The sequence below is a fragment of the Oncorhynchus masou genome, chromosome 8 (genome assembly GCF_036934945.1).
Source record: "Oncorhynchus masou masou isolate Uvic2021 chromosome 8, UVic_Omas_1.1, whole genome shotgun sequence".
NCBI classification, from domain to species: Eukaryota; Metazoa; Chordata; class Actinopteri; order Salmoniformes; family Salmonidae; genus Oncorhynchus; species Oncorhynchus masou.
The window spans coordinates 35,907,224-36,036,241 of record NC_088219.1 but is presented as its reverse complement, the minus strand read 5'-3'; the positions used below and the strand labels follow the sequence as shown (position 1 = coordinate 36,036,241).

General features: G+C 45.9%; 6 protein-coding genes and 1 pseudogene across 8 annotated transcripts in view; 5 read left to right on the top strand and 2 right to left on the bottom strand.

The window, feature by feature from the left end:
- LOC135544584 (seizure 6-like protein) overlaps nucleotides 1–12,612 on the top strand; it is a 57,637-nt gene extending 45,025 nt beyond the window's left edge. Inside the window, exons 10-17 of the mRNA XM_064972313.1 lie at nucleotides 5,109–5,305; nucleotides 6,803–6,997; nucleotides 7,170–7,361; nucleotides 8,998–9,192; nucleotides 9,534–9,569; nucleotides 11,070–11,184; nucleotides 11,618–11,723; nucleotides 11,838–12,612. Coding sequence (XP_064828385.1) covers nucleotides 5,109–5,305; nucleotides 6,803–6,997; nucleotides 7,170–7,361; nucleotides 8,998–9,192; nucleotides 9,534–9,569; nucleotides 11,070–11,184; nucleotides 11,618–11,723; nucleotides 11,838–11,867 — 1,066 coding nt within the window. The 3' untranslated portion in view covers nucleotides 11,868–12,612. The remainder of the gene's footprint in view (nucleotides 1–5,108; nucleotides 5,306–6,802; nucleotides 6,998–7,169; nucleotides 7,362–8,997; nucleotides 9,193–9,533; nucleotides 9,570–11,069; nucleotides 11,185–11,617; nucleotides 11,724–11,837) is intronic.
- Nucleotides 12,613–16,914: 4,302 nt separating this feature from the next.
- Nucleotides 16,915–18,961, top strand: LOC135544583 (polyubiquitin-B). Its single transcript, XM_064972312.1, has 2 exons — nucleotides 16,915–17,009; nucleotides 17,870–18,961. Exon 2 carries the CDS (start codon nucleotides 17,877–17,879, stop codon nucleotides 18,792–18,794), a length of 918 nt encoding a protein of 305 aa, XP_064828384.1. The 5' UTR covers nucleotides 16,915–17,009; nucleotides 17,870–17,876; the 3' UTR covers nucleotides 18,795–18,961.
- A 100-nt stretch (nucleotides 18,962–19,061) lies between these two features.
- Nucleotides 19,062–26,952, top strand: LOC135544582 (tubulin alpha chain, testis-specific). 2 transcript variants are annotated; one of them, XM_064972311.1, is made up of 6 exons: nucleotides 19,062–21,158; nucleotides 23,977–24,199; nucleotides 24,296–24,444; nucleotides 25,637–25,789; nucleotides 25,957–26,484; nucleotides 26,592–26,952. In XM_064972311.1, exons 2-6 carry the CDS (start codon nucleotides 24,079–24,081, stop codon nucleotides 26,886–26,888), a joined length of 1,248 nt encoding a protein of 415 aa, XP_064828383.1. In that variant the 5' UTR covers nucleotides 19,062–21,158; nucleotides 23,977–24,078; the 3' UTR covers nucleotides 26,889–26,952. The 2 variants fall into 2 exon arrangements, with proteins under 2 accessions (XP_064828383.1, XP_064828382.1); XM_064972310.1 differs by lacking the exon at nucleotides 19,062–21,158 and having other exon boundaries at nucleotides 23,605–24,199.
- A 13,980-nt stretch (nucleotides 26,953–40,932) lies between these two features.
- LOC135544580 (tubulin alpha chain, testis-specific-like) lies at nucleotides 40,933–44,138 on the top strand. The gene is made up of 6 exons (XM_064972308.1): nucleotides 40,933–41,043; nucleotides 41,190–41,412; nucleotides 41,529–41,677; nucleotides 42,831–42,983; nucleotides 43,147–43,674; nucleotides 43,782–44,138. The coding sequence occupies exons 1-6, from the start codon at nucleotides 41,041–41,043 to the stop codon at nucleotides 44,076–44,078; spliced, it is 1,353 nt and encodes a 450-aa protein (XP_064828380.1). The 5' UTR covers nucleotides 40,933–41,040; the 3' UTR covers nucleotides 44,079–44,138.
- Nucleotides 44,139–44,220: 82 nt separating this feature from the next.
- On the bottom strand, nucleotides 44,221–59,506 carry LOC135544581 (vacuolar protein sorting-associated protein 37B-like; annotated as a pseudogene).
- Nucleotides 59,507–59,725: 219 nt separating this feature from the next.
- LOC135544578 (electrogenic sodium bicarbonate cotransporter 4-like) lies at nucleotides 59,726–98,673 on the bottom strand. Of its 2 annotated transcripts, XM_064972306.1 has the most exons (25): nucleotides 98,012–98,673; nucleotides 95,966–96,095; nucleotides 95,461–95,621; nucleotides 95,064–95,219; nucleotides 94,680–94,805; nucleotides 93,172–93,227; nucleotides 85,120–85,277; nucleotides 84,938–85,025; nucleotides 84,511–84,665; nucleotides 84,187–84,318; nucleotides 83,812–83,986; nucleotides 83,594–83,727; nucleotides 83,283–83,463; nucleotides 83,114–83,204; nucleotides 82,329–82,387; nucleotides 81,764–81,955; nucleotides 81,439–81,552; nucleotides 80,390–80,551; nucleotides 79,209–79,387; nucleotides 79,008–79,080; nucleotides 78,850–78,918; nucleotides 78,444–78,617; nucleotides 63,655–63,825; nucleotides 63,057–63,163; nucleotides 59,726–62,734 (listed from the first exon to the last, which is right to left on the bottom strand). In XM_064972306.1, the coding sequence occupies exons 1-24, from the start codon at nucleotides 98,079–98,081 to the stop codon at nucleotides 63,059–63,061; spliced, it is 3,111 nt and encodes a 1,036-aa protein (XP_064828378.1). In that variant the 5' UTR covers nucleotides 98,082–98,673; the 3' UTR covers nucleotides 59,726–62,734; nucleotides 63,057–63,058. The 2 variants fall into 2 exon arrangements, with proteins under 2 accessions (XP_064828378.1, XP_064828379.1); XM_064972307.1 differs by lacking the exon at nucleotides 94,680–94,805.
- A 17,760-nt stretch (nucleotides 98,674–116,433) lies between these two features.
- The window catches only part of LOC135543938 (substance-P receptor-like), a 24,262-nt gene continuing 11,677 nt past the window's right edge, over nucleotides 116,434–129,018 (top strand). The window contains exons 1-2 of the mRNA XM_064971260.1: nucleotides 116,434–116,679; nucleotides 116,888–117,063. Coding sequence (XP_064827332.1) covers nucleotides 116,434–116,679; nucleotides 116,888–117,063 — 422 coding nt within the window. The remainder of the gene's footprint in view (nucleotides 116,680–116,887; nucleotides 117,064–129,018) is intronic.

Sequence of the window (129,018 nt, the reverse complement as noted above, 5' to 3'; positions counted from 1 at the left end):
TTCAGTAAATTCATCATGTTGGTTCTCGTATCATTAGCACTTCGCTCGAAGTATGAGCAACGTGGTTCGTTTCTGCGTTGTGTACCTTTAATAATTTTTACATAACTAATTTTTGCTATTGTTCTTTTTTTACATCCATTATTAGACAGTGGCAGCGATGATGATTATGAACATGGTCTTTTGCCTGCAATGCAGTGAAGAAAACGATATGACAACAATAACGTCTAATGTAACTGGTCCCTCTAACAGTACAACTGGCCCCAGCTTGGCCCCCCAGTTGAAATGGTCTAGAACCGCCACTGTTACAGACCCAACAACATTATATAGTATCCCCTCCTTTTGGAGAAAAGCACATGAGCTCTTTATAATACGCAAAGTAAACAAAACAACTAAATACATCATTCTAACATTGCCTAAAAGTATTAATAAGATACTAATGAGAGATACCTATATACTGTAAGCAATATAACAATTGAGATGTACAAACTATGGCATAAGGGAGAGATGAGTGGATAAGAGGCAAGCCGCAATTTCGTCATGAGCGGGCTAAGATGGACGGAGCCTATATCCCTATTCGTTTAGCCACCCAATTTCATGCAAGTGCTATAATTCGGGCGAGCACCTATTCTCTTCCGTTTGTCGGTTGTGAAGGTCATGGCTGTCCTATATGCTTTGTCTGGCTGAGTCACAACGTTTGATTTCCCCAGTACTCTACGTTTAACAGCGTCGGTCTACATGTGATGCACAATTCTCGTGTTTTGAGACCCTTTCAGGCGTATGTTTTAAATCCGCGGTCAGATGACCCGGTGACCTCATGGATGGACCGTTGTGAATGCATCTTGTATTGTATTGATGTTTAGTACCAGTCAAAGGTTTGGACACACCTACTCATTCCAGGGATGTTCTTTCTTTCCCTACAGTGTAGAATAATAGTGAAGACATCAGAACTATGAAATAACACATATGGAATCATGTAGTAACCAAAAAAGTGTTAAACAAATCAAAGTATATTTTATATGAGATTCTTCAAAGTAGCCACCCTTTGCCTTAATGACAGCTTTGCACCGGTACTAACTGGTACTGTATATAAACTCAACATCTTTTTTAAAGCCCATAACCATTTGTGTGAGGTGTATACTTTTGTTTCAAAGTAGATTTGTTTAAGACTACCAAGAAACACTGTATGACCCTGATTTGGTGCACTGCAGTAAAAAGTTAAACCCAGACGTGGACCACACACCCACTCCACCGAATAGCAGGCAGGGGAAGAAAAATAGTGATTGCCTTGTGTAACGGATGTGAAACGGCTAGCTGAGTTAGCGGTGCACGCTAAATAGCGTTTCAATCGGTGACGTCACTTGCTCTGAGACCTTGAAGTAGTGGTCCGTGGCTTGTGAGTTTTGTGGAGCGATGGGTAACGATGCTTCGTGGGTGACTGTTGTTGATGTGTGCAGAGGGTCCCTGGTTCGCGCCCGGGTATGGGCGAGGGGACGGTCTAAAGTTAGCCACTGTTTCATTCCAAACCACTCATTGTGTCACACCCCGATCTCTTTCACCTGTCTTTGTGATTGTCTCCACCCTCCTCCAGGTGTCGCCAATCTTCCCCTTTATCCCCAGTGTATTTATACCTGTGTTTTCTGTCTGTCTGTTGACAGTTTGTCTTGTTTGTTCAAGCCAACCAGCGTTTTGTGTCTCAGCGCCTGCTTTTTCCAGTTTCTCCTTTCTCGCCCTCCTGGTTTTGACCCTTGCATGTCCTGACTCCGAGCCCACCTGCCTGACCACTCTGCCTGACCCTGAGCCTGCCTGTCGACCTGTACCTTTGCCCCACCTCTGGTTTACTGACCCCTGCCTGCCTTGACCTGTCTATCGCCTGCCCCTGTTGGAACATTAAACTATTGTTTACTCGACGTGGTCTGCATCTGGGTCTTACCTTCATACCTGATACATTGTTGAATTTATGATTTCCGACTTGATTTGTATTAAATGCTTTTGTCCAACGGCCAATGAGCCACATTACATTTACATTACATTTAAGTCATTTAGCAGACGCTCTTATCCAGAGCGACTTACAAATTGGTGAATTCACCTTCTGACATCCAGTGGAACAGCCACTTTACAATAGTGCATCTAAGTCATTAAGGGGGGGGGGGTGAGAAGGATTACTTATCCTATCCTAGGTATTCCTTGAAGAGGTGGGGTTTCAGGTGTCTCCGGAAGGTGGTGATTGACTCCGCTGTCCTGGCGTCGTGAGGGAGTTTGTTCCACCATTGGGGGGCCAGAGCAGCGAACAGTTTTGACTGGGCTGAGCGGGAACTGTACTTCCTCAATGGTAGGGAGGCGAGCAGGCCAGAGGTGGATGAACGCAGTGCCCTTGCTTGGGTGTAGGGCCTGATCAGAGCCTGGAGGTACTGCGGTGCCGTTCCCCTCACAGCTCCGTAGGCAAGCACCATGGTCTTGTAAGCCACCTTCATATGACAAGGCCTGAAAAGCATTGCCAGTAGATTGTCGATGTGATTCATGATGACTGCTTATCTTGCAAGCCAGCCAAGATTTTGAAAGCATGATGTCCAATCAAAGCTACGAGAGAGAAACTCTGCAAAAAAAAAGAAACGTCCCTTGTTCAGGACTCTGTCATTCAAAGATAATTCGTACAAATCGAAATGACTTCACAGATCTTCGTTGTAAAGGGTTTAAACACTGTTTCCTATGCTTGTTCAATGAACCATAAACAATTCATGAACATGCACCTGTGGAACGGTCGTTAAGACACTAACAGCTTACAGATTTTAGGGAATTAAGGTCACAGTCATGAAAACTTAGGACACTAAAGAGACCTTTCTACTGACTCTGACAACACCAAAAGAACAATGCTCAGGAGGCATGAGGACTGCAGATGTGGCCAGGGCAATAAATTGCAATGTCCGTACTGTGAGACACCTGAGACAGCACTAAAGGGAGACAGGACAGACAGCTGATCGTCCTCGCTGCGGCAGACCACGTGTAACAACACCTGCACAGGATCGGTACATCCGAACATCACACCTGCGGGACAGGTACAGGATGGCAACAACAACTGCCCGAGTTACACCAGGAATGCACAATCCCTCCATCAGTGCTCAGACTGTCCGCAATAGGCTGAGAGAGGCTGGACTGAGCTTGTAGGCCTTGTAAGGCAGGTCCTCACCAGTCATCACTGGCAACAACGTCAACCATGGGCACAAATCCACCGTCGCTGGACCAGACAGGACTGGAAAAAAGTGCTCTTCACTGACAAGTCGCGGTTTTGTCTCACCAGGGGTGATGGTCGGATTCGTGTTTATCGGCGAAGGAATGAGCCTTACACCGAGGCCTGTACTCTGGAGCGGGATCGATTTGGAGGTGGAGGGGCCGTCATGGTCTGGGGCAGTGTGTCACAGCATCATCAGACTGAGCTTGTTGTCATTGCAGGCAATCTCAACGCTGTGCATTACAGGGAAGACATCCTCCTCCCTCATGTGTTGCCCTTCCTGCAGGCTCATCCTGACATGACCCTCCAGCATGACAATGCCACCAGCCATACTGCTCGTTCTGTGCGTGATTTCCTGCAAGACAGGAATGTCAGTGTTCTGCCATGGCCAGCGAATAGCCCGGATCTCAATCCCATTGAGCATGTCTGGGACTTGTTGGATCGAAGGGTGAGGACTTGGGTCAATCCCCCCAGAAATGTCCCCAGAAACTTGCAGGTGCCTTGGTGGAAGAGTGGGGTAACATCTCACAGCAAGAACTGGCAAATCTGGTGCATTTGACGTCATTTTTGTCTGTGGCCAATGACCTTGAGCCTTCTTGGACAAGCACTTGTACTGTAAATCTATGGTAGGGCTGCAGGGGGGCTTGATCGTCCTAGCTCTCCCGCAGATTCTGCGGTGATGTGGTGTCCCTGTGAGTGACAGAACTGATGGGGTCATGATAGGGGCTGCACCAAATGTTTGATGTATTATAATAATTGATTATAATAGGTTGTATTAATAGAAGGGGAAGGACTGTGGGACCCCTCCTCCTCTACATTTATAGGGTCCTAGACTACAGATTAACAATATACGGGTATATATTCATTGCGAGGTTTTAGAATTGTTCCACAGTCTCTGCCTCTTATAAAGAAATGGGGGTCTGTGAGAAAGCATTTCAAAGATAAACAAAGAGCCCTGCAGGGGAGTAGAAGAGATAAGAGGATAGTCAGACATACCTCTATAAATCTACTTGGGGGAGTGGACATTTCCTGCCGAGGCATTAGAAAACATTGGAACTATTGTATCTCTTGCAAGTTGGTATAGCTGTGTATGCATGGGCTTGGTCTGAGGAGTAGTAGGTAATGACGTATGCAGTGACATCACAGGGGGTTGACTACGAGCAGCATAAAAGCAACGTGGACTTTTCCTACGCGGTGGAACTGTGATGTTTGATCTTCTGTCTACGGCTGTGTTTTGATGTAAATGGTTGTGGTTTATAAGGGCACCTTTTGAGTGTTCCTTATTTGTTAAGTTAAAAAAAACCGTAACCAACAGAACCCTGAGCCAATCACGGCTCAACTAGAGGTAGACAATGCCTCAGCTCTGTGATCTCGCTGCCCCTCCACTACAGACGGCACTGAGCTAGGCTGAAACTGCTGCATCTTGGCGCTGCCTTACTCAAAGAAAGAGGCCAAGTTTGTATGCTGCTTTTGATTAACTCAAGGTTGTTGTTTTTTACGTTGTTTGCTGAAATGACATGTGACACGAATGAATGCCAGAATGACATGCAAAACAGGGCAACTCTTTTGTTGTTGTTTAAACAGGTGGGATTAAAAACAGGAATGACGGGTCGCCATTGCACAGAGTTTGCCATATGGTGCTGATACCATATACACTCATATCATGTGATTTGGGACGTGTTAGATGAGTCCAATTTAAATTCACCATGTTTATGGGCATGACAAAAGTAGGCTACTTATTGCCAAAGCAACGGGCAATTCCACAGGGCAAAATTACCATTAGAAAAATGTGTGATTCAACAACTAGAGATTGAATCAACTATGCACTCTCTCCCTTTCTCTCTCTCTCTCTCTCTCTCTCTCTCTCTCCCCCCCACTTCAGTCTGAACCTGAGTGACAGTGACATGTTGACCATCCTGGACGGTGATGAAGTCACCACCCATATCCTGGGCCAGTACGTGGGCGGAGCCGGGCCCTTCAAGATACAGTCCACGACCCCTGACCTCACCGTGACCTTCCACTCCGACCCCGCCGGCCTCGTCTTCGGCAAGGGAGAGGGCTTCATCATCAACTACATGGGTAAGAGGAGGGGGGGGGAGAGAAGCAGAGAGGGAGGGAAGGAGAAGTAACAAAATGAATTGATAAGAGACAGTAGCCAATATTGGAGGAATAGACGACTCGGCAGCCGAGTTGAAACGGAGAGTCAGTGAAAGAGAGACAGAGCTAGAGACAGAGATAAAGAGGAGGCTGAGGAAATGAGAGAGACAGAGCTCGAGAGATAAAGAGGAGGCTGAGGAAATGAGAGAGACAGAGCTAGAGAGATAAAGAGGAGGCTGAGGAAATGAGAGAGACAGAGCTCGAGAGATAAAGAGGAGGCTGAGGAAATGAGAGAGACAGAGCTAGAGAGATAGAGGAGGCTGAGGAAATGAGAGAGACAGAGCTAGAGAGATAAAGAGGAGGCTGAGGAAATGAGAGAGGCAGAGCTCGAGAGATAAAGAGGAGGCTGAGGAAATGAGAGAGACAGAGCTCGAGAGATAAAGAGGAGGCTGAGGAAATGAGAGAGACAGAGCTAGAGACAGAGATAAAGAGGAGGCTGAGGAAATGAGAGAGACAGAGCTAGAGAGATAAAGAGGAGGCTGAGGAAATGAGAGAGACAGAGCTAGAGACAGAGATAAAGAGGAGGCTGAGGAAATGAGAGAGACAGAGCTAGAGACAGAGATAAAGAGGAGGCTGAGGAAATGAGAGAGACAGAGCTAGAGAGATAAAGAGGAGGCTGAGGAAATGAGAGAGACAGAGCTAGAGAGATAAAGAGGAGGCTGAGGAAATGAGAGAGACAGAGCTCGAGAGATAAAGAGGAGGCTGAGGAAATGAGAGAGACAGAGCTAGAGAGATAAAGAGGAGGCTGAGGAAATGAGAGAGACAGAGCTAGAGAGATAAAGAGGAGGCTGAGGAAATGAGAGAGACAGAGCTCGAGAGATAAAGAGGAGGCTGAGGAAATGAGAGACAGAGCTAGAGAGATCAAGAGGAGGCTGAGGAAATGAGAGAGACAGAGCTAGAGAGATAAAGAGGAGGCTGAGGAAATGAGAGAGACAGAGCTAGAGAGATAAAGAGGAGGCTGAGGAAATGAGAGAGACAGTGTAATGTCCCAGACTCCGTCTCTCTGTCTCCTCTCCCTTTTCTCTTCCTCCGCTTTACCCTCCTCTCTCTCTCTTTCGCTCTCTCTCTCTCTCTCTGCCCTTATTCAATCACATCCTATTTGTCTCACCGTCCCACTTGGCCTGTGTGCGTGTGGATAAACACACACATACACAAACACTCACACGCAATTATTTGGAGTGCTCTCCACGTTCACATGAGGAAACACAAACATGGAATCGTATTAGAATATGCACACTCGATCATTCTCTATGTACACTGTACACACCTGCACTTGTATACACTTCTTCCACCAGAAATGTAGAACGACATGCCTGCAGAAATGCATCTGCAACCCTTCTCCTTTGTTATTTTGTGTGAGAATTCATTAATGTAAATCACAATAAGCATCTCTAAATGTTTGTTTGTGTGTCTCCACAGAGGTCTCCCGTAACGACTCGTGTCCGGACCTGCCGGAGATCCAGAATGGCTGGAAGACCACGTCCCATACTGCCCTGGTGCGGGGCGCGCGCATTACCTACCAGTGTGACCCAGGCTACGACCTGGTTGGACGAGAGACTCTGACCTGTCAGCTAGACCTCACCTGGAGCACACAGCCCCCCTTCTGCGAGAAGAGTGAGTTAGCTAGGGTGGTTGGGGGAGGGTGTGTGCGTGTGTGTGTGTGTGTGTGTGTGTGTGTGTGTGTGTGTGTGTGTGTGTGATTGAGAGTTCTTGCCTAGTGCAAACCCCTCTGATACCCATTCTCTTCTCTCTCTCTCTCTCTCCCTCCCCCCTCCCCTCTCTTCAGTAATGTATTGTTCAGATCCGGGTCACGTGGAACACTCGACCAGGTCACTGTCCGACCCGAAACTCCTGGTGGGGACCACCATCCAGTACAGCTGCTACCCCGGCTTCATCCTGCAGGGCGGTGCCACACTCACCTGCTACGGACGAGAGCCTGGCACCCCTGTCTGGACGTCCAAACTACCCCACTGTGTCTGTGAGTAGCTGTGCGTAAGGGAATGGATGAGTTTGTGCTACAGTTGGAGTGGGGTAAGTTGAGCCACCTTAGATTCTAGGAAACCCCACACAAAATGTATCATTTGACCAAAGGAAGTGAAGGAAGGACCCACATGGACAAAGTGGAAAGTAAGTTTGGTCCAAAAAAGGATTTATTGTGTAAGAGGTTTAATGATGGTTGTATCGAAACCAAAGTAGATCATTGTAAGATTGTTTTATACATCAGTTGGGGTCTCTGTAAGCTTCAAGATGAAGTCCTAAACCTAGCGTGAAAGTGCATCCTTGTAGCAGTGTAGGCTAATATAGTTGAAATGTTTGCCTCGGGCAAAGTTGAGCCAACGACCATGAGGTAAGTTGAGCCAACGGCAAGTTGAGTAAGGCATTATCGCAAGGCATTATCGCTGGGATATGAGGTAACAACAGGGCCTGGCTTATGTTAAGTGTGTTAAAAGATGATTAAAATACAAAAAAGCGATTGCTATTGTGCTCAATCCCCTTTTTGAGAAACAAGGATCGAGGTAGTATTTCATTCAGTACAGAAACTTCTGGGTGGCTCAACTTACCCCATACCCAGGGTAGGTTGTGCCAAGAGACCACTTTATTTCTGGACAAGCTATGTCTTCAAAACTGTCATGTTTATATGAATTCCAGGGATATACAACATCCTGAAATATAAGTAGATATCTTTGTTAGACAGAATACTATATTCCCCTTGACGGAGTGATGCTGAATGTTTAAAAAGGGGGGGCTCTGCTTACCCCACTCTCCCCTAGTGTGTTTTTCCGGGACGTGAGGCTGCATGTCGACCGTCAGTCACTGTCTATTAAACCTGAACAGTGCAGTTCTCTCTCTCTCTCTCTCTCTCCTCTCTCTCTCTCTCCTCTCTCTCCTCTCTCTTCTCTCTCTCTCTCTCTTCTCTGTCTCTCTCTGTCTCTCTCTCTCTGTCTCTCTCTCTCTCTCTCTCTCTCTCTCTCTCTCTCTCGGTAGACCAGAGGCTTATTTTAATAGCGTTTGATGTTGCAGAGGTAATCTGGGATGAACACTTGATCTCTGGCGGAGACGACTCGACGGGGCTGTCTCCCTCTTTGTCCTGCTGACACCGCTCCCAGCGTGTATGTTCATGGTTATTAAAGTGTGTATGAGTGTGTGTGTGTGCATGACAACTTCCTCCTCCTCTCTGCGTTCTCATGGTTGTTAATGTGTGTCTATGTGAATGTGCGTGGGGGTGCGCAGCTGCACGCGTGCGTGTGTGTGAGCCGTTTAATATGCTAATGCGGTATGCAGATCAGGCCCTTGCCACCTGGAAGAGGGGCGGAGGTTACCCATTAGTCATAGCAGCTCGGCTTGAGGCTGTCAGACCAGGAGGAGAAGCTGTCAATCAAACACCCTACCCTCCTTATCTGTCGGACTGTGTGACTCACACCTCCTTAGAACCAGTTCTCCAGCCCTCTACCTCCAGTACCCCATGCTGTTCCACGTAATTGAGCTATTTCACTTCTAGCATTGATTCAACTGGTCAAGGGCTCGATAAATGTTGAGCAGGTTATTGTCGACCCCTTTCTCTCTCGCGCGCGCACGTGCACACTTTCTATCTCTTTCTCCGTCCCTCGCTCCAGCGGAGGAATCTGTTTCCTGTGAGAACCCTGGTCTCCCTGACAACGGATACCAGATCCTGTCCAAGCGCCTCTACCTGCCCAGCGAGTCGCTCACCTTCATCTGTTACCAAGGCTTCGAGCTCATCGGCGAGGTCGCCATTAAGTGTATCCTGGGGAACCCGTCGTTTTGGAGCGGACCACTGCCACTATGCAGGGGTGAGGTCCAGCCGCCAAGCACCCACACGCCACCCCCGCAGACCTGCATGGAATGGAACATTCCTCACCATGACTTTCCACATAGACATGCTACATGTGAATGGTGCTTGTTTAAGTAACGATAATGTCCCTGTGTATGATACAGCTCTCGGCAGCCATATTTGTAGTTCCTAAACTCTCTGTAGTTGTTTAAGACTGCTAGGATGTGGTCAGAAGTAGTGCAACTATAAAAAAAAAAAATGTAAGGTCTCTAGACAGCCCTAGAAATACTGTACCTGCCACCAGTATGATATACTTTATCTACCCTGTCAATGTCTGAGAGAATGTCTGATGTCTTGCAGCCAACCATGACTGCTTTGGCAACCATGCTTTGGAAGGTGAGTCTGTCTGTCTCTGTTTTTGTCTGTCTCTCTCTCTCTGTCTGTGAGCCTGCCTGTCTGTCTCTGTTCTTGTCTGTCTCTCTCTCTCTCTGTCTGTGAGCCTGCCTGTCTGTCTCTGTTTTTGTCAGTCTCTCTCTCTCTGTCCGTGAGCCTGCCTGTCTGTCTCTGTTCTTGTCTGTCTCTCTCTCTCTCTCTCTCTGTCTGTGAGCCTGCCTGTCTGTCTCTGTTTTTGTCAGTCTCTCTCTCTGTCCGTGAGCCTGCCTGTCTGTCTCTATTCTTGTCTGTTTCTCTCTCTCTCTCTGTCTGTGAGCCTGCCTGTCTGTCTCTGTTTTTGTCTCTCTCTCTCTCTCTGTCCGTGAGCCTGCCTGTCTGTCTCTGTTTTTGTCTGTCTCTCTGTCCGTGAGCCTGCCTGTCTGTCTCTTTTCATCTGTCTCTCTCTCTCTCTGTCCGTGAGCCTACCTGTCTGTCTCTGTTTTTGTCTGTCTCTCTGTCCGTGAGCCTGCCTGTCTGTCTCTTTTCATCTGTCTCTCTCTCTCTCTGTCCGTGAGCCTGCCTGTCTGTCTCTGTTTTTGTCTGTCTCTCTCTCTCTCTCTGTCCGTGAGCCTGTCTGTCTGTCTCTGTTTTTGTCTGTCTCTCTCTCTCTCTGTCTGTGAGCCTGCCTGTTTGTCTCTTTTTGTCTGTCTCTCTCTCTGTCCGTGAGCCTGCCTGTCTGTCTCTGTTTTTGTCTGTCTCTCTGTCCGTGAGCCTGCCTGTCTGTCTCTGTTTTTGTCTGTCTCTCTCTCTCTCTGTGTCTGTGAGCCTGCCTGTCTGTCTCTCTCTCTCTCTGTGTCTGTGAGCCTGCCTGTCTGTCTCTGTTTTTGTCTGTCTCTCTCTCTCTCTGTCCGTGTTCTTGTCTGCATGTCTCACACTGGTTGAATCAACGTTGTTTCCACGTCATTTCAATGAAATTATGTTGAACCGACGTGGAACAGACGTTGAATATTACATCTGTGCCCAGTGGGCTGTCAATCAAATGTTTTTTAGCAGATCTTTGTATGTCTCTTAATTATCTGGGATACAGAAAAATATATATTTAAAGAACCAACACTTGCACTCGACCCCCCCCCCCTTTTTTTCTAGTTCTGACTTCGCCGATAACTATTTTATTGAGGAAAAGTGTACTTACCATGCCTGTGATATGTGGTTGTCCCACCGAGCTACAGTATCGTAAGATGAATGCACGAACTGTAAGTCGCTGTAGATGAGAGCATCTGCTAAATGACTCAGATGTCAACGATGGCGATCCACTCTTTTCCCTAACTACCTGTATGCTGTATTAATGGCCAATGCGTGTTGGACTCGCTTTCATATTTCTTTCCTTTTGTGATGCTGATCTGTTGTTTTGACCTTTTCATTGAAGACACCATGTCTATTTCTCATTTATTTGAGTATTTTTATCCCCCCCCTGCTCTCCTCTTCCCTCCCCTCTCCTTTCCTCTATCCGTCCATCTCCTCCAGTTGTTGAGGCAGCAGCCGGGTCAGGTCTGGACGGTGGCAACATGGCATTGGCCATCTTCATCCTTGTACTTCTGCTCTCCGTGCTGCTGGGAGGAGCCTACGTCTACATCACACGGTTAGACCACACTCACCTCAACATTGTACATTTGAATATAGCTGAATATTCTGTATTCAACTCGGTTTAAAAGCTATATTGTCCACGGTCATATGGAAACTCTATGACGATTGAATAAACACAAACTGCCCTGGCTACCTTCCTATTAGACATGGTTGAATAACAGGAGGCTGCAACGTTACAGAACATTCAGATAGGAATGTATTGTGTAGAACAGATATTATTCTCTGTCATATGATAGTATCATGTCAGCTGCTCTACATGCCACAATTCTATCTGCCACGTGCTGAACGTTTCACCTCAATGTATAGACTCAAATGAATGAGATGTGATGTCATACTCTCTCTCTGCTCATGGAAACAGTGGTGGTGTCCTGAAGGTTCTGGGTGTTTTTAGATTCCTGACACCATGATGTTCCTCTCTTGGCCACCAGGTGTCGCTACCACTCCAACCTGCGGCTGCCGCTCATCTACCCACACCCTTACAGTCAGATCACCGTGGAGAGCGAGTTTGACAACCCACTCTACGAGACAGGAGGGGTGAGGAAGAACACGCACAAACACACACACCTGCTGGAAACACACACACAAACATAGTCATTGTATGAGACAGGAGGGTCCTTACTACTGGTCTTTAACATTTCTCTCTCTCAGGACAACCGTGAATATGAGGTATCAATATGAGGACCATCTCCACTGTTGGAATCCCAAAATGAAGCATCCACCCCACCAACCCATCCCCCTACCCTTCCTCCTCTTCCTTAGACCGGCCCAGGTGGAAGTTATGTAAATACAGACTGACTACAGTCTTCCCCCATGATCCCATGACCCCCGTGACCCTGTCCTCCAATCACAGAGAGAGGAATGAGAGAGAGGGAAGATGAGTCGGAGAGGCAATGGGGGAGAATAGAAAGGGGAGGACAGGAGATACTGTGAAAGGGGGCTGCAGGATTTTGGGGGGATTAAGAGACTGAAGCACTTGTGACAAGTTGTCCATTTACTCATGTGTCTACCATTAGAGAACAAATACAGAGACAGGGAGGGAATATGTGAAGGAGAGAGAGGGGGAGAGAAGGGGAGTGAGAAAGAGAAGTGAAAGATAGAAGGAAGTGACCTCACAGGATGTGAGGTCATTATCTCTTCCTGGTTGTGCCCCATCTTCCTGCCTGCAGTCATTTCTAAGGACTGGTTTTACCGTAGTAACTGACCTGTACAATCTCAACCAACCCATAACAACACCAGAAGAGGCCACCATAAGATGTATTTATTTTGATGTATATGTGACGTTTTATGCGGATTAATGAATGTACATTTTCATTTTGAGAATACAAAAAGAAAAGACGTACCATGCTACTGACTTCCCTAAATAAATGGTCCAAAAAAAATGTATGAAAGAATCTTTCTATCAAAATAAAACACACGCACTTGTCTTTGTTGTCAGTTATTTGAGTGTCCCTCCCTTTGTCACAGGGCAGAACAGGGAATATGAAGAAGTTAACATTCTCTCCTCTGACACTATGCAGTGTTGCCCTGCTAATGTCACAGTATATCCACGCACGCACACACAGGCTGTGTCTCAATACTCCTTCACAGCTCCTAGTCTCCTTTCCTTCAAGGACACAGTCTGGTAGGTAAAAGAAATGGATCCATTCCACACTCTGTGTGTTTCCAGTCACAGGAAGGAGACTAGGAGCTGTGTTATGTCACGTTCTTGTGTGGAGATCCTATACCACAATCTCTCACACACCAGAGGTGACAGCTGTTGAAACTGGTTTACTTTCATTCTGACCCATCAACTTTGCTCCCCCTCAGTACACAACAGCCTCAAGAACAAAGTTGCTTTCTGTTTCAATTAATATTGCTGTTATTCACTAATGAAAAGTTACTTTTGCGAAAGCAGGTACTAAACACTTAACAGTTGTGAAAACTGTGTGTGTTTGTGTGTATTTGTCTGTCTGTGAGGGCATATGTGTAATTACCCAACAAAACAGCTGAATAGAGAGGGTGTCAGAGACATACAAAGCCCTCGGGATGTAAAGTCAGGCTTGACTGAGTCGTGCAACAAAGTCGACAAGATGGTCGAGCGTCAACAACAAAAAACATGCCCTCAGCCTCAGAACAGTGGAGCAAGTATATGAGATGCTGTATGTGCTTTTAATGTTTAAGATTTTCTTTCAAATACATTTAAATCAATATGGAAGTTGCCACAGTGACTTCTGTCCTATAGTGTACATATAAAACAGGATAAGGCCAAGTGGGTCAGAGATCAGTCCTGAAAAAGGCTTCAACCGCTCCTCTCTTCTCTAACCACTCTTCATTCTTACTGTCCTTTAAGTCTCTCTGTTCTGCGCCAGTCTTCACCGTCAAAGTAGTTCAAACACAGCTCAACTTCCTCTTGCGTCCGTTAAGGCGGGGCAAACATGTCTCTCATGTCAATGTTTTATAGCATGTTGTCGACTTTCTTTTCCTCCATTACCTTTTTCTTGCTCGTTGGTATCACTCAGTTGGTTTGTCGAGCTGCATATCTGTTCTGATTCTGACCTTGATCACTGGAGTAACAGCGAAGGTTCTAGAATGCCTGATAAGACCGTGTGAAGTTTGCGTTTCATAGGCACTGACTTGATGAATAATAATAATAATATAGGATCAACTCTAATGCAACAGAGTCAGGACGAGAGGCTTGTTTGAATTTGCTGCATTACCATTGTCTTTTATATTTGTAACGATCTTCGTCTTCATTGGATGAGAAGTAGGAAGGATCGGACCAAAACGCAGCGTGGTAAGTGTCCATGATTATTCATTATCACAGAACATGAACACACAAAATAACAACGTGACTGTAAGAAATTAAAATCGAAACAGTCCTGAAAGTTGAAAACAGGAAACAACTACCCACAAACACCAGGTGGGAAAAGGCTACCTAAGTATGGTTCTCAATCAGAGACAACGATAGACAGCTGCCTCTGATTGGGAACCATACCAGTCCAAACGCATACAAAAGAAAACATAGAAAAACAACATAGAATGCCCACCCCAACCAAACCAAAATAGAGACATAAAAAAGGAACTAAGTTCAGGACGTGACAATATTTGCAGACATTTAAACAAAACTTTTCCATCTATGCCATGAAAAGATTCTCCCCTCTGCAGGAATAGGTCTAGGTGTGTTGTGACATTTATGTTGTGAAACAAAAAAAACATTTCCAGGCTTTTTTTTTTTTTGCGGAGCTATGAGGAGAGGGAAGTGGACACTCGGAGGGACCTGCCATAATAGTTTCATCGCAGATAAACACTCGTGTTCTGCAGTGTTGACAGAAGAGAGACAGTTTGTTTCTGTATGAATATGAGACGTAAAATCTCCCTCGGTCTTGTTTCCCTCCCTCTATTCCAGAAAGTACCTCTCTCTGTACACTTCACCAAGGTTAGTCTCACTGAAACTAAAACATCTCTTTTACAAGAAAGACCTTGTTTTAAAAAAAGCAGCGCACACACAGGCGGCCTACTACTTGTGACCAAGAGACCATGACCAAGCACCACCATCTCCATCGGTGATGCGTGTGTCAGCACGGATGGGATTAACAGGGGTCCTGATCTTGGGTGGACTCTATACCCTGACCCAGTTCCGGCGTTTTCTGTCTGCCCTGCCGGCGGCCATTCCAGGGTGGTGGTAGACCTGTGACCGTGACGGTCCAGGGCAGGTGGAGGGTCAGTGCTGATGCTCTTCTGGTGTTTGTGGGAGGGGTGCCTCACACCAGGAAGCCACCGTGATGAGGTACATCAAGAGAGAGGAGGGGGAGAGTATTTATTTACTTGTACTTACCCACGTACTTGTATTATTATAACCCCCTATATATTTATTTACCTCTGTACCCTGTCATTTTGATCTATGTCTTATTTCCCGTGTGTAGAGCCGTGCTGGGTGCCCACCCTGCTGTGTGGTGTGGAGAGGAGACAAGGGTAGTGGCCAGACTGCTGGGTCTGAGGTTGGGCTAATGAGGAGGAGGGGGACAGCACCAAGGTCCTGGACCGAGTGGTCACTGCCTTCCTTCTTGATATCATAGTTTGACACAGGGGGCCAGCTCCTGTACTCTGCAATAAAGACCCTTTCACTCTGAAGAACGCTCAGTATCTCGCTTAGCTCTTCCCCAAGTAGGCCTGATGTACTTTGCTACACAGATACACATACCTCCGTCCAGAAGACACATATATACGCTGACCTTACTGAACCAAAAAGCCTCTGTCACTACAAACACTGCTTGCTATCACAAGGATAGTAGAACAAGGAAAATTCTCCAAAGGCTATTTTAAGCTGAGGGGTTAGGTTTAGGGTTACAATTAGGGTTAGGGTTAGTATGCATGTAAACTGCATGTGTGTGTGTGTGTGTGTGTGTGTGTGTGTGTGTGTGTGTGTGTGTGTGTGTGTGTGTGTGTGTGTGTGTGTGTGTGTGTGTGTGTGTGTGTGTGTGTGTGTGTGTCAGCACGGAGTGGTCCACAGACCAGGTGATGAGGCCAGTGAACGTGAAGGCTATGACTCAGTGGGCAGGTCACATCCCCCCAGACTTAGTGGCAGACATGGATGCCATTGACACAAGGCTGCCACCCTAGAGCCATTGACACAAGGCTGCCACCCCAGAGCGAAGCCACCTAGCTATGGACACACAGACCCACAGGTCCTCAACAACACACAGAGGGTAAGGTCACACACACAGACATGGTTTTTCTGATGTAAATCTCATGTCCTCTCTCTGATGAGTTTCGATCAAGGGGGAGACTTTAAGACTCCTGTAACAGGCCTACATATGAAAGGATGGCCCTGGTTAGTCTAGCAGAAGAGCCACCAATCCTCAATGTCTTGATTACTGTTGATTGACTGTTTCTACTACAGAACGAATCAACGTTGGTTCTGTCCACTTCCTTGTTTAGACGTCCATGAATAGAAAGACAGATAGAAAGTGTCAGCGCCTGGAACAATGGTCAGTATGACCTCTCTCAGGAAAGACAACAACATCAACCAAAAGTCTGCTGACTCAGCACAGTCAGGCTGAAGTCAAAAGGGAGGCCCGTGTTTGTTCTCTAGACCTCATAGATCTGAATAAGTGCCAGATCTGCTGGTAGAGCTTAGGAAGGAGTCTGGCTTGGAGGGAAAAGGCCTTTCATGTTTGTGTAGAATGAAAATGTTGATCCATGCTGTTAATGCAATTTCTATAAAATCACTTTGATGCCCTGAAATAAACAGTCCACATCTGTGTTGCATGAAATTGAGCAATACAGTATTCTATGCACCAAAAAACTGTTCTCTGGGAGAGCTCCTAATATGTTGATGCTTGTAAATGTATCAAAACTATGCTTACTCAAAATTGTAAAGTTTGAGACTTTACTGACATAGCCAACGCATATACCGATTTGACTAGTTAGCTGGCAAGGTTGATACTGTCGGATGCCGACTAGTTTCGTGTTGACTGAGCAGCTTGTTGCTAGAGAACGACGAATCACTATTTTTGCTAATTTCTATCTCCGCCAACGATCGACTTCTTTTATCCGACCGTCCATTCTTACACAGATACTTCGGGTTAAAAAAAATAACTTTGATATAAAACGTGTTTACTGTGGTATGTCGTAGATTTTGTCCCTTCATCCAAAAGAATCCATATGATAACGGATATTTATCGAATCCGCAGTTTATAGTTCGATATGGGTGTAACGGCGGAAGGATACGTGACTGTACGGTATAAATACCACAGCCCTTTGTTTGCGAGAACAGAGTCGTTTCCTGGAGACAGAGAGAGGAACTAGAATATTCAAGAACACCGGTAGCTCATTTTTCCTGTAAGTAGGGTATTATCTCAAATAAGCACGAATGACTAAACATTTCTCAGACATTTAATTCAGCTTGATGTATATTTCGAACTTAGTGCTTTTCCATTCGTATTGGGTTTGTACAAGCATACGTCGACGTTAGCCAGTCAGACCAGCTAATTTTCTAGTTTACGTTAGCTACTGCAACTAGCTTGTTTAAGTAGAAATATAGCTGACTGTATGGTGTTAACTTGATTAGCTAAAAAAGGTATGTAACAGTATGATTATTTACTATTGATAGCCTTCACCTTTATTCGACATAGCTAACTTTTATTTGAGCCGCATTCAAATAGTGACTAATTTAATGTGAAATACTGCTCGTGAACTAAACCCAACTTGCTAAGATCTCTTATTTGGCTGAACGGGCATTAAATGATTAACTTAATTTCAGTTAGGCTTAATGTTAGGATTATGAGAACTTAATTTGTTATTAACAGGAGAACGTAAAATACTTGTCGACGAAAAAATGCAATGGCTGCTCCATATAATTTCCAAATGTTCAACCAGGTTGTCCGTACTTGAGGACTATCAGATTATAAAATACATTTTAGAAATAGGCGGGGTTTAAGGCTATGTGGCGTGTTAACAAGTGACGACCCAAGATGGTTCTAAAATGGTGGCACCTGGAGCCTGCTGATGTAAACGTCAGCCGAGTACTGCCCCCAATGGGAGGCTCTGCGCTGCCCTATTTAGAAGTTCGCCCACGAAATTGATATGAACACTAGATTGACACCTACAGTTTGAATCATGTATAACCAGTTTAATTTTAATCAGAAATTGCTTTTAGTGTTAGGCGTTTATTCTAAAATATTTATTTTTATCTTCCTTAGTGTCAAGATGCAGATCTTCGTGAAGACACTTACCGGCAAGACCATCACCCTAGAGGTCGAGCCCAGTGACACCATCGAGAACGTCAAGGCCAAGATCCAGGACAAGGAGGGCATCCCCCCAGACCAGCAGCGCTTGATCTTCGCCGGCAAGCAGCTGGAAGATGGTCGCACTCTCTCCGACTACAACATCCAGAAGGAGTCCACCCTCCATCTTGTGCTCCGTCTGAGGGGAGGTATGCAGATCTTTGTGAAGACCCTTACCGGCAAGACCATCACCCTGGAGGTTGAGCCCAGTGACACCATCGAGAACGTCAAGGCCAAGATCCAGGACAAGGAGGGTATCCCCCCAGACCAGCAGCGCTTGATCTTCGCCGGCAAGCAGCTGGAAGATGGTCGCACTCTCTCCGACTACAACATCCAGAAGGAGTCCACCCTCCATCTTGTGCTCCGTCTGAGGGGAGGTATGCAGATCTTTGTGAAGACCCTTACCGGCAAGACCATCACCCTGGAGGTTGAGCCCAGTGACACCATCGAGAACGTCAAGGCCAAGATCCAGGACAAGGAGGGCATCCCCCCAGACCAGCAGCGCTTGATCTTCGCCGGCAAGCAGCTGGAAGATGGTCGCACTCTCTCTGACTACAACATCCAGAAGGAGTCCACCCTCCATCTTGTGCTCCGTCTGAGGGGAGGTATGCAGATCTTTGTGAAGACCCTTACCGGCAAGACCATCACCCTGGAGGTTGAGCCCAGTGACACCATCGAGAACGTCAAGGCCAAGATCCAGGACAAGGAGGGCATCCCCCCAGACCAGCAGCGCTTGATCTTCGCTGGTAAGCAGCTGGAAGATGGTCGCACTCTCTCTGACTACAACATCCAGAAGGAGTCCACTCTTCACCTGGTCCTGCGTCTCCGTGGTGGCAACTAAGCAGCTTCTCCTCTGCTCTTAACGATGTCTCATCTTACTCTCCAATCGCACCCATTGACCACTTCTTCCCTCTAACCCCACCCTCTTGACTTACTTTCCCCTCTCCCCTAACCTCTCATCCCAGCTCTTCATTCCTTTAAATTTCAATAAAGTTCAAGCATTCCTGATATCATTGTCTTTGAAGTTCTATTTTGGGGAATGTTTCAATGTTAAACCTAAAGTGCCCTGTGCTTTTAGAGGTGAGTTCAGTACTATATTCAATAACTCATTTCAACTTCTGAAGTTGTGGCAAAGTTGGAGGTAGTTCTTCATTGTAAATATATGGGCTGGTCACAGTGTAATGGATGTACATAAGACGATGCAGTCAAGGGATACCCATGGAGGTAATTGACACCTTAGAACTACCACTTGTTCAGTCTTTCAAAAATTAAAGATGAGTTTACATTAAACCTGGAAAGATGTTTTCACAGTACTATAATAGCGATTCAGTGCCTACAGTAATTGCATTCATACTACAAGATGCCCCTGTAGACCAAGCTGAAACTCACTGCAGATTGCATCTGCCATTAAGGTAATTTGTCAATAGATTAAAAGTATTATTCTTAATGCTTATATGCAGCTATAGGAAAATTAACAGACCACTGCTAAATTTTCTGGTTTAACAGAACAATTTTGTTTAAACTACTGACAATCAGTGAAATTGTGGAGGATCGGTGATTGGTCTGGGAGTGCTTCAGCCAAGCTGGAATCGGGATTTGGTTTTTGTGAAGGACGTATGAATCAAGCCAGGTACGCCGTTATCCTGGAACTTGCTTCCTTCTGCTCTGACAATGTTCCCCCAACAAACACGGGCTGCTTGCATTTTTGCACCCGGGAGTTACCTAGTCACCCAACATTGTTAGACTGAACATGCCAAGACACATGAAGCTGTGATTGAAAATCAGGGTTACACCACCAAATCTTGATTTCTGAACTCTTCCTAAATTAAACCATTTTTAAATATGAGCTTATTTTAAATATTCATTAAGGTCTGACAACATCTTTGACCACTTGTCATTTTCTGCAAATGCTCAATCACATTTTTATTTGGGAGAAATGTCAGAACAAAACATTTTACCCAAACACCTATAAATAAAATCAGAGAAACTGATCATTTTGAGGTGGGCTCTTAATTTTTTTCCAGAGCTGTAGATGCTCATTAAGTCCAGTAGACATGAGTGCTTTAACCCCAGAAATGCTCACCTCAGAAAGCCCCTTGCATTAGGAAGAGCAGGATGCCACTGGACTGAGGGGAGATGCATGTAGACCATGTCACCTTCCTCCAGCCATAGAGACAATGCATTAGTTATATATCACTTTCACTACCATTGTTTTGTTCCCTGTTCCACGTAAAATGGTCGTTGTGGTATATTTAAACACCCATCCATTATGGAGATCTGTGAACCTGAAGTAGTAGACTCTTACACGTGTTGTGAAGATGCCTGCATCTAAAGAGAAGCAAGGAGAAGTGAGCACAGTCCATCTCATAGACACTGACTAATGTTAACTGTAGCTAGATTCAGTGTGTAGATTAATTTGGTCACTGGTCAGCTTATTCATTACCTGTGTTTGGTATGTAGGCCGTGCAAATGTTGGTGGTGACTTTTGTTGTAGACCAGGGAGGTTTTGGTATTGAGGGGTCCTACGACTCCATCAGTCAAAACAGCGGAGAAGGACGCATTTGGTCTGTTAGTGAATTCAAAGATTCACTAACAGCACACCACTACCTTCACCACGCTATATTTTGAAGCCCAACCAAAGGAAAGTCCATATCTTGACAGACCTCGTGCCAGATTATGCCATACTACAAATGTTGAAACATGGAGTGTTTCTGTGAATTTGAAGGTCATATCTAAGGTATTTTAACTGCATTCTCTCTCTTCAGCTCCTTCACCTTCCTGTCACTGGCACTCAGTCTGTCCTCAAAGGCTGTTTCCAGAAAATGGTCAATTAGGGTATCAATGTCCTTTTAGACAACACGTGTTCCCACTGTCAATGTCTGTCATTGGCCTTCAGGGTTAAATTGAACAGAAAGGAAATGAGTCTTTGAATAGGCTAAGTGGCCACTGAATCGATAAGTAACACTTTTATAACAAGCTTTAATCTTCTATCTTGATCAAGTTACAAATGTGAAGTATTCCATTCCTAAATACAGTTACTTGCATTCTCTTTCTCCAGCTAGTCTACCTTTTTCTTCTGGGGCTGCAATTGTCTTAGTGGCGCTCAGTACCTCTCCGAGAGCCGTCACCTCCTTTTTCTGCTCCTCCACCTCCCTCACTGGCTGTCATTCTGGCACCCATGGCAGTCATTACATAAGAGAGGAACGTGAGTTAATTTGTCTCATCAACTTCATTTAACTCAAATATATATTTGCTCTTATCATTATCTGCATTCTCTGTGTCCAGCTTGCCAACTTAGTTTTTTAGGAACTGCACTTCATTCTTGGTGATTCCCAGATCTGTTGTTAGTACCATCGCCATGTCTGTCTGCTCTTCCACCTCCCCCTCACTGTCCCCCAGTCAGGTCTCACATGTTCCTCAACTCCACTCTCTGCACCACCAACATGTCTCTCAGCTCTCTCAGCTCAGCCCAAATGTCAGGTGGTGGTGGTGGTTTGGCTGTTCGTTTGTTTCCGGGACATCTCTGCAGCTTCAGTCTTTCGGCTATCAAGTCCTCTCGTTCTGCTCTCTCCCTCAGTCTTGTCAGTCTCTCTGACCCCTCCACTCTCTCCCTGAGCCCATGTCCCTGAGCCCATGTCCCAGCCAGGCAAAACAGCAGCAGAAATGACACTATAAGGAAATGTACACAGCGTGATAGAAAATGTGAAACAGTGTCAAGGACTCTGATAAAGAAACACTGGGTGAGCTGACCTCATAGCAAGTCATTAAACTAAAGGCTGTGGGAGAAGGTCTCTTCGACACCATAAAGTTAGTAGATCAAGTGCTAAGAGCAGTTAATTATTCATTTATAATGATTCATCAATATGGCCAATATGAGTTTTGATTTAGTACATTAGTTTACAGTGGACGGGAAAAGTACACAATTGTCATACTTGAGTAAAAGTAAAGATACATTAATAAAAAATGACTCAAGTAAAAGTCACCCAGTGAAATACTACTTGAGTAAAAGACTAAATGTATTTGGGTTTTAATTAAATGTACTTAAGTATCACTAAGTAAATGTAATTGCTAAAATATACCTAAGTATAGTATCAAAATGCAAGGTATAAATCATTTAAAATTCCTTATATGAAGCAAACCAGACTGCACGATACATTTTTTGTAATTGTTTTATGGATAGCCAGGGGCACACATTATTTACAAATGAAGCATGTGTGTTTAGTCCTCCAGATCAGAGGCAGTAGTGATTACTGGGTGAATTGCACAATTTCCCCGTCCTGCTAAGCATTCAAAATGTAACGAGTACTTTTGGGTGTCAAGGAAAATGTATGGAGTAAAAAGTACATTATTTTCTTTCGGAATGTAGTTAAGTAAAGTAAATATAAATAGTAAAGTACAGATACCCAAAAAAACAACTGACGTAATACTTTAAGTATGTTTACTTAATTATTTTGCTAGTTTATGGCTTTAATGATGTCCCATGTTTGACTGCTTTTAGTGTCTTAAAACTATTTAATTTGAGTGGTCTACAATGTAATTTTTTGAAAAGACAACATATTTTCCAGTATCATTTGAAAGCAGAGGAGGGCGAGACAGGAGGAGAGAAGGGGAGAAGTGTGAGGGGAGGAGAGAACATAGCTCAAATGTGTTGGGGATTACCATTCAATAGGGTTCAATCTGGGTTGTAGAACAGGTATTCTATTAAAAAACATTTGAAAAGAGTTAGATAAACAAAGTTTCACTCCACAAATGATACAATAGTTGACAATATAAAATATATTGCCATAAACTAGCAAAATAATTAAGTAAAAATACTTAAAGTATTACGTCAGTTATATTGTCAACTATTGTATCATTTGTGGAGTGAAACATCGTTTATCTAACTCTTTTCAAATGTTTTTTAATAGAATACCTGTTCTACAACCCAGATTGAACCCTATTGAATGGTAATCCCCAACACATTTGAGCTATGTTCTCTCCTCCTGTCTCGCCCTCCACTGCTTTCAAATGATGCTGGAAAATATGTTGTCTTTTCATTTTTATACAGATGAGTAGAAGAACAAGGACAAGAACAACACACACATCAGAAAGATTATTTCATTTGAGCACTTTGTCCAGCATCATTATTGGTAACCCTGGACAAGTGCTATAGAGCAGTTTACTTTGGGCTAGAAGATAAAGCATGCTGCAGGACTAAAATAAGAGCTAGCCTTGACCTAGTAGGCTACTGCTGTTTCCAGTTCTTGGCCAGTTACAAGTTTACCTGTACGTTTTTGTCATAAATAAGAGTGTGCGTTTTTTCTTTGAGCTGAATCAAAAATAATCATCAATTCCAATATTGCCAGCTACACAAGTAGTGAATAGCAGAAGGAAGCATTGAATTCACCTCACTGACTTGGGTAAAATTGCATTTTTTGCTTTTGACCTAAAAAGCCCGCGCTGTCGTTTGAAAATGCAGGATTGGTCCAACCAAACACCCAAACTAGCCAATATATCAGCCGTAAATCAAGTTGATTTTTGAAACTTAATATAATGGTCCAATTGCAAAAGAGAAAAGATTGATTGACACATCATCTGTTTGAAATACACCCAATTGGGTTTAAAGGAAGGCGGGCTCATTCAGGGGCCTATATTATCGTGAATTAGCGATGTTTTTCAATTTTTTTGTCAGTTAACCGTTAGAAGTTGTAGAGCAAAGGTAGCCTAGCTAGCCAACTGTCAGAACGCATTTTTGTTAAACATTAATTAGCTACAGGTCTTACTTATAATCAACATGGTAAGTTTTCTGTCAGGAAGATGAGTGACAAACAAAACAATTTTGATCAAATGATCTAATGGTAGCTAACTTAGCTAACATTGGCTATTTTTTTTTTACATTGGCTACCTAGCTCGCTAACTTAATATTAGCTACCTCGTAACTAGCAATTCAACAATGATGTAATAGCTAGCTTAAGTAACAAATGCCAGCTTTTACACATTTGTCTGAAGAGCTAGCAAATGTGTCAAATGTTATTTCTCCACAGCGTGAGTGCATCTCTATCCACGTTGGTCAGGCCGGTGTGCAGATCGGGAATGCCTGCTGGGAACTGTACTGCTTGGAACATGGGATCCAGCCCGATGGGCAGATGCCCAGTGACAAAACCATTGGCGGAGGGGATGACTCCTTCAACACTTTCTTCAGCGAGACCGGAGCGGGAAAACATGTCCCCCGTGCTGTGTTTGTGGACCTCGAACCAACTGTTGTTGGTAATGATCACCATTTGCTAAAATATTGACATGACTAAGATTTTTTACGTTTATTTTTCAAAATCCCCACTGAACTGAGTTCTGATTTTTTCATAGATGAGGTTCGCACCGGGACATACCGTCAGTTGTTCCACCCGGAGCAGCTCATCACTGGTAAAGAGGATGCCGCCAACAACTATGCTCGAGGCCACTACACCATTGGCAAGGAGATCGTCGACCTGGTGCTGGACCGAGTTCGCAAGCTGGTTAGTAACAGCTTGCGAACTCATAGCGATGTTTTTCCAACTGCTTAGCTATGTAACTTTACTTGCAAGCTACTTGAACAGGGTTGTACACCAGTGAGGCCAGTCAGTCCCTAATCTAGTGTCTTGCACAGGTCAGTTTTTTGGGATCTGCACCCCCTGCAACGGTCACATCAATGCCAAGCCTAAACTGATATTCAACATCAGAGACTGTAATTGTTGGACTTAAAAAGACTGTTAAAACACCACCAAATCATCTTCAAGTTACAAAACAATTGGTATAATAGAAAGATATGTGATTGTAAGCAAGGTTTGACATGAGTATGTCTTAGCCAAATATCTGTTTGGGCTTGCAGTCTACAAATTGTTTGCAATTACGTTCTGGCCCGCTGACCATCAGATCAAGAAAAAAAATGGCCTCTGGTGGAATCTAGTTGATGATCATTGGGTTAAAGGGTGCAAAAGGTGCCTATATTTATTTAGTAGGCTATTAGCTGTTAGCATTAGCATTTACCAGCCGCATTGTTTTAAGATTTTATATGGCCTGTGTGTAGTGTAAATGAACAAAAGCCGGAATTAATGTAATAATTAACAGATATTTAACTAGATAGTTGTAAACAAATACCTGCTTGCATTTTTGCAGGCTGTGTATCCATCTCCCGGGTTGTTGTCCTCAATGCCTCCCAAAATCCTTCCAAACTGTGGAATTTCACTATCATAACCTTTCTTTTTATTTCTCCTGTTACATTTGCCAATTTTGCATGATCTAGAATTCAGGGAAAATAAACTTAGCAATGTATTGTCGAGTGGCGGAAGGGAACATATGCTTGGACAAATTAGGAATGTTTCAGCACTACACAAATAGGCCTACGAATGGACAGTTCCCTGCTCCACTCTCACTGCGTGGCTTGTATTCTAGGCCTGGCTATGTCAGCCTCACTGCTCAAGTAGCCTAATGGAATTTGCACCACAATTTAAACTTAAGCTCCTGTGGTTGTTTAAAAAAAAAAATAAAAAAAGGTATTATCTTGACTTAAAAAGTTTCTGGTCTGCAATATAATTGTTCTGAACCATGGGCTGAAAGAACGTTTTGTTTCCCACCAGCTGATTGTTTTTGCGGGTCAACCGCAGCGAACCATAAGTATTCAACACGATGCAGGGCTCTACCCTTACCCCTTGTAATCTCCCCCTCCAGTCGGACCAGTGCACTGGGCTTCAGGGCTTCCTGATCTTCCACAGCTTTGGTGGTGGAACCGGTTCAGGTTTTGCCTCTCTGCTCATGGAGAGACTGTCTGTGGACTATGGCAAGAAGTCCAAACTGGAGTTTGCCATATACCCCGCCCCTCAGGTATTTCTAAGGTTTAGTTGCTCACACTAATATTTGGAAGATTTCCACGTCAGCAAAACTGGTACTGTACTTTGTCTTTGTACTCAATACTTGTGTTTGTTTAATATGTACATTTTCATTATGTGTAACCTAAAGATGACTGTTCTACCTCTTGTGTATGTGTTCAGGTGTCCACAGCAGTGGTGGAGCCCTACAACTCTATCCTGACCACCCACACCACCCTGGAACACTCAGACTGTGCCTTCATGGTCGACAACGAGGCCATCTACGACATCTGCCGTCGTAACCTGGACATCGAGCGCCCCACTTATACTAACCTCAACAGGCTCATTGGCCAGATCGTCTCCTCCATCACAGCTTCTCTGCGTTTCGATGGAGCCCTCAACGTGGACCTGACTGAGTTCCAGACCAACCTGGTGCCATACCCCCGTATCCACTTCCCCCTGGTCACCTACGCACCTGTCATCTCTGCTGAGAAGGCCTACCACGAGATGCTTTCTGTGGCAGAGATCACCAACGCTTGCTTCGAGCCAGCCAACCAGATGGTGAAGTGTGACCCTCGCCATGGCAAGTACATGGCCTGCTGCATGCTGTATCGTGGGGATGTGGTGCCCAAGGATGTCAATGCTGCCATCGCCACCATCAAGACCAAACGCACTATCCAGTTTGTTGACTGGTGCCCCACCGGCTTCAAGGTAAACAAGCAATGGGTTTATTCATTCAGTGATCTATGTTCCTAAACCTTTTCAAGTACACTTGGTTAGTCAGATTATTCTACTTTTTTTGTTCTTGTGCCCTGTAGGTAGGCATCAACTACCAGCCACCCACGGTGGTGCCAGGTGGAGATCTTGCCAAGGTCCAGAGAGCTGTTTGCATGTTGAGCAACACCACAGCCATCGCTGAGGCCTGGGCTCGGCTCGACCACAAGTTTGATCTGATGTACGCCAAGCGTGCCTTTGTGCACTGGTATGTGGGAGAGGGTATGGAGGAGGGGGAGTTCTCTGAGGCCAGAGAAGATCTGGCTGCCCTGGAGAAGGACTACGAGGAAGTGGGAGTGGATTCGGTGGAGGGAGAGGCTGAGGAAGGAGAGGAGTACTGAATCCTGACCTGATTGAAAAATGTTTTACTGTTGTTTGGTAATTTTAATAAAAGTTCTGTTTTCAGTCCATTCTCCTGTGGATTTTTCCCTACATGATTTGCGTGTAAGCAGGAAAATATACCTTATTTTTTCACAAAGTTAATCAATTAACAATTTCTGCACAGAATATATAACTCACTATGTCCAATTGATAGAACAAATGGAGCTTACTGGGACATTAGGCAGAGCACACATAAGTATCAGTTAAAAATATATATTGATTAAAAGGAAAATGGGTAAATCAACCAGTCTGCTCGTCTTGTTTCAAGATCATTGTAAATTCCTATGGAGTATAAAACAGGTGTACAGTACCAGAGGGGGCTTTTGAAAAGGTCTTGTTTGAAGATTTGTAGATCATGTTTAATATGAATAACCAAATTCTAAGATTAACAGGCTTAGGATATCTTGTGTTTTGTTCAATGAGATAATAGCAGTCATTGAACATTACCTTTATGAGTTATGAAGCCTTTAGGTACTTTTTTGTTATAACAAATTCTTCAACATTCACACAAAGTGACATTAGTTGATGCAGATTATCTCAGGGGGAAAAAATGAGATATTCTAAGTCTAACAAAGACCTTAATTTCGGTATTTATCTAAAAACGCCATTTGTTTTCTTAAAAGGCTTTGTCCAACATACCATGGTGGAGTTGGTGCCTACAAAAATACACCATTACTATTTCTCACGATTGCTAGTATTTATTTTTTACCTTTATTTAACTAGGCAAGTCAGTTAAGAACAAATTCTTATTTTCAATGACGGCCTAGGAGCAGTGTGTTAACTGCCTGTTCAGGGGCAGAACAACAGACTCGGGAGTTTTGAACTTGCAACCTTCCGCTTGCTAGTCCAACACTAACCACTAGGCTACCCTGCCGCCCCGATGTACCCATAGGAGCAAAGCAGTAAGTGTTCCATCAGTCTGCTGTGATTTGTTGAACCAATGCAACTAGCATTACAAATACATTCCATTGCATGAGCCACATAAATTGTCATAATTTAAAGGGAATGGAAACACTATGATTTAGAACATCAGCTAACTAAATCGTCATATTGGCATTGTTGCATCACTGGCAGGAGAGAACATTTTGGAACTCCCCAAAAATTGTTGAATTTCCCAAATAGCTCCGAGTCTGAGAATTAGTTTATTACAGAGAATTAAATAATATTAGGGAGCTAATAAACCTACTGAAACCGTTCATGTTTGAGCCGCTCGTTGCCCCTGATCAAAGAGTTTGTTCTCGTAGCAGTAACAAACACAGATATGCCGCTTGAAACACCTCAGCTCGGAGGTCGGCATAGGCAAACAAACTGGTGTGAGGGGAAGCTGCCAGATAATGGCTAGGGTATGAGTGTGTTTCTTAACTTTTATTTATTTCACCTTTATTTAACCAGGCAGGCCAGTCGAGAACAAGTCCTCATTTACAACTGCAACCTGGCTAAGATAAAGCAAAGCAAAGCAGTGCAACAAAAACATCAACACAGTTACACATACAAACGTACAGTCAATAACACAATAGAAAAATCTATGTACAGTGTGTGCAAATGTAGAAGATTAGGGAGGTAAGGCAATAAATAGGCGATAGAGACGAAAATAATTACAATTTAGCATTAACACTGGAGTGATAGATGTGCAGATGATGATGTGCAAGTAGAGATACTGGGGTGCAAAAGAACAAAAAGATACATAAAAATATGGGGATGAGGTAGTTGGGTGTGCTGTTTACAGATTGGCTGTATAAAGGTACAGTGATCGGTAAACTGCTCTGATAGCTGATGCTCAAAGTTAAAGGAGATATAAGTCTCCAGCTTTAGTGGTTGTTGCAATTCGTTTCAGTCATTGGCGGCAGAGAACTGTAAGGATTGGCGGCCAAAGGAGGTGTTGACTTAGGGGATGACCAGTGAAATATACCTGCTGGAGCGCTTGCTATGGGTGGGTGTTGCTAAAGTGACCAGTGAGCTGAGATTAGGCAGGGCTTTACCGAGCAAAGACTTATCGATGACCTGGAGCCAGTGGGTTTGGCAACGAATATGTAGCGAGGGCCAGCCAACCAGAGCAAACAGGTCGCAGTATATGGGGCTTTGGTGACAAAACGGATAGCACTGTGATAGACGACAGAGTATGAGTGTGTGTGTTGTAGAGAGATGGCAGCGATACAGCAGAAAATCCCAGCGGATGGTGGCTGTATTACATCCAGTCAGAGGTTCAAATCAAATTTTATTGGTCACATACACATGGTTAGCAGATGTTAATGCGAGTGTTGCGACACGCTTGTGCTTCTGCTTCTAGTTCCGACAGTGCAGTAATATCTAACAATTTAGCTAACAAATTCACAACGACTACCTTATACACACAAATGTAAAGGGATGAATAAGAATATATACATATAAATATATGGATGAGCGATTGCCATGCGGCATAGGCAAGATGCAGTAGATGGTATAGAATACTGTATATACATATGAGATGATAATGTAGGATATGTAGACATGATTAAAGTGGTGTTATTTTAAAGTGACTGGTGATACCTTTATTAAATCTATTATTAAATGTATTATAGTAGCAAGAGATTTGAGTCTGTATGTTAGCAGCAGCCACTCTATGTTAGTGATGGCTGTTTAACAGTCTGATGGCCTTGAGATAGAAGCTGTTTTTCAGTCTCTCGGTCCCAGCTTTGATGCACCTGTACTGACCTCGCCTACTGGATGATAGTGGGGTGAACGGGCAGTGGCTCGGGTGGTTGTTGTCCTTGATTATATTTTTGTCCTTCCTGTGACATTGGGTGCTGTAGGTGTCCTGGAGGCCAGGTAGTGTGCCCTCGATGATGCGTTGTGCAGACCACACTACCCTCTGGAGAGCCTTGTGGTTGTGGGCGGAGTAGTTGCCGTACCAGGCAGTGATACAGCCTGACAGGATGCTCTCGATTGTGCATCTGTAAAAGTTTGTGAGGGTTTTAGGTGACAAGCCAAATTTCTTCAGCTTCCTGAGGTTGAAGAGGCGCTGTTGCGGCTTCTTCACCACACTGTCTGTGTGGGTGGACCATTTCAGTTTGTCCGTGATGTGTATGCCGAGGAACTTAAAACTTTCCACCTTCTCCACAACTGTCCCGTCGATGTGGATAGGGAGGCGCTCCCTCTGCTGTTTCCTGCAGTCCACAATCATCTCCTTTGTTTTGTTGATGTTGAGTGAAAGGTTATTTTCCTGATACCACACTCTCGTCGTCGTTGTTGGTAATCAAGCCTACCACTGTAGTGTCGTCTGCAATCTTGATGATTGAGTTGGAGGCATGTATGGCCACGCAGTCATGGGTGAACAGGGAGTACAGGAGAGGGCTGAGAACGCACCCTTGTGGGGCCCCGAGCTTAATGACAGTTTGGAGCATACTGTGATGTTAAATGCTGAGCTGTAGTCAATGAACAGCCTTCTTACATAGGTATTCCTCTTGTCCAGAGGGGATAGGCTCCTGTCAGTCTGTCTGGATGGCAATGTATTTATTGGACTTACCACTAATTCTTATGAAGGACTTCCTTGCAGAAGATGTATTTTTTATATGTAAAAAAATGAAATAATTGTGAGTGCACAACATTTAAAAAATATATATTTTATTTCATTTATTTATTATGAACACAACAAATACAAAATAATATGTTACTCGACCAGTCAGCAGCCGAGATACCAGTTAAATAATTTGTCAAATTTAGCTTGATTATAAATTGTTTAAGGTTTAATATCAGTAGTGGGTAGGTGTTTATCATCAGCGCTGTTTGGCGCGTTAGTAACACATTTAACGTTTGATTAAACGACCGGAGTCCGAATCGCAGACAGTATCATTATTCATGAAATCTCATTCTAACCAATAATGGGGCGTGTTCATTATAAATACATTGTGATTTAGTTTCGGATTCAGGCGAACTTTTCTCATGCTTTTGGTTGCAGAGCGTACATGCTGGCAGTTTATCGCCAGTTCACCCTATGGGTACAAGAGAGAATTGGACGAGGTGTACGGTATCTCATCCCTGCGTGTGTCGTTTCTTCCATAAAACGCGCATAGCCAGAAGCAAAGCCATTGAATAAACGTTTGAATAAAACTAGTTCATTTAGTAAATCTAGCCTAAAGACATAGGCCTAATGCCTGCACCTTATGTAAAAATAGTATTTGTTAGCTTATCCACTATAACAGGTTCAAGCCGAACCAGATAAACTTGCTTTGAAGATAAAAAACTACTTTCAGTGCGCACTAATCCCGTGTTCCTGATGCTAGAATAGCGACTTGAACTAGATTTGTCTGCCATCTATTTGGAAAGGAATGGTAACGACACTGGGCAGCTCGTTGGCTGAGTCAAAGTAGACTTTAATAATATATGCCATTTAGCAGACGCCTTTATCCAAAGCGAACTGCGTGGATGGTAGTGGAAACAGATCATAGAAACAGGATTACAATTTTGATATCATGGTTGGTCAGTCCTTGCATCTATAGCTCAGTCTATGCATTTGACAGAGCTTACATTTCTCCAGCCCCATCCCTCAGCTTTTTACCGAAAGAGGAGCAGGGAGACACTTGTTATTGTTTCAACTGCGGATTATCCCTTTATGAAGTTAATATGCAGATTAAAAATAAATTATAGATACTATTAAAATGTACCAGCACTCAGACAGTTAGTGAATACACAGCATCAAGCACAGCAGACAATCAATCAAATGTTTTATTTTATTTTATTTTTTACAAAAGTGGCGTATAGGGGTTGTATACTGATGGTTGTGAGCGTAATCTATCTGGGCCCCGAGCTCTTTAGTGATGGTCCCTGTGGACCACTTCTCCACCCGCAGCACAGGAACACTCAGGCACCCACGTGTCAGTTTGGCATGCTGTACTAACTGTTCTTTCCTGTTAGTAGAAAACAATTGAGACATCTATTAGGCTATAGTAATATTCAAGAATCACTGCAGATACTTGAAATAAACAATAGCCTTGGAAATAACATGGATTTGCATGTACCTCCTCTGCCTCCTGCACAGTCTCCTCCAGGATGAAAACCGTTTCAGGGATGAAGATGGCATCCTGAAAACAAACACACGTTTTGTTAAGACAACTGAGCCCAAATATATCAGTTGGCATTAACAAGCTACCTGTCTTGTATGCTTTGTCAACACACACACACACACACACACACACACACACACACACACACACACACACCTTCCTATAATTGTGAAGACCTTGACACAGGACCTTCAGATGAGGACCCTAATTTTTGATAAAATTGGGAACAAACAGACACCTCATTCCAGCCCAAAGTGGTCCCATAAACCCAGGTATCAATTCAAAACCTGAAAAACTGGTTAAAGAGGTTAAAGTGGAGCTTCTATCCCAGTTCTATCTGCCTGTTAAATCATTGAACTTTAAAAAAAACGTTATAATCTTTCCACTGCATTTTTTTATTGACGTTCTTATGATATATTTGACTGTTTATGTGTATGTACCACAGGAGGTTGGTGGGACCTTAATTGAGGAGGACAGGCTGGAGTGAAATGAATGGGACGGTATCAAATACCTCAAACACATGGTTTCCATATGTTTGATGCCATTTCATTCTCTCCGTTCCAGGCATTATTATGAGCTGTCCTCCCTTCAGCAGCCTCCACTGGTATGCACTTTCCTATAATTGAGAGAGCTTCTACAAGGAATTCCAATGCATGTATTACTTTTAATACCTGCAAATGGAAAATAAACTACTTCAACTCCTTATGAGTGTCTGCAGCCGACTAGGCTGTTGCCATCTGACAAAAGGTGAAAGCATCACAGGAATATTCTGCAAATGTTGATGAAGACGTAACTCAGTACATCTGAAACATGCAGTCTTCCCAAAAGACTCCCATGAAGTTATAGTGTGACGTTAAAGTAACATACTCAGAATCTACTGCACTTTGCTGTACTGTTTTTGATGTTTCCTCTATTTAAACATTTCAACTCTTACAATAACACTGTTGAAATAATAGTGATTTTTTTTATGTCTTTTAGGGTGAAAAACTAATTGTACATGAATATATTGTAGTTTTCATAATAAAACATACTTTAAACAAGAAAAAGCATGTTAATTGTCATAAACATTTACGGAAAATCATTTTGTTTTATGGTCTTAATTTAAGTTAAGGATTAGAAGTGTGGTTACGGTTAGGTTTAAAATCAGATTTTATTACTTTATGCCTGTGCCAGCTAGTGACCACTTTGCAGAACTGCCTCTAGGGCAAGATTCATGACAATAAATGACAACCTGCCTCCCAGTCATCCTCTCCTTATCTTTACAAGGCTGCAGAACATGCAAGCCAGTGATGCTGGGGTTGTCTCATAACCCACAGTTCCCAGACGGGTGGGTGGCATGCAGGTTGAATAAAGAGAAAACAATACACTGTGTACAAAACATTAAGGACACCTGCTCTTTCCATGACAGACGGGCCAGGTTAATCCAGGTGAAAGCTATGATCTGTTATTTATGTCACTTGTAGATCAAGGGGACAGGACAAGTTAAAGATGGAGACAATTGAGACATTAATTGTGTGTGTGCGCAATTCAGAGGGTGAATGGGCAAGACAAAATCTTTAAGTGCCTTTGAACAGGGTATGCTAGTAGATTATTGCCAGTTGATATTCATAACTAAAACTTCACCAAACACATTCAAATGAATAAAAAATCAAATAAAACATTTTTCCCATCTCAAGAGGTTCAATAAAATAAATACTATAAAAAGTGCCAAATAAAGTAACGGTTGCCCATAACAGGGTTTTATATTAAATCATGCATACATTCCTTGTGACAGGGGGAATAGAAGCGTGTTGCGTGCAACAGGAAGTGGCAATTGAATGCAAGCTTCACCCAAAAAATGAATTTCCAATTGTCTATGCGTAACAGGGTTGATGTGCTATGCTCGACACACTGTTTTCCACCACAAAAATAAAACACATTTAAGAAAAAAAGAGCAGAACCAGATCACAAGCTCAATAATGACCTGCATTTTGGAGATATGTCTAAAAAGCTTTTCATCTTTTACAACTCACCTGTGTGAACTTCATTGCATGCCAGCCTTTTACTGGCTGCGGAGAGCCTGTTCTTTTCTGTTCTCCATGGCCTGAGTGCTGCCCCCGAGTCCGGCCACCCCTACTTGGACTCGGAGTGCCCCCCGCCTTGATGGAGGCCTCCTTGTGTACCTGGTAACCCGAATCAAGCTCTGTGCACCTGGTGATCCGCCCGCTTTTATCCGCTCAAAGACTAAGTCCCCAACCCAACCTCCACAGCCCAAGTGCTGCCCCCTACTCTGAGTGCCCCTCACCTTGCCTCCTCGTGCACCTGGTGACCTTTTAACTTCCACAGCGAGTCCCAAACTGACTCCCAGTCCCACCAGAGGACGGGCCCGGGCGGATGGGCAACCACCACCTAGTCCCCTACCTATCCAGAGCCCAATGTCAATGTCTTGTGCCTTCTACCCACCTGCCTGGGCTCTCTCACACTGTGGTTGGCCTCTGGCCGCTGGCCCTTCCCCGTGCACCTGGTAACCCATAAGTAAAAAAGGAGGATGGTGGAGGAAGACGCTTCCGTCCCTGACAAAAGCTTGGATCGAGGGCTGACTTTTAATAGATCGCAGCGAGTGAGCTGCTCTGCTACGTACGAAACCCTGACCCAGAATCAGGTCGTCTACGAATGATTTAGCACCAGGTTCCCCACAAACATGCGGTGCGCATCATGAGAGAGGCAGCAACTCATCCGGCTACACCTCAACCCTGTCACGAACGGCTCTACTCGCCTGCCAAAAGAGGCTATCTCATGTCTCTTCACAGTGCCAGACAAGAGTCAAGCTCAACAGGGTCTTCTTTCCCTGCTGATTCCGCATTTGGCTACCTCAAGAGACTCTTAATTATGTCCCGCCGTTTACCCCCATCTTCATCAAATTTCCTCACGTTGACATGAAGGTGTCACAGCCACCCCGAAGGTGGTTTGAGTGCGACCGCGAAGGGTAGCATGCTACAGTCAGATATCATCAAATTGACATCCATTAGAGTCGCGCCCGGTGTTATCATCAGAGGCTTTTCTGTCTTACAAACTGGACATCAGTTTCCGCTACTAACCTTCTGCGGACGTTAACTGGGTTTTTACACCCAATCGACATCAAGTTCCAGCGCAATACTTATAGGCTTGAGAACCAAATACCAATCGACAGGTGGGTACACTCCTTTCAATTTCATCAAGTTGACATTCAGTGATCCGTGCCCAGTGGGAACCCAGGCTTCTTCCGTTCGTTTTATGGTTCCGCAGCAAATCCATGGGAGTGGATGGTACTACCCACATCAGATGTAGGCCTCCCTCCCAAGACAAGCTGGAGATACCTCTCCCCACTTTGTAGGGCATGAGCCCCCCTTACCTACATTGTTATAACATGCCAGAGGCTGTTCACCTTGGAGACCTGCTGTGGATATCGGTACAGCCCGGCGTGAGATTTACACCTACTCCCCCGGATTTTCAAGGGCCAGTGGGAGATCACCGGACGACACCAAAACCGCAATGTTTTCAAGGGCTTGGGCCTTACTCTCGGGGCGAACCCATTCCAGGGCGCCCTGTCCTTCACAAAGAAAAGAGAACTCTCCCCGGGGCTCCTGCCAACTTCTCTGGGATTGGTCGCGTTACCGCACTGAATGCCTCACGGCGCCCGTCCCAGCCAGTCCGTGTACATTCGGAACCTTGTTTGAAGTCAGTAGGTCACATGACCTAGGAGCTATTGACATTTTGAAATATTCATGTAAAAACGTGTGAGACGAAAATGGACAAACTAAAGGGTGTGCAATGTGTAGGCCCACTGAGTGTACATTCTGAACCTTGTTTGAAGTCACTAGGTCACATGACCAAAGAGCTATTGAAATTTGAAAATGTAAATAAATAATTTTAAAAATGCGAGATGTAAATCTCGCACTTGCTCCTACCTATCTCTCTGATTTGGTCCTGCCGTACATACCTACACGTACGCTACGGTCACAAGACGCAGGCCTCCTAATTGTCCCTAGAATTTCTAAACAAACAGCTGGAGGCAGGGCTTTCTCCTATAGAGCTCCATTTTTATGGAACGGTCTGCCTACACATGTAAGAGACGCAAACTCGGTCTCAACCTTTAAGTCTTTACTGAAGACTCATCTCTTCAGTGGGTCATATGATTGAGTGTAGTCTGGCCCAGGAGTGGGAAGGTGAACGGAAAGGCTTGCTGTCTCTGCCTGGCCGGTTCCCCTCTTTCCACTGGGATTCTCTGCCTCTAACCCTATTACAGGGGCTGAGTCACTGGCTTACTAGGGCTCTTTCATACCGTCCCTAGGAGGGGTGCGTCACTTGAGTGGGTTGAGTCACTGATGTGATCTTCTTGTCTGGGTTGGCGCCCCCCCTTGGGTTGTGCCGTGGCGGAGATCTTTGTTGGCTATACTCGGCCTTGTCTCAGGATGGTAAGTTGGTGGTTGAAGATATCCCTCTAGTGGTGTGGGGGCTGTGCTTTGGCAAAGTGGGTGGGGTTATATCCTTCCTGTTTGGCCCTGTCCGGGGGTGTCCTCGGATGGGGCCACGGTGTCTCCTGACCCCTCCTGTCTCAGCCTCCAGTATTTATGCTGCAGTAGTTCATGTGTCGGGGGGCTAGGGTCAGTTTGTTATATCTGGAGTACTTCTCCTGTCCTATCCGGTGTCCTGTGTGAATTTAAGTATGCCCTCTCTAATTCTCTCTTTCTTTCTCTCTCTCAGAGGACCTGAGCCCTAAGACCATGCCTCAGGACTAGCTGACATGATGACTCCTTGCTGTCCCCAGTCCACCTGGCCGTGCTGCTGTGATTATTATTATTTGACCATGCTGGTCATTTATGAACATTTGAACATCTTGGCCATGTTCTGTTATAATCTCCACCCGGCACAGCCAGAAGAGGACTGGCCATCCCACATAGCCTGGTTCCTCTCTAGGTTTCTTCCTAGGTTTTGGCCTTTCTAGGGAGTTTTTCCTAGCCACCGTGCTTCTACACCTGCATTGCTTGCTGTTTGGGGTTTCAGGCTGGGTTTCTGTACAGCACTTTGAGATATCAGCTGATGTAGGAAGGGCTATATAAATAAATTTGATTTAAATCGACACAAAAAAGTGTGTGCAATGTGTATCTATGCCATCGGGTTAGCTAGAACCAGTTTTGAAAGTTGTAGGACTAATGGTTAAAGAGCTATTGAAATGTGAAAACTTTGATTTGTCACTATGTTGATGGTCCCTAACTGCTGTTGGTGGACGTAAGGAAAACTACAGGCGAATATCCTTCAATATCCAACCTGAATCTCTCTTTACCTCGGTGATTCGGGATGGAGATGCAGGTAGGAAACCAGTGCAGTGTTTACTTCATGCTATTATCTTGGCTGAGCTACTATGTCATGCACCGGGAAACAGACTCCAACATCTCAGAAGAGATAAGGTAAGGTATTGTCTTTTAGTTTAGCAAGTTGCTTGTAATTAGCTGGATGGCTATAGAGTGGTGCAGTGCAGAACAATTTGTTGGATGCGTATGACAGCTCTTTGAATTGCAAGTATATAACTGTGTTCTGAATGGAGAATTCAGCGCTTCAGGGGAGGGGAATGGGCAGGGTATATGCAAATTAAATACTTAGTGTTTTCTACAGTTATGGAAGTTGTTCAAATGTACTCTTTGAGTATTTCTTCAGTAGTTTTCCCTCAAGGAGAAACCCACCCCTCCGTCCCCCACTTCTATGTCAAAGATAATAAAATAAAAACACTTTGGTAAATACTACAGTATACTAGTCAGCAAAAACACGATAGTAATTACTATAGTATATACTCGTCTTTTTTTTGCTGCAGCATTTACTATATACTATAGTAAACTGTAAATACTGCAGTATACTACAGTAAAGCCAACAAAAACAATACAGCGAATACTATAGTATTCCTACCATAGTATACACTGTAATATTTTTTCAAATTCATTGAGTTTACTGGAGACAAGCTGAAACACGCCTGTATCAAGAGGTGTATGTAAATACTCTTAAACGAGCTAAGTGGAACAAAGATGACTTCATTCCCCTAACAGAAGATGAAAATAAACGTCATACTCATCTCAGGGGTGTGGAAGATGATGCAATACAACAGCTATCAACAGCAACAAAAAGTTCCTGTTCTTCTCACAGACCGTACAGCATCCTCTGTTGACATGCTCATACTACATAGGAGCCAGGTGGGAGTTCTCAAAGAAAACCCTCTTTGCCAGACTGTCGTCCAACACACCCATCAGGGGATCTGACTTCCTACGGCACTTTACCTCTGTCTGCGGAGTGGAATATCCCGAGCGCCTCAGGTCAACTAAACGTAGAAAACAAGATCACAAAATGGACCCAGTCGCTAAGTTTATGGGTCATGATATTTGCGTCCCCCATGAATATTATAGGCTATCTGAGAACACCATGCAGCTTGCCAAAGTTAGCAACTTGGATACAGATGAAGACTCAAGAAGACATGGAAGCAGGATCAGCGAGTGTTGTTCAGAACTCACTCAGTCCGGTAAGTTGGTGACGGTAGATTGGCTGCTTTCGTAAAGCAAGGGGAACGCTGTATTGTCGTTACTTGCTAATATGTGGATTTGTTGTTACCGTTATGAATGTGCCATCTTTTTGTGTTTTTCAGGCAAGCCAGAGAAAGAACTGAAAAAATGCACTACAGAGTCAAGACAGAGCCACCAGAAAGAGCCCCAATAATACTTGGACGCAGGATCAGAGAACAGCTAGGGTTGCTCAGAACTCAGTCAGTCCGGTAAGTTGGAGATGGTAGACTTTGAGGCTGCTTCCCTGACATGAAGCCCCCCCCCCCAATTGTGTTGGAACATAATGTTTATTTGTTTTAATCTTTTTATTTGTTTGCGATTAGGTTTTGAAGAGAATGACTCCTCAACCCAAGAGGCCCTGGAGCAGCTGTGAGGAAGCTTAGACTGTGAGCAGAAAAAAGCAGGCAGGTCACCAGGAGCACAGAGCCTGTTTCGGGTTACCAGATTCACAGAGCCTGTTTCAAATTCCCGCTCCTATAGACGTCTTAGTAATTCCAGGGAGTAAGCTACACACTCTCAGGCCCAGGGAGAGGGCAGGCAGGCGGGCAGGGACTGTAGGCCTAGAGTCCAGGAGTCAGAGGTCACCAGGTCAATGGGAGCCTGCCTGGAGGTCAGGAAGGCCCCAGGGAAAAGGCTCAAGTGAATAGGTGTGTGAGTGACCAAAGAGCTATTGAAATTAGAATGTTTACAAAATTCATGTCAAATTGTGTGAGATGAAAATGGACAAACTAAAGGGTGTGCAATGTGTAGGGCCACTGAGTGGCCTGAAACTTGTTTGAAGTCCGTAGGTCACATGACCAAGGAGCTATTGCAATTCAAATGTAAAAAGAAGTTTGGACTTTGTTTACACTCCCTAATTAAACTAGGAATACAAAATGTTGCTCACATTTCCAAGTTTATTAGCGTTGCGAATCGAATTAAGGTCCAAATCGTGAAAATAAGACTTGCGCAATGTTGTGTGCAATTCTTCCAACATCATGACACCTATTTGGAGTCTGTGGCACAAGTGGTTTGAAAGCTATTGAGGTTTGAAAGTGCAAATATCCAACCTGAAACTGTTTTTACCTTAGTTCCCGAATCCCCCAATTGCCCCCCAGCAAAATGTGCCTACATTTAGGCTTTTGTTTAGGTCTATTTCACTCTGTTGAGGTATACATTGGAGAATAATGCTTGTATGGATGTCAACCCCAATGCATGTTGACGTCATCAATCAACTGCATTACAGTTAAAAACTACTTTGACTACCACCACCGATTTCTATATACTAGCTATGCTACCAGTTTATACGAATGGGAGTTAGCATTTCGCAGTCACATTTCTTAACCTGAAAAGGGACAGCTTCCAAATGTTATGCAACGAAACCAGCCAAATATATCCAAATTGGATTTTCGGCTCACATTCTGGGACTGTTATTTTAACAGTCCAAGAATGTGAACCGATTGATAGAACAGATTGGTTGAATGTGCGCCAATCCAGCGTCCTTTTATTCCATTGACCTCTTTACAGCATTTACCTCCCCGATCTATTTCCAGTTAGTTCAACTCATTTTCGCGTCTTTGAAATCCCTACATGAGGTACCATCAATGTTTTTTATTTGTGACATTGTTCTGAAAGCCTTGCTTTCCAGTTCTCCATGTTTGTTTTCAACCAATCATGTCAATGCAGTGCAAAACAGAGCCCTCGCATAGTTATAAAATACAAAATATGGGAGGAGCAAGGCGATTTGACCTCTGCAATTGCATCACAACCTCTGTACAGAGTCACATTTCCACATGAAATATAAACTAGCGCAGCGCTAGCTTGACCTGCAATAAAGTTAAGAGAAACAAGTTGAGGAAAACGTAACTAAACCAAACATGTTTTAATATCACCTGAAGCAACATAATTATACTGACTCGAATAACAGGATCATATTTTGCAATCGCTCAGAATAAATACGATCTCTGAAAAGAGACTCCTCCATTTTGCGTTGAAATATATTTATGCCGCGTTCAAATCAACTGGAAATTCGGAAATAAGCAAGCTCCTACATGGGTAATCGATTTGAAGGGTCATCCAACTCGGAATTGCAACTATTTCCAACCTGAAGATCACTGACGTCGTATTTTTCCGAGTTCACAGTATTTTTCCGAGTTCACGCGGCACGAGTGTCCGAGTTGGAAGACCGTTCAAATCGATTTTTCCCAGTCAGAGCTCGTTTATTTCAGAGTTCCCAGTTGTTCTGAACGCGGCATATGTTTTGTCTGTTCATTCGCGGGGCTCGGTGAAGACGTTAGGCGTAAACGAAATGCTTCGTACGTTGCATGTGAACGGAGCACGTCACACAGACAGAGAGACAGACGCAACCAATCGGGTTGAAACAAAGGCGGGGCTCATTCTGGGGTATATATCATTGTGAATCGACGTATATTTTCGAAACAATTGGGTAGTTGACCGTTGAAATTATATAGTCAAGACGGACGTTTCTTAGCAAGCCATAATAACTGCAGGTCATACTTTATAGAATCGAAATGGTACGTTTCATGTCGAGTGTAACTTTAGTGGCGGTGGCTAGCTCAACGGACGAACTCATTTTGGTCTCGCTAACGTTAGCGGAATTCCCTTGCTTTAGCTAACATTAATTAGCCAGTCAATATAATGATTTCATTTCTACCCACAGCGTGAATGCATCTCTATCCACGTTGGTCAGGCCGGTGTGCAGATCGGGAATGCCTGCTGGGAACTGTACTGCTTGGAACATGGGATCCAGCCCGATGGGCAGATGCCCAGTAACAAAGCCATCGGCGGAGGGGATGACTCATGCAACACCTTCTTCAGCGAGACCGGAGCGGGAAAACATGTCCCCCGTGCTGTGTTTGTGGATCTCGAACCAACTGTTGTTGGTAAAGGACGAAAATAAAGTTGGTATTCAGATGTTAATCTATGTGACGTTAGATAGCGAATGTAACTTGTATAAAAAAGGCCCGTTTAAGAAATCGCGCCTGAACTGTTTTCGTAGATGAGGTTCGCACCGGAACATACCGTCAGTTGTTCCACCCGGAGCAGCTCATCACCGGTAAAGAGGATGCCGCCAACAACTTCGCCCGAGGCCACTACACCATTGGCAAGGAGATCGTCGACCTGGTGCTGGACCGAGTTCGCAAGCTGGTTAGTAACGTTAAGTCTCTTTGTTACCCTGAACTGAAGCCGTCGGCTTTCAATTCCTAGTTGTGTAAGCTAGCTACTATAGCTGCATAGCAGTGTTTTATTTTTTTGGGAGGATCAAATAGTTAAGAGTAACGTTAGCTTGTTGTATTGCATGGCTCTATGATTACCCATTTTACGAGGAGAACGTGTGCGCTCAAGTTGAGAAATGTACTGTTGACTAATCACATTCCGTGCATATTTGCGCAACCGTGGAATTCAAACCGAGGCTGCAAAGAACTAGTGGGACTGTTTGCATCAATATTGGGCGGGAACTACGCTTCTATTCAAGCCTTGATTGAGATGACCTGATACTATTGGAGAAAAGATGAGGGAAAAACGGACCCCTCTGACGCTGTACGTTAAAATGTGACGTGCCATGGTGTAACGTGCAGCACGCATAATTGCAACTCATTCTGTGTCGTATAGGCTCTCTCCACCAGGTGTAGCGCTTCTCTCGCAGATTTAAAAACAAGAAAAGGACAAGGTTGTGGGATACCTAGTGAATTGTACAACTGAATGCATACATTTTTGGGTCATCACTGCAAGCCAACATGACTCTCAAAAGCCGTGACAGCGGCTGTGTACTTCTGAAAACAGATGAGCATGCTTTGTTTCTACAACAATACATTGTATTACTAATAAGACTGTCTTAACCAAAATATCACAGATGAGACTAATTGCACCTGACCCTTTAAGGGCAGTAGGTTACCGTGGTAGTGCTACTCAAGGCTCAATGTTTGTGCCTGTCGAGTGTGAGCAATGAGCGGGATATGAAAATGGCCTTAACCAGTACTCCATATCCCTTTCTACCACTGCTAAAATCTGTTCCACGCTTACCCAAAAAAAACCAGCTCCAAATTTGCTCCATTCATTACAATCATAATTTAGCTAACACCCATCTCTTTTTGACTACCTGGACCTTCAAATTGGTTTAAGTATTGAAACCAAACCATATGATTTGAAAAGTATGAATTTGCAAATGCTAGTGAAGTGCTTACACTGTGGAGCCCTGGCCACCTGCCAATGTGGCTGGGGAAAGCCGTCTTAGCCACAAATGGCAAATCTACCTGCGGCGGTTGTTAAACCTGTGAGGCCTGTCTGTTTCTCACCCCAGTCGGACCAGTGTACTGGGCTTCAGGGCTTCCTGATCTTCCACAGCTTTGGTGGTGGAACCGGCTCCGGCTTTGCTTCTCTGCTCATGGAGAGACTGTCAGTGGACTATGGCAAGAAGTCCAAACTGGAATTTGCCATTTACCCTTCACCTCAGGTATGGCAGTGGTTTAATTTACTTGCGCACATTAATATTTGGAAGATTTCTAAATGAGCAAAATCGTATTGGACTTAATTGTCCTGTACTTTTCTTCTATATGGAGATGTTGATTATCAAAATGTGACACCAGATGACAGGTCTACCTCTTGTATGTGTTCAGGTGTCCACAGCAGTGGTGGAGCCCTACAACTCTATCCTGACCACCCACACCACCCTGGAACACTCAGACTGTGCCTTCATGGTCGACAACGAGGCCATCTATGACATTTGCAGTCGGAACCTGGACATTGAGCGCCCCACTTATACTAACCTCAACAGGCTCATTGGCCAGATCGTCTCCTCCATCACAGCTTCTCTGCGTTTCGATGGAGCCCTCAACGTGGACCTGACTGAGTTCCAGACCAACCTGGTGCCATACCCCCGTATCCACTTCCCCCTGGTCACCTACGCGCCCATCATCTCTGCTGAGAAGGCCTACCACGAGATGCTTTCTGTGGCAGAGATCACCAACGCTTGCTTCGAGCCAGCCAACCAGATGGTGAAGTGTGACCCTCGCCATGGCAAGTACATGGCCTGCTGCATGCTGTATCGTGGGGATGTGGTGCCCAAGGATGTCAATGCTGCCATCGCCACCATCAAGACCAAGCGCACTATCCAGTTTGTTGACTGGTGCCCCACCGGCTTCAAGGTAAACAAGCAATGGGTTTATTCATTCAGTGATCTATGTTCCTAAACCTTTTCAAGTACAATTGGTTAGTCAGATTATTCTACTTTTTTTGTTCTTGTGCCCTGTAGGTAGGCATCAACTACCAGCCACCCACGGTGGTGCCAGGTGGAGATCTTGCCAAGGTCCAGAGAGCCGTTTGCATGTTGAGCAACACCACAGCCATCGCTGAGGCCTGGGCTCGGCTCGACCACAAGTTTGATCTGATGTACGCCAAGCGTGCCTTTGTACACTGGTATGTGGGAGAGGGTATGGAGGAGGGGGAGTTCTCTGAGGCCAGAGAAGATCTGGCTGCCCTGGAGAAGGACTACGAGGAAGTGGGAGTGGATTCGGTGGAGGGAGAGGCTGAGGAAGGAGAGGAGTACTGAATCCTGACCTACTTACTGACCGATGTTTTTGTCGATTTAATAAAAGTTCTTTGGTCTATTCTCCTGTGTCCTTTGTACCATCTGTTTCTTAATGTTTGGTGTCTAGTAGATGGCAACGAACAGACCACTGGGACATTAGGCAGAGCACAGTGTCAATTATAACAAGTTTATTGATTATTATTGAAAGTGAGCATGTCAACCAGTCTGATTAGTCTAGCATTACATTAGTTAGTTCTTAATGGAGTATAAAACTGGTAAATACCTTTAAATAGTTCATATTTGAACCCCTATATGCTTTCCCTACTTAAGGTGAGCTGTTTTGTAAGTGCAACTGAGAACCCACTGTACAGATTACAGCTAGGTGTAATGCATGTAATTGAATAGGATCAATCACTGATACTAGTCCAAGAGTGCTGTAGCCTGGCTGGCAAGCACCCAGCCCATCAGGGAAACCATTACTTTGGCATACAAACTGACCAACTTAAGCTGCATGGTTATTGCTCTACATTTTTTGCAATTATCAATTCCAGTTGGGAGAACTCCCTTTTATACCAGTATACAAAACCACTAAACTAGCCAAGTGTGTAGTAAGATTCATATCCACCCCAAATGTTTATCTCGTTAACACGGTACATTCCTAGTCTTGTCTCTGAACTTTTCGCACGTGAACTCACATCCTCCCAACCAGCTGGAAAGAACATGAAAGCAAGACTCAGATTAGTTGATTTTAAAATAATTACGATGCCATGCAGTACATTTTGAATTTAAATGAAAATATACTATTTGTATAGTTCTGTTCGTTGATGGACCAGGACTTCTTCCTTTAGAAGCATAGGAACTTTTGAGCTAACTATGTTATGATACCAACCTCTGTGTGCGCACATACCCTTCAGAGGGACCTTTGGCTTACAAAAACGTCTATACTGCAAGTTACCATAGCTGATAGCATATCTACCAGTCAGACAGATCGTTAGGTTTAGCTATGTGTTCAGAAGATTAAATCAGAAAGTTAGTCTTGGAATAAAACAGAACCAACCCCTAATGTACCGTCCAGGCTGTAGTCACTGGACAGAGTCCGTCTGTGAGAGCGGAGAGCCTCTGAGAAGCTGGTCAGAGGACGTTTCCCTCAGTGTTACTGACAGAGGGGCTGTAATTGGTTAGGTCACCAACCCTCATTGGGTCAACCCTTCAGTGTGCCACAGGTCAAAAGGTAGGGAAGGTCATCCATGGCGTTTCTATGGAGACAGACACCGCCTCACTGCATGATGAAGCCAGTCCTGGGGGGCAGGTGTGGAGAGGGGGAGATGGGGTGTTGCTGGGAGGTTTGAAGGTAGGGCTGGGGCATGTAAGGACAGCTGGGGAAAGGCATTGGGGGATAGGGGGTGACTGGATAGGGTAGGCCGCTGTGCTGAGGGGAGGGAGAAGAGGCAGCTCGTGTGGATTGGGGGGAGGGGGCCCCATTGGTAGAGGGGAGGTCCTGGGGTCGGCTGATCTGGGGGCCGAGTGAGACCCTTCAGCGCCAGCTCTCGGAGTTTGTCAATCTTGACGCGGCGCAGGTGAGCGAGATGGCGCCTCTGCTGGTAGTCGTCGATAAAGCAGTCGAGAGGCAGCTCTCCATCCAGGAACGAGTCTGCCATGTTCTACACAGGGACGGCACAAGCAAACACACTTAGAGTGAGTATTATTGTACGTGTAGCAGGGGTGAAAATAAGGCTGTAGGGTATCCCGGGAAAAATAAATAGTGAGGGTATGCCATACTGGTAAAACATGAACCTATCACAATAATTAAAACAGAATGTCAAGAAAACTGTAGGCTATTACACTCCTTTTTATCATTACCGCATGTCTGAGGCATGAAAAATGCAAATGGATTTGAAAACAAGTGGTATAGCCTACACTCCAAAATCCGAAGTGGTTAAATGAAAACACGGACATTATGCCAAGGCAGAGAGGAGTGGCCGATACACAGACGTGCACGGACTGAAGGGACAAACAATCGGTAAATGTCATTACACTTTTTGGTGTTTTGTGTAACATGTCTCGTTCCATTCACCACTGTTTGGAGAATGGAATGTGTGAACGTGCGCATGTAGCCTAGTAAAGCCCTTTGAAGTGATTGTTTGACAATCAGATAAAAAAAAACATGACTGGTTGTGTTTATGCCCCAATAAAAAGGTTGTACATTTTATAAGTGAAATGACAAGTTATGACAAGGCCCACAGAGATCCTATTGAATTAATATGGATTTTATATCAGATCGGTAAACTGTCAGAGCAGCTTACCCATCGCTGTAGCTGTACACAGCCCATCTGTAAATAGCCCAACTACCTACCTCATCCCCATATTTGTTTTAGTTTTTCTGCTCTTTTGCACACCAGTACTTCTACTTGCACATCCTCATCCCACATCTATCACTCCAGTGTCAATAGCTAAATTGTAATTAATTCGCCACTATTGACCTATTTATTGCCTTACCGCCTTACTTCATTTGCACACACTGTATATTTCTATTGTGTTATTGACTGTACAATTGTTTATCCCATGTGTAACTGTTGTTTTTGTCGCACTGCTTTGCTTCATCTTGGCCAGGGCGCAGTTGTAAATGAGAACTTGTTCTCAACTGGCCGACCTTGTTAAATAAAGGTGAAATAAAAATGAAATAAAATACGTAATTCTATGATTAGACCCATAAATAAAATGTTGGTGCACATGCAAATATAGGAGATTTTTGTACCGGGAAGAAATTAATTCTACTTTCACCCCCGAGTGTGTACATGACTGTATTGATCTGTGTTCGTGTGTAGATGTGAGAGTTTAGTGTAGCATAAGTGTAATTGTGAGTGTATTATTGTGTGTCTCTCACCTCAGTCTCTTCCTCTATCTTGGCTCCCTCAGCTTGCAGCAGAGCCAGCAGAATGTCCAGAGAACTGTTCTCTGTACCAGGGTCTGAGAGAGAGAAACAGTTAGAAAACACTAAAACAAACACTGATCACCACACAGTGAATCACTGTCCTGAATCTAAGTGGTGACCTGATTTCTGGGGCAGGGATGGAATGTGACGGGACTACAGTAGCTGGCTGGCTGGGCCATTCAAAGGACACAAAGCAGCATTGAGTACAGGAAAGCCAGAGGTATCAGGTAACAGCTGACTGACACTGTGATCACTAGATGGCCTTGCTAGAAAGGACAAAGATAATGTATTGAAGGTCAAGCACATAAGATATCTGTTCTTGATTTAGGGGTTAAAGTTAGGGCTTAGTTTGGTGGTGGAAACTGTGGTTAGAAAGTAGGGCCGGGACGATCGCAATACTTGTTAGTACTGTGGAAAGAAAACAAAACATGAAGCGGATTTAGCTTCTTTAGGAAAACAGCCCTAATGTTGGAAACAAAAATAATTATGTTGTCATCCAGAATCACATTTATTTATTTTCCAAACTATAAAAATCACACAATATTTTACATACAGCAGGTTTTTAAAAGACCAAAGAGTTTGGCCTGCTTCGTGTTTGAATTCTTGCCATGGGGGAAGAAAAAAAAAATTTTTTTTTTAGAAAGGCTGTGTGCTTCCCTCCTTTCTATCGTGGCCATGTTGTGACAACCCGAATGACAGAGGATAAGTATCTTGGAACGACAACTGACTGTACTGGCTAGACCAGACAGACATGTAGCTGGTAGAAAACAGTCAGCTACCAACACAGACACAGAGAGAGAAAGACTAGTCTTTCAGAGAGCAAGAGTGCACAGATTGAGATGTAGAGACAGAGACTGGTACACGCTGTGGACTTAGTAATGTGGACTAGCTAGGGCTCTTATCGAATGTGGACTTGCTAGCGTTCTTATCTAGTGTGCACTAGCTAAAGCTCTTACCAATTGTGGACTAGCTAGGGCTCTTACAGAGTGTGGACTTGCCAGGGTAGTGTGCTAGGGCTCTTACCAAGTGTGGACTAGTTCCTAAGGCTCTTACAGAGTGTGGACTTGCTAGGGTAGCGTGCTAGGGCTCTTACCAAGTGTTATTAGTTACTAAGGCTCTTACCAAGTGTGGACTAGTTCCTAAGGCTCTTACAGAGTGTGGACTTGCTAGGGTAGCGTGGTAGGGCTCTTACCAAGTGTGGACTAGTTCCTAAGGCTCTTACAGAGTGTGGACTTGCTAGGGTAGCGTGCTAGGGCTCTTACCAAGTGTGGACTAGTTCCTAAGGCTCTTACAGAGTGTGGACTTGCTAGGGTAGCGTGCTAGGGCTCTTACCAAGTGTGGACTTGCTTGGGTAGCGTGGTAGGGCTCTTACAGAGTGTGGACTTGCTAGGGTAGCGTGCTACGGCTCTTACAGAGTGTGGACTTGCTTGGGTAGCGTGGTAGGGCTCTTACAGAGTGTGGACTTGCTTGGGTAGCGTGGTAGGGCTCTTACAGAGTGTGGACTTGCTAGGGTAGCGTGCTAGGGCTCTTACCAAGTGTGGACTTGCTAGGGTAGCATGGTAGGGCTCTTACAGAGTGTGGACTTGTTTGGGTAGCGTGGTAGGGCTCTTACAGAGTGTGGACTTGCTTGGGTAGCGTGGTAGGGCTCTTACAGAGTGTGGACTAGCTTGGGTAGCGTGGTAGGGCTCTTACAGAGTGTGGACTTGCTTGGGTAGCGTGGTAGGGCTCTTACCAAGTGTGGACTAGTTACTAAGGCTCTTACAGAATGTGGACTTGCTAGGGTAGCGTGCTAGGGCTCTTACCGAGTGTGGACTAGTTACTAAGGCTCTTACAGAGTGTGGACTTGCTAGGGTAGCGTGGTAGGGCTCTTACCAAGTGTGGACTAGTTACTAAGGCTCTTACAGAATGTGGACTTGCTAGGGTAGTGTTCTAGGGCTCTTACCAAGTGTGGACTAGTTACTAAGGTTCTTACCGAGTGTGGACTAGTTACTAAGGCTCTTACAGAGTGTGGACTTGCTAGGGTAGCGTGCTAGGGCTCTTACCAAGTGTGGACTTGCTAGGGTAGCGTGCTAGGGCTCTTACCAAGTGTGGACTAGTTACTAAGGCTCTTACAGAATGTGGACTTGCTAGGGTAGCGTGCTAGGGCTCTTACCAAGTGTGGACTAGTTACTAACGCTCTTACAGAATGTGGACTTGCTAGGGTAGCGTGCTAGGGCTCTTACAGAGTGTGGACTTGCTAGGGTAGCGTGGTAGGGCTCTTACAGAGTGTGGACTAGTTACTAAGGCTCTTACAGAGTGTGGACTTGCTAGGGTAGCGTGCTAGGGCTCTTACCAAGTGTGGACTTGCTTGGGTAGCGTGCTAGGGCTCTTACAGAGTGTGGACTTGCTAGGGTAGCGTGCTAGGGCTCTTACCAAGTGTGGACTTGCTAGGGTAGCGTGCTAGGGCTCTTACCAAGTGTGGACTAGTTACTAAGGCTCTTACAGAGTGTGGACTTGCTAGGGTAGCGTGCTAGGGCTCTTACCAAGTGTGGACTAGTTACTAAGGCTCTTACAGAATGTGGACTTGCTAGGGTAGCGTGCTAGGGCTCTTACCAAGTGTGGACTAGTTACTAACGCTCTTACAGAATGTGGACTTGCTAGGGTAGCGTGCTAGGGCTCTTACAGAGTGTGGACTTGCTAGGGTAGCGTGGTAGGGCTCTTACAGAGTGTGGACTAGTTACTAAGGCTCTTACAGAGTGTGGACTTGCTAGGGTAGCGTGCTAGGGCTCTTACCAAGTGTGGACTTGCTTGGGTAGCGTGCTAGGGCTCTTACAGAGTGTGGACTTGCTAGGGTAGCGTGCTAGGGCTCTTACCAAGTGTGGACTTGCTAGGGTAGCGTGCTAGGGCTCTTACCAAGTGTGGACTAGTTACTAAGGCTCTTACAGAGTGTGGACTTGCTAGGGTAGCGTGCTAGGGCTCTTACCAAGTGTGGACTAGTTACTAAGGCTCTTACAGAATGTGGACTTGCTAGGGTAGCGTGCTAGGGCTCTTACCAAGTGTGGACTAGTTACTAACGCTCTTACAGAATGTGGACTTGCTAGGGTAGCGTGCTAGGGCTCTTACCAAGTGTGGACTAGTTACTAAGGCTCTTACAGAATGTGGACTTGCTAGGGTAGCGTGCTAGGGCTCTTACAGAGTGTGGACTTGCTAGGGTAGCGTGGTAGGGCTCTTACAGAGTGTGGACTAGTTACTAAGGCTCTTACAGAGTGTGGACTTGCTAGGGTAGCGTGCTAGGGCTCTTACCAAGTGTGGACTTGCTTGGGTAGCGTGCTAGGGCTCTTACAGAGTGTGGACTTGCTAGGGTAGCGTGCTAGGGCTCTTACCAAGTGTGGACTTGCTAGGGTAGCGTGCTAGGGCTCTTACCAAGTGTGGACTAGTTACTAAGGCTCTTACAGAGTGTGGACTTGCTAGGGTAGCGTGCTAGGGCTCTTACCAAGTGTGGACTAGTTACTAAGGCTCTTACAGAATGTGGACTTGCTAGGGTAGCGTGCTAGGGCTCTTACCAAGTGTGGACTAGTTACTAACGCTCTTACAGAATGTGGACTTGCTAGGGTAGCGTGCTAGGGCTCTTACCAAGTGTGGACTAGTTACTAAGGCTCTTACAGAATGTGGACTTGCTAGGGTAGCGTGCTAGGGCTCTTACCAAGTGTGGACTAGTTACTAAGGCTCTTACAGAATGTGGACTTGCTAGGGTAGCGTGCTAGGGCTCTTACAGAGTGTGGACTTGCTAGGGTAGCGTGGTAGGGCTCTTACAGAGTGTGGACTAGTTACTAAGGCTCTTACAGAGTGTGGACTTGCTAGGGTAGCGTGCTAGGGCTCTTACCAAGTGTGGACTAGTTACTAAGGCTCTTACAGAATGTGGACTTGCTAGGGTAGCGTGCTAGGGCTCTTACCAAGTGTGGACTAGTTACTAACGCTCTTACAGAATGTGGACTTGCTAGGGTAGCGTGCTAGGGCTCTTACCAAGTGTGGACTAGTTACTAAGGCTCTTACAGAATGTGGACTTGCTAGGGTAGCGTGCTAGGGCTCTTACCAAGTGTGGACTAGTTACTAACGCTCTTACAGAATGTGGACTTGCTAGGGTAGCGTGCTAGGGCTCTTACCAAGTGTGGACTTGCTTGGGTAGCGTGCTAGGGCTCTTACAGAGTGTGGACTTGCTAGGGTAGCGTGCTAGGGCTCTTACCAAGTGTGGACTTGCTAGGGTAGCGTGGTAGGGCTCTTACCAAGTGTGGACTAGTTACTAAGGCTCTTACAGAATGTGGACTTGCTAGGGCTCTTACCAAGTGTGGACTAGTTACTAAGGCTCTTACAGAATGTGGACTTGCTAGGGTAGCGTGCTAGGGCTCTTACCAAGTGTGGACTAGTTACTAAGGCTCTTACAGAATGTGGACTTGCTAGGGTAGCGTGCTAGGGCTCTTACCAAGTGTGGACTAGTTACTAATGCTCTTACAGAATGTGGACTTGCTAGGGTAGCGTGCTAGGGCTCTTACCAAGTGTGGACTAGTTACTAAGGCTCTTACAGAATGTGGACTTGCTAGGGTAGCGTGCTAGGGCTCTTACCAAGTGTGGACTAGTTACTAACGCTCTTACAGAATGTGGACTTGCTAGGGTAGCGTGCTAGGGCTCTTACCAAGTGTGGACTAGTTACTAAGGCTCTTACAGAATGTGGACTTGCTAGGGTAGCGTGCTAGGGCTCTTACCAAGTGTGCACTTCAAACATCAGCTATCTGAGCAGCTAACCGATCGCTGCAGCTGTACATGATCTATTGGTAAATGGCCCACCCATTTTCACCTACCTCATCCCCACAGTTTTTATTTGTTTACTTTTCTGCTCTTTTGCACACCAGTGTCTCTACCTGTACATGATCGTCTGATCATTTATCACTCCAGTGTTAATCTGCAATATTGTAATTATTCGCCTACCTCCTCATGCCTTTTGCACACATTGTATATAGACTCCCCTTTTTTTTTCTACTGTGTTATTGACTTGTTAATTGTTTACTCCATGTGTAACTCTGTGTTGTCTGTTCACACTGCTATGCTTTATCTTGGCCAGGTCGCAGTTGTAAATGAGAACTTGTTCTCAACTAGCCTACCTGGTTAAATAAAGGTGAAATAAAATAAAAATAAAATAAATTACCAAGTGTGGACTAGTTACTAAGGCTTTTACCGAGTGTGGACTTGCGTAGCTGGTAGTTGTCGTAGAGCTCCTGTAGGTGGCTGTAGCGTGAGGTGAGCTGGTTCTTCTGCAGGTCCAGTCTCGGCTGAAGCTGGAGGTTCTGTTCAGCCAGGCTGATGTTACTGCCAAGGGTCAGCTCCTTCACCTGCTGCACCTCACGCATCTATAACACACAGAGTGACAGACACACACACCGTACACACAGGGAGAGAGGTAAAAGGGAGATAAGGAGACAAGAGGGAAGGTGGGGTCAGTAGCACTAAACACAATACATGCAGACAGAGAGATCGACCCACCCAGACCTCCAGGCCGTGGTATGTAGACCTATAGGTCAGGGACAAGCCAGCTTAGAGCCTAATCGCTGGAGTTTAAATATGAGTCTATTCTTATGGAGGACACTGATTACTCCATACCTTTATTGACTGCTATGTTTTAGCCTTGCATGGCCCCAGCCCTGCACCGGCTCACTATAGAGTTCAGCAGGCTATCAGTGACGGTGTTTAAACTGTTTTTGACTGTGTATGTCCTGTATTGATTTCACTGCCCTCAGAGCGATCAGAGCTCTGCTTTCTGCAGCGATACAATGCAGATATAGTAGCCTACGACTCGTGTGTCTATTACAGGGATTTATAATCTGCGTGTAGGTTTTTGGTGAAGGGGATTGTAAAGATATCAGTACTAATGAACTAAGCTATAATTAAATCATAAATAACATGGTTGGAATAGTATGGTGCCTTGTTGGCATCAAGCCAGAGTAGCAGGCACTAGACAACCTTCCAGCCATAGAGGCAGCCACAACCACAGATTTGCATCTCTGCTCACAGGTTGTTTGTGTAAATCTATTTCCACATTGGTGGGTAAGGACTAGCATCTTCCACCAGCGTCATGGTGGGGAGTCTCGATTCAGCCACATACAGCACCGGTCAAAAGTTTGGACACACCTAATCGTTTCCGTTTTTTTCTTTATTTGTACTATTTTCTTCATTGTAGAATAATAGTGAAGACATAAAAACTATGAAATAACACATTAAATCATGTAGTAACCAAAAAAAAAAGTGTTCAACAAATCAAAATATATTTTATATTTGAGATTCTTCAAAAGTAGCCACCCTTTGCCTTGATGACAGCTTTGCACACTCTTGGGATTCTCTCAACCAGCTTCATGAAGTAGTCACGTGGAATGCATTTCAATTAACAGGTGTGCCTTAAATGTTCATTTGTGCAATTTCTTTCCTTCTTAATAATGCGTTTGAGCCAATCAATTGTGTTGTGACAAGGTAGATACAGAAGATGGTGAAGGAAAAGCAGTCAACAAGTGCTCAGCATATGTGGGAACTCCTTTAAGACGGTTGGAAAAGCATTCCTCAGGAAGCTGGTTGAGAGAATGCCAAGAATGTGCAAGTGTAGCCGATGTGAAATGGCTAGCTAGTTAGCAGTGGTGCGCGCAAGTGGCGTTTCAATCGGTGACGTCACTTGCTCTGAGACCTTGAAGTAGTGGTTCCCCTTGCTCTGCAAGGGCCGCGGCTTTTGTGGAGCGATGGGTAAAGATGCTTCGAGGGCGACTGTTGACGTGCGCAGAGCGTAATTGGTTCATGCCCAGGTCGGGGCGAGGGGACGGACGTAAAGTCCATACTGTTACACAAAGTTGTCAACAAGGTAAAGGGTGGCTACTTTGAATAATATAAAATAAATTTGGATTTGTTTAACACTTTTTTGGTTACTATGTGCTTCCATGTGTTATTTCATAGTTTTGATGTCTTCACTATTATTCTACAATGTAGAAAATAAAGAAAAACCCTTGATTGAGTTGCTGTGTCCAAAGTTGACTGGTACTGTACATGTCTACTGGATATACAAATACAGAAGATGAAGAAGCCAGAAGACAGATTTCCCAAAACCTACACTACACAAGGCTAGCTAGGGATGGAGAGATGATGAACAACATAGTGGCAGAATGCTGTACAAAGTTTTTGAAAACACTGACATCCGTCCTCTGCTCCAGCTTCTCCAACCCAATGTGTGTATATCGGTGGGGTTGGATAAACATAGTCCATCTGTAAATAGCCCACCCAATTTACCTACCTCATCCCCATACTGTTTTTATTTATTTACTTTTATGCTCTTTTGCACACCAGTATCTCTACCTGCACATGACCATCTGATCATTTATCACTCCAGTGTTAATCTGCAAAATTGTAACTATTCACCTACCCCCTCATGCCTTTTGCACACAATGTATATGCTCTTTTTTTCTACTGTGTTATCGGGGCGGCAGGGTAGCCTAGTGGTTAGAGCGTTGGACTAGTAACCGAAAGGTTGCAAGTTCGAATCCCCGAGCTGACAAGGTACAAATCTGTCGTTCTGCCCCTGAACAGGCAGTTAACCCACTGTTCCTAGGCCATCATTGAAAATAAGAATTTGTTCTTAACTGACTTGTTTATTGTTTACTCCATGTGTAACTCTGTGTTGTTGTCTGTTCACACTGCTATCTTTGCAAACTGGAATCCATACATCCTGAGGCTGCATTCATTGTAGTTGGGGATTTTAACAAGGCTAATCTGAAAACAAGAATCCCTAAAATGTATCAGCATATCGATTGCGCCACCAGGGCTGGCAAAACCTTGGATCACTGTTATTCTAACTTCCGCGACGCATATAAGTCCCTGCCCCGCCCCCCTTTCGGAAAAGCTGACCACGACTCCATTTTGCTGATCCCTGCCTACAGACAGAAACTGAAACAAGAAGCTCCCACGCTGAGGTCTGTCCAACGCTGGTCCGACCAAGCTGATTCCACACTCCAAGACTGCTTCCATCACGTGGACTGGGACATGTTTCGTATTGCGTCAGGCAACAACATTGACGAATACGCTGATTCGGTGTGCGAGTTCATTAGAACGTGCGTTGAAGATGTCGTTCCCATAGCAACGATTAAAACATTCCCTAACCAGAAACCGTGGATTGATGGCAGCATTCGCGTGAAACTGAAAGCCTGAACCACTGATTTTAATCAGGGCAAGGTGTCTGGTAATATGACTGAATACAAACAGTGCAGCTATTCCCTCCGTAAGGCTATCAAACAAGCTAAGCGTCAGTATAGAGACAAAGTAGAATCTCAATTCAACGGTCAGACACAAGAGCTATGTGGCAGGGTCTACAGTCAATCACGGACTATAAGAATAAATCCAGCTCAGTCACGGACCAGGATGTCTTGCTCCCAGGCAGACGAAATAACTTTTTTGCCCGCATTGAGGACAATACAGTGCCACTGACACGGCCTGCAACGGAAACATGTGGTCTCTCCTTCACTGCAGCCGAGGTGAGAAAAACATTTAAACGGGTTAACCCTCGCAAGGCTGCAGGCCCAGACGGCATCCCCAGCCGCGCCCTCAGAGCATGCGCAGACCAGCTGGCTGGTGTGTTCACGGACATATTCAATCAATCCCTATACCAGTCTGCTGTTCCCACATGCTTCAAGAGGGCCACCATTGTTCCTGTTCCCAAGAAAGCTAAGGTAACTGAGCTGAACGACGACCGCCCTGTAACACTCACTTCCGTCATCATGAAGTGCTTTGAGAGACTAGTGAAGGACCATATCACCTCCACCCTACCTGACACCCTAGACCCACTCCAATTTGCTTACCGCCCAAATAGGTCCACAGACGACGCAATCTCAACCACACTGCCCTAACCCATCTGGACAAGAGGAATACCTATGTGAGAATGCTGTTCATCGACTACAGCTCGGCATTTAACACCATAGTACCCTCCAAGCTCGTCATCAAGCTCGAGACCCTGGGTCTCAACCCCGCCCTGTGCAACTGGGTACTGGACTTCCTGACGGGCCGCCCCCAGGTGGTGAGGGTAGGCAACAACATCTCCACCCCGCTGATCCTCAACACTGGGGCCCCACAAGGGTGCGTTCTGAGCCCTCTCATGTACTCCCTGTTCACCCACGACTGCGCGGCAACGCATGCCTCCAACTCAATCATCAAGTTTGCGGACGACACAACAGTGGTAGGCTTGATTACCAACAACGACGAGACGGCCTACAGGCAGGAGGTGAGGGCCCTCGGAATGTGGTGTCAGGAGAATAACCTCACACTCAACGTCAACAAAACTAAGGAGATGATTGTGGACTTCAGGAAACAGCAGAGGGAACACCCCCCTATCCACATCGATGGAACAGTAGTGGAGAGGGTAGTAAGTGTTAAGTTCCTCGGCATACACATCACAGACAAACTGAATTGGTCCACTCACACAGACAGCATCGTGAAGAAGGAGCAGCAGCGCCTCTTCAACCTCAGGAGGCTGAAAAAATTTGGCTTGTCACCAAAAGCACTCACAAACTTCTACAGATTCACAATCGAGAGCATCCTGGCAGGCTGTATCACCACCTGGTACGGCAACTGCTCCGCCCACAACCGTAAGGCTCTCCAGAGGGTAGTGAGGTCTGCACAACGTATCACCGGGGGCAAACTACCTGCCCTCCAGGACACCTACACCACCCGATGTTACAGGAAGGCCACAAAGATCATCAAGGACAACACCCACCTGAGCCACTGCCTGTTCACCCCGCTATCATCCAGAAGGCGAGGTCAGTACAGGTGCATAAAAGCTGGGACCGAGAGACTGAAAAACAGCTTCTATCTCAAGGCCATCAGACTGTTAAACAGCAACCACTAACATTAAGTGGCTGCTGCCAACACACTGACTCAACTCCAGCCACTTCAATAATGGGAATTGATGGGAAAGGATGTAAAATATATCACTAGCCACTTTAAACAATGCTACCTAATATAATGTTTACATACCCTACATTATTCATCTCATATGTATACGTATATACTGTACTCAATCATCTACTGCTTCCTTATGTAATACATGTATCACTAGCCACTTTAACTATGCCACTTTGTTTACATACTCATCTCATATGTATATACTGTACTCGATACCATCTACTGTATCTTGCCTATGCTGCTCTGCACCATCACTCATTCATATCTTCATGTGCATATTCTTTATCCCCTTACACTGTGTATAAGAAATTAGTTTTGGAATTGTTAGTTAGATTACTTGTTGGTTATTACTGCATTGTCGGAACTGGAAGCACAAGCATTTCGCTACACTCGCATTAACATCTGCTAACCATGTGTACTTGACAAATAAAAGTTGATTTGATTTATCTTGGCCAGGTCGCAGTTGTTGAGAACAAGTTCTCATTTACTAGCCTACCTGGTTAAATAAAAATAAAAAAGAAGACGACAAATGTCCATCTTGCATGGACTAATAAAGTATATCTTGTTTAACCAGATGTCAACCCGCTGTGAGAGGTGTTTATAGGGCTGGGCGATATGGCCAAAATATTATAGCACTGTATTAAAAATAAAATAACACCATAGCGTCATTTTTTATTTATGTTTTTTAATAAGAAATGTTCTAAATTTGCATTATGAGTAGTGAGTGACCCTAGGGTGGCAACACATACATTCTAAGTGATTTCAATGGGTCTTTCTCCATACTGATTGCTTCGTACTGTTCAATTCATCTCCACACTGCCACTTGGGCTGCACGATATGTGCAAGTAATCTGGGTCTTATTTTTAACCAAATGTTGCAATTTGACTTGCGATTTAGAGCAAAACACTTGGGTTAACTGTTGGAATCATCGGAATAGAATGTATATTCTAATTATATTGTTAGAATATAATGGTGGGCACTTTCAATACAGTGTTGTTTGACATGACAACGAATGAAAATACCAGGGAGGAGTTATTGTGACAGACAAGGAACCAATGAGTTGAGAGGTGTTTCCTTGGGGACCCTATAATCTTTGGCAACATTGTATTTTTTTGGGCTACATTGAATGTGTTCTCTGAGCTACTTTATGTAGTAGCTAACATATTCTTGCTTTGCGTTTGCCTCTAATTTAGAAGACACTGTTGCAAAAACAACATGCCGATTTAGGTCTACACCAGCACTAGTATTATCATGCTGTATAGCTAATTACGCTTGCTCTGACTCAGTACATTTAATAGCTTGCTGGCGATTAGCATTAGCGGCTAACAAGATTTAGGAACAACTTTCTAACAAAAGACAAACTAGCTGTTTGCAGATGTAAGAAACACAAGATAACAGTGTAATTATAGAATGCTAGTGTATTTATATTAAGAAGCAACGTGACAACCGCATCGTTGTCATCAACAGTGTTGCATATGCTGCATTGACCATGCAGACTGAGCGCAAGTGTCCCGTGGTTGAGGAACGTCAAATGCGCTCCTTGAGTGACAGGGGGGCTTGGCTAGGTCCGTGTGGGAAAGCGGCATAGAGAGTGGAGATAGATGGCTCAAGTAGCGAAGTAAACTATAAAAATGGACGTTACACACTGCTTTTCACATTTAACAAACCAAACATTCAAATACCGGTATTGAGGGTCAAGTAAAAACCCAAACCGATCCGTGCATTAATACCGGCCCTAGGTGTTTATAGTCGTAATATATCTGCGTATGAACCTGCTGTGCTCTGTGTGCTAAATGTGTCAAAAATGATGACTAAAGAGGTGTGCTCCACCTAGGTTACTCAATAGGAAAACCTCTCCCAACTTTTCACAGATGTCGCACCTTCCAGAGAGCTGATAGCCGGTTGTCTTGTGTGTTCCCTTAGCATATAATAGGATCAAATACCACCACTACTAGGTACCATAAGACAGATCAGGGACCAGGTCCCCTCAAATCTGTTCAGTTCTTAAACGCGGGTGGGTCCATTACTTCTGTAAAAATGGGCAACAGATTGCATTTGTGCCTTAATGACAATGCCGCATTACCATTTGTGACCTGCTATATGTACACAAACAGGGTTATTGTCGAAAGTGATTCGACAATATAAATATTGTGCCAAATGTTGAGTACAGTACAAGGAGCACGCTTCTCAGCTGTGCTGCACAGAGGTGGATGTTGATGAGCTTGCTCAATGCATTCAGAAGGAATTTATGAATGAAGCCAGGTCTGCATGACGACATACATAAGTGCACAGCTAGCTAGATGTTTTGATTCTGGTTAGCGTTACTAGGGATAGCTAACGCTAGCAAAACACAATGGGAACTTACCTCGTCCATTTCTTTGACAATATCATTTAGTTTTTCATCGTCTTCAAGCAACTCGTTTAATTGAGTCATTGTGAATGAGCTGAATTTATCCGTGAGTTCTGCCATTTCATCCATGACGGTTGTTGTCTATCGATCCGTCGAGCTACAGTTGTTTCGGCTCAGAAAAGAGAAGTGTTTGGATCACAAACCGGAAATAGGGACGATTTCTGGCAAATCAGAAGGGAGCAAAGAGTCATGAAAATGGTTGTGGAATTTCTGATGTAGTTTGCTGGCAACTTTTTCAATAAACATTATCTTTACTTGTATGCTAGTTCTGTGTTCCTTAAAAACGTATCTGAGAAGACCATGACGTTTCTAGGTTGTTTACATGCTAAAGGATAAATTCTCAGGGATAAAAAAAAAATCAAAGACCTGTAGCATATTTGCATACCATTTTATTAACATGTGTTTGTAAATCTTTACAATACAAAGTAAATATACTCTGAAATGTATACACATACACTCATAAAGGTGAATGCACTGAACACAAAAAAACGAATAAATGCTATAAACCAGGGGTTACAAATTACATTCAGCCGCGATTCGATTTTTTTCTTGAACGTAGTTGAAAATAGTTATACATAATTTGTACACTGAAAATTGACCGCAAGAAGCTCAAACAGATACAGTATTTGACAAAAACAGAATCATTTCAAACCTGGATTACATTGGGATACGATCACATATGCCTCTATTTATGCGTGGGAATAATTGGTAACAGATTATCTACATTAACATCACTTTCAGATGTTTTTTTAAATGTACTTTTAATTTTATGTCCAAAACATTATTATTATAATACATTTATATATAAAAAAGAGAGCGAGAGCGAGAGAGACAGAGACACACACACACAGAGAACAAAAATGTAAATGCAACATGTAAATTGTTTGTCCAACGTTTCATGAGCTGAAATAAAATATCCCAGAAATTTTCCATCCACACAAAAAAAACATGTAAAAAAATGTGGTGCACAAATTCGTTTACGGATGTTAGATGCTGTTATGCTGTTAGGGTGAGCATTTCTCCTTTGCCAAGATAATCCATCAACTTGACAGGTGTGGCATATCAAGAAGCTGACAAAAGAGCATGATCATTACACAGATTAACCTTGTGCTGGAGACAATAAAAGGCCACTCTAAAATGTGCAGTTTAATCACACAACACATTGCCACAGAGCGTTCAATTGTCATGCTGACTGCAGGAATGTCCACCAGAGCTGTTGCCATAGAATTGAGACGGAATCTAAAACAAAAATCCAGAAAATCACATTGTATGATTTTTAAGTAATTAATTTGCATTTTATTGCGGAGGCCATTGTGGAGAGGTTGGAGTCTGTTTGATTGAGTGTGTGGACAGGTGTCTTTTATACAGGTAACGAGTGGAGAACAGGAGGGATTCTTAAGGAAAAACTAACAGGTCTGTGAGAGCCGGAATTCTTACTGGTTGGTAGGTGATCAAATACTTATGTCATGCAATAAAATGCAAATTAATTACTTAAAAATCATACAATGTGATTTTCTGGATTTTTGTTTTAGATTCCGTCTCTCACAGTTGAAGTGTACCTATGATACAAATTACAGACCTCTACATGCTTTGTAAGTAGGAAAACCTGCAAAATCGGGAAGTGTATCAAATACTTGTTCTCCCCACTGTACAGTGCCTTGCGAAAGTATTCGGCCCCCTTGAACTTTGCGATCTTTTGCCACATTTCAGGCTTCAAACATAAAGATATAAAACTGTATTTTTTTGTGAAGAATCAACAACAAGTGGGACACAATCATGAAGTAGAGCGACATTTATTGGATATTTCAAACTTTTTTAACAAATCAAAAACTGAAAAATTGGGCGTGCAAAATTATTCTTGGACCTGAATACTTTCGCAAGGCACTGTATGTGCTGTCAACCTACAGTACAATTTAGTTGCCTAAGTAATAGAGACAAGAGTGTGAGTGTTTGTATTGTTGTGGGCCTCGTTGAGTCTTAGAGGTCAGATAGCATCCATTTGGAGGACAGAGGTTAATGCGGGGGTAAAGGTTGTGACACCTTGAATAGGACAGTCTCCTCGGACTCTACCTGGATGGCGAACGGGGGAACAGGAGGGCGTGATGAGGATCCGTAGGTAAGGCTCACCTGGGATTCAGCTGGTGGGGTGAGGGGTGTGTGTGGGGGGGGGGGAGGGGGTGCAGATCTTCAGGTGCAGAGGGACTCTGAGGGAGGCACATTCAGGTGCAACAAGCCCAGGTTACACACACACACGCTCTCACCCTCGTGAGCTCACACAATCACAGTCTCACGAGCATGCACAAACATAGTTTCACACTTAGTTCGTTCATCTTAAGATAACTACTGTAGGTGAGACAACAACACATCACAATGGTATCAAGTACATTTTCCCTCAACAAAGTATTTATCAGCAAAGTCAGTGCCAGTGGAAAAAGACAGTGGTCTGGGGGCATGCAAATTGATAGCAATCTGATGGCTTCTTGTGGTCAATTTGCAGAACAACACTGCATTATAATATTGGGTTACCGTCACACTATAGCCCTTCCTTTGCTAACTGTGCCTTCAGAGTCGTCGTTACATTAGTACAAGAGGTTCCTGCTACAAACCACATGGCACACAGTGAATAAATTACACACGGGAGACATCATCAAAACAAACACACACAAAAAAATACTTCTGCATTGGTTTCAGGTGCATGGGCTCTGGTATCTAAACGACTGTCAGTCGGCCCTCACAAACTACAGTAGGGCCAAAGGATAGCGCAGGAAAAAACACACACAGCATCCAGTGGTTTTAAGCAGGCGCTGGAGATCAGAGAATATGTTGAGGGAAAAGAAACCTCAGTCCACACACCGCGATCTATGCTCCAACAGCCTCGGACAGTAGACTTATGGTTCTGAGCGGCGTGTGATTCATGTGTCTGGGTATGTCTCCCAGACCGTACTGTGATTTGTACAATGTTTAAAAGTATAATAACTAACTACTATCCAGCTGAATGTAATAGACATATGTTTACATGTTAAATATCACATCATATCTACATTTTATAGAATATTTGTATACATTTATATGAAATTCAATGTGTATTACGTTTTTTTTTTTAAGTAAAAACAGTGGTAAAGAATAGTAATAGTAAATGGATGTTTGCTAATAGTTATTAGCTGTGCGTGGGATTATACAGTAGTTGTCAGTAGTCTAGCTGGCAGTAGTAAGTGGATGTATGCGTGCGTGTGTGTTTTTACATGTGTGTGTCAGTAGTCATAGGTGTGGACATTCTGGCAGTGTAGTCCCCAGCCGGTGTGTGTGTGTGCGTCAGGGCCGGGGGGGATGCATCCGGTGACTTCCATCTGGATTTACACTAATGTAAACGTTCTTCTCCTGCACACACACACACACACACACACACACACACACACACACACACACACACACACACACACACACACACACACACACACACACACACACACACACACACACACACACACACACACACACACACACACACACACACGGTTGAATGGCAGAGGTAAGAATTGGTGAGGGAGGACAAAAATATATATAAAACCTTCAGTGTCTCATAACATACAACAGTAACATCACAGTATTATGTGCTCTATCTGTCGCACAATAATGACATCACAGTAATACATACAACAGTCCACATTCATTGGGTCCCTCAAAAGAGAGGTTTACTCACAGTCAGACCGGGGGCTGGGTGGGTGGGGTTACAGAGGGGTCAGGTGCTGAAGGCAGGTCTATGGTGTCCATGGGTATCTTCATTGGAGGAGGGAGGGGACTCTTGGGCTGTGGCAGAGGGGGGAAACTATCAGCATGCAGGAGGAACTGACAGAGGAGTGGCTTAACAGAGACGTGAGGGATGATGCCCCAAATACACACACACACATCCAAGCACACGCTCACACACACATTGCATGCTTAAATCTAAGCAAAACGGACCAATTCTACTACAAAGACAGGATTGAACCATGCAGGTAAAAGTGGGAGGGAGAAAGACATCAGGACACACCCACACACCCAAAGACAGACCAACCAACATCGAGGCAGACAAACAGGCAATAGTAAGTGTTATACAGTGCCTTTTCAGCAACACTGTGGGACAGAGAAAAGAGAAAGGTATTAGTCAGAGATAACAATCTGAGGAACAACACACATCGATATAAAACACTCAACAAAACAGATGGAGCCACTCCTACACACCACACCACCATTACATCCTACTCCCACTGCCATTCTGGCACTGTGTGTGTGTGCGTCTGCTAGTCCTCGTCTCTCACCTCCTCGTCGCTCTCCGGCTCTGCTGCTTTGGTCCTTTTGTGGTCTTTCTTTTTCTTCCCACCCTTCTCCTTCTTCTTGTCTTTCTCCGGCAGGATGTCGTCCAGCCAGGCCAGGTCGTGTTGAGAGAACATCAGGTCCATCATCTTACGCACCACCATCAGACCCAGGATCTACACATCGAGAAAAAAAAGGGTACGTATCCCCATCAATCTATGCACCGGCTCACATTTACAATAGGAAAGAAGGTATAACCAAACGCGCTTCAGCCCAGCTTAAATGTAAAAGGTGGGATTTGGAAAATCCCCAAAACATTCCTTACCCCAGGATCCTCCCACCGGTACTCTATCCCGGGGGAAGAAAGAAAAGGAGCGCTCTGCTTGCTGCATAAATCTGACTACTGATCCCGTCAATAAATATGTCAGATTTATGTGGCAAGCAGAGCGCTCCTTTATTTTATTCTCCCGGATAGTCACCAGTTGAAGTGTCCCGGGGTAAGGAATGTTTTTTTACATTGACATTTTCTTAATTTAGCAGACGTTTTTATCCAGAGCAACTTATAGTTAGTGCATTCATCTTAAGATAGCTAGGTGGGACAACCACATACTGTATCACAATCATAGTAAGTACAATAAAGTAGCTATCACAAAAGTCAGAGCTAGTAAACGGGGAAAAAGTCAAGTGCATGTGGGTTGTTGTTTTTTGGGGGGGGGGGGCGTCGTGGTCTGGCGTGAGAAGGGGATGCGAAGGGGGCGGATGCTGTGGGATTATTTAAGATACTCTTTGTAGAAGCAGGGTTTTGGATGTTTTCGGAAGATGGGCAGGGACCGCTGCTTTTAATCAGGGCAAGGTGACCGGAAACATGACCGTGTTATGTACTTGAGTGAAGACCCAAAAGCGGTTTTAACAGAAAACAGAGTTCTTTAATGAAAAAACAGGAATGGCATAAATCCTCTTCCAACGTAGTCAATGGAACAAAAAGAACGTTAGTATAATGCAGGATGCACCTGCCAGGCGGACTCCGACAGGATAGGACAAGGTGGAAGCAAACGGGACGACAGCTTGCTTCTGGCATCAAAAACACAAACAAGAATCAGACACTGAAAGTAGCAGGAACAGAGAGAGAAATAGAGACCTAATCAGAGGGGGAAGAGAGAACAGGTGGGAAAGAGTGAATGAGCTAGTTAGGGGAGATGTAGAACAGCTGAAGAATGAGAGACAGAGAAGGTAACCTAAAAAGACCAGCAGAGAGAGACAGAGTGAAGAGAAAGGACAGGAACAGACATAACAAGACATGACAGTACCCCCCACTCACCGAGCGCCTCCTGGCGCACTCGAGGAGGAAACCTGGCGGCAACGGAGGAAATCATCGATCAGCGAACGGTCCAGCACGTCCCGAGAGGGAACCCAACTCCTCTCCTCAGGACCGTACCCCTCCCAATCCACTAGGTACTGATGACCACGGCCCCGAGGGCGCATGTCCAAAATCTTACGAACCCTGTAGATGGGTGCGCCCTCGACAAGGATGGGGGGGGAGGGACGAGCGGGGCGCGAAGAACGGGCTTAACACAGGAGACATGGAAGACCGGGTGAACGCGACGAAGATAGCGCGGGAGAAGAAGTCGCACTGCGACAGGATTAATGACCTGAGAAATACGGAACGGACCAATGAACCGCGGGGCCAACTTGCGAGAAGCTGTCTTAAGGGGAAGGTTCTGAGTGGAGAGCCATACTCTCTGACCGCAACAATATCTAGGACTCTTGGTCCTACGCTTATTAGCGGCCCTCACAGTCTGCGCCCTATTACGGCAAAGTGCTGACCTGACCCCCTTCCAGGTGCGCTCGCAACGCTGGACAAAAGCCTGAGCGGAGGGGACGCAGGACTCGGCGAGCTGAGATGAGAACAGCGGAGGCTGGTACCCGAGGCTACTCTGAAAAGGGGATAGACCGGTAGCAGACGAGGGAAGCGAGTTGTGGGCGTACTCTGCCCAGGGGAGCTGTTCTGACCAAGACGCAGGGTTACGAAAAGAAAGACTGCGTAAATGCGACCAACAGTCTGATTGGCCCGTTCGGCTTGACCGTTAGACTGGGGATGAAAGCCGGACGAGAGACTGACGGAAGCCCCAATCAAACGGCAAAACTCCCTCCAAAATTGAGACGTGAACTGCGGGCCTCTGTCGGAAACGACGTCAGACGGAAGGCCATGAATTCGGAAAACATTCTCGATAATGATCTGAGCCGTCTCCTTAGCAGAAGGGAGCTTATCGAGAGGAATGAAATGAGCCGCCTTAGAGAATCTATCGACAACCGTAAGAATAACTGTCTTCCCCGCTGATGAAGGCAGTCCGGTGATAAAATCTAAAGCGATGTGAGACCACGGTCGAGAGGGAATGGGAAGCGGTCTGAGACGGCCGGCAGGAGGAGAGTTCCCAGATTTAGTCTGCGCGCAGACCGAACAAGCGGCGACAAATCGACGCGCGTCACGTTCCCGAGTGGGCCACCAGAAACGCTGGCGAATGGAAGCGAGCGTACCCCGAACGCCGGGGTGGCCGGCTAACTTGGCAGAGTGGGCCCACTGAAGAACGGCCGGACGAGTAGGAACGGGAACGAACAGAAGGTTCCTAGGACAAGCTCGCGGCGACGGAGTGTGAGCGAGTGCTTGCTTTACCTGCCTCTCAATTCCCCAGACAGTCAACCCGACAACACGCCCCTCAGGGAGAATCCCTCGGGGTCGGTGGAGACCTCAGAAGAACTGAAGAGACGAGATAAAGCATCAGGCTTGGTGTTTTTGAGCCCGGACGATAAGAAATAACAAACTCGAAACGAGCGAAAAACAGAGCCCAACGAGCCTGACGCGCATTAAGTCGTTTGGCTGAACGGATGTACTCAAGATTCCTATGGTCAGTCCAAACGACAAAAGGAACGGTCGCCCCCTCCAACCACTGTCGCCATTCGCCTAGGGCTAAGCGGATGGCGAGCAGTTCGCGATTACCAACATCATAGTTACGTTCTGACGGCGATAAGCGATGAGAGAAAAACGCGCAAGGATGGACCTTGCCGTCAGAGAGAGAGCGCTGAGAAAGAATGGCTCCCACGCCCACCTCTGACGCGTCAACCTCAACAACAAACTGACTAGAGATGTCAGGTGTAACAAGAATAGGTGCGGATGTAAAACGATTCTTAAGAAGATCAAAAGCTCCCTGGGCGGAAACGGACCACTTAAAGCACGTCTTAACAGAAGTAAGGGCTGTGAGGGGAGCTGCCACCTGACCGAAATTACGGATGAAACGACGATAGAAATTAGCGAAGCCCAGAAAGCGCTGCAGCTCGACGCGTGACTTAGGAACGGGCCAATCAATGACAGCCTGGACCTTAGCGGGATCCATCTTAATGCCCTCAGCGGAAATAACGGAACCGAGAAAGGGACAGAGGCGGCATGAAAAGTGCACTTCTCAGCCTTCACATAAAGACAGTTCTCCAAAAGGCGCTGGAGGACGCGTCGCACGTGCTGAACATGAATCGAGAGAGACGGTGAAAAAATCAGGATATCGTCCATGTAAACGAAAACAAAAATGTTCAGCATGTCTCTCAGGACGTCGTTAACTAGTGCCTGAAAGACAGCTGGAGCGTTAACGAGGCCGAAAGGAAGAACCCGGTATTCAAAGTGCCCTAACGGAGTGTTAAACGCCGTCTTCCACTCGTCCCCCTCCCTGATGCGCACGAGATGGTAGGCGTTACGAAGGTCCAATTTGGTGAAAAACCTGGCTCCCTGCAGGATCTCGAAGGCTGAAGACATAAGAGGAAGCGGATAACGATTCTTAACTGTTATGTCATTCAGCCCTCGATAATCCACGCATGGGCGCAGGGACCCGTCCTTCTTCTGAACAAAAAAAAACCCCGCTCCGGCGGGAGAGGAGGAGGAGACTATGGTACCGGCGTCGAGCGAAACCGACAAATAATCCTCGAGAGCCTTACGTTCGGGAGCCGACAGAGAGTATAATCTACCCCGGGGGAGTAGTTCCCGGAAGGAGATCAATACTACAGTCATACGACCGGTGTGGAGGGAGAGAAGTGGCCTTGGAACGACTGAACACCGTGCGCAGATCGTGATACTCCTCCGGCACCCCTGTCAAATCGCCAGGCTCCTCCTGTGAAGAAGAGACAGAGGAAACAGGAGGGATAGCAGACATTAAACAGGTCACATGACAAGAAACATTCCAGGATAGGATAGTATTACTAGACCAATTAATAGAAGGGTTATGGCGCACTAGCCAGGGATGACCCAAAACAACAGGTGTAAAAGGTGAACGAAAAATTAAAAAAGAAATGGTTTCGCTATGATTACCAGAGACAGTGAGGGTTAAAGGCAGCGTCTCACGCTGAATCTTGGGGAGAGAACTACCATCTAAAGCGAACAAGGCCGTGGGCTCCCCTAACTGTCTGAGAGGAATGTCATGTTCCCGAGCCCAGGTCTCGTCCATAAAACAGCCCTCCGCCCCAGAGTCTATCAAGGCACTGCAGGAAGCAGATGAACCGGGCCAGCGGAGATGGACCGGAAAGGTAGTGCGTGATCCAGAAGGAGAGGCCTGAGTAGTTGCGCTCACCAGTAGCCCTCCTCTTACTGATGAGCTCTGGCTTTTACTGGACATGAGGTGACAAAATGACCAGCGGAGCCGCAGTAGAGACAGAGGCGACTGGTGATTCTCCGTTCCTTCTCCTTGGCCGAGATGCGGATACCCCCCAGCTGCATAGGCTCAGCATCCGAGCCGGCGGAGGAGGGTGGCAGTGATGCGGCAGGTGGCAGTGATGTGGAGAGGGGAGCAACGGAGAACGCGAGCTCCTTTCCACGAGCTCGGCGACGAAGATCAAACCGTCGCTCTATGCGAATAGCGAGAGCTATTAAGGAGTCCAGACTGGAAGGAACCTCCCGGGAGAGGATCTCATCCTTAACCTCGACGAGGAGACCCTCCAGAAAACGAGCGAGCAAAGCCGGCTCGTTCCAGTCACTAGAGGCAGCGAGAGTGCGAAACTCAATAGAATAATCCGTTATGGATCGATTCCCCTGACATAGGGAAGACAGGGCCCTGGAAGCCTCCTCCCCAAAAACAGAACGGTCAAAAACCCGTATCATCTCCTCCTTAAAGTCCTGATACTGGTTAATACACTCAGCCCTCGCCTCCCAGATTGCCGTGCCCCACTCACGCGCCCGTCCGGTAAGGAGAGAAATGACGTAGGCGATGCGGGCTGCGCTCCTGGAGTAAGTGTTGGGCTGGAGAGAGAACACCACATCACACTGAGTGAGGAATGAGCGGCACTCAGTGGGCTCCCCAGAGTAACACGGCGGGTTGTTGATCCTGGGCTCCGGAGACTCGGAAACCCTGGAAGTGGGCGGTGGATCGAGGTGGAGTTGGTGAACCTGTCTTGTGAGGTCGGAGACTTGGACGGCCAGGGTTTCAACGGCATGTCGAGCAGCAGACAATTCCTCCTCGTGTCTGCCTAGCATCGCTCCCTGGATCTCGACGGCGGAGTGAAAAGGGTCCGGAGCCGCTGGGTCCATTCTTGGTCTGATTCTTCTGTTATGTACTTGAGTGAAGACCCAAAAGCGGTTTTAACAGAAAACAGAGTTCTTTAATGAAAAAACAGGAATGGCATAAATCCTCTTCCAACGTAGTCAATGGAACAAAAAGAACGTTAGTATAATGCAGGATGCACCTGCCAGGCGGACTCCGACAGGATAGGACAAGGTGGAAGCAAACGGGACGACAGCTTGCTTCTGGCATCAAAAACACAAACAAGAATCAGACACTGAAAGTAGCAGGAACAGAGAGAGAAATAGAGACCTAATCAGAGGGGGAAGAGAGAACAGGTGGGAAATAGTGAATGAGCTAGTTAGGGGAGATGTAGAACAGCTGAAGAATGAGAGACAGAGAAGGTAACCTAAAAAGACCAGCAGAGAGAGACAGAGTGAAGAGAAAGGACAGGAACAGACATAACAAGACATGACAGACCGAATACAAACAGTGTAGCTATTCCCTCTGCAAGGCAATCAAACAAGCTAAGCGTCAGTCTAGAGACAATGTTGATTCGCAATTCAATGGCTCAGACACGAGAGGTATGTGGCAGGGTCTACAGTCAATCACGGACTACAAAAGAAAAACCAGCCCCGTCGTGGACCAGGATGTCTTGCTCCCAGACAGACTAAACAACTTCTTTGCTCGCTTTGAGGACAATACAGTGCTACAGCCCTCTACCAAAACCTGCAGGCTCTCCTACACTGTAGCCAACGTGAGTAAAACATTTAACTTCTTGGTGAAAGGGGGGCAGTATTGAGTAGCTTGGATGAATAAGGTGCCCAGAGTAAACTGCCTGCTACTCTGCCCCAAATGCGAATATATGCATATTATTAGTAATATTGGATAGAGAACACTCTGAAGATTATAAAACTGTTTGAATGATGCCTGTGAGTATAACAGAACTTATATGGCAGGCGAAAACCTGAGAAAAATCCAACCAGGATGTGGGAATTCTGAAGTTTGTTGTTTTTCAACTCTTTGCCATTCCAATATACAGTGTACATGGGGTCATATTGCACTTCCCAAGGCTTCCACTAGACGTCAACAGTTTTTAGAACTTTGTTTGAGGCTTCTACTGGGAAGTGGGGGCGAATGAGAGGGGATTGAGCCAGGTGTCTGGCAGAGTGCCACAGGCTAGTGAGGCGCTGTCGCAAGAGAGTTAGCTCTCGTTCAATTGCTTTTCTACAGACAATGGAATTTATGACACAAAACATCCTAAAGATTGATTCTATACTTAGTTTGTCAAGTTTCTACGACCAGTAATATAACTTTTTGAACTTTTCGTATGATGTTCGGCTGGACTTGAACATGCGTTTGGATTTGTTTACCAAACGCCCTAACATAAGAAGCTATTCGGACATAAAGTTAATAATTTATCGAACAAATCAAACATTTATTGTGGAACTGGGATTCCTGGGAGTGCAATCTGATGAAGATCATCAAAGGTAAGTGAATATTTATGATGCTATTTCTGACTAATGTTGACTACACAATATGGCGGATATCTTTTTAGCTGCTTTGTTGTCTGAACGCTGTACTCAGATTATTGCATGGTTTGCATTTTCCGTAATGCTTTTTAAAAATCTGACACAGCAGTTGCATTAACTTCTTGGTGACGGGGCAGTATTTTCACATCCGGATGAAATGCATGCCCAAATTCAACTGCCTGCTACTCATCCTCAGAAGATAAGATATGCACATTATTAGTAGATTTGGATAGAAAGCACTCTGAAGTTTCTAAACTGTTTGAATCATGTCTGTGAGTATAACAGACCTTATTTAGCAGGCAAAACCCCAAGGACAAACCATTCAGATTTTTTGTTGTTGAGGTCACTCTCTTTTCAATGGGTTTTCATTGGGAATCCAGATGTCTAAGGGACCTTCTTGCAGTTCCTATCGCTTCCACTGGATGTCAACAGTCTTTAGAAATTGGTTGATGTTTTTCCTTTGTGTAATGAGGATGTATGGCTATCTTGAACAAGGGTCACTTGAAGTGTACTGTTAGATAGAGGCGTGTGACAAAAAAGCTAGCTACAGTTTGTTTTCCTCCTGTATTGAACACAGATAATCCCGTCTTCAATTTTATTGATTATTTACGTTAAAAAATACCTAAAGTTGTATTACAAAAGTAGTTTGAATTTTTTTGGCAAAGTTTACAGGTAACTTTTGAGATATTTTGTAGTCACGTTGGGCAAGTTGGAATCAGTGTTTTTCTGGATCAAGCACGCCAAATAAATGGACATTTTGGATATATATCGACAGAATTAATAGAAACAAAAGGACCGTTTGTGATGTTTATGAGACATATTGGAGTGCCAACAAAAGAAGCTCGTCAAAGGTAAGGTATGAATTATGTTTTTATTTCTGCGTTTTGTGTCACGACTGCAGGGTTGAAATATACTTTTCTCTCTTTGTTTACAGAGGTGCTATCCTCAGATAATAGCATCGTTTGCTTTTTCCGAAAAGCCTTTTTGAAATCTGACATGTTGGCTGGATTCACAACAAGTGAACCTTTAATTTGCTATCTTGCATGTGTGATTTAATGAAAGTTAGATTTTTCATAATTTATTTGAATTTGGCGCTCTGCATTTTCCCTGGCTTTTGGTCAGGTGGGACGCTAGCTTCCCACATATCCATATCTCTAATTCCATGTATAACACTTGTATTTTCATCAACATTTATGATGAGTGTTTCTGTAAATTAATGTGGCTCTCTGCACAATCACCGCATGTTTTAGAACTACTGAACGTAACGTGCCAATGTAAAATGAGATTTTTTTATATAAGTATGCACTTTAGCGAACAAAACATACATGTATTGTGTAACATGAAGTCCTATGAGTGTCATCTGATGAAGATCATCAAAGGTTAGTGATTCATTTTATCTCCATTTGTGCTTTTGGTGACTCTCTTTGGCAGGAAAAATTGCTGTGTTTTTCTGTGACTTGGTGGTGACCTAACATAATAATTTGTGGTGCTTTCGCTGTAAAGCCTTTTTGAAATCATACACTGTGGCTGGATTAATGAATGAATGGATTAATGAATGAATTGTATCTTTAAAATGGTGTAAAACACTTGTATGCTTGAGGAATTTTAATTATGAGATTTTTGTTGTTTTGAATTTGGCGCCCTGCACTTTCACTGGCTGTTGGCGAGGTGGGACGCTACCCTCCCACATATCCCAGAGAGGTTAAACGTGTTAACCCTCGTAAGGCTGCAGGCCCAGATGGCATTCCCGGCTGCGTCCTCAGAGCATGCACAGACCAGCTGGCTGGTGTGTTTACGGACATTCAATCAATCCTGATCCCAGTCTGCTGTTCCCACACGCCCACAACCGTAAGGCTCTCCAGAGGGTAGTGAGGTCTGCTCCGCCCACAACCGTAAGGCTCTCCAGAGGGTAGTGAGGTCTGCTCCGCCCACAACCGTAAGGCTCTCCAGAGGGTAGTGAGGTCTGCTCCGCCCACAACCGTAAGGCTCTCCAGAGGGTAGTGAGGTCTGCTCCGCCCATAACCGTAAGGCTCTCCAGAGGGTAGTGAGGTCTGCTCCGCCCATAACCGTAAGGCTCTCCAGAGGGTAGTGAGGTCTGCTCCGCCCACAACCGTAAGGCTCTCCAGAGGGTAGTGAGGTCTGCTCCGCCCATAACCGTAAGGCTCTCCAGAGGGTAGTGAGGTCTGCTCCGCCCACAACCGTAAGGCTCTCCAGAGGGTAGTGAGGTCTGCTCCGCCCACAACCGTAAGGCTCTCCAGAGGGTAGTGAGGTCTGCTCCGCCCACAACCGTAAGGCTCTCCAGAGGGTAGTGAGGTCTGCTCCGCCCATAACCGTAAGGCTCTCCAGAGGGTAGTGAGGTCTGCTCCGCCCACAACCGTAAGGCTCTCCAGAGGGTAGTGAGGTCTGCTCCGCCCACAACCGTAAGGCTCTCCAGAGGGTAGTGAGGTCTGCTCCGCCCACAACCGTAAGGCTCTCCAGAGGGTAGTGAGGTCTGCTCCGCCCATAACCGTAAGGCTCTCCAGAGGGTAGTGAGGTCTGCTCCGCCCATAACCGTAAGGCTCTCCAGAGGGTAGTGAGGTCTGCTCCGCCCACAACCGTAAGGCTCTCCAGAGGGTAGTGAGGTCTGCTCCGCCCATAACCGTAAGGCTCTCCAGAGGGTAGTGAGGTCTGCTCTGCCCACAACCGTAAGGCTCTCCAGAGGGTAGTGAGGTCTGCTCCGCCCATAACCGTAAGGCTCTCCAGAGGGTAGTGAGGTCTGCTCCGCCCATAACCGTAAGGCTCTCCAGAGGGTAGTGAGGTCTGCTCCGCCCACAACCGTAAGGCTCTCCAGAGGGTAGTGAGGTCTGCTCCGCCCATAACCGTAAGGCTCTCCAGAGGGTAGTGAGGTCTGCTCCGCCCACAACCGTAAGGCTCTCCAGAGGGTAGTGAGGTCTGCTCCGCCCATAACCGTAAGGCTCTCCAGAGGGTAGTGAGGTCTGCTCCGCCCATAACCGTAAGGCTCTCCAGAGGGTAGTGAGGTCTGCTCCGCCCACAACCGTAAGGCTCTCCAGAGGGTAGTGAGGTCTGCTCCGCCCATAACCGTAAGGCTCTCCAGAGGGTAGTGAGGTCTGCTCCGCCCATAACCGTAAGGCTCTCCAGAGGGTAGTGAGGTCTGCTCCGCCCATAACCGTAAGGCTCTCCAGAGGGTAGTGAGGTCTGCTCCGCCCATAACCGTAAGGCTCTCCAGAGGGTAGTGAGGTCTGCTCCGCCCATAACCGTAAGGCTCTCCAGAGGGTAGTGAGGTCTGCTCCGCCCATAACCGTAAGGCTCTCCAGAGGGTAGTGAGGTCTGCTCCGCCCATAACCGTAAGGCTCTCCAGAGGGTAGTGAGGTCTGCTCCGCCCATAACCGTAAGGCTCTCCAGAGGGTAGTGAGGTCTGCTCCGCCCATAACCGTAAGGCTCTCCAGAGGGTAGTGAGGTCTGCTCCGCCCATAACCGTAAGGCTCTCCAGAGGGTAGTGAGGTCTGCTCCGCCCATAACCGTAAGGCTCTCCAGAGGGTAGTGAGGTCTGCTCCGCCCATAACCGTAAGGCTCTCCAGAGGGTAGTGAGGTCTGCTCCGCCCATAACCGTAAGGCTCTCCAGAGGGTAGTGAGGTCTGCTCCGCCCATAACCGTAAGGCTCTCCAGAGGGTAGTGAGGTCTGCTCCGCCCATAACCGTAAGGCTCTCCAGAGGGTAGTGAGGTCTGCTCCGCCCACAACCGTAAGGCTCTCCAGAGGGTAGTGAGGTCTGCTCCGCCCATAACCGTAAGGCTCTCCAGAGGGTAGTGAGGTCTGCTCCGCCCATAACCGTAAGGCTCTCCAGAGGGTAGTGAGGTCTGCTCCGCCCATAACCGTAAGGCTCTCCAGAGGGTAGTGAGGTCTGCTCCGCCCACAACCGTAAGGCTCTCCAGAGGGTAGTGAGGTCTGCTCCGCCCACAACCGTAAGGCTCTCCAGAGGGTAGTGAGGTCTGCTCCGCCCACAACCGTAAGGCTCTCCAGAGGGTAGTGAGGTCTGCTCCGCCCACAACCGTAAGGCTCTCCAGAGGGTAGTGAGGTCTGCTCCGCCCATAACCGTAAGGCTCTCCAGAGGGTAGTGAGGTCTGCACAACGCATCACCGGGGGCAAACTACCTGCCCCCCAGGACACCTACACCACCCGATGTCACAGGAAGGTCAAAAAGATTATCAAGGACAACAACCATCCGAGCCACTGCCTGTTCACCCCGCTATCATCCAGAAGCGAGGTCAGTACAGGTGCATCAAAGCGTGGACCGAGAGACTGAAAAACAGCTTCTATCTCAAGGCCATCAGACTGTTAAACAGCCATCACTAACATTGAGTGGCTGCTGCCAACACACTGACTCAACTCTAGCCACTTTAATAATGGAAAAATTGATGTAATAAATGTATCACTAGCCACTTTAAACAATGCCACTTTATATAATGTATGCTATACCATCTACTGCATCTTGCCGTCTTGATGTAATTAAATGTATCACTAGCCACTTTAAACAATGCCACTTTATATAATGTTTTCATACCCTACATTACCCATCTCATATATATATATATATATACTGTACTCTATACCATCTACTGCATCTTGCCTATGCCGTTTGGCCATCACCCGTTCATGTATTTTTATGTACATATTCGTATTCATTCCTTTACACTTGTGTGTGTATAAGGTAGTTGTTGTGAAATTGTTAGGTTAGATTACTTGTTAGATATTACTGCATGGTCGGAACTAGAAGCACAAGCATTTCGCCACACTCACATTAACATCTGCTAACCATGTGTATGTGACAAATTAAATATGATTTTGATTTGACTCTGCTGTCCTAGCTTCAGGGGGAAGCTGGTTCCACTATTAGGGTGCCAGGACAGAAAAGAGCGCGGACTGGGCTGAGTGGGAGCTGCCCTCTCGTAGGAGTGGGAGGGCCAAGTGACCAGAGGTGACAGAACATAGTTTTTTTGGGGTGTAGGGTTTGAGCATAGCCTGAAGGTAGGGAGGGGCTGTTCCTCCTGCTGTGCCATAGGCAAGTATCATGGTCTTGTAGTGGCATGTTAGCTTCGACTGAAAGCCAGTGGAGTGTGTGGAGGAGCAGGATGAGAATTTTGGGAAGGTTGAACACCAGGCGGGCTGCAGCATTCTGAATACGTTGCAGGGGTTTGATGGCACAAGTGGGGAGCCGAGCCAACAGCGAGTGTGCCAGGCACACAGAGATACGTGTCGCCAATTGGTAGGAGCGGCGTGCCAGGTAGGATGAAATTCAAGAGTGTGAAAAGCCTGAGATGCCCATCCCTGAGAGGGTGGAGAGGAGGATCTAATGGTTCACTGTTTTAAAGGCAGTGGATACATCTCGGAGGATGAGAACAGAGGAGAGAGAGTCAGCGTTGGCAGTGCGGAGAGCCTCTGTGACACAGAGAGGAGCAGGGTTAGGGTCAAGAAGATCGTTCTGAGAGATAGCGAGAGAGTTGGTTAGAGACAGCATGCTCAAGTGTTTTGAAAATGAAAGAACGGACCGAGTGCTGATTTCTTGAGGAGGGGAGCGACTCTGGGCAGTTTGAAGTCAGAGGGGATGGTCAAGGAGGAGTTGATGAGGGCAGTGAGAAATGGGAGGTCTCCAGAGATGGGGTCGAGCGGGCAGGTTGTTGGGTGGCTGGACCTCAGTAGTTGCAAGATTTTATCTGAAGAGAGAGGGGAGAAAGGTGTAGGGTAGTTTTGTGTGAGTGGGATCAATCGACTCTATAGGCTGAGTGAATGAGGAGCGGATGTCGTTAACCTTCTTTTCAAAGTGGTTGGCTAAGTCATCTGCGGAGAGGGGGGGGGGATTAAGGAGAAAGTCGAAAAGAGTTTCCTAGGGTTAGAGTGACAGAAAGTGGTTTTAGCAGCAGATACAGAGGACGAGAAGGTAGAGATGAGGAAGTGAAAGGATGATAGGTCCTCCGGAAGTTTAGTTTCCCTCCATTTTCGCTCAGCTTCCCGCAGCCCTCTTCTTTAAGCTTGCAATGAGTCACTCGGAGGGGGAGGCCCGAGCCGGCCGGGAGAAAAGGGGGACAGAGCAAGTCATAGGATGTGGAAAGGGAGGAGAGTAGGATTGAAGAGGAGGAATTCGGATACAGAGGGGGGAGAAGGATTAAGCAGAAGTGAGAGATAATAGGATGAGAATAGTGGGAGAGAGGGAGTGAAGACTGCAACGGCGCATGACCGTCTGGGTAGGGGCAGAGTGGCTAGTGTTGGAGGAGAGGGAGACAGAAAAGGAAACACAGTAGTGATCAGAGACTTGGAGGGGGGGGGGTGGTTGCAGTGAGATTAATAGGCGAACAGCCTCCATTAAAGATGAGGTCAAGCCTATTGCCTGCCTTGTGAGTGGGAAGAGACTGGGATCGGGTCAGGTCAAAAGCGGCAAGGAGAGTGAAGAAAGAGTTAGAGAGAAATTCATTGAAGGCAGACGTAGGGAGGTTGAAGTCGCGAGTACGAAGAGCGGTGAGCCATCATCAGGAAATGAGCTCACCGAGCTCATTGAGGAACTCTTAGGGGACCTAGTGGGTGATAGATAGCAACAATGTTAAGCTTGAGTGGACAAGTGACAGCATGGAATTTAAATGAGGAGATGGACAGGTGTGCGGGAGAAAAGAGAAAATCTCCACTTAGGAGGAATTCGTAGCCCGTGGCCACCACCACCACGACCAGATGCTCTCGGACTATGAGAGAAAACGTAATCAGATGAAGAGCGAGCGGCTGGAGTAGCAGCTTTCTCTGGTGTGATCCATGTCTCCGTCAGGGCCAAGTCAAGGGACTGAAGGGCAGCATAGGCTGAGATGTACTCAGCGGTCTTGACCACAGATCGGCAGTTCCAAACGCTGCCAGAGACCAGGAATTTCACATGGGTTATGTGCGCAGGGTACACTAAATTAAAAGGTCTGTAAAGCCTACAGGGAGAGGAGGGAACATGTATAGAAACACACACACATAGTTGCCAAAGCTACAAAAGAGCAAAATGAAATCATCTGAAAATAACTAGGTAAGATAGTCAAATGAGAGAGTGGTGTGGAGTCTTCCTCTCATTCCTTCCTCAAACAACTCGGCCGAACAACTCGTTCGAAGCGCCTTTGTTTCAGTGGCTTAGTTTGGCGATGAGACCGCCGCTGAGAAAACAGGGTAGACTGAAGTACTAACACTAATTGCCTTGTAGAGGTGAAGAGCACACCTCCCGGTACTAATTACTGATTGCCAAGGAGAGGAGTGTGAAGGAACATTTTATGTTTGTTTCTAATAACCAATTTGACTGGGTTCATGCAGGTGACTGATTGATCGTGCCTGGGAGGAATCCTCACCATCCGTCTAAGCAATTTGGCAGCACGCCCAGAACCAAGGGATATCTCCGTTTCAAGGTCTCAGCTTGGAGAGAAGAAGCCTCATGAGGTATTGGTCGGTCGCATGCATGAACCAAACGTTAAGGATGAATTTGTTATGACTAATGAATCATGTAAATCATGCAAATATGACCTGTCTGCGTAAGCAGTATATTGGAGAACTAATGGGACTCTCCCGACCGACGTGTTCTATGCTGCATTCAGTTGGTTTGGAACCTCTCCAGCTTGCTGATAATAAAGAATGACTCATTTAATATTGACTTCCGGTTGTCGCTGGTATTGAACTTCCACGACACTACCCCTCCAACGCAGACACACACACAGAGCGATCACCATGACAGGGAAGATGATGGCCGCTACAGTAGACTTGAGGGTCCAGAGGACAGCCAGACAGATAATCTGGACCAGGGTGAAGAGATGGACTCTCCTCAGGGGAACGTGACGCAGGAAGGAGAAGTCTGGCTGGTGCTTGGCTGGCATCAGGTACAGCTTGATACGCTCCCAGAACTAGGAGGGAGAGAGGAGGTGGGTGAGTACACACACACACATACACGCGTGTGTGCGTGCAGATATACACACACACACACACACACACACACACACACACACACACACACACACACACACACACACACACACACACACACACACACACACACACACACACACACACACACACACACACAAACAGACAGACAGACACGCATACGAGTGCACATACACACACACACAAATGTACCTGTATTCCTGCAAGTGAGGCTACTCCCATGTAGAGGAAGACACCGTAGAGAACAGGCATGGGGATGTACTGGGGGGAAACACAATATACAGGTTAACACTATCCTCCATAACGCCACCCACTATGTGATGTGGAGGCCCATTCTCTCACTGACTCACCTGAAGGACAGGAGCCAGGAAGATGGAAACTCCAGTTAAGACAAACACCAGAATACCCGTCAACCTCTGCTCCCTGTAAAACACACACACACACACACACACGTTAGAACAAACATCAACATCAACCTCTAACACACTCACCCTGTCACCCACACCCGCTATATCTCTCCTCACTCATACAAACCCCGTATCCCTCCCTACCTGACTCCCAGAAACTGGGGCTGCTCTCCTGGGGCGCTGGACTCACTCTCCATCTTCAGAGAGTCGATGTGGGCGATGGAGATGACAGTTGCAGCCACGTACCAGGGCAGGCCCAGGAAGGAACACACTGCCATCAGAATACCCACCCAGAACAGGTCCAGATGGTACCCACAACCTTTCTGTTGGATGGAGAAGGAGGGGAGGGAGATGGGGAGCGGGGAGAGAAGGAGGGGAGGGCGAAGGAGGAGAGGGAGAAGGAGGAGAGGGAAGGAGGGCAGCGGAGAGAGAAGGAGGGGAGCGGAGAGAGAAGGAGGGGAGCGGAGAGAGGAAGAGGAGGGAGTGAGAAGGGGGAGAAGGAGTGGGAGGAAGAAGGAGGGGAGAAAGACAGGAGGGATAAGGAGGAGAAGGACGGGAGGGATAAAGAGGGAAAGGAGAAGGAGAGGAGGGAGAAGGAGGGGAGGGAGAAGGAGGAGAGGGAGAAGGAGGAGAGGGAAGGAGGGCAACGGAGAGAGAAGGAGGGGAGCGGAGAGAGAAGGAGGGGAGCGGAGAGAGAAGGAAGGGAGCGGAGAGATAAGGATGGGAGCGGAGAGAGGAAGAGGAGGGAGTGAGAAGGGGGAGAAGGAGTGGGAGGAAGAAGGAGGGGAGAAAGACAGGAGGGATAAGGAGGAGAAGGACGGGAGGGATAAAGAGGGAAAGGAGAAGGTAGAAGGAGGAGAAGGGGAGGGAGAAGGAGGAGAAGGGGAGGGAGAAGGAGGAGAAGGGGAGGGAGAAGGAGGAGGAGGGGAGGGAGAATGAGGAGGAGGAGGGGAGAGAGAGGTAGGGGAGAGAGATGGAGGGGAGTGAGAGGGAGGAGAGAGAGAAGGAGGGGGAGGTAGAAGGAGGGGGAGAGAGAAGGAGGGAAGGGGGATGGGGAGCGGAGAGAAAGGGAGGGGAGAGGTAGCATTCAAGAGTTATTGTGTTGCTGTTGTGTTCATGGTTGTATTTCATGGTTATTGAATGGCCGTGTTTATGTTGCATTTATATTTATGTTCCTATTTTTGGGGGGGAGAAGAAAGCCACGAACAGAGTGTGATGGAGAGCATTCGCCGACGGGCTACGCTCCCCTGGGAGAGACAGGCCTAAGTGAGTAAGTGTGTTCATGGTTGCAGTTGTGTTGTGTTGTCATTGCGGCCACACTGTACCTTGAGTTTGTTCTCTTTGCGGTTGACGATGACTGCGCTGATCTGTTGGTCCATGAAGATGAGGATGGTGACCAGGAGAGCAGGGACGGCGCTGGCCACATATACCCACCACGGGTTCTTACCAAACGGCATCACCAACCAGCCACGGTCTGGACGCGTCGGCTACAGCACACACACACACACACAAACACATATTTATGTAGCCTTTATTCACACAGGGAGTTATCTTGAGGCCCAGGTCTTTTTTTCAAGTGAGACCTGTATGGTGCTGAACACACACACACACACACACACACACACACACACACACACACACACACACACACACACACACACACACACACACACACACACACACACACACACACACACACACACACACACACACACACACACACACACACACACACACACACACACACACACCATGCAGTTTACATGCATCACCAAATCCAACAAAAAGACACATGCAACTCATACACTTAGGCCACAATCAAACATATTGAATCACACTGAAAATGCATGCATCTGTGAATCACGCACACAGACACATTGGGTTAAGGGTCAGAAATACCTGAAACTCTGTGGGTACAATTAGTTTGGGCGTGTCCAGCCCTACAAGCATATCCAGACCCACAAACGTCATGATTGACATGAAGATGGAGAAATCACTGATCAGTTTCCTCAGCTAGGCCCCCCCCCCACACACACACACACACACACACACACACACACACACACACACACACACACACACACACACACACACACACACACACACAGATAAACAAGCAGACAGACAAAAAGAGGGGCGGAAGAGATGGAGGGAAAAAAGACAGAGACGCACAAAACAAATACACCGACAGGAGAGAGGGATGAAAATAAAAGAGAGAAGTGTGAGTGTCAGTATGTTAATGTCTCAAAATCATTCATTTAAAACAGCCTTTTTTATCCCCGAATGATTTCAGGAAGGAGGAAGAGATTGAGAGGGAGAGAACGAGCTGAAGAGAGGGAAGTGATAGAGCAAGGGATGAGGGGCGGAGAGGAACCTTGACTTCAGTGGGCACGTGCAGTTTGGGCGTGTCCAAGCCTAACAGGTAGTCTATCCCACAGAACACCAGTATGGAGATGATGATGGAGAAATCACCAACCAGGGAACGGCACTGGAGCACAGGCAGGAAGAGGATGGACGTGGACAGGAAAGGACAGGGTGGGGGGGGGGGCGAGAAGGAGAGGGGTAAAGTGGGGAGAGTTGACCGTCAAGGGAAGAGGTTGAGTTTACGTGACCTACCCATCACGCAATATGTAATAAACACCAAACAAAGATCCCCTGCATCAAATGTCTCACATTCTATGTCCCAGGGTGTCTCTCACCTTGGTGGGGAAGTAGCGGCTAGTCTTGAACTTCTTGAGGGAGACAGTCATGGAGTAGGTGCCGAAGAACAGGATAAAAGATATGAGGGCCAGGTCTGGGACGTACTTACACGCGTTCCCCAGCAGGGCGCCGCCATACTTCACACACTCCTTCTTACTCAGCTGACTCCAGTCCAGACCTGTTATGTTATACTACACACACAGAGACACAGAGACACAGAGAGACATAGAGACAGAGAGAGACAGAGAGAGACAGAGAGAGAGAATACAGAGACACAGAGACACAGAGAGACATAGAGACAGAGAGAGACAGAGAGAGAGAGAATACAGAGACACAGAGACACAGAGAGACATAGAGACAGAGAGAGACAGAGAGAGAGAGAGAGAGAGAGAATACAGAGTAGTGCAGAAACAAACGTGGACAGGCAGCACAGTGCTGCTAGTCTTGTGACTATGTTACGTCCTACAGTCTATTTTTTGGCCACAGGCAGACTGTCCCCCATAAACTCAACCATCTGAGAAACAGATGAGTGACTGAGTCCCCGTTAGCTCCCGAGCCACTTACCAAATCAGTCATATTATCGTCCGCGAGTGGAACTGAAACGTTAAAAGCCATCGCGGCAGCTGCAGAGAGAGAGAGAGATACAGAGAGAAGTCAGGTGCCCCAGCTAGAGTACACAATGCCAGTTATATGGGAACATGACTGATTTGTAGCATGATGTAGCAGTATACTCACTCAGATAGCAGCCAGAGAAAGAGAGCGAGAGAAGCAGAAACAGACAGCACACGCATCAGTTACAGTAGTTGAGAGGGCGAATACAGACAGTACAAGGGGATGGCGGGTAGACTCGAGGTAAGAGTGTTGGGCCAGTAACCGAAAGGTGGCTGGTTCAAATACCGGAGCCGACAAGGTGAACAAAAATCTGTTTCTGTGCTCCAGGGGCTCTATACAATGGAGACCCTGGCCATGACCTCACTCCCTGCGGGTGTCTCAGGGGGAGTTGGAATATGCCACAAAAAAACAACATATTTTCATTACACACTTGTGTGTAACAGACAAATATAAGCACCCTCCCCAAAGCATTATTATTATAGTATACACATCCCCCAAACGAGGGGCTACGTCCCGAGTAAGAATGTCAAGAATGTGAACTCCCTAAACTGCCCTGCAGATGGCAATACTGCACTTCACTGGTGTCAGTTCCAGTGAAGCACCCAATTAAGAAGGAGAGGAGGAGGACACGGAGGAGAAACAGGAGGAGTGGCCGGAGGAGGAACGGGAGAAGAGGAAGGAATGAGATGAGGAGGAGAGACAGCAGCAGAAGAAGAGGAGGGAGAGGAGAGGCTCACCCTGGTCAGGTGCGATACATTCACACCTGTATGTGGTAACGTAGTCGGGCTTGAAGACACGGTTGATGGGGTAGTACTTAAAGGAGCCCACCTGTAGTAACACATTACGAAAACAGTTAAGACGCCGCGTGAGCGCGCGCGCGTGTGTGTGTGTGTGTGTGTCACCCACCATCTTCTTGATGGCGTCTGAGATGAAGATGAAGGAGATGAGGCTGGAGAAGCCCTCCTCGGTGAAGCGGGTGATATATTTGATGATGTAACTGGCGTCCGTGGCGACCAGGATCAGACACTGCAGACAGGAGTGGAGACCAATCCACAGACGCAGCTCCATGTAGTCTATAGTGTTAGACCTGGGACACACATTCACACCAGCGTCAGAAGAAACAAACGAAGTGCACAAAAGAAGGATCAGACAGATACAGCCTGTGTGTGTGTGTGTGTGTGTGTGTGTGTGTGTGTGTGTGTGTGTGTGGGGCTCACTTGCAGAACTCGTAGAGCAGTTTCTCGAAGATGAGGATGGGTCCAGTAGAACTGAGAATGATGAGAGGCTGACCTCCTAACAGACAGAACACTGTCCCTGCTAACGCTGTACCCAGGAAACTCTCCATCACACCCTGCCACAGGGAGAGAGGGGGAGGAGTTGAGACCGGTGTGTAACTTACGCATGTTGGCGTGTAAGTGTGTGTGTGCGTGTGTACCTGGTAGTTGTCAGTGGCGTCTCCCAGCAGGCCTCCGAAGGTGATGGCGTTGGTGATGCAGCCCAGGTAGATGAACAGAACAGCAGAGATGGACTGGATGTGAAAGCCCTGGGAGAAATCACTAAGGATCCACGGAACCTTCCTCTTAATGTCCAGCCACAGGCCTCCACAGAACCTGGGACACACACACACACACACACACACACACACACACACACAGGTAAGCACCCTCCCCCTCGGATAGTTCTATTGGTCCCTGCTTAAAATGTTTTTTATTGGTTTCAAATGACAATTGCGATGCCAGAGTGCCTGCATGTTGCTTTGGGGGCCTGGAGATTCAATTATAGGAAAGTAAACCTCCCAGCACTCCCATACCTGCCAGTGAATTGCAGTTCCTCTCCCAGTTCGTGGGGGATGGGCATCTCCTCGTCCTCTCCTCCTCCTGGCCCCCCAGCCGTCCCGGTCCCGTTCACCTGGCCTAGCTCGTTCAGGTTCAGCACAGACTTCCTTTTGGGTGGTGGGGGGGGGGTTCAGTGTTGACTTAAATGTTAAATGTGTTGAGTTTGGACTAACTAACAGACAAACTAACCCAGGAAGAATAGCTTCTGCTTATACGACATCTAACTGGGATCCAAATAAACAAAACTTAATTCAATGTTTCAATTGATCAGTCAGTCACTAAATACATACAGTTTATACCTCATGTCAGCAGAGGGGACCTTCTTGGGGGGCTCAATGCGTATTTTGGGGTCCCACTCCCCTGGGGGCAGAACGATGACCTCATCCAGAAACTCATCAATCCCCGCGATCAGGTCGTCCCGGTCCCGGGCTTTATATGCAACGTCACTGAACAACTGACAGGACAGCAGAGCACACTGTTATACACGGCACATGATGGTGTGTGTGTGTGTGTGTGTGTGTGTGTGCGTGCGTGCGTGTGTGTGTGTAAAATAACGAGGACAGAGTTGAACTGCAGAGCCCTGTCAGTAACATACTGACTGAGTGCGTAAGGTAACATATCCATTGAATATCTTGAGGTTATAATTTTTAAACATGTGTTGTATAAATGACAACAATCAATAAAAACGTTTGTCCCTCATTGTTTGTTTTTTTTGCTCATTCTTACGTCATCCACCATGAGCGTGGCGATAGCTCGGCCAATCTCGTTGTAGGACTTGCCTTTGCCATGAGGACCCAGCAAGACAAACAGAAACCTGCCAGGAGACACGGGGTTAACACAGCTGTAGAGCAGCAGGAGACACACACACACACACACACACACACACACACACACACACACACACACACCTGGTAGGTACGGGGACCTCGGTCAGGCCTCCCAGTGTGGTAGCCTGGGCCAGACGTACGAAAGCTACAAATGGTTTATCCAGGAAGTCCACTTCTCCAATCAGAACGTTGGACGCCTCTGCATCACGAGGTATCTTCTTCATGAACTTGTTTTTCATCTAGAGAGAAAATGGAGAGAGAGGTGGCAGAGGAACATGAGAGATGTATTTAGAGACCAAAGAGAGACCAGGGCTGCATTCCAAACACGTAAAAGACACACGCTCTCCCCTCAGGTCTCAAATTAAGTCACTCGTTCATCCCACGGTTGTGTTTTCAGTCATCACGGAACCACCGGTATCTGTTGTGTGTGGTTTATATGCCCTAAAGTCAATTATGATTGCATTTCATATCTTGGCTAGAAGAGAAGGCATCTGCTGACATCGAATGCCAGCCATCCGATGATATCAGGTAAATCAAAAACTACAAGTGTGATGTCAGGGAAAGTTGGAATGCGCGAGCCAACGCTTCCAAAAGCTAACCAAAGAAAAACATTTACATATACGAGACGTGTTTGTGCCGTCATGGGCGTTAGTAGCACAATTCATAACTTATTCACGTTCGTTTTTACTTACACTTGTATGTTGACTTCTTCATGTTGATGTCGGTTTTAAGTTTTGGCAGACTTTTCTTAACGGATGTACAATCATTGCGAATTGAATTATGGGGCATTTCAATAACCCAATGAAGGCTATTTGTAGCCAAAATACGGTCTATTATAGTGCACGAATAAAGCATGTAGGAACAGCATTTAAAATGTAAAGGCATGTTTTACTGTAATGTCATACGGCTGAAGTTCTGTCAATATTATGTCAGTGTTGATATCTAATCGATAGCTGATCACTCACTGCATGTGATGCATAGGACACGAGGCACACACACACGGTACTGTAGCTCAATATTGACACACACACATGCACGCACGCACGCACGCACACACACACGTGGTACTGTAGCTCAATATTGTCACACACACACACACACACACACACACACACACACACACACACACACACACACACACACACACACACACACACACACACACACACACACACACACACACACACACACACACACACACACACACACACACACACACTCCCTTGGCCAATCAATACTGCTGCATACTTCACTGATACAAAAATCACACAAAGCTCAACTCTCAATGCGGTAAACGTGCCTCGCTCCCACCTCCCAGTAGCACGTGGAAGTGGAGTGGTTGGTGCTTAGGTCAAAATCACCTGCCAATCTTTTAGTGTAGCTTTTAGAGTCAACTCACTATCTTGCCTCTCTCTATATCTCTCTCCCCCCTCTCTCTACCTCTATCCCCTCTCTCTACCCCCTCGCTCTCTCTTGCTATACCTCTCTCCCCACCTCGAACCCATCTCTCTCTCGACCCCCGCTATCTCTCTCAACGTCTCTCCCTCCCCATCTCTCGGTCTCTGTGACCTACAAACGTTTAGAAAAGAAGGTTCTATCTAGTGCCAAAAAGGCTTCTTCAGCTGTCTCCACTTGAGAACCCTTTGAATAACCATTTTGGATTACAGGTAGAACCCCTTTGGGTGGAACCCTTTTCACAGAGGGTTCTACATGGAACCTAAAAAGGGTTATTCAAAGGGTTAAAGGGATTTCCGAAGAACCCTTTTGGAATCCTTCTTGCTAAGAGTGTTCTCTGGTCGTAATTTACTGCCTCGAACATGACGTCAACAATACCCCTATTCAGTATAACAGTCTACTTCAAGGAATACCTCTCCCTTTCTCTCTCTGTGACCTAGTCAGGTGCTGGTTAAAGCCGGGCTGTCAAAGCTCCTACATGTACAGAAGTTTGAATATGAGGACATGGATGTGTGTTTGTGGCAGGCAGGCAGTTCAAAGTTAACGGGGCTAGTTAAGTTACTTTCTAAATGTAATCTGTTACAGTTACTATACTGAACAGAAATGTACAAAAATGTAAAGTGTTGGTCCCATGTTCCATGAGCTGAAATAAAAGATCCCATTAATTTTACATACTCACAAAAAGCTTATTTCTCTCAAATTGTGTGGGCAAATTCGTTTACATCCCTAGTATTGATAGTGAGCATTCCTCCTTTGCCAAGATAATCCATCCACCTGACAAGTGTGTCATATCAAGAATCTGATTAAACAGCATGATCATCACACAGGTGCACCTTGTGCTAGGGACAATAAAAGGCCTCTCTAAAATGTGCAGTTTTGTCACACAACACAATGCCACAGATGTCTCAAGTTGAGAGAGCGTGCAATTGGCATGCTGACTGCAATGGGCATGTATACCAGAGCTGTTGCCAGAGAATTGAATGTTAATTTCTCTACCATAAGCCATCTCCAATGTTGTTTTAGAGAATTTGGCAGTATGTACAACGGGCCTCACAACCGCAGACCTTATGTTTCCATGCCAACCCAGAATCTCCACATCCGGCTTCTTCACCTGCTGGATCATCTTAGACCAGCCACCCGGACAGCTGATGAAACTGAGGACTGTTTGTAATAAAGCCCTTTTGTGGGGAAAACTCTGGTTAGCTAGACCTGGCTCCCCAGAGGATGGGCCTGGCTCCCAAGTGGGTGGGCCTATGCTCTCCAAGTCCCAACCATGGCTGTGCCCCTGCCTAGATCAGGGCCTAATGAATTTATTTCAGTTGACTAATTTCCTTATATGAACTGTAACTCAGTAAAAATCGATAAAATTGTTGCATGTTGCGTTTATATTTTTGTTCAGTATAGTTCAGTTGTAATCAGTAATGTAACCTTTGAATTGTTTTCAGTTACGTTTAGATTACTTTCCCATTAAGATGTATTAGAAGACAGAAATTAATATTACCAATGTCACGTAGGTTAGGAGAGACGGACCAAGGCGCGGCGGATGTTGAGTTCCACATATTTATTATAAAGTGAAACTTAGCAAGAACAAAACAAATAAATCAATTAACTAACAACGAAACGTGACTACGTGGTGCACATGCACAAAACAATATCACACAAACACCTGTGGGAAAAATGCTACCTAAATATGATCCCCAATTAGAGACAACAATTACCAGCTGCCTCTATTTGGTAATCATACAAATCACCAACATAGAAAAATAACCTAGAACACCACATAGAAATAATAAAGTAGAATACACCAGTCATGCCCTGACCTACTACACCATAGAGAAACAAGCGCTCTCTATGGTCAGGGCGTGACCGTGGACCGTCGCAGGAGATTCAAGACCGTGGACCGTCGCAGGAGGTTCCGGTCCGTGGACCGTCGTAGGAGGTTCCGGACTGTGGACCATTGCAGGAGGTTCCGCACTGTGGACCGTCGCCGGAAGCTCTGGACTGGGAACCGTCGCCGGAAGCTCTGGACTGGGAACCGTCGCCGGAAGCTCTGGACTGGGAACCGTCGCCGGAAGCTCTGGACTGGGAACCGTCGCCGGAGGCTCTGGACTGTGAACTGTCTCCGGAGGATCTGGACTGTGAACCCGTCGCCGAAGGCTCTGGACTGTGAACCGTCACTGAAGGCTCTGGACTGAACCCTCGCTGGCGGCTCTGGACTGTGAATACGCACTGGAGGCCTGTGCGTAGAGCCGATACAGGTGGCACTGGACTGGTGACACACACTTCAGAGCGAGTGCGTGGAACTGGCACAGGACGTTCCTGGACTGGAGAGGTGCACTGGAGGCCTGATGCGTGGAGCCGGCACAGGTGGTACCAGGCTGGTGACACGCACTTGAGGGCAAGTGCGAGGAGGAGACACAGTTGGCACCGGACTGATGACACGCTCTTCAGGGCGAGTGCGAGGAGCAGGCACAGGATGTACCGGACTGGGAAGGCGCACTGAAGGCCTAGTGCGTGGAGCTGGCACAGGACGTACTGGGCTGTGGAGGCACACTGAAGGCCTCGTGCATGGAGCTGGCACAGGACGTACTGGGCTGTGGAGGCGCACTGAAGGCCTCGTGCATGGAGCTGGCACAGGACGTACTGGGCTGTGGAGGCGCACTGAAGGCCTCGTGCATGGAGCTGGCACAGGACGTACTGGGCTGTGGAGGCGCACTGAAGGCCTCGTGCATGGAGCTGGCACAGGACGTACTGGGCTGTGGAGGCGCACTGAAGGCCTCGTGCATGGAGCTGGCACAGGATGTACTGGGCTGTGGAGGCGCACTGAAGGCCTAGTGTGTGGAGCTGGCACAGGATGTACTGGGCTGTGGAGGCGTACTAGAGACCTGGTGCGTGGAGCTGGCACAGGATGTACTGGGCTGTGAAGGCGCACTGAAGGCCTCGTGCATGGAGCTGGCACAGGACGTACTGGGCTGTGGAGGCGTACTGGAGACCTGGTGCGTGGAGCTGGCACAGGATGTACTGGGCTGTGAAGGCGCACTGAAGGCCTCGTGCATGGAGCTGGCACAGGACGTACTGGGCTGTGGAGGCGTACTGGAGACCTGGTGCATGGAGCTGGCACAGGATGTACTGGGCTGTGAAGGCGCACTGAAGGCCTCGTGCATGGAGCTGGCACAGGATGTACTGGGCTGTGGAGGCGCACTGAAGGCCTAGTGCATGGAGCTGGCACAGGACGTACTGGGCTGTGGAGGCGCACTGAAGGCCTCGTGCATGGAGCTGGCACAGGACGCACTGGGCTGTGGAGGCGCACTGAAGGCCTAGTGTGTGGAGCTGGCACAGGACGTACTGGGCTGTGGAGGCGCACTGAAGGCCTAGTGTGTGGAGCAGGCACAGGATGTACTGGGCTGTGGAGGCGCACTGAAGGCCTAGTGTGTGGAGCTGGCACAGGACGTACTGGGCTGTGGAGGCGCACTGAAGGCCTAGTGTGTGGAGCAGGCACAGGATGTACTGGGCTGTGAAGGCGCACTGAAGGCCTAGTGCGTGGAGCTGGCACAGGACGTACTGGGCTGTGGAGGCGTACTGGAGATCTGGTGCGTATAGCTGGCATCAATTGTGCCGGTTCGATGACACACTTCACACGGCAAGTGCGAGGAGCTGGCACAGGATGTACTGGGCTGTGAAGGCACACTGAAGGCCTAGTGCGAGGAGTTGACACAGGATGTACTGGGCTGTGAAGGCACACTGAAGGCCTAGTGCGAGGAGTTGACACAGGATGTACTGGGCTGTGAAGGCACACTGAAGGCCTAGTGCGAGGAGTTGACACAGGATGTACTGGGCTGTGAAGGCACACTGAAGGCCTAGTGCGAGGAGTTGACACAGGATGTACTGGGCTGTGAAGGCACACTGAAGGCCTAGTGCGAGGAGTTGACACAGGATGTACTGGGCTGTGAAGGCACACTGGAGACCTAGTGCGTGTATATCCTGCAGAAATTGTACAGGAACGATGACACACTTCGCACGGTGAGTTTGGAGAGCTGGCACAGGATGTACAGGGCTGGGAAGGCGTACTGGAGACCTGGTGCGTGGAGCCGGCACAGATTTTACCAGACTGATAGCACGCTCCTCAGAACGAGTACGGAGAGCTGACTCAGGTGGCATTAAACTGATAACACGCTCCTTAGGGCAAATGTCGTGCATCCTCCACCAACTCAACAACTCTCTCCGTTCTTTCTCCTCCAATATCTCCATCCACTCACTGACGGTCTCTGACTCTCTCCATTCACTCTCCTCCAGTTTCTCCCTCTTCTCCCAGACTGGCTCTGGTTCACTCCTCGGCTCCACCGACCACCCCTTGTGCATCCCCCCAAAATATTTCAGGCTGTTTTTTGGGTCTTTCTTTGTGGCCACGAATCTGTGGCCGTCATCGCTGTCCTCCTTGCGTCCTCTGTGACTCCTGCCAAGAAAGGATCTCCTGTCCTTCCATTATTTCGTCCCAGGTCCAACTTATTTTCCCCGTCGTAGCACGCTGCTCCTTGGTGTGTGGGATATTCTGTCACGTACGTGAGGAGAGACGGAGCAAGGCACAGCGGATGTTGAATTCCACATATTTATTATAAAGTGAAACTTAGCAAGAACAAAACAAATAATTCAATTAACTAACAACGAAACGTGACTACGTGGTGCACATGCACAAAACACAAAATAATATCCCACAAACACAGGTGGGAAAAGTGCTACCTAAACATGATCCCCAATTAGAGACAACGATTACCAGCTGCCTCTAATTGGGAATCATACAAATCACCAACATAGGAAAATAAACTAGAACACCACATAGAAATAATAAACTAGAATACCCCCAGTCACGCCCTGACCTACTACACCGTAGAGAAACAAGGGCTCTCTATGGTCAGGGCGTGACAACCAATCTATTCCAGGATAAATCAGTTTACCTAACTTGCCATGAATGGATATTGCATTTTCCTTTATAGGTTGGTTTGGTAGGCTTCGTCTAACCCATTGCTTTCCACTACAGATAATAATATGATTGGGTTATATCTTTATATTAAAATCCAAAGTCTGTCAGAATTCCAGTCATTCCATTTAATACGCCTTGATCTTCAAGAATATGACTTGGAAGTATAGATTATCCATATGGTTTTACTGAAGATTAGCACCAAAACTAAGGACTTATTAGCCAGCCCTACTCTGTTGTTTATGATTGTGTTGTCATGGAGGACTGATTGGGCTCATTGCTTCGAGTTGAAAAATAAATGCTGCTCTCACGGAATGGCATGCTTTGAGCACTACCGAAAAGTGCTATTTGCATATGGATGCCATATGCTGCATTTGCTAGTGGGGCAAAAAGGTATTTAGTCAGCCACCAATTGTGCAAGTTCTCCCACTTAAAAAAGATGAGAGAAGCCTGAAATTTTCATCATAGGTACAATTCAACTATGACAGACAAAATGATAATAAATTCATAAAAAATCCTACAATGTGATTTTCTGGATTTTTTTTCTCATTTTGTCTGTCGTAGTTGAAGTGTACCTATGATGAAAATTGCAGGCCTATCTCATCTTTTTAAGTGGGAGAACTTGCACAATTGGTGGCTGACTAAATACTTTTTTGCCCCAATGTAAAGGCCTACTGTTCATTTTTGTTGGTGACACTTTGAGATCGAGATCATTTGCAGCTGTTTAAAAGGCGACTCCACAGTTCCATCAATAACAAAGCCGGCACCCAGCCTCTGTTTTGGTCAAAAATCCCAGCAATGGGATTGACAGTGTTTACAAACATGGGAGAAAAACAAGCTTATATTTTGGGTTCTCATGGGGTGGGTCATTTGTGTTTGTATTTTATTATGGATTCCCAGAAGCTGCTACTCTTCCTGTGGTCCAGTAATATTAAAGCCATTTACATACAGTTGCGGGGCTGCTGGTTTTAAACATTACACATGATTACCCACTACTACAACACATCTACAATACACAGGAGGTTGGTGGCAAACTTAAACTGGCACTTTCTTTCAATGCTGATCTGAATGTCATTGAGAAAACAGAAAAGGTGTCGAAGATGTTCTTCCCGCTCAAATATCCTTTGGGAATGTAAAAGTAATCCTCAAAAGTATTTATAATCCGATTACAATATTTGTGCTGGTAACGTAACGGATCACATTGACTGTTTTTTTTGTAATCTGTTACTCCCCCAATACTGGTTATCAAGCCACTGTATGGGAGAGTAAATCATTCAAGTGGACTCAGATGGTGTACTGTATGTGTGTGGCTTTGAAGTCCCCCGAACTCTGTCAGGGTGGGCATTGACCCCCTACACATACTCAGCGTCCCCCTCACACACACACACCATCTCCATCCACAGCTAAACAATAATACCCAAATCTGTCCTTTGGCCCACGTCGAAAGGAAAGGCAAGTGACTCACATGAGAACAGTACTATTCTTTATCCTGCTCTCCCTCTCTCCCTCTCATTTTTGACGGGTGGACGCACCCAAACAATTAAGCCGAGACGAACAACAGGAGCTTAGGGTTATGCAATGTAATAACTTTTCCATCATCACACACACACACACACACACACACACACACACACACACACACACACACACACACACACACACACACACACACATACACACAGAACAATGATCTTTGGCGTTACCTGGTCTGTGCTTGGCTTGTCTGAAATGTCGTTCATGCTTCGGCTTTGCGCGGGATCTGAAACATCGTGTGAAAAACAAGTAGAGACACACCACTTTCTATTGCACTCCACACACACTCGCATGCACAATAATATGCTCACACGATTCCCCTATTGACACCAATGAATGACTTCGGTGGGTGGAAGTCTGAGTTAACTAGACGTGAAGTTAGCAGTCTCCTCAGCATATTCACGGGTCGAGAGTTTGTGTAGTGTCATTTTTCATCTTGGGAAGTTGCAGCAGTAGACGTCTCCAACCCATCTTTATAGGCAAATACCAGCTATAGGTATGGTGTGAATGCGTCTTTCTGTGGCACTGTAGATGGCTTGGGGGGGGGGTGTGAGCAGAGCTTGCCTGATTGTTTCAACGGCCGATTACATCTAATGGATCATTCCCCCCAAAAGCTGATTTATGATTTCGGGACAAATTAATTAGCAGAGAAAGAACCGGAACATACACACACACACAAAAATGGACCCACTGTGTATTTAGTAAGCTGTCTGGCTCAAGAGACTACTGTGTATTAGGAGCTCTCCAAAATACAGTGTGACCAAAAACTAGCACACTGAAATCACACACATTTCTCTATGAGGTTACAAGGTTAGATATGTGAATTAAAAACACACATCTCTATGAGGTTATGAGGATAGATATGTGAATTAAAAACACACATCTCTATGAGGTTATGAGGATAGATATGTGAATTAAAAACACACATCTCTATGAGGTTAGATATGTGACTTAAAAACACACGTCTCTATGAGGTTAGATATGTGACTTAAAAACACACGTCTCTATGAGGTTAGATATGTGACTTAAAAACACACATCTCTATGAGGTTATGAGGATAGATATGTGAATTAAAAACACACATCTCTATGAGGTTAGATATGTGACTTAAAAACACACGTCTCTATGAGGTTAGATATGTGACTTAAAAACACACGTCTCTATGAGGTTAGATATGTGACTTAAAAACACACGTCTCTATGAGGTTAGATATGTGACTTAAAAACACACGTCTCTATGAGGTTAGATATGTGACTTAAAAACACACGTCTCTATGAGGTTAGATATGTGACTTAAAAACACACGTCTCTATGAGGTTAGATATGTGACTTAAAAACACACGTCTCTATGAGGTTAGATATGTGACTTAAAAACACACGTCTCTATGAGGTTAGATATGTGAATTAAAAACACACGTCTCTATGAGGTTAGATATGTGAATTAAAAACACACGTCTCTATGAGGTTAGATATGTGACTTAAAAACACACGTCTCTATGAGGTTAGCCGTCAGAGACAGGAAAGAAGGTGGAAGAATATTAGTTTGCATGTATACACGTGTGTCTATGCGTTGAGTGTGTGTGTGTGTGCCTGTGCACTTGAGGTGTCCGTACACGCGCAAGCGTGCGAGCGTGTCTATGTGTCTGTGCGCTTGAGTATGTGCGTGCGTGTAGACTCACGCAGGCGGCCAAGGCTGCCTGACTTGGCTCGTAAGTCCTCTGTGGAGTGATGGAGGCCAGAGGCTGAACTAGGAAAGCGACTGACGTTACTACGACTGACATTATGAACAGACTGGGGACTACGGCCTAGAGAGAGAGTGAGAGAGAGACAGAGGGAGGGAGGAGAGGGGGAGAGAGAAAGAGGGGGAGAGACATAGGAGGGGGGGGGAGAAGAGGAGAAAAAGGTGGAGGGGAATGAGAAGAGGGTAAACAGAGGAGAGACGGTGAGGCAGTTTGTGAAAAGAGGAGAGAGAAAATGTTATTGCTGTATGAGTCAAATCAGCATGATACTACGACAGAGATGAAAATCAACAAGAGAACACAACACAGCACACACACACTCACTGGTGGGGGAATTGTTTGATTTGCCCATGTCGGCTAGCGAGAGGTGGATGGGTTTCTTATGCTGGTGGCGATGTTTCCGTAGCAACACAAAGCTGACCTTCTCCCTCAGTTCTGGACCAATCAGACCGTCTGCCACCTGGCGGTCCACGATGTCATCTGGGGTCAGAGGTCAGGGTGAGAGTTCAAGAGTCAGTTGTGCTCAATCCCAAGTCGACCCATAGCCCCTGTCCACTTCCTTATGCACTTCCAACTGGCCAATCAGAGCGCAAGATGGATTTGAACCATATTGCTTACACCTATAAAAATCGTTTGAGTCTCCAGAAGTGCACAGGGCATAGGGACGACTAGGGCTTGATTTGGGAATGGGCCATGGTCTGGGTCACACATACACACTCACCCACTATCTGTGGCAGGGAGTATCCCTCCAGATCCAGCAGTACACTGCCAGTCTGGATGCAGGTCCTCAGCTCAAACAGACTGTGGAGGGTCAGGGTGGACACATGGGGCTTACTCCACCTCTCTCCTCCCTCCTCCACCTTCTCCTCAAACTTCACCCACCTGGAGAGGAAGGAGAGAAGCCCCATGAAGCCTTTCGATGTCTGGTTATTAAGGCAGGGTGGACCGACCCCAGCTCCGTGACACTACCATAGGGCTTTGCTGCTAACACTCTTCTAATGAAACTATCTACAGGTTCCCTACCAACACCTCCCCCCTAAATCCCAACTAAAGCCCCCTACAATCTCAAACTAATGAGGGCACACACTCCAGGGTGGACACACACAAATGGTTGAGGTGTGTGTGTGTGTGTGTGTGTGTGTGTGTGTGTGTGTGTGTGTGTGTGTGTGTGTGTGTGTGTGTGTGTGTGTGTGTGTGTGTGCGTGTGTGTGTGCGTGTGTGTGTACCTAGCAGACTCTTTCCACTCCATCTCGTCTCCATCGTGTTGCAGCGTGTCCATCTCTGTAAACAGAGTGGGCGTCGGCATGTCGTCATCTTCACCCAGGATGTAGCGCAGCCTCTCAGCCGCCGGGGACACTGGGAAAGGGAGTTCACGAGAGAGGAAATATCAAGCTGCAGAAATAGAATTAAAACACGTACATATCTAGGCATCAAACACACTTGCTAACAGTGTGTGTGAAAACTGTATAAGATATTCCACTAGGATGTACGGCTGATTGACAGTACTGAACGTGTACTAAACTAGGGCATCAGGTTATCAGAAGTCTTAAAAGAACGCGTGTGTTCATTTCTTTGCTTATTTGGAACTATTAGGAACCCTTTTGAAGTGTTCAGCCTGCAACTGTAACTGAATAGGACTGGAAAAACTGTAGTACGACCAACCCGGGACTCTCAGAATCTCCTGGCGGTGGATCAAAGTTCATTAACATGCTCCTAGCCCCAGGGCTCTAATCACACTGCCATCACACCACTGTGTGTGTGTGTGTGTGTGTGTGTGTGTGTGTGTGTGGGTTTGTGTGTGTTGCTCCGCTCCTGGGTGTCCTAATGTAGCTTACTTTGATCCTGTGTGAGTTCCCTTCGACCCTTAACCTAAAACAACACCTCTAATCTTTAACCCCCCCCCCCCGTCAGTCACAGAGTCACAGAGTCCCAGTCAATGTGGGTAAATATCCCCTGCACCCCTCTATACAGTACATGAGTAACAGCCAATGAATAACCTTCCTCTCGTCACTGGGTAGCTAAGCTAAGCAGCACACTGCCTCAGAGCACTGCCCAGCACGGGTCAAGAGTTAGCCAGCGTGAACACATGGAAAGGTCCTGTTCCTAAGAGATTACTGCCCGCTGAGCACAGACTCGTTGACTCAGCGTTGTTTCAATGTGGAATTGATGTTGAACTGACGTCCATGCCCAGTGGGTGAGGACAGACATGCAGACCTCGAGGCCCATATTTAAGAACAAAGTGAAAATCAAATATAGTTCACAGAGAAGGGAGTGAATCGGAGAAAGAGAGAGAGGGCAGACAGAGAAAGACTGGTCTTTCGGAGAGCACTGAGGCGAGTGGCCTGCTCTTGACCTCAGACTCCAGTCAAAGACAAAACAGACACCGCGCTATGGCTCTTCACCTTAGATTAGTTCTCGCGTGATAGTTTGAATCTATGTTCAGTCTACCCGAAGGGACCGCTCAGTAACATCCCGGGGACCGGTGCTGGTCCAAAGACTAGAGGTTGAGAAACGCAGGCCTCAAAAGGACATTCCCAATGCCACGCCCATGTGACAGCGACGGACACCTATTACGTGCAGGTCGTCTTTCAACGTCATTCATTGACATCAGTTCCAACGTGGTCAACGGTGACCATACACCTGACAAGTCACCCCTGAAATACACCCAAATAAGAACCAAGACTCAACCAAGTCTTACTACACAGCAATGACACAAACAACATTGTTACAAGAAGAAAGCAAATAAATATTAAGATCGAGCTGTCCCCTCCATTCTCCTCCTGTTCTCTGTACCTCCTCCCCTCCATTCTCCTCCTGTTCTCTGTACCTCCTCCCCTCCATTCTCTTCCTGTTCTCTGTACCTCCTCCCCTCCATTCTCCTCCTGTTCTCTGTACCTCCTCCCCTCCATTCTCTTCCTGTTCTCTGTACCTCCTCCCCTCCATTCTCTTCCTGTTCTCTGTACCTCCTCCCCTCCATTCTCCTCCTGTTCTCTGTACCTCCTCCCCTCCATTCTCTTCCTGTTCTCTGTACCTCCTCCCCTCCATTCTCTTCCTGTTCTCTGTACCTCCTCCCCTCCATTCTCCTCCTGTTCTCTGTACCTCCTCCCCTCCATTCTCCTCCTGTTCTCTGTACCTCCTCCCCTCCATTCTCCTCCTGTTCTCTGTACCTCCTCCCCTCCATTCTCTTCCTGTTCTCTGTACCTCCTCCCCTCCATTCTCCTCTTGTTCTCTGTACCTCCTCCCCTCCTCTTTTCCTGTTTTTGTTTGTTTACCTGTGTGTGAGCCAGGCAGTGTCCAGCGAGAGGCCATGCTGGAGGTGATGGAGGAACCAGAGTCCTCCATGACTAACCACTGGAACCACAACCAGAGACTTTCGGTATACACCTGTACTCCCAGCAGCTCAGAGAGAGAGATATCCCCAACCAGCTGATTGGTCAACACACTACAGGAGGCTGCTGTCAATGTCCGTCCAGCCCAGAGAGGTAGCAACCTACGAGACTCGCGGTACCAGACGAGACACTGACACCGTATTCCCGTTTGACAATTGGCTTGTTCTGGAGAGAACTAGAGATACCGGAGTCAAGGTTAGACCTCTACTGACGGGACAACCAGGAGAAGAGTGGACACACTCCTTCTTTCCTTCCTCTCTGCAACTTTCCTGCTCTCTCCCGTTCCCCTTCTCAACGCCTTGCTCCGTTGTCGTCCTCTTCTTATAGCTTTACGCTCTTCTCTTTGCGCCAACTCTGCCTCAACACCTTTCGCTATCCAATAGGCCTTCGTTGTTTAGTGAGCCATGTTCTGCCGTGTGTGGGATGGTGTGTCGTTAGTCAGAAACCCAGCGGTCCAAAGGGCTGAACACTGTTCTGTGTGTTCCGTCCAGCTCCGGAATTGTTTTCCTGTGGAGTTGTTTTGGTCTGCTTTAATCTGAAGCAGAAATCCACTGAAATCTCCAGAGCAGCGAAGGGCCAGAGGCTTAAGAGGCCAACACACCCCACAGCACCCTGAAGCACTCTCCACCCCCTGACACACACACACACACACACATGCATGGACACACACATGCACCTGTGCACACACACCCACCGCAGCAGCCTCAAGTACCCTTAACCCTGTGACACACATGCGTGCACACAACAACTACATCAACTTCACTCCACTTTTGGCTGTACGCCCCTTCCTTCCCCCTTTGTGTCCGGGTTCTTCTCCTTGCCTCCGTCCATCCGGGGATCTATACTCTGATGAGTAAAATGACGTGACATATTTCTCCTGTGGAACTGGGGCAGTGGACCCCCTTGATCACATACGCACGCATGCACGCATGCACGCACACACACACACACACACACACACACACACACACACACACACACACACACACACACACACACACACACACACAGAGGACCGGTGGTATACCAGGGTTTGAGTTCCTCAGCTCTAATCAGCTTACCAGCTTCAAGACGCTGGTCTCCACGGGAACAGGAACCACACTTTGACACATTCATTACATGCACACACGCGTGTATACACACACACACACACACACACACACACACACACACACACACACACACACACACACCCTGCTGCTAGTTATAAGCACACCTGGAAATGACAGGGGATCATTCCTCAAGACAGCAAGAACTGTGTGTGTGTGCGTGCGCGTGCGTGCGTGTGCGTGCGTGTGTGTGTGTAAGTGTGTGTGTGCGTGCGTGTGTGTGTGTGTGTGTGTGTGTGCGCGCGTGCGTGTGAGTGTGTGTGTGCGCGCGTGCGTGCGTGTGAGTGTGTGTGTGCGCGCGTGCGTGTGAGTGTGTGTGTGCGCGCGTGAGTGTGTGTGTGTGTGTGTGTGCGTGAGTGTGTGTGTGTGTGTGTGTGTGTGTGTGTGAATGTGAGTGTGTGTGTGCGCGCGTGCGTGTGAGTGTGTATGTGTGTGTGTGTGTGTGTGTGTGTGTGCGTGCGTGTGAGTGTGTGTGTGCGCGTGCGTGTGTGTGTGTGTGTGTGTGTGCGTGCGTGCGTGCGTGTGTGTGTGTGTGTGTGTGTGTGCGTGTGAGTGTGTGTGTGTGTGTGTGTGTGTGTGTGTGTGTGTGTGTGTGTGTGTGAGTGTGTGTGTGTGCGCGTGCGTGTGAGTGCCCACCTGTGGAGTCAGGGTCAAATATGTCATGTTGTTCCTGTTCCTCCTCCTCTTTGTAGTGTTCCTGGTAGTCATGGTGATTGTCATGGTGTATGTGTTCGTGACGTGTGTGTTCATGGTGTGCGTGTTGGCCGCGGTGTGTGTGGTGTTTCTCTTGTTCGCGCTGGGAGCGGTGTTTACGGCGTCTCCTTTTGCTGTAACCGTGTGTTACCGGAACACCAATATACACTGGCTGGGGTTCTGAGAGAGACAGAGAGAGTAGACAGTAAGGAGGAGACAGAGAGATGGTTAACATCCACGCAACATTATTTTCCCAGAACCCTTTTCTTGACTTATTGAACGTACGCGCGTCTGCTCCTTCCATACATTGGACAATGCACACACTAAACAACCGTGTGTATGGCCATACTCACCCTTAACATCTTCCTCATATCGGTGGTGACTCCTACTTCTACCTCCCTGCCAATCATGTGCCATCCTGAAAGAAAGAAAGAAAGAGAGACGTTCAATTCTACAACAACCTAAAAGGAAGCGATTCACAAACCTTCCATAACCAAGCCATCATCTACAGAGAGATGAACGTGGAGAACAGTCCCCTGAGCAAGCTGGTCCTGGGGCTCTGTTCACAAACACAAACACACCCCTCATTTTACACAGACCCACAAAGAAACCCAATTTTGATCAACTCCTATATCTTTCGGGTGAAATACCACAGTGTGCCATCACAACAGCAAGCTGTGACCTGTTGCCACAAGAAAAGGGCAACCAGTGAAGAACAAACACCATTGTAAATACAACCCATATTTATGTTTATTTACTTTCCCTTTTGTACTTTAACTATCTGCACATAATTTGAAATGTGTAATGTCTTTATTTTTTGGGGGGCAACTTTTGTGATTGTAATGTTAACTGTTATTTTTCTTATTGTTTATTTCACTTTGGTTTATTATCTAGTTCACTTGCTTTGGAAATGTTAACATGTGTTTCCCCATGACAATAAAGCCCTTCAGCAGAATTTGAAATTGAGAGAGAGAGAGAGAGAGAGAGATGAAGGACGAGAGCCTGCACACTTCTTCCTCCTTTGATTCTCTATCGCTCCACCCTGCCTGCTTTCATTACGGAACCCTTTGATAGAGGTTTCTCTTGAACACACACAGACAGATGAACTACAGGGCCCGATAACAGGCCCTTCAGACCTCGCAGACACAATACACTGACGAAGCGACGCAAACTCCATCTTAATCTGACACAGCTGTATATGTAGAGGCATGTAGATCTCAGTGGAACAGTTTGACAGCGGGTGGACACTTTTGATCTGCAGTAGTGCATCACATATCTCCCATAAGGTTTGAGTCTAGAGATCTCTGGCGTGAATGAGGCAAACAGGTGAACAACTTTGTTCTTCGCTGTTGAATGTTGTATTCAAGTCATCCCTTCATAAAAATAGTTCAAAGAAGAACCTGAATGATCCCCCGTTTATTCCCCAGGTAAACTCATTTGTATTCCACGTAGTGATCACGCCCTCTCCTGGGCAGGATCATCACAACACACAGTATCACCATCTGGCAGTGTGGTTCTCACTGATATTCAAGCCAAGAACTTTTAGTTGGGTGTAGGTGTAAGCAAAATGGTGATGTCTCCACCGACAGTGCCCTTACAAAAGTATTCATACCCTTTGGCGTTTTTCCTATTTTGTTGCATTACAATAATTTAAATGGATTTTTATTTGGATTTCATGTAATGGACATACACAAAAGAGTCCAAATTGGTGAAATGAAAAAACAATAACTTGTTTCAAAAAATTCAACAACAAAAAAAACAAACAGAAAAGTGGTGCACACATATGTATTCACCCCTTTGCTATGAAGCCCCTAAATAAGATCTGGAAGCAACCAATTACCTTCAGAAGTCACATAATTAGTTAAATAAAGTCCACCTGTGTGCAATCTAAGTGTCACATGATCTGTCACATGATCTCAGTACATCTACACCTGTTCTGAAATGCCCCGGAGTCTGCAACTCCACTAAGCAAGGGGCACCACCAAGCAAGCAGCACCATGAAGACCAAGGAGCTCTCCAAACAGGTCAGGGACAAATTTGTGGAGAAGTACAGATCAGGGTTGGGTTATAAAAAAATATCTGAAACTTTGAACATCCCACAGAACACCATTAAATCCATTTAAAAAATGGAAAGAATATGGCACCACAACAAACCTTCCAAGGGAGGGCCGCCCACCAAAATTCACAGACCAGGCAAGGAGGGCATTAATCAGAGGCAACAAAGAGACCAAAGATAAGCCTGAAGGAGCTGCAAAGCGCCACAGCAGAGATTGGAGTATCTGTCCATAGGACCACTTTAAGCTGTTACACTCCACAGAGCTGGGCTGTACAGAAGAGTGTCCTGAAATACATCCATTGCTTAAAGAAAAAATTAAGCAAACACATTTGGTGTTCGCCAAAAGACATGTGTGAGACTCGTGAGACATATGGAAGATGCTACTCTGGTCAGATGAGACTAAAATTGAGCTTTTTGGCCATCAAGGAAAATGCTGTGTCTGGCGCAAACCCAACAACTCTCATCACCCCAAGAACATCCTCCCTACAGTGAAGCATGGTGGTGGCAGCATCATGTTTTGGGGATGTTTTTCATCAGCAGGGATTGGGAAACTGGTAAGAATTTAAGGAATGATGGATGGCGCTAAATACAGGGAAATTCTTGAGGGAAACCTGTTTCTGTCTTCCAGAGATTTGAGACTGGGACGGAGGTTCACCTTCCAGCAGGACTGCTAAAGCAACACTTGAGTGGTTTAAGGGGATTTTTTTTAAATGTCTTGGAATGGTTTCATCAAAGCCCAGACCTCAATCCAATTGAGAATCTGTGGTATGACTTAAAGATTGCTTTACACCATCGGAACCCATCCAATTTGAAGAAGCTGGAGCAGTTTTACCTTGAACAATTGGCAAAAATCCCAGTGGCTAGATGTGTCATACCCCAAGAGACTTGCAGCTGTAATTGCTGCAAAAGGTGGCTCTACAGAGTATTGACTTTGGGGGGGGGGTGAATAGTTATGCACGCTCAAGTTCAGATTCCTTGTCCTATTTCTTGTTTGTTTCACAGCAAAAAATATTTTGCATCTTCAAAATGGTAGGCATGTTGTGTAAATCAAGTGATACACCCCCCCCCCCAAAAATATATATTTTAATTCCAGGTTGTAAGGGAACAAAACAGGAAAAATGCCAGGGGGGGGTGAATACTTTTGCAAGCCACTGTGGCCTCCAAGATCTTCAAACACTTCAGTAGAAAGGGCTAGAGAAGTTAAGCCAGGTCTCCCTGATTATTTATCTCAATGGGATTTCCAGATTTAAATGATGGCTAAAGGCATAACCCTGTGACTGCCCGTTCAAACCACACAGCAATCTGGTAACCCCGGAGATCAATTGGTGATTGACTGATTGAGAAAACTCAATGGAAAACCACAGCTGCCCTGGGGATGATGACACAACAGAGAGAGATGAAGAGGGAGACCAGTGTATGGGGACATGCTCAAGGAATTTCCCTCAAAAGGATCAGTAACGTGATGCACAGTTAATAATCCACCCCTAACTCCTTTCCCATAGACACTTCTTACAGATCTGAAAGGGTCGGATTGGTCTAAGGAATATGGCAGAAACTCCATCTGGGCTAGGTGGACTTATACTTTCAGGCTTAAACCAAATCCGATTCTTTCAGATCTATGAAAAGTGTCCAGGGGGGGATAGGGGTTCATTTCTGACTGGGCAACAGTGTATGCAGTGAGACAACATATGCAACAGATATGTAATGATTTTACATCTATGCCCCTGTGTGTGTGTGTGTGTGTGTGTGTGTGTGTGTGTGTGTGTGTGTGTGTGTGTGTGTGTGTGTGTGTGTGTGTGTGCGTGCGTGTGTCACACTCACAGTGCTTTTCTAGGCTGATCAATACCTCTGTCAGTCCTGATCACCAGCTGGGCCCTGAGCTCCTGATCACTGGGTGTGAAGGACATGTTTCACACCCCACATACACCCTCGTTGCTATTCATTGGAAAGACAACTCTGAACATGGAATATTTGGGACTGATTAGGCCTACTAACAATCCCAGTGGTAGGCTTACAGCTGGGGTGTGCCCAGCTTTGGTCCTTGAGTATCCTGCTTATTTGGGGTGTGATTCCTTTGATTTATAATTACTTTCTACCTGGCAGCCAGGTGTATGCATTTTCATTCCATAACATTTACTGATTCATTAAGTAGCAGGGATAAATTAAAACCAGCAGAACTGTGGAGCTGGAGGGCCTGAGATGTGCATCCCTCGTCTACATCTTTCACTGCATCACAATTCTCATACTCTCAAATTAGTCAAATTAAGGTCATTCCATTCAGTTTACTTCCTGAGTTGAAATGGAATTGACCCAAACCCTTAGCCTGGTAATGAGGTAGAGCAGATTGCGCAATCAACCCATGCCAATAGTTCCGAGTCCCTGTCACTATCACAACCAACTGGTGTTGAGCTAAAACCGAGATGAAAGGATTCTAAAATCTCTCAGATCTATTCTCAGACCTCCAGCTTTCGCACATATTATACTCTCCCCACAACAGCACACCTGATTCAACTTATACGGTAATTATCAAGCCCTTGATTTTGTCAGGTGTGCTGGTGTGTGGCTAGAACACATATGTGCCCTGAACCGCGATAACTTCTTTCCACGGCAAACTAACAAAGCAACACAACTCGCAGAGAAACAGCTCATGTTCTCAATATGTACTGTAGCTCATCTGGCCATGGTATGCTATATCAGTACTCATCTCATATGTAGCATGATATGCAGTTACTCTATCAAATACTCTCCTGTCTTTTCAATATGATCCCCAAAGGCTTTAAATAATGCAATAAATGGAAGTAGTGGCTGGGCCAGAATTCCAAACCGTCACTGATCAATTAGATCAGGATTTTTTTTAAATGACTCTCATAATGTTTCATTAAACCCATTAATCTTTCAAAGTAACAAAAGAAAACACTCATGGGCAAACACAGCAGAATCCGGCCAAACGTTTTAAACAAAGAAGTTTACTGTCTCTCTCTTAAACCGTCAAAGAGTGACGTTGTCAGAACAGGCAGACCAGTTTGCAAAGAAAACATATTCTCATCCAATCAGACATAAAAGGAGAAAAAAACTCAACCACTCAACCATGTTTTGAACACCATTCACAAGAGAGGTAATCAGAATGTATTACCTGAGCAGAGGGCTGGAGTTGAGCTGAGAAGAGTATTGCAGTAATGGAGACGCAGGTCTCAATGTCACTCTGGGCTCTGCTGCATCCAACTGTGCTGTGGCAGGGCCAGATAGTTGTAGGATCTCCTTCCTGTGTGTGTGTGGACTACCCTGTACCAGGGCTTGTGTGTTGAGTGTGACAGAGGCCAGTGATGTATGCACTGATACAGTCATGTTCCCCATCACCTCTCTCTACTGGGCCCAGTAACACGGCCTGGGGCGCACATGTACACACACACACACACACACTCACACACACACACACACACACACACACACACACACACACACACACACACACACACACACACACACACACACACACACACACACACACACACACACACACACACACACACACACACACACACACACACACACACACACACACACACACACACACACACACGGGTAGCCTAAGATGGCCTGATACCGAACCGAACCTAACCTCAGAACAGTCGATTTTATAGCCTCATAGTTGTACCTCCATACAACTAGTCAACCCCACAGGCAGCCAGTGAAGTAATATACTTTTTTATAACAGTAGATAAATAAAAATAGGTTGACAGCCATGCATCCTCCGAAACACAACCCTGCCAAGCCACCCTGCTTAACCCAGAAGCATCAATGTGTCAGAGGAAACACCCCGGGCAACTGGCAACTAAAGTCAGCATGCACTACTCCCAGTCCACCACAGAGAGTCACTAGAGTGCAATGGGGCAATGACATCCCAGTCAGTCAAACCCTCCCCTAACCCAGATGACACTGGGCCAATTGTGGGCCACCTCATGGGTCACAGCCAGCTGCGTCACAGCCTGGGATTGAACCCAAGTCGGTAGTTACACTTGCGAGGCAGTACCTTCGACCGTTGCGCCACTTGGGAGGCCAAAGTAATACATTTCTAGTGTTTCTGTAAGGTTTTCCTGAGGTGGAACTTTAGGAGGATCGAAACACATTGTTTCGAAATACTGCAGAAAGCAGCAGGGAATTGAGGAGTACATGAATGGAATCCTAGAATTAGAATAGATTCTCAATTCCTCTCTGCAAACTTTTCTACCACCCTCAATAGCTACTGCCATGTGTGCAATGTTCTTTTCAGATCAAAGGGACATTGTGTATGCAATATAAGAACGATTAGGCTTACTGCGTGATGAAAAAAAGATCTATAGGCCTTGCTAGAACTAAATAAATCAGTGTAAACTCCTGCAATTATAAACCTGTGCTGTCGTTCACAGTCTCGATTTCTATGAGTTGATTGGCCACACGCCCCACCCATTCACCCATCAGAGGGCGGGAAAAGAGGGAGGTATACTGCAAATTATACCAAGAGATTCAAGGTTCTTGTTCACTGTCAAATCGATCCGTCTGCTGTCCTACATGCTTAAAACCATTCTGCACTTGTCATAGTAGTTTATTGATCTGTGTATCCTGTCACTGCTGCGGATGAACTATTCCATTCCGATCTGATTGGGCCTACACCCAATGCATGTTCACTAAGGATATCGATCAGATATCGATTGATCAAAGTGTATCAATGGACAGGATATCATTTACTGATTATGTGGTGAATGGGAGCATGCCACATTTCAGCATTCAGTTTGATACGCCCACGCCCCATTGAATTAACTAACCTACCCTTGGGTAGCCAGGGAGGGACAAATGTTTAGGCTGGACCACATAGAATTGATGTGATACTTCATGCAGTGGCCTGCCATTTCCACTCCAATAGGTGTCGCTGGCCACCCAAACAGCGGACTTTATTTTCTCCACTTCTAAATTCTAATTCATATTGTTGTCGGACTCCGGGCGGATGATCTTTGAAGTCCCGCAGTTAATCAGCTGTGATGTCTATCCTCTAATCCAGTGTTCACAGACTAGCTACAGTTGAGCTGACAACAACCTCACACACACACTTATAGACCCCAGCTATTGACTGAATAGGCCTGCGGACTCGACACTCACCATAGTAGTAGACTCGGCTAGTGATCCCAGCAGGGCAGTCGTCGCTTCAACAATCACGTCAAACAGATGTATTGCTGCCCTGCTACATTGTGACACCGTCGGGCCTCCAGCATTGACATCAACCATTGAGGGAACGCTTCCTTTGAAATCAATGAAAGTTGGGGGATATTCATTTCGCCGATTCTGTGGTAAAGCCTTTCTTAAACGGAACGAAACAGGGACCTACCTGAATTTGTCGAATAAAAACTGTATTTTCATTCGGCTAAATGATTTCAACCCTGCTATAGAGTAGTGCAGTATGAGTTATAATACCCATAAAACCTAACGGTCAACAGGGAAATGTTTCAGATTGTTTTTCCACCATACATTTTCCTCACAGGGGATTTTAGAAACACTTGAAATAAGGGCTGTGTTCACGTGTAGGCTTACCCTGGTGTGACGTTTTGATAACCGTGTAAATCTCTCTCGGAGAGATTTACCTCTCATATCAGCAGTTATCATCATCATCATATTACAGAGATAGGGAGTATTAATAACTAGAAAGGCTACATGAATCCTCCCCCAAGGAGACATTATAATCGCATAGAGATAACCATCTTCTCCCAGTCATATCCTCTCAGCTAGTTAATATATCACAGAAATATTAGTATAAAGATTTCATACAAAATCTAGGTTATAATTGTAATAATATAATGGCCTTTCCAAATAGCAGAGGAAATAAATAATGGTTCAATCTTAGAAAGTACATAAGGAGATAGAAAGAGCAAAACATCTTCTGTTCTCTAGGGTGCAGTAACAGACAGCCCTCGCTCTCTCTCTCCCTTAGGATCTCTATTTTTGGTTCGTCACTCTCCTTATCCCTCCCATACCCCTCACACACACAAGCGCAGGCACACACGTACACACGCAAGCACACACACGCATGTGTGCTCAGAAACACGTGCACATTGTCGCTTCCTTATCTTTGCTCATTAATATTCATTAGCGGGCGACATCACTGCTTAATTAATCCGGCTAATTTGCATATCTCTCCTCAGAGATCCAGTCCTATTTCCCATTAATAGAGCCACTGGATTATCCTAATCTTGTTGCGCATGAACGCAAGCATGCACATGCACACACACACACACACACACTCAAACAAAGGTGTATACACTCAAACACACACACACACATTCAAATGCAGACACTCAAACATGAACAGACACACAGATGGCTTGGTTTTTCATGTCTGATGAGAGGGCGAGATACGGAGAGGACGTACAATTGAGAGCATCGCAATGCACACAAACACAAACACACACGCCAGAGAGGAGACAGATAAGACACAGTTTTGTACTCCACATCACATCATACGGACAGCATATACATAGTACCAGTAACGCCTGTCGTCGGAATGAGTGGACCAAAGCGTAGCGTGAAAAGTGTTCATGATTTCATTGATCAAAGAAACACTCGAATAAAGTAACAAAACGAAAGCGAACAGTTCTGTCAGGATAACAGATATTAAACAGAAAATAACTACCCACAAAACACAGGTGGGAAAAAGGCTGCCTAAGTATGATTCCCAATCAGAGACAACGATAGACAGCTGTCTCTGATTGGAATCCACACTCGGCCAAAAACAAAGAAATAGAAAACATAGAATGCCCACCCCAAATTATTTAGAGAAATAAAACGGCTCTCTAAGGTCAGGGTGTGACAGTACCCCCCCCCCCCCCAAAGGTGCGGACTCCCGGCCGCAAACCTGAACCTATAGGGGAGGGTCCAGGTGGGCATCTACGCTCGGTGGCAGCTCCGGTTCGGGACTTAGCCCCCGCTCCCTACGCTGATCCCTCCGCTTCTGTGGAACCGGACCGTGGATCGTCGCCGGAGACTCCAGACCGTGAATCATTGCGGGAGGAACCGGACCATGGATCATCGCCGGAGGCTCTGAACTGGGAACCACCGCTGAAGGTTCCAAACTGCAGATCGTCGCCGGAGGCTCCGGACTGGGAACCCCTGCTGGAGGCTCCGGACTGCGGACCGTTGCTGGAGACTCTGGACTGCGGACCGTCGCTGGAGGCTCCGGACTGGGGACCGTCGCTGGAGGCTCCGGACTGCGGACCGTCGCTGGAGACTCCGGACTGCGGACCGTCACTGGAGGCTCCGGACTAGGGACCATCGCTGGAGGCTCCTTGCCCTGGATTTTCACTGCAGGCTCCAGGCCATGTATCATCACTACAGGCTCCAGGCCATGGATCATCACTACATGCTCCAGGCCATGGATCATCACTACAGGCTCCAGGCCATGGATCATCACTACAGGCTTCGTAGAACCGGAACAGGTCTCACAGGACTGAGGAGACGTACTGGAGGCCTGGTGCGTGGAGCTGCCACAGGGCTTACCAGGCTGGGGAGACATACTGGAGGCCTGGTATGTGGAACCGGAACAGGTCTCACCGGATTGGGGAGATGCACTGGAAGCCTGGTGCGTGGAGCAGGCACCGGATACACTGGGCCGTCGAGGCGCATTGGAGGTCTAGAGTGTAAAGCTGGCACAACCTGTCCTGGCTGGATGCCACTTCCACCCGGCAAATGAGAGGTGCTGGCACAGAGCACACCGGCCTGTGAATGCTCACTGGAGACACCTTGCGCATCACCGCATAACCCGCATAACCTAAATCCTGACACCACCAATCTCCCCATGTGCCTCTTGGGCTCCCATTGTTGTCGTGACTCCTGGTCTCAGCGCCGTTCCTCTAATTCCTCGTATCTTCACCTTTCCGCTCTTGCTGCTTCTATCTCCTCCCTTGGACAACGATACTGTCCAGCCTGCGCCCAGGGTCCTTTTCCATCCAGGATCTCCTCCCATGTCCACTCGTCCTTTTTACCACGCTGCTTGGTCCTTTGGTGGTGGGTAGTTCTGTAACGCCTGTCGTCGCAATGAGTGGACCAAAGCGCAGCGTGAAAAGTGTTCATGATTTTATCGATCAAAGAAACACTCAAAAAGAGTAACAAAACGAAAGCGAACAGTTCTGTCAGGTAAACAGATGCTAAACAGAAAATAACTACCCACAAAACACAGGTGGGAAAAAGGCTGCCTAAGTATGGTTCCCAATCAGAGACAACGATAGACAGCTGCATCTGATTGGGAACCACACTTGGCCAAAAACAAAGAAATAGAAAACATAGAATGCCCACCCCAAATCACATCCTGACCTAACCAAATAGATAAATAAAATGGCTCTCTAAGGTCAGGGGGGTGACAGTACCAGTCAAAAATGTGGACACACTTACTAATTCCAGGATTTTATTTTATTTTTTACTATTTTATACATTGTAGAATAATAGTAAAGACATCAAAACTATGAAATTACACATTGAATCATGTAGTAACCAAAAAAGTGTTAAACAAAAAAAATATATTTTATATTTGAGATTCTTCAAATAGCCACCCTTTGCCTTGATGACAGCTTTGCACACTCTTGGTATTCTCTCAATCAACCACCATTATCTCAACCAGATGAAAAGGTAAACCTTCTTAAATGTTCATTTGTGGAGTTTCTTTCCTTCTTAATGCGTTTGAGCCAAACAGTTGTGTTGTGACAAGGTAGGGGTGGTATAAAAGATAGAAGATATCCCTATTTGGTAAAAGACAAAGAACAGCTCAAAGAAGCGAAGAGAAATGACAGTCCATCGTTACTTTAAGACAGTCAATACGGAAAATGTCAAGAACTTTAAAAGTTTTTTTAAAGTGCAGTCGCAAAAACCATCTAGCGCAATGATGAAACTGGCTCTCATGAGGACAGCCACAGGAAAGGAAGACCCAGATTTACCTCTCCTGCAGAGGATAAGTTCATTAGAGTTACCAGCCTCAGAAATCAGCAATTAACATCTCAAACTGCAGCCCAAAGAAACGCTTCACAGAGATCAAGTAACAGACACATCTCAACGTCAACTGTTCAGAGGAAACTTTGTGAATCAGGGCGTCATGGTTGAATTGCTGCAAAGAAACCATTACTAAAGGACACAAATAATACAAAGAGACTTGCTTGGGTCAAGGAACACGAGCAATGGACATTAGGCCGGTGGAAATCTGTCCTTTTGCCTGATGGTTTCAAGTGTCTATGTGAGACGCAGAGTAGGTGAACGGATCTCCCCACGTGTGGTTCCCACTGTGAAGCATGGAGGAGGAGGTGTGGGGGTGCTTTGCTGGTGACACTGTCTGTGATTTATTTAGAATACAAGGCACACATAACCAGCATGGCTACCACATCATTATGCAGCTATACGCCATCCTATCTGGTTTGCGCTTAGTGGGACTGTCATTTGTTTTCCAACAGGACAATGACTCAAAACCCACCTCCAGGCTGTGTTAGGGCTATTTGACCAAGAAGGAGAGATGGAGTGCTGCATCAGATGACCTGGCCTCCACAATCACCGACCTCAACCCTATTGAGATGGTTTGGGATGAATTGGACCGCAGAGTGAAGGAAAACAGCCAACAAGTGCTCAGAATATGTGGGAACAACTTCAAGAATTTTGGAAATGCATTCCAGGTGACTACCTCATGAAGCTGGTTGAGAGAATGCCAAGAGTGTACAAAGCTGCAATCAAGGCAAAGGGTGGCTACTTTGAAGAATCTCAAATATATATTTGACTTTGATTTGTTTAACACTTTTTTGGTTATTACATGATTCCATATGTGTATTTTCATAGTTTTAATGTCTTTACTATTATTGTACAATGCAGAAAATAGTAAAAATAAAGAAAAACTGTTGAATGAGTAGATGTGTCCAAACTTTTGACTGGTACTGTATAGTGCATTCGGAAAGTATTCAGACCCCTTGAGTTTTTCCACATTTTGTTATTTTACAGCCTTATTCTAAAATTGAATAAACATTTTTGTCAGAAGCTTCTAAAACTATGACATCATTTTCTGGAATTTTCCAAGCTGTTTAAAGGCACAGTCAACTTAGTGTATGTAAACTTCCGAACCACTGGAATTGTGATACAGTGAATTATAAGTGAAATAATCTGTCTGTAAACAATTGTTAGAAAAATAACTTGTGTCACGCACAAAGTAGATGTCATAACTGACTTGCCAAAACTATAGTTTATTAACAGGACATTTGTGGAGTAGTTGAAAAACGAGTTTTAATGACTCCAACCTAAGTGCATGTAAACTTCCGACTTCAACTGTATATACTGAGTGTACAAAAAGAACAGTTGAACAACTTTATGGACACCTGCTCTTTCCATGACATTGACTGACCAGGTGAATCCAGGTGAAAGGTATGATCCCTTCTTGACGTCACCTGTTAAATCCACTTCAATCAGAATCATTGTAGATGAATGAGAGGAGACAGGTCAAAGAAGGATTTTTAAGCCTTGATAACTTAGAGACACGGATTGTGTATATGTGCCACGCAGAGGGTGAATGGGCAAGACAAAAGATACATGCTTTTGAACAGGGTGTGGTAGTAGGTGCCAGGCAAACCGGTTTGTGTCGAGAATATTAGGAAGGTGTTCCTAATGTTCGGTATACTCAGTGTAACTGACAAAATAAAGGAAACATCCACGCAATGTGTCTTAATCAGGCGTTGGGCCACCACCAGCCACCAGAACAGCTTCAATGCGCCTTGGCATGGTTTCTGCAAGTTGAGAGCTTGGGACTGTAAGGTTCTATCTGCAAAAAGGTGATTTGAAGATAATTTACTTTACATTTCCAAACCCTCATTGGTTTGAATGGTGTCAGCAATTTCCATCGTGTATTCTTTTGAATTTAAACACATGAATTGGGGGTATTTAGAGTACTATACAGGCAGAGAACATTGAACGAAACAAGGCTATGTCAATAACTACATTTTTACTCAAATCTCGTCTCAAACTCTCGAAGTGTCTGGAACTCTATTGGAGGGATGCGACACCATTCTTCCACAAGAAACTACATTGGTGTTTTGTTGATGGTGGTGAAAAACGCTGCCTCGGGCTCATCTCCAGAATCTCCCAAAAGTGTTCAATTGGGTTGGGATCTGGTGACTGAGACACACACACACACGCACGCACGCACGCACGCACGCACACACACACACACACACACACACACACACACACACACACACACACACACACACACACACACACACACACACACACACACACACACACACACACACACACACACACCTCCCTCTTTCAAGAGCCTTTCTGTGTGTTTGTGCTAGTGTGTGTGTGTGCAAACACAAATCTACTTATGTCCTGTATATCTATGTCTTATCTATGTTTTATTTATTCTCTGATTGAACAATGGTTGTTGTGTCTCTGTCTTAATCTCACTCACAACAAGAGCAAAATTCTCATTTTGCCTGCACATATCCAATCAATCTTCTCAGGACAAGATTTTATTGCGTTCTCATTCCCTCCTCTCTCTCTCTCACCTCTTTTTTTTCTATTTCTCCGGCTCTTAAATGTAATTACCTATGTGTGACTGGGAGGCTGAGAGACTAACCTAAGGTTCCAGGCACTTAGGCGTTCACTCCACACCTCCATCTCTCTTTCTCACTTTCATCTTTCTTTCTTTCTCACTGCCTCCATCGCTCTTTTGTACTTTCTGATTTGGAGACCTGTGTGCCAAGGGTTTGTCTGGAGGATGAAATATTTGTTTTAGTCTATCCCACATCTCTGGAAGAGGAGATGGGTTACAGGCTCTGTCAACCCCCCTCTTTGTAACTTTCCATTACTTCTCTTTCCCCCTCCCCTTGTTTCCCCTCCTCGTCTCCATTATTCCCCTCCCGCCCACTCCCCTCCTCCACTTCCTTTCACTTCCCATCCCTCTCTCTCCTCTACTCTCCCCATCCCTCTCTCTCCTCTCCTCTCCCCATCCCTCCCCATCCCTCTCTCCTTTCCTCTCTTAAGGTGGATTGTGTTGTTGTTCTGAGTAGTAGTAGTACTAGGTGACGTGTAAAATTGGCTTACATTCCCCTGTGTTCCATTCTGATGACAACCCTGTCTGGTCAGAGAGAGAGACAAAGGGAGAGAGAGAGAAGAGGGGGCAGGGTAAGACAGTGGGGGGGGGGGAGAGAGAGAGAGAGATGGTTTGAGGGAGAGAGAGAGTGGGTGGGTTAAGAAGAGAGAAATGGATGATAGAGCGGTAGGAAATGGTGACAGATAGTGAGCAGCGAAAGAGGAAGAGAGCAGATAGACAGAGAGAGAGACAGAATAGAGTAAAGCAATATTAATGCGGCCCCTGTCTTGTAAAATAGGCTTTAAATCTCTCCAGCCTTGAGATCCAGACAACACAATATTTATAGCGGGAACTCACACAGACCGCTCTCCCTAATGATGGAGGAAGGAGGAGAGATAATGAAGGTAAACAGGGAGACTGAGGAGGAAGGGAGAGAAGAAATTAAGAGAAACACTTGAAATAGTCTTCTTTTTTAAAGTTTTTGTTGTTGTTGAATTTTACCCCTTTTTCGTGGTATACAATTATTTTTAGTAGCTACTATCTGTCTCCTCGCTACAACTCCCGTACGGGCTCGGGAGAGACGAAGGTTGAAAGTCATGCATCCTCCGATACACAACCAAGCTGCACTGTTTCAAAACACGGCGCATCCAACCCGGAAGCAAGCCGCACCAATGTGTCGGAGGAAACACTGTGCACCTGGCAACCTTGGTTAGCGCGCACTGCGCACGGCCCGCCACAGGAGTCACTGGTGCGCGATGAGACAAGGATATCCCTACCGGCCAAGCCCCCGGAAGACGCTAGGCCAATTGTGCGTTGCCCCACGGACCTCCCGGTTGCGGCCGGTTACGACAGAGCCTGGGCGCGAACCCAGGGTCTCTGATGACAGCGCCCTTAGCCACTGCGCAACCTGGGAGGCCTGAAATAGTCTTCTGACTTCTGACAGCAAGCCCCGGCATCGATCATGAGGAACGGAGAAGGGATTATGTTATTTTAAAGCAGGGGACCCCAATTACATTAAGCCGTGGGACGCTTTTTCAATGAACAGATGGTCGGGGGGCTGGAATATAGTTGTAAATAATTAGTACACTGCAAATTGACTGCAAAATTCCCAAACAGATATAGTATCTGACAAAAACAAAATAATTTCAAACATTGATCACAACAGATTTCCTCAATTAAAATCACTTTTAGATGATTTCCTTCAGATTTTACAGATTTTACAATTCTAAAAAATATATACATTCATTGTTGTTGCTCAGAAAACTTGGGGGGTCGTGGGCCGCCTATTGGGGAATCCTGAAGGTTGAGATGTAGCCTGGATCGGTGTGTCAGGAAGGAAGGGTCATTTAAATGCAAAAAAATAGAACGTCTATGAGCCTGACATGATGGCAGACCCACTCAGAGGACCATATTTTATATAGATGCAGAAAACATTACTTCCAGAGGGAGAGAGATTTCAATCAACACCTGAATACATACATAAAAATAGTACATAAACTATTATACATGCACTTCACTATTAGACATGCACTTCACTATTATACATGCACTTCACTATTAGACATGCACTTCACTATTAGACATGCACTTCACTATTATACATGCACTTCACTATTATACATGCACTTCACTATTAGACATGCACTTCACTATTAGACATGCACTTCACTATTATACATGCACTTCACTATTAGACATGCACTTCACCTTAAACATAAGCCTTTGCCGAATGTGTGTGTGTGGGGGGGGGGGGGGGGGGCTTTTACGCGCGTGCTATGTGGTTCAAGTGTGTGTGTGTGTGTGTGTGTGTGTGCTGCATAGGCATGGCATGCGCCTTCAAATGCTTGGCATTGTGATGGACTCACGAGAGCACATAGTCTGAGTCCATCCCAGCCCGCGCGCAGAGAGAAAACACTGACACAAGGTTTAGGCCTACCGTTGACTTCAAACTTAACACGAATAACAGAGAACCAAGACCATTTCACCGGTAACTCTGATTCCGAGAATTTCATGTGGATTTGGGAGAGAGAAGTGCGTACACTTGACCAGTGACCCAGGCAACAGAAGAAAGTAAATGCATGACTGCTACGATTAACATTCCAATCACTTTCTTTTGTCTTTTTTTTTCGGTCACAGTCAAAATATTTTGGGTGTTATAGCCCTCGGCAATTTTTTTTACATTTTACATCAGAGCGGTAAAGAATATTTTTGTTGTTGTGAAACAACAATCAAAAATATATTATTTTACCACACTAAATTAGGCAACTGGAAATATCTAAACATATTATTAAATATAATATTTATTATTTTAGTATATAATATCTGGATTCTTACTCTTTCAACATCAAAGCTCTGAGATCCGAAAATGGACTTGCTGTTGAACATGACGGATTACTACCCTTCGGTTTACTACCCTTCCGTTAACGCCACTAACGGCTCCGGTTTGAAAGACACAGAAGACTATAACCAGTTCGTGCAGCCGGTGTGGCAGATCGCTCTTTGGGCAGTCGCCTACTGCAGCATGGTGTGCGTCTCCATGATCGGTAACCTGGTGGTCATCTGGATCATCCTCGCGCACAAACGCATGAGGACCGTGACCAACTACTTCCTGGTAAACAAACGCATCTTAAAATCTAAAGAAGGAGATAGATTTATTTAATTTATTTTAATTATATATATTTGTATTTTAAATGAATGTGTGTGTGTTTGTCTGTGTGTGTGTCTCTCTCTGTCTGTCTGTTTCCCTCTCTCCCTCTGTCTGTCTGTTTCCCTCTCTCCCTCTATTTGTCTGTCTGATCCCTCTCTTCTTCTCCTCTCAGGTGAACCTAGCCTTTGCAGAGGCGTCCATGTCTGCCTTCAACACAGTGATAAACTTTGCCTACAGTGTCCATAACGAGTGGTACTTTGGTCTGGGCTACTGTCGCTTCCATAACTTCTTCCCCATCGCAGCTGTCTTCACCAGCATATACTCCATGACCGCCATAGCACTGGACAGGTGAGCAGTATTTGTGTTTGTTGTCACTGGATTGTACTCCATGACCGCACGACCGCTATAGCTCGGAACAGGTGAGAAACCCTATATACTGTGTGTTTGCATGCGTGTGCATGCTTTTGTGTGTGTGTGTGTGTGTGTGTGTGTGTGTATGTGTGTGTGTGTGTGCGCGTGTGTGTGTGTGTGCGCGTGTGCGTGTGCGCGTGCGCGTGTGTGTGTGTGTGTGTGTGTGTGCCAGCTACAGTAAAGCGTATACAACATGTACGGTAAGGATTCATACCCCTTCACTTATAACACATTTTGTTGTGTTACAGCCTGAACAGTTTTTCTCACCCACCTACACACACTACAAAGTCAAAACATGTTTTTAGAATTTTAGCAAGTTTATAGACAATGAAATACAGAAATATCTCATTTATATAAGCATTCACACCCCTGAGTCATTACTTTGTAGAAGCAACTTTGGCAGCGATTACAGCTGTGAGTCTTTCTGGGTAAATCTCAAAGAGCTTTCCATATCTGGATTGTGCAGAATTGGCTCATTATTCCCCCCCAAAATGGTCAAACACTGTCAAATTGATTGTTGATATTTGCTAGACCCCCATTTCCAGCTCTTGCCATAGATTTTCAAGTAGATTTAAGTAAACACTGTAACTCAGCCACTCAAGAACTTTCACTGGTAAGCAACTCCAGTGTAAATTTTACCTTGTGTTTTAGGTTATTGTCCTGCTGAAAGGTGAATTCATCTCCCAGTGTCTGGTGGAAAGCAGACTGAACCAGGTTTTCCTCTAGGATATTGCCTGTGCTTAGCTCAATTCCGTAAATTTTTTATTCTGAAAAACTCTCCAGTGCTTAACGATTACTAGCATACCCATAACATGATGCAGCCGTCACTATGCTTGAATATATGGAAAGTGATTCTCAGTGTGTAGCCTAGCGGTTAAGCACATTGGGCCATTAACCGAAAGGTTGCTGGTTTGAATCCCAGAGCTTGCAAGGTGGAAAAATCTTCCGTTCTGCTCTTGAGCAAAGCAGTTAACCCCCAACCAGAACTGTGTATTGATGATGTTGATTAAGGCAGCCCCCTGCACCTGTGTCTGATTCAGAGGGGTTGGGTTTAATGCGGAAGACACATTTTGGTTGAATGCATTCAGTTGTGCAACTGACTAGGTATCTCCTTTGTCAGTGATATGCTTTACTGAATCTACCCCAAACATAACACTTTGTATTCAGGACACATGTTCATTTTTTTGCTGCCACATTGCAGTATTACTTACAGGTCTGGACAATCACACTTTTCTCCCATCCCTAGGAAACACACCTGATTTAAACTAATTGCATTTTTAACTGAAGATCATGATTATTTGATTATTGGAGTCAGGTGTGTCAGCTGGGGCTGAGGCAAAAGTGTGACACCAATCAGGCCCCCGAGGATTGGAGTTTCCCAGGCCTGCAAGTTTAGTGCCTTGTTGCAAACAGGATGCATGTTTTGGAATATTTTTTGTACAGGCTTCCTTCTTTTCCCTCTGTCATTTAGGTTATTATTGTGGAGTAACTACAATGTTGTTGATCCATTCTCAGTTTTCTCCTATTACAGCCATTAAACTATGTAACTGTTTTAAAGTCACCATTGGCCTCATGGTGAAATCCCTGAGCCGTTTCCTTCCTCTCGAGCAACTGAGTTAAGAAGGATGCCTGTATCTTTGTAGTGACTGGGTGTACTGATCAGGGGTTGGAACCGGTTCAAGGAACAGAAACGGAACCAGGAACGAAAGTGATCCACACTGTTCTGGAACAGAACCGTTATTTTTGAAAGCATGGAAAATTGTTAATAACATTATATACTAGTTATATACTAGTCCCACAAAAAACGTAACAAAGTGAACATGCAAAGCCCTAACTATGTCCCTCAGAATTGCATTACAGCATCTGCCAGCCAGCTGAAAATATTTGTCAGTGTGTGCCTGTTTAGGCTACTTGCACCACCCCTTTTCGAAGGCTGCTGTACTGACGTTATCGTAGGCGACTGTACTGACGTTTGAAGCATGAAAAGATAGGGGAGAGTTTTTTAATTAGCTAGAGAAGAATGGATTAACTTTTTTACATGCTACCTAAGGACACTATAGGCGTTTCACGTTGGATTTACTAACTATAAAAAGGTAATTAGCTAGAAAGCTTGTGAGCTTGTGAGCTTGCAAGCTCAAAGGACATTCTAAGTTCCTTCATCGTAGGTATAATTCTTTGGACCCAATTCAGATAATGCATATCATAACAAGATGCCCACCGCTTCATGCCTGCTCCTCAACCCTCTCTCCCTCTCTCCTTCTCTGAACAACTAGCTTGCCTGCTCTATCCGCACCGATTGGTGATGTAAATTAATGAGCTAAATGGAAAAACCTGTTGATTTCACAGGTTAAAAAAGGAACAGAAAGGAATGATATCAACCGGGACTTTTTTGGGGTTTGAACCGGTTCAGAACCTTTGCTGGTCGGCACAGTGGAACGGATCAAAAATAGTAGTGGGTTCTGTTCAGAATGAAACGATTGGAAAATCATTTTCATTCCAAGCCCTGGTATTGATATAGCATCCAAAGTTGAATTAATAACTCCACCATGCTTAAAGGGATGTCCGCTTTTTTGTTGTTGTGCCCATCTCCCAGTCGTTGCCCTTCTTTGCAAGACGACATTGGAAAACTTCTCTGGTCCTTGCGGTTGAATCTGTGTTGAAATTCGCTGCTCGACTGAGGGACCTTACAGATCATTTTTACCCCTGAACTTATTTAGGCTTGCCGTAACAAAGGGGTAACAAAGGGGTTGAATACTATTTTGTATTAATTTGTACACATTTTGAAAAATATCATTTGACTTTGACATTATGGAGGATTGTGTTTAGGCCAGTCACAAAAACATCTACATTGAATCCTTTTTAAATTCAGGATGTGTAACACAGCAAAATGTGGATGTGAATACTTTCTGAAGGCAACATGAGTCATAAATCCCCTCTATACTCTTCAGCATTGGCTTCATTACAACAAATATATATATATATATATATATATATATATATATATATATATATATATATATATATATATATATATATATTTAACCTTTAATTAACCAGGCAGGCCAGTCGAGAACAAGTTCTCATTTACAACTGTGACCTGGCCAAGGTAAAGCAAAGCAGTGCGACAAAAACAACAACACAGAGTTACACATCAACAAACGTACAGCCAAAAACACAATAGAAGAATCTATGTACAGTGTGTGCAAATGTAGTAAGGTTAGGGAGGTAAGGCAATAAATAGGCCATAGTGGTGAAATAATTACAATTTAGCATTAACACTGTAGTGATAGATGTGCAGATGATGATGTGCAAGTAGAGATACTGGGGTGCAAAAGAGCAAGAGGATAAATAACAATATGGGGATGAGGTAGTTGGGTGTGAAATTTACAGATTGGCTGTGTACAGGTACAGTGATCAGTAAGCTGCTCTGACAGCTGATGCTTAAAGTTAGAGAGGGAGATATAAAACCACAGGATTAGCTTTTGACTTGTCAAATCAAATCAAACTTTATTTGTCACATGTGCCGAATACAACAAGTGAAACTTACAAGTCCTTAACCAACAGTGCAGTTCAAGAAGAGTTAAACAAATATTTACCAAATAAACTAAAGTAAAAAATAAAAAAAGTAACACAATAACACAACAATAACTTAGGCCATATACAGGGGATACCAGTACCGAGAAAGTGTTTTGGGGTACAGGTTAGTTGAGGTCATTTGTACATGTAGGTAGGGGTGCAGTGACTATGCATCGATAATAAACAGCGAGTAGCAGCAAGGGGTGTCAATGTAAATAGTCTAATGGCCATTTGATTAATTGTTCAGCAGTCTTATGGCTTGGGGGTAGAAGCTGTTAAGGAGCCTTTTGGTCCTAGACTTGGCGCTCCAGAACCACTTACCTTGCGGTAGCAGAGAAAACAGTCTGTCTTTCTCTGACACCGCCTATTATATAGGTCCAGGATGGCAGGAAGCTTGGCCCCAGTGATGCCACTACCTTCTGTAGCGCCTTAAGGTCAGATGCCGAGCAGTTGCCATACCAGGCGGTGATGCAACCGGTCAGGATGCTCTCGATGGTGCAGCTGTAGAACTTTTTGAGGATCTGGAGACCCATACCAAATCTTTTCAGTCTCCAGAAGGGGAAAAGGTTTTGTCGTGCCCTCTTCACGACTGTCTTGGTTTGTTTTGACCATGATAGTTTGTTGGTGATGTGGACACCAAGGAACTTGAAACTCTCTACCCGCTCCACTACAGCCCCATCAATGTTAATGGGGGCCTGTTCGGCCCGCGTGTTCCTGTAGTCCACGATCAGCTCCTTTGTCTTGCTCACACTGAGGGAGAGGTTGTTGTCCTGGCATCACACTACCAGGTCTCTGACCACCTCCCTATAGGCTGTCTTGTCGGTGATCAGGCCTACCACTGTTGTGTCGTCAGCAAACTTAATGATGCTGTTGGAGTCGTGTTTGGCCACGCAGTCATGGGTGAACAGGGAGTACAGGAGGCGACTAAGTACACACCCCTGAGGGGCCCCAGTGTTGAGGATCAGGAAGTCCAGGATCCAGTTGCAGAGGGAGGTGTTCAGTCCCAGGGTCCTTAGCTTAGTGATGAGCTTCGTGGGCACTATGGTGTTGAAAGCTGAGCTGTTGTCAATGAACAGCATTCTCACATAGGTGTTCCTTTTGTCCAGTTGGGAAAGGGCAGTGTAGAGTGCGATTGAGATTGCGTCATCTGTGGATCTGTTGGGGATAGGGTATCTAGGAGGATGCTGTTGATGTGAGCCATGATCAGCCTTTCAAAGCACTTCATTGCTACAGATGTGAGTGCTACGGGGTGGTAATCATTTAGGCAGGTTACCTTCGCTTCCTTGGGCACGGGGACTATGGTGGTCTGCTTGAAACATGTAGGTATTACAGACTCGGTCAGGGAGAGGTTGAAAATGTCAGTGAAGACACTTGATCCGTGCATGCTTTGAGCACACGTCCTGGTAATCCGCGGCTTTGTGAATGTTGACTTGTTTAAAGGTCTTGTCTAGTCACAACTCAAGTGGGTGTTGTGTGTGTGTATATACTGTATGTGTTTGAAATGTGTGTGTATGAGCAACCTTTTCCTCGAGATCCATTCTCCAACCCTGTTTCTCTCTCGCATACTGTCATCAGTATGTCGCCACAGCGTGAGTGTGTGTGAGCAGCCTTTTCCTTCAGATCATCCCTGCTCCCCTCTTCTCCATCCCTCCTTCTCTCCATCCCTTGTTCTGGGTTCACTGTCAGAACACAGATCCCCCTCAGTAGTCTGTCACCACAATGTCAGAACAATCTGAACATTCCAGCATTTTCAGTAGTCAGCTTTCAGCTCTCTCTCTCTCTCTCTCTCTCTCTCTCTCTCTCTCTCTCTCTGTCTCTGTCTCTGTCTCTGTCTCTGTCTCTCTCGTGTGTATGTGTATGTGTGAGAGAGAGAGAGAGAGAGAGAGAGAGAGAGAGAGAGCAGCCTTTGCCCCATTTGATGCTCACACAGAGTGCCCAGCAAACCGGGAACATTCTCAGAACATGATTCCCCTTAACTTCCAGTTAGGGTTTGAGCTAACATTAGGATGATAACATCCCGCAAACATTCAACATTCTTGGGGGGGATTACCAAAGATTTTTTTTAGAATTAAAAGTTGGAAATGAAATATCCTTGGAATTTTACATTTACATTTTACATTTAAGTCATTTAGCAGACGCTCTTATCCAGAGCGACTTACAAATTGGTGAATTCACCTTCTGACATCCAGTGGAACAGCCACTTACAATAGTGCATCTAAATCATTTAAGGGGGGGGTGAGAAGGATTACTTATCCTATCCTAGGTATTCCTTGAAGAGGTGGGGTTTCAGGTGTCTCCGGAAGGTGGTGATTGACTCCGCTGTCCTGGCGTCGTGAGGGAGTTTGTTCCACCATTGGGGGGCCAGAGCAGCGAACAGTTTTGACTGGGCTGAGCGGGAACTGTACTTCCTCAGTGGTAGGGAGGCGAGCAGGCCAGAGGTGGATGAACGCAGTGCCCTTGTTTGGGTGTAGGGCCTGATCAGAGCCTGGAGGTACTGCGGTGCCGTTCCCCTCACAGCTCCGTAGGCAAGCACCATGGTCTTGTAGCGGATGCGAGCTTCAACTGGAAGCCAGTGGAGAGAGCGGAGGAGCGGGGTGACGTGAGAGAACTTGGGAAGGTTGAACACCAGACGGGCTGCGGCGTTCTGGATGAGTTGTAGGGGTTTAATGGCACAGGCAGGGAGCCCAGCCAACAGCGAGTTGCAGTAATCCAGACGGGAGATGACAAGTGCCTGGATTAGGACCTGCGCCGCTTCCTGTGTGAGGCAGGGTCGTACTCTGCGGATGTTGTAGAGCATGAACCTACAGGAACGGGCCACCGCCATGATGTTGGTTGAGAACGACAGGGTGTTGTCCAGGATCACGCCAAGGTTCTTAGCGCTCTGGGAGGAGGACACAATGGAGTTGTCAACCGTGATGGCGAGATCATGGAACGGGCAGTCCTTCCCGGGAGGTAGAGCAGCTCCGTCTTGCCGAGGTTCAGCTTGAGGTGGTGATCCGTCATCCACACTGATATGTCTGCCAGACATGCAGAGATGCGATTCGCCACCTGGTCATCAGAAGGGGAAAGGAGAAGATTAATTGTGTGTCGTCTGCATAGCAATGATAGGAGAGACCATGTGAGGTTATGACAGAGCCAAGTGACTTGGTGTATAGCGAGAATAGGAGAGGGCCTAGAACAGAGCCCTGGGGGACACCAGTGGTGAGAGCGCGTGGTGAGGAGACAGATTCGCGCCACGCCACCTGGTAGGAGCGACCTGTCAGGTAGGACGCAATCCAAGCGTGGGCCGCGCCGGAGATGCCCAACTCGGAGAGGGTGGAGAGGAGGATCTGATGGTTCACAGTATCGAAGGCAGCCGATAGGTCTAGAAGGATGAGAGCAGAGGAGAGAGAGTTAGCTTTAGCAGTGCGGAGCGCCTCCGTGATACAGAGAAGAGCAGTCTCAGTTGAATGACTAGTCTTGAAACCTGACTGATTTGGATCAAGAAGGTCATTCTGAGAGAGATAGCGGGAGAGCTGGCCAAGGACGGCATGTTCAAGAGTTTTGGAGAGAAAAGAAAGAAGGGATACTGGTCTGTAGTTGTTGACATCGGAGGGATCGAGTGTAGGTTTTTTCAGAAGGGGTGCAACTCTCGCTCTCTTGAAGACGGAAGGGACGTAGCCAGCGGTCAGGGATGAGTTGATGAGCGAGGTGAGGTAAGGGAGAAGGTCTCCGGAAATGGTCTGGAGAAGAGAGGAGGGGATAGGGTCAAGCGGGCAGGTTGTTGGGCGGCCGGCCGTCACAAGAAGCGAGATTTCATCTGGAGAGAGAGGGGAGAAAGAGGTCAGAGCACAGGGTAGGGCAGTGTGAGCAGAACCAGCGGTGTCGTTTGACTTAGCAAACGAGGATCGGATGTCGTCGACCTTCTTTTCAAAATGGTTGACGAAGTCATCTGCAGAGAGGGAGGAGGGGGGAGGGGGAGGAGGATTCAGGAGGGAGGAGAAGGTGGCAAAGAGCTTCCTAGGGTTAGAGGCAGATGCTTGGAATTTAGAGTGGTAGAAAGTGGCTTTAGCAGCAGAGACAGAGGAGGAAAATGTAGAGAGGAGGGAGTGAAAGGATGCCAGGTCCGCAGGGAGGCGAGTTTTCCTCCATTTCCGCTCGGCTGCCCGGAGCTCTGTTCTGTGAGCTCGCAATGAGTCGTCGAGCCACGGAGCGGGAGGGGAGGACCGAGCCGGCCTGGAGGATAGGGGAAATAGAGAGTCAAAGGATGCAGAAAGGGAAGAGAGGAGGGTTGAGGAGGCAGAATCAGGAGATAGGTTGGAGAAGGTATGAGCAGAGGGAAGAGATGATAGGATGGAAGAGGAGAGAGTAGCGGGGGAGAGAGAGCGAAGGTTGGGACGGCGCGATACCATCCGAGTAGGGGCAGTGTGGGAAGTGTTGGATGAGAGCGAGAGGGAAAGGATACAAGGTAGTGGTCGGAGACTTGGAGGGGAGTTGCAATGAGGTTAGTGGAAGAACAGCATCTAGTAAAGATGAGGTTGAGCGTATTGCCTGCCTTGTGAGTAGGGGGGAAGGTGAGAGGGTGAGGTCAAAAGAGGAGAGGAGTGGAAAGAAGGAGGCAGAGAGGAATGAGTCAAAGGTAGACGTGGGGAGGTTAAAGTCGCCCAGGACTGTGAGAGGTGAGCCGTCCTCAGGAAAGGAGCTTATCAAGGCATCAAGCTCATTGATGAACTCTCCGAGGGAACCTGGAGGGCGATAAATGATAAGGATGTTAAGCTTGAAAGGGCTGGTAACTGTGACAGCATGGAATTCAAAGGAGGCGATAGACAGATGGGTAAGGGGAGAAAGAGAGAATGACCACTTGGGAGAGATGAGGATCCCGGTGCCACCACCCCGCTGACCAGAAGCTCTCGGGGTGTGCGAGAACACGTGGGCGGACGAAGAGAGAGCAGTAGGAGTAGCAGTGTTATCTGTGGTGATCCATGTTTCCGTCAGTGCCAAGAAGTCGAGGGACTGGAGGGAGGCATAGGCTGAGATGAACTCTGCCTTGTTGGCCGCAGATCGGCAGTTCCAAAGGCTACCGGAGACCTGGAACTCCACGTGGGTCGTGCGCGCTGGGACCACCAGATTAGGGTGGCCGCGGCCACGCGGTGTGGAGCGTTTGTATGGTCTGTGCAGAGAGGAGAGAACAGGGATAGATAGACACATAGTTGACAGGCTACAGAAGAGGCTACGCTAATGCAAAGGAGATTGGAATGACAAGTGGACTACACGTCTCGAATGTTCAGAAAGTTAAGCTTACGTAGCAAGAGTCTTATTGACTAAAATGATTGAAATGATACAGTACTGCTGGAGTAGGCTAGCTGGCAGTGGCTGCGATGTTGACACTACACTAATCAAGTCGTTCCGTCGAGTGTAATAGTTTCTACAGTGCTGCTATTTGGGGCTAGCTTGCTAGCTAGCAGTGTTGATTGCGTTACGTTACGTTAAAAGAATGACAATAGCTGGCTAGCTAACCTAGAAAATCGCTCTAGACTACACAATTGTCTTAGATACAAAGACGGCTATGTAGCTAGCTAGCTACGATCAAACAAATCAAACCGTTGTACTGTAATAGTTTCTACAGTGCTGCTATTCGGGGAGCTAGCTGGCTAGCTAGCAGTGATGATTGCGTTACGTTACGTTAAAAGAACGACAATAGCTGGCTAGCTAACCTAGAAAATCGCTCTAGACTACACAATTGTCTTAGATACAAAGACGGCTATGTAGCTAGCTAGCTACGATCAAACAAATCAAACCGTTGTACTGTAATAGTTTCTACAGTGCTGCTAGTCGGGGGCTAGCTGGCTAGCTAGCAGTGTTGATTGCGTTACGTTACGTTAAAAGAACGACAATAGCTGGCTAGCTAACCTAGAAAATCGCTCTAGACTACACAATTGTCTTAGATACAAAGACGGCTATGTAGCTAGCTAGCTACGATCAAACAAATCAAACCTAACAATCTCTGAAATGTTGGTCACAATGATCTGTAAAAAAACTACCACAGACCATTCCCCTAAGGTTCTTATTAGGTTGCCAAGGGAATGTAATAACACAGCGTTCTGGTAATGTTCTTAGAACACACTGCAGCAACAAAATGTGGGAGCAATAGAAATTTTTCCATGGAAACATTACAGGAACATTCTTTCTAATGTTGATGGGTATGTTATTCAAAACACCCATAACAATGAGCAGGGAATAGTCCTACAATGGTCTCATGAAGTTGTAGCATGACGTTATGACATGATGGTTTTCATAACGTTCCCTCAGCATACATTAGAAATGAAGTACCCGGATTTAGATTTTTTTATTTTTTTATCTTGGAATATTCAGCTAATGTTGATGGAGATATTACTACTACCACCTATAACAACAAACAAGAAACATTCCTATGTTAATAAGTATCTTGCAAGGTTTGACAATCCATAATTGTTCTAAAAACAACAACAAAAACAACGAAAAGGAAAGTAGTTAGGAAAACATTGCTTCAACGTTCCTCTAACATTGAAGTGTGCTGACCAACTTTTAAACAAATGGCATTGCAATCTTCTCACATCATCACATTGTATTAGGGTATTATCCAAAAAAATAGCTACAGCTTTTTTAAAGAATAGTATTTAAGTATATTTGAACCTGTGATCTGTCATCTTCAAGCCGCTGGCTACTCAGTCTGCTGCTCCACCAGGATCAGAATGTTTCCAGTGGATTTCCTGTTGAACTGAAACCCTCCAATTATGGTCTAAACTATGGCTGTACACTATGTCTTAGTACATATGTATGTACACCTCACCGAAATCTCCCAGGCAATAATTGAACTTGATTTGTGAAATCAAGTTTTGTCGGGAAAAAAAAATACAAGTCAGAACAACTTTACAGTATATAAAGAAGACCAGCAAATAATAATAGAGGATATTTCTTTTTCTAGATGGAGTTATTCCCTGGAAGTCAGAGTAAATGTGCGAACAGCTTTATATTTGGGGCGAAAGTCCAATCCCAGTGGCGCAACGGCTTTATTCCAGAGATACCATTCCAAAGTACTACACTATTCTACAATATATGTAGAATACATTGTCATGGGACTGACTTGATGAACGAAACCTCCGTGGCCTGTTCAAAATGTAACGTTATCATTCTGGAAAGCCTGGGCATGACGTTCTGAGAACGTTGAGGGAACGTTTTGTGCACCCTGGTGCAAACGTTGTAAGAATGTCCTCACAACCGGACAGATTTACGTGCTTCTTTTCGGGGTACCTACCGTATAGCTCTTGTAATGTACCCACACTGTTCCCACAACCAAATGAAATGTTCCTTGGGAACTTTTAAAGAAGTCAGGACCCAGCTGTTCCGTCGACATTCTCGCGACATCGACGGGATGTGTTGCGCACCCGAGTAGAAAACATTGGCTGAATGTCAGCACAACTGGACAGTTTTCGGCTCCCAAAACATTATCTCTTGTCATATCCCCACAATGTTCCCACAACCGAAATACATTTTTTCAGAACTTTTTGAAGAACATAAAAAAAATGTGTTCTGGGAACATTCTTTTGACATCACGTGAGTGTTTTTTTTGCACGCTAAAAAAAACATTGTATAATCATCCCCACAACTGTACAGTTTTAGTGTTTTGGGAACATATGTTTAGTGATATCCCCACCATGTTCCCCCCAGACTGTTCGTACACACCTAATAAAACATTCTGGGAACCTTGAAAGAACAGACGAAATGTGTTCTGGGAACTTTCCTACAACATCAGGCGAGTATTTTATACAAACATTGTACAATCATCAGCGCACCTGGACAGTTCTTGTGTTATGAGAACCATAGTTGGGCTGTGGTTCACAGAGGGTGGTGCAGTCAGCCCAAAGCATCACCGGGGTGCACACTGCCTGCCCTACAGGACATCTACAGCACCCGGTGTCACAGGAAGGCATCCTGGAGTCGCCTCTTCACCATTGACATTGAGACTGGTGTTTTGCGGGGACTGGTGTGGGTGAATGGATGATCCCCGCATGTGTATTTCCCACCGTAAAGCATGGAGGAGGAGGTGTTATGGTGTGGGTGTGTTTTGTTGGTGACAATATCTGTGATTTATTTAGAATTCAAGGCACACTTAACCAACATGGCTACCACAGCATTCTGCAGCAATATGCCATCCCATCTGGTTTGGCATATAATTTGTTTTCAACAGGACAATTACCCAAAACACCACCAGGCTTTGTAACGGCTATTTTACCAAGAAGGAGAGTGATTGAGTGCTTTCATCAGATGACCTGGGCTCCACAATCCCCCAACCTCAAC

Coding starts and splice junctions, on each gene's coding strand:
- LOC135544582 (XM_064972310.1), top strand. CDS start 23,914: ATGCCAGCTTTTACACATTTGTCTGAAGAGCTAGCAAATGTGTCAAAT. Junction 24,200..24,295: donor CCTCGAACCAACTGTTGTTG/GTAATGATCACC, acceptor ATTTTTTCATAG/ATGAGGTTCGCACCGGGACA. Junction 25,790..25,956: donor CCATATACCCCGCCCCTCAG/GTATTTCTAAGG, acceptor GTATGTGTTCAG/GTGTCCACAGCAGTGGTGGA.
- LOC135544583 (XM_064972312.1), top strand. CDS start 17,877: ATGCAGATCTTCGTGAAGACACTTACCGGCAAGACCATCACCCTAGAG.
- LOC135544580 (XM_064972308.1), top strand. Junction 41,678..42,830: donor TGGACCGAGTTCGCAAGCTG/GTTAGTAACGTT, acceptor TTCTCACCCCAG/TCGGACCAGTGTACTGGGCT. Junction 43,675..43,781: donor GGTGCCCCACCGGCTTCAAG/GTAAACAAGCAA, acceptor TGTGCCCTGTAG/GTAGGCATCAACTACCAGCC.
- LOC135544578 (XM_064972306.1), bottom strand. CDS start 98,081: ATGGAGGACTCTGGTTCCTCCATCACCTCCAGCATGGCCTCTCGCTGG. Junction 84,319..84,510: donor GTCCCCTCTGCTGACATGAG/GTATAAACTGTA, acceptor ACCACCCAAAAG/GAAGTCTGTGCTGAACCTGA. Junction 83,464..83,593: donor CTGCTCTACGAGTTCTGCAA/GTGAGCCCCACA, acceptor TGTGTGTCCCAG/GTCTAACACTATAGACTACA.